We start from the raw sequence: 144,179 nt of genomic DNA on the forward strand, positions 1-144,179 counted from the left end.
TGGGATGTATATACAAAGATTAGCCCCAAATGGCCACATTGTCACAACTAACTTTAAAAATGGAATTCTGACAATACGCTGAGAATTCGACTGAGTAACAAAAGGGTAAATATTTTGACCCAAATGTCCGCGAGTCGAGGATTATTTCTTGTCGAGTCTGGCATGCCGTTTGAAATACTTTGCATACTCGACTACTTTCATGTGGCCAGAACTACTGGCTTTGATTTCAATTGTGTATTTTGCGTGTATGAAGTGATCAATGTTGCTTGTCGCTACTATCGTTTCAGATGATATTAAAGTAGGTCTCAAAACTTATAGGTCACAAGATTTTTTTTCTTCTCAAGAACTTCTCTTTGCTAACCCTTTTTCTATCTCTCTCTCTCTCTCTCTCTCTCTCTATCTCTCAATATATACATATCTTTTTTTTATATTCTCTTCCACGCACTCTCCCCTTCCTCTTCTCTCCCTCTGTCTCCTTCCAAGCCTTTATTTCAATCAAACACTAGTTTGGCGTGCAATTTCTTTATACTCTTTCCTTTATCTCGACCTAATCCAATTCTAACTCTTTCTTTTAATAAGCTACTTTGCAACAAAACTCTTCAAAACAACACCATGGAGATTATTATTATTCCTTTTGCTCCAGAAAGCCACGAAAATCGCTGATTGCTTGGAGAGAACAAAACTTGGTTTGGGCATTAGGAGCTAATTACTTTTTGTAATTTGATACAAGCCTTGGGATTGTAGCAATCATTTTTTCACCTTGCTCTCTCCAAACCGACCAATATCCGGTCTTTGAGCGTTCTGATTGGTGTTCATTGCCTGAAACCCGATCTAATCCCAGGAATACGGCCCAGGAAAGAAGACGAAAATCCAACATGATATAGGAGATAGAGCTTGAGGTTTATCTTCACCGCAGCAACAATTTAAGAGATATTTGATGAGATCCATTCACATATGCAATATTCTTGACGGTTACAAAAGAGTTGAAATGAGATTACACTCCATGGTTTCATCTTAGTTTATATAAATTTACAAAGGCACTCTAAATTAAAGTAAGGCTCACTCGAATCTCCTAGCTGCATCTTGCTAATATATCTGTTGCAACTTGCAAGAAATTAGTATGTAACTATTTTACCGACAAAAGTAAGTTAAAACTTATATTATGCAATACAAACTCAGAGATTAATTGATTGACTTCTCTTCAGCCATAAGCAACATCTAACCATTCTTTCATTTCAAAGAGTGGAATTGAAACTCCCAAAGCAGAAAGCTAATTGTCCCCTATGTTCCTTCAGGTAGAGTCCCTGATTAATGCAGCAATGTTGCAGAATCTGCAACAATCCTGATAGATGCCAAAGGAACAATGCAGAGCAATGTGAACAGCTCCAAAAACAGATACAGACACCCTATGGATATGCTCAGATTAAATACCAGTAAATGATAACCATAAAAGAAAGCTTTATTTTTTTCTCCCCTGAACAATGCAGATACATAACATCATCGCAAACACTTTTAAAGAAATCAAACCAGGGACTATTTTAATACCCAATGTTATTGCCTTTAGAGATCATGTTCGATTATGTCTTTGTACTGTTCACAAATTTCAAGAAGTGATGTACACAAGGCTGTTGAGATGACCTTAAGTTGATTTCTCGAAAGTCTTTCTTTGTTATCATGTTGAATGTGAACAGATCCTGAAGACACCTATTTCCCAGGGCAGGGGGGGGGGGGGGGGTGCGGACAGAGGATATCAAGACATCAAGATGATGTTATCAGAGATGAGATGATCAGTCCTTACATAATAGCATGTTCAGACACTAAAAAATAACAAAAAGCAGCTCATACAATTTTATAAAAGCAGTGGATATGAGAGGGGGCCAGGGGGTTGGCACAGAGGGAAGGGGGATCAATCATGTACCCTTAAAATGGAGTGGTGAAAATAAGTAAAAAGAAACAAAAAGTGAGAAAAGAGAAAAGGGGGAAACGGGTAAGAGAATAGGCTGAGAAAATGAGGTATGCCTGGACCTCTTCCTGCATCGTCTCCCTAAATCAGTAGCCTTGTTTGTAAATTCACATTCTATTTTAAAAGCCAGTGCCCCTCCCTATTGTTCCTGTGCCTCCTTAATTAGTGGACCCAGTGATTGCAAGATATCTAATAACACTGTTTCAATTTCCCATCTTCATAAAAGTATCAAAGCATTAGCAATCAAACTAACTATTTGACCTGACCATTTACAATGTATTCAATAATGTTCATACGCGCATGATTTGTATACTGTTTTTTTATTTTAAATGGTTTAATAAAACAAAATGAATTGAATTGAATGTAACTATTTGCCACTGCACCTTCAGTTCCACTGTACTGTAAACTGTACTTGTAACCAAATGCCAATTTAAATTGTCAAGATTGATCTTTTTCATGTCTAGCTGAAATTAAATATGACCATTTTCAAAAGATATATTCTGTAACATATAAAACACTATTTTCTATACATGCAAGTTTCTCTTTTTTGTTAAACATCTACCGGTACTTTTCCAAGATTATATTCAGGTTTCATTAATCTAGCCTGGTGATTGCAATATTTATTATGGCAAAATCCAATAATACTCTGGGTCAAAATGCAAGCTAATCACTATCTTGGACAGCTTCTTGAGAATTCTGATGGATATAAAATTATAATTATATAAATAAATAACTTTAGATGTACCCTTGGGTTTCTAGTATAAGCTTCCCACAGAATTCAAAAGCATAATTTATTTTATATAAATGAAGCCCGCATATATGGCAGATCAGAATCTGAAAACACCCTTGAAGATGATTTAGTGCCATCATACCATTCAGAAAGAAATCCACTATCAAAGTTCAAAAGATGACACATTTTCTTGCACGATATTATGTGATCCTAAATTTCAAAACGATTTGGTCTTTTCAGTGGCTTAGGCTGGTCAAACAGAGTTTAATGTTTTTACAAAGAAATATTGTCTTTCTCATAAAAAAATAAGTTTTAAAATAAGTTCAGGAATTTTGAAGTTAATTACGATGGTATTCTGTTCATATCTATCAAGATAGATGATGAAATGTGAAACCATACATGTAATTCAATAATCGTCTCAAGAAATCTTTTTTATGATTGAAGATTAAAAACTACAATTGCCTACAATTGTTCTGTATTGTTATTGATATGCCCTATGACATCAATTGTAAAGTAATTCATTTACCTGTATCTAATAATAATAATATATTATGCATTGCAACTCTGTTTAAATTATTAATACTTGTGCACCTGGTGCATTCAATTGTAAAGCCCTATCGGCTTTTACAGATGCACCATTCTCCTCGTGTACTATGGTTTATACTTTCATATTTTCTTTATATTTTGAATGCAATTATGTCAATATATAAGTAATTTTGATAGTGTTATCTGTTATGATATTCCATCTTTTATCTTTGTATATACTGTGATGATAATGGAAACAAATTTTAATTCAATTCTTTTAATTGCAAATGTGAACAGACCTTTATATGGGAATGTGTCTGCTCAGAACCAGGAGAACATGAATCCATGTATCATTGAACACAGAGTTAATGTCTTTCGAGTCTCAACACACCTGATCTGACCTACTTAGATAGAGAACAATATTATTGGGGGAATACAATAACATTATGTAACACAATACTTCTCTACCTGTTTTTCATATATTACCTATGACAACATTTTAAAAACAATTCCCTTTTTAAGAGGGCATTGAATTTCATCCCTCGAAGAACATTGAGAAGCAATGAAATGATGTCCTATCCATGTTTTGTTCCGTTTTCATTTTTTCCTAAAATAGTCCAAGCTCATATTTCATAACATGCGATGTTTGCTAACTATCCTTCAAACTTTTTGTCAGGGTTTCTGTATTTTATACAGAAAATTGGACTTTTTTTTGGAGGGGGGGGGGGGGTATGAGGATGATAAAGAAAAAATTCTTTGTGTTTGATGATAACCATATGGCAATAATGCTGGGAAATGAGAGAAACACATGAAGTTGATGGGGCGTGAAGATAATGCTCGTCAATTTTTAAACATGCAGCCCTCCCTATACATGGACCAAATCTATTTAATAAACTGTTCAGCAGAATTATTTTTATATGTCTTTTTTTCTATTCATGTTGTGTGCATATTTCATTTTGTAATTATATTCTATGTGTCCAGTATTTTGTATCATGATTTTCAATGATTATAATGATTGATTCAGTATTATTATACCTTAATATCAATCTTCATTTACTGATATGCTATTAATATTTCAAATGCATATTTATCTGTGATATGTTTTTTATGACGCTGGACACTTTTGGATATCAGCTTTTGCTGTGAGGCTGTTCCATCCAGTGCAAGGAAAAATAAATGAATGAATGGTTTGGATACTGCTCGTGCATAGAAACAGAAGATGTCCAAACACCTGGGTCCAGAAAGCAGACCTGGATGTCAACACTTAATGGATAAGGCCTAATCCACTATAATGATAATAATAATAACTGTAAAAATAATAATAATAGTAATAACAATAATAATAAAAATAATGATAATGATAATATAATATCACATAATAACGTTTTATTTACCCAGGGTAGCCACTTCAGTTATGAAACTGCTCTTCCAGTGGGCCCTGCATAATATAATATGTGATTACTACCCTTCTCCAATCTAATAAGCTGAGTGCCTAGCTAGAAGGCAGAAGGTCCCATTGTTATAAGTCGTTGGTATGACTCGGCCGGGGTTCGAACCCACGACCTCCCGTTCATGAGGCGGGCGCTCTAACCACTGATCCACCATGCCCGGTGATAATAATAATAATTATAATAATAATCAAAAGATGAAGAAGAAGGAAAGAGAAGAAGGAAAAGAAGAAATAGAAGAAGAAGAAGATTAATAATAATAATAATAATAATAATGTATGAGATTTGCAAGGCGCTGATTCCACTTGAAATCAAATGCTCAAGGTGCACTTGTGAAACAAGAAGAGATCACATAAAAGCATCTGCATTATAAACAAAGGAACAAAAGTAAGACAGAACATACAAAAATGACAGAACAATTAATTATATGCCCAATTACGCAGATACCATGATAGTAGATAGTACATATCCCCTGAGGATAGGAACTGAAACATTGTTAGCTACGTTTCTTGGCATCATACTCGGTCAAATAAAAGTCAATCAATAAATTATAATCCATAATTTGATTAATACCCAACTACAGTCTCCTGCTCTCAAACCAAGGACCTGGAGTGGCACCTAGTTTGGCACCATCAGACCCGAGACTGTTCACACTGATATTTAATACTGATCCAAGAGCAAACTCAATGCCGGGCCCGTATTCAAGTTTAACTTTAAACCTAGGTTTAAGTTTAGACTAGACTTAGACCTGTGTTTAACTAAACCTGGCTTTCAGAAACTGAAATCTGGATTAGTTAAACCCGGGTTTAAAGTTTAACCAACGTTTAACAAATGCAGACTTCAGAATACGGGCCAAACAATTTTCCAATGGCATTATACATTGTTACTAGAATAAACACTGTACGGGTTCTTTAAATCACAACTGAATCTTAATTGTTCAAAAATGCTTTCCGAACTCATTTAAACTGCATATCTTGTGTATTTCATTATCATTTGAACTACATTACCGTACTTTGTCATAATTTGCTTTCATTTCTCTAATATTGATGTTGATGAGTGTAATGATTAATTTTGTTCTTATTTTGATAAAAATAGTTCATGAATTAGTAGTTATCTATAATTTTGTTTTTCTATTACTGTAAAGTGCATCTATATTTTCCCTGAAGATGAAATGTACTAGAGAAGCCTAGGTTATTATCATTATTGGATATGTGCTATTTACTGTTCACATTTATCTGTTCATTTCAAGTTGTGTAAAATATGTTGTCTCCATTATGATCATCCTTTACTATGTCATTTTCTGAGATCTAGCAGGTTGCTAATTCTGTAAAATGACAATGGATACATGCCCTTTAAGGCTCAAGCAATGTTTGACATGATGTATAAAGACATAACTTGTAAACATGTTTATTGTTGTTGAACAATACCATCAATCAATCAAATATGAACCCATCCACACTCCATCATAAGCTCAAACGTACGGACGAGTTAAACAAAACAATGCCTTAGCAGGCCGATTGGTTTTCATTCACAATCAAACTGTAACTTGATGTTTTGATTGATTTCTCCTCAACAAGATGAATTCATTTTTAATTTAAAAAGACATTTCAACTTTCTTCTAGAAAGTCAATCAAAACATGGCCCCATCAACACTCATTAATGAGCTCAAAATTATAAGAAGCTAAGCAAAACAATGCCTTAAGGCTGATTGGTTTCCATACACAATCAAACTAACCCACTGTCCTGAACAAGATAAATTCATTATTACTTTTAAAAGACACTTGAACTTTCTTCAAGAAAATGTGACTTATAATTTTAATTCTTGGAACACTACCATCTGAACAACATACTCCTGGTGGTTCTAAAGGCTCCAGAAACTGCTATTCCTGGAGTTGTGTTTAAAGAACTAACTTCATACATGTATTTTACATGTACATCATCTACAAATAAAGGTTTGTGGATACAGAGATGGCTAATAAAAAAGGTCAATCAGAAGGGGCAGTTACACTGTCATCCAAACACGCCAAAAAATGCCAAACCGGAGCCTGGCCGCGATGTTACCAAGGGCAACTACGCTTTACCGGCAGACATGCCAAGCCCCAAACATTCCAAAACGAAGTGTGATCTTTTGGCGTGTTTTGGCGTGTTTTGGCGTGTTTTGGCGTGTTTGGCAAGTATAACCGCTCGCAGTTGTAACATCGCGATGTTAGGCACGTGACTTCCGGCACTTCCGGATTGTTACCCGCGCTCTTTTAAACCACGTTCTTCCCGTGTGATATTTATAGCATTTCCATCGTCGCGCGTGTTATCCGTTCATTCAGCTCCGTTTGTTCCAATTCCGTTAACTCATCCTTTATTCAATCTTCGTTATTCCCGTCTGGCCATATCTGTCTAGTAGTAGTATTTGAGTGTTTTGTTAGATTAATTAATATGGAAGTGAACAATTCCCATTGGACTGATGATGAGATGAAGTTCTTGATTTCGATGTGGAGGCAGGGAGAGCTCCTCCACCAGACTTCCAAGCGTCCCTGCAAACGTGGGGAAAAGGGCTTCAGAGAAATGAGTGAAAGCATGAAATTAACAATTAACAACGATGATTTTCTTAACCTTCCCATATCGTTTTTACTACTAGATTTCGATTGAATTTGGGAAAACTGAATCAGCAGCCGTAGTCCGTACTTCGTAACTTATCCACTCTTGCCTCAAATACTACACGCGAGATAAACAAAACATATCGCATGCATGCGCATGGGATGTATCGCTATTTAGCTAGCTATAGCGCTAGCTGGAAATTGCGCGCGCTAAAAATCTTATAGCAGGCCGGGGTCAAAGGTCGGGAAGACTGCACATGCGCATTACCAACCGAAACACGCCAAAACATCGCTGAACAGCTCCGTCGGTGATGTTTCAGCACAAGTGTAACCGGGTGCACGAAACATCGCGACTTTTCAAAATGAGGTATTTGACAGTATAAATGCGCCTAGAGCCTCATTTTTCTTGGGCAATGAAGCTGGGGCAAGATATAAGTGCTCAATGGGACAAGTCCATAAAAATGCAAGTATTATGTACCGTGGAATGTATATTACTATAGAGTAAAGTACCCGGTAATCGGTCAGCTCCGGTTTTCGGCCAATTGGTTGGATACATGGTAAAATCACTTTAAAATACATCGCATAATAGCATAACACATATCCCACACATACCATACCATGCCAGTGTCACTGAAGAACCACATTTGCAATGAAAAATATATCCTAAAATATCACATTTTAGCGATGTAATCGGCGGTCCCGCTACCCAAATCTGAAAAATCGAGTTTCTTACGCGTGTATGTAAGAAATATGGGTACCATAAAATGAGCTTTATTTCAAGTATTTTTCAGATATAGAGCCCGATTTTGTGCTGGTCGCAAGCTCAAAAGTATCTCATCGCATGTATTAAATCAATGTAGCCGCACACCGCGACGCACACACGATATGTCTGTCTAATTCAGATTCCAACTTCCGATCACCGCTGTGCCTGTATTCGGCCAGGCGAGCACCCGGGAGCTCGGGCGTGGGATACCTGCTCCGCCCGCTTGTGCTATACATCAGCGCAGAAACGCACGGCGCGCGCGAGCGCTTCCTATTGACTTTGTACATGCGGCCGTAAACTGAAACGCTCGGCCGATAACCGGCTCCAAAACAGTGAAAATTGAAATGAATATTGGCATGGCAATTCGTGATTTTTTTTGGGGATTCTTTTTTTGTTTAAATAATAATAATATTTGCTTCATGATTTGAACAAGAAATGATAATAAATAGGAAGTAAAGAGTCCAATAAATAGGATTTTGTCTTAAGTGGCCGAAAACCGGGTACTTTACTCTAAATAACAATCTGAAAATTAATATATCATCTTCTTTGATATTTGGCCTAAATCAAGCTCTACAAAGGGTATAACTTTTTGTTTTTGTTAGCAAGTAGGCCTATACCAAAATCTTTGATATCAATGATAATGTATGGGAAAGTAACTTGGGCTTGCTCAATGAGGTTGATCCTGGGCAAAGCGCTCTTAGTTTACGAGTAGGAACGGGGGTTCCTGGATGACAGCCATTGAGGATGCGGATGGATGCGGGGATATTCCAGTGGTAGCAGGAGGAGAGATGAGGAGGGATGGAGAGGGCAAGTTTACTACCGGAGATAAATTCCTCTCTGAGAAACAGGATGGGTTCAGGTGCTGATAGATCCAGTGCAATGCAAACTGTGTGCTCAACTAGTCTCATCTCGATACCCTTCAACAGGGGAGTGTTTCACAAAACTTGTCATCAGTGACAAATGACAGTTTTTGTTATAAGCTACTGAAATCCCTGCTCCTGATTGGTTATCAGCAGAATTGTCACTGATTTTTGTCATTTTTCATTAATAAAAGGCTTTGTGAAACAACCCCCTGGACTATTACCCACAGCAACAGCAATGGATATAGTAGTTTACCTCGATACTTGTGAAAAAGAAATCCATAAAACTTGAGATCATTTGAGCTCTGGAGACACTATAAATGTCTCTGAAACTTAAAAAAAGCTCTGAAAAGGGGGAACCCTGAGGAAATGTCAAAAGAAGAAGAACACTTTAAAATGCTATCCTGATATTGCTGCTCTACAGCTTTTGAGTAAGAAAATTTACCACTCAAGGAAGAATGGAAAATAGAATGTTATTTTCCTAAATTCCAATGTACTTCACATTCAATTAAAAACAGGCAGCCTTCTTCCTATAAAATATCACATAATTCAATACACAGTGAAGAGTTGTTGAAGAATTGTATATTTTATGTAATTTCACATATGTCACTCTTTTCATTAAACTCTTTTTAATTCCTTTATAACCTCGTAGAGGAAATCCATTGCTTTAACAGAATATGTATATTTCTACTTTTTGTTCACATCAGTTTGTCAGAACACCCCGTATAAGTAAAGGCAACGTAAAGTGTCTGTGATATGGTGTAATATTGAAGCCCTAAACAAAAATGCGCTTCAAAATAATGATGAAGTGCCTCAAAAAAGCAAAAATCTTCGAGTGACCAGTTTTACCATGCCCGCTACTCATTTTCCCCAATAGACTGAAGTGTTATGAAAACCAAAGTGTCTCTTTGAGAGGACTACGGGGCTGGAGGATGATGTTTAGGGAAACACATGTTCAGGGTCAAAGACATCAAGCATCAACTAGGTGAAACTCAGATGTGATTACCCCGACCATGGACCCTACCACAAACCATGGACCTACTAACAGTCTTAAAGGGATAGGTCACTCGCTCCAATGGCGGCGGCTCCTCAGATTGTTCAGTGGGTGTGTAGCACACTGCTCTACAAATAAATGAATTTTCAGAAGTTTTTCAAGAGAAGGGTCCTGGTGTGTGGTGTATGTCTATTACAATTTGGTGATTATTTTACATTTTAATCTCAAATTTACCAACATCTGAGAAGTGGCAAGCTCAATTCATGATAATGAGAAAAAACGTTGGGTCCAGGAAAATTATGAAGTGTTATAATGAAGAGTTATAAAAGTGTTTTTTCAAAAATGAGATTCCAGTAATCATTCCACTGTTCTTTTTAGACACTTTGTAAAAAGCAGAATTAGAAAGGTGGTTAGCTAGGCCTACATGTAGATCCTTACACCCCCTTCATGGGCAATCACTTTCTAGAAAATTATATCCCCTCCCTATCCCACTAGCCCCTCCCCCCCCCCCCCCTGATAACCCAGGGGCCTATTAATGTTCAGGAGGATGGGAGGGTGGGGGAATACATCATACCTGCCAACCATTTAAAGCAAAAGTTAGGAATCACCCAAGGCAAAATTAGGAGTACAGTCATTTTGGAAGTTTTACAAAGAACTTTTGACAAAAGAGAGGAATCTAGGATCCATAACATTAGTTTGAGGGCCAAAAAGAAGAAAAAATCCTCTGAAAAAATAATGGTTTGGCAGCTATGATATAGATACTTATCTATCAATGAACATCTATGGTAAAGTGAGAGCACATGTGAGGGCATGCATGGAATGTTATTTTGATATAAGCCCCACCCCCTCCCCCCTTGTCCCCATGCAACCCCTCCAAAAGATAGGTAATAAGTTTAATATACTAAAATTCAACGAGGACAAGCTAACAATGCTTCAACTCAAGCATAGCATTTTCATCCTCAAAATAATTGACAGGACAGGAACCGTCAGACAATTTCAGGAAATCAGTGTTGGTGTTGCCAAAGCGGTTACAGTTACCATGGCGATAATGGAGAGCAAAGAGTCTTCATGGACAGGCCAGAAATTCATCCGTAGGGGCTCTCGGGGAAAGAGGAATACTCTGCCTATCATAACACATTGCCACTATTCATTTACAAAGAAACAAAGCACATGTGTTAGAGCAATTAGATTCATTGTCATTTTATTTCTCTATGAGGTACTATTTTGGTAAGGGTTCAATTTTCGTTTACAGGGAACCGGAGCGGTTAGGGTGGTAGATATAGTGTCATTTTCCTGCGAAAAAGATTATGAAAGTAAAAAAGTTGTTGCTGTGGTACACTTATATGTCTTCTAATTATTCTATTTCTGTTATAGAGTTTGTTAAAGGCTCTATTACGAATTTGTCAGCCAATTAACATTTGACAAGTGCTGCAGATACGGTAGTTAAATTCAACTGTCCAAATTTTGAGCACAGATGTATTGTGGCAAAAGAAATGCAATGTTTGCATCAAGAATAATAAGTAAAAAGCACTATAATTTATAAATAGTCTTATGACATTTCATTTGTGGCATAGACTTGGTGCTTGTAGTTCCATAAACTTTGAGATAGCTATAGTAATTAGTCAACTTCTGTTGGGAACTTTTAGGGTGAAATCACCAAACAACTTCCACTGCTACCAAAGTTTTCATAAAAAACTAAGGGATGGTATACAATGTCATAACCTCTGATAGATAGGCATCTTATATCTCAATTTGGCACTCTTAAAATTCTACCTGACTAAAATCTTTCAAAACAAAAATAAAATAGAGGCCTAATGGACAATATCACTCAAATAGAATCTCAGCCTCTCAAAAAAAGGCAACATATTTCTCAATCTTGCATTGTTGAAAACATCTTATCTCATCTCAAGAGAGCACCTGGAATAGTCATCCCTCTTCTTCAAGAAAAATATCCCGTCAGTCAGGCGTCTGGTCATCATAACTTAGGTTCACACGACAGACAGTCTGTTAACTTTAAGTTTAGATCATAGTTTTAAACTTCAAAGTTATGTTTTAGTTCATGGGGACCATGCAGACACACACATGGTTATGAAAATTTAAGTTTACCCGCAGTTATAAACCATGAACGATCGTAAGGTTAGCACGATCGTTGTTTAAAACTTCAAGGTTTCGCAAACTTAGACAGATCCTGTTTGAACATAGCTATGTACAATAGGGATGACCACGCATCACTCTATCTTCATCTCACTCTCTCTTCATCTGACGGTAGAGGATTCCAAAACACTTTAAAGGGCATTAATCCCCTTGATGTCAAAGCAGATTAAAAATACAGATTAAAATCATTTGAAAGGTCATGACAAATTGTAAGTACCAAATTAATAGAAGTGTTTTTGAAGACTTTCCATGTTATATGGGGACTTTCCCCTTCGTAAAAGACTGAGTAGAAGTAGAAGAATGGGAAAACCAGACAAGCGATTGTTTGATGAAGGTTGGGCAGAGAATAAAAAAGTACTTTATGCACTTTAGTAAGCTGAGGTCAATAATGATTATGATAAAATAATTTCCTATTGGCAAGTCAATCAAAATTTGTGTCCTATCAAGAAAGACAAATTCAATCAAATTCAAATTCCTGACAATTGTACCTATTTATGCAAAAACTCGAGATTTTTAGCTAAAACAGATGAAGAACACTTCAATGAAATTCCCATATCAAATCCCTGTCAAAGTCGACTCAACATCAACACCATCTGTTTATCTCATAAAGCATTAGTGAACAACAAATAACGACTGGCAGCGCCTACACCTTATCAATGAATGAGTGTGTTGTATCCAATAAGTTGTCCACCCAGAGAACGAGGGCACCAGGGTCCCATTTCACAAAACTTGTCATCAGTGACAAATGACAGTTTTTGTAACAAGCTACTGAAATCCTTCCTTCTGATTGGTTATCAGCAGATTTGTCACTGATTTTTGTCATTTGTCATTGGAAAAAAGCTTTGTGAGTGAAACGGGTCCCAGGACCATGCTCAGCTTGTGATGCACTGTCGTTAGAGGTGTTGTGGTCTAGAGGATAAGTCACCACTGACTCCAGACTGTGAGCCACAAGGTACAGGGTTCAAATCCCACTGCTGGCACGCTCTAATATCCTTTGGCAAGACATTAATCTACATTTGCCACACTCGACCCAGGTGTAGTAAATGTGTACCTGGTGTGGTGGGATTCATTCCTTAATTGCACTTGGCGCTAAGGTTGCAAGAGCTAAGTAGGGGTTCTAATATCCAAAGTCGTAATATGACACGATATAGATTAACTGTAAAACAGATTTAGTTAAGATGATACAAAGAAAGATTTCAAAATAAAGTGTCTGCATACACTCTGCAGTTAGAACAAAAAAAATACCATTAAAACTTTCAAAGTATTTGTGTGAAAAAAGGAACTTATTTCACTAGACTTCATCAGACAACAAATAAAAGACGCATTAAATACGTACCACTTACTTCTATGTCAAAAGTTATTTAGGGAAATAATGATGTTGAAAATTAACAAAGTCTGAAACTTAATGTCATCACTTAACCGATGTGCTTTGTACATAAAACTAAAATGTCAATTCATCAACTTTCAGACAGAGAAGTGTGTGCACTATGACTCTTCTACAGTCATTTTACAGTCAGACATTCAAATGGACCACCAACAAAAATCCAGAAATAAATTCAAATGAGACATCACAATTAAATCTGGGTGTGTGCATATATTGCTAATTTCCCATATCCGTCACACACCGAGATCAAGCCTTGCCGGCACACGGGGGACAAAGCTTGCGATGAATTCTGTCTAAATGGCCGCATGGGGAATCGCCCAAGCAAGAAGTTACATGCAAAGTTCTCTTCCTCCAAGACCACAGGAGCAGAACGGGTATGTATCCTGTACAGACTCAGGTAACCAACTCTCTGAAGAAAGTCATTCAAGGAAGCTGTTTTGTTCTGAGAGCATTGGGAGATGATTGCATGTTCAAAGCGAGGCTTTAAGAAAGGCTTTAAGCAAGATTTAAGAGATCGGCCCAGACTAAAAGTGAAAGTCTGGTTGCCTATATAGCAGAGTTTAATGACCTACAGACCAGTGACAGTATAGAAAGCAGATAGGGCTAAGGGTAACTTGCCCCTAAAACTCTTAACCCAGTCCCAACCAGAAAAATTTATGTCAATAAGCTGTACTTACTGCAAAAAGTTGCAGTCTAATTTGGCCTTAAATCTTAGCCCTCTAGCAAAATATGTTTTTACCATAATAACTAGATCACATTTATAACGCTCCTCATACTTTGTTTCTAGGTGCAGTACATGTTACCATCCAACAATCTTGTATGTACCATACTCATCCAACATCCCATTCTGTAATCACTAAATAGCTAGAAGGGCATTACTTCTGTATCAAGGTACATTTAATAGTCAATGCCCTTCTGGCTCTCAGCGAGGAAGTGTAACAAATGTGGCAATGTCACAAAGCAATCCTGAAGTTATTTCAATAAATTTTGAACACTCACAAGTGTAATCACAATAGTGAAAACCTGGATAATTTCAGATGAGATCAGGGCATTGTATCACAAAAGCATTACAAGCACAAGTTCATCGACATCCCATTGAACATAAGCGCAGGTTAACTGTAATACACAAGTTTCCATGGGATGTTGGAGGGCTTGCGATTATGATGATTTCGTGAAACAATGCCCTAGCTCCATGAAGTCAGGACCAGGAAGGAAACGTGCCCCTACCTGAAACCAAAATTTGAGTCACATTCATGGAACCCGATTCCCCCATGTTGTCAAAATATTTGACTTGAAGCTATGTCAAATGACAAACAAGACTGGCTTAGTCCTGTGTGTCATAAATGGGGAAATACTATGACATCTTATGGCAAGACCCAAAATGGACTCTTTTACCATAAAAGAAAACTGTGTCTACAAGTGCATCTCCAATGGGTTTGATACAAACAGGTAACATTTGCAATGTTACCTGTTGATTTAAAGGCATCGTTTAACAATGTAATAAATCTAAGATCCCAGGCCCTACATATTATCAGTGTCTGTGATCTGGTGTTATATTGAAGCCCTAAAAAAATTGCGCTTCAAAATGATCAAGAAGTGCCTCAAACAAGTAAAAACCTTTGAGTGACCGGTTTTACCATACTCCTTTTCCCCAATAGACTTTAGTGTTATGACTACCGTTTGACAAACGCAAAATTTGATTTTGATGTTCAATCATAAATATCTTGATAATCAGACAGGCGATCGACTTGTAAAAGTCATGGGGTTCCTGACTAATCTAAAGGTTTATAATTATCATTGCAGCATGAGCTAAATCAAAGATTTTTTTAAAGGATCTAAGACAAACTTACCGGATCCCTTTAAGATAGGGTCAATTTAAAGGGAGTTAGTGCGGAGCCCTCATTATGGAGAACAGCTCATCCTGAAGACGTTAGGTAAAACCTATCAAAACGCGAAGGTTCAACCTATCAAAATGCAGAGATAGAGCACGAGTGGGCACATTTCAGGGCCAACCAACCATGTTGAAAGAATACATGGTGTAACCACAAACTTCGCTCTAAAAAAGAGACCAATTCTTTCCAGATTCCTGCCAAAATGTTGGTAGCTGCAAAGTCGAGTGAATACTGACAACTAATTTACACTTCAAAAAGCTTAAAACTATTGGGATAAGGCCAACATAGATACTTATCTAGCTGGAGATCTTATATATTTCATCTGGATTCAAAGATGTAGAGATTACCTTGGAGTTTCAGATCTGAATGCAATAATCAAAGATATCTGTGATAAGGGAGTTTAAAGTAACTAGTTTAAAGGTAATACAAAGTTTTGGTATGGGGTCATGAATTTGGTTCAAATGAACATATTGGAAGCATATGCAAACTACAATATTCCATGATCGTTGTCGCGGTTGAAATCTAGTCTGAAGTGATGACATTGTGAATAATAAACTCTTTATGTTATAGAGCCCCCTCTCAAGATTGATATTACTTTAGCTTCAATCAATGTTTCTTGACTAAAATCGACCGATTCTCTATTCCTGTTTGGAAATTATATATCAGAACTGCATATTCCTAGATTGTTAAATTGTTATGGTCACAGCTACCGTTGTATTGCCGTAGGCCCTATTTGAAATTTATTGGGAGCACCGATAAATTTGATATATTAATTTCTCAAAATCCTTAGTGCTTTAGAGCCCAATCTTTTCAAAGTTGCTTATTCTAAAACTAGGTGAAACAATGGTAATGCAAATTTTAAATTTCATAGTCCAATTCTGTTGAAATATTACCAAAACTTTGCATTACCTTTAATTTAAGACATAACTATAAACTTCAATTCCAATATAAGTTGGTGACACACGCTGACAGTAATCCATGATCAATGCATCATGGTTCAGATCAAGACGTCAGAGGAAATCTTCTATGAAACTATCGAGAGTCAATCCTTTCCCCCAATCAGGAACTGTTAAGAATAGGTCACTTCAGGTCAATGTCTGTCTCTCTGTACTTTCAGAATTCAGCTTAGTTAAATTTGACCGATGTAGGAAGGAGAATCCCTCCCTCTCCTTCCTAGTTAATCTTAGGCCTCCTCCGTTTTACTTCTCTTTTACTCTGAAGGAGACCAATGCAGGAGCAAAAAAATCATCCCCCTCTTTCCTGTTTAGTATTTATGCTGTTGCTTCCTTTTCCTCTTTCTACTCCTCCTCTCCCTCCTCCCTCCTCCCTCCTTCTCCACCTCTTTCTCACCCTCTTCCGTTTTCTCCCTCCTATACTCTCCCTCCCTATACAATGTTAATATACATGTACTGTCCTTTTACAGTCCTTTTAAGGACTATCCACATGGTTCTACTGCAAATCTACTCTCTAAGATATTCTGAAATGTTAAAAAAGGATAAAAAAAATACGTTAAAATGGATATTTAGCCTTGATTCCCAGACAGATGTTCCTTTTTTAATTTGACATTCCTAGATAAGAATCCAAAGATGCCCACATACAGGCAGGCAGAAGCGATACATATCAGGATTAGACAGACATGTTTTGGCTGACTCCCAGGACATATAATCATTTTACCTTCAAAATAAAACGATTTTATCAAAGTTTGGACATTATACAGTGTTCATGTACATTGAGAAGCCTCCTTCCCTCCCCCCCCCCCCCTTAAGTTTTTCCTTCTCACTATTAAAGATGTGATAAAGGCTAGAACTTGAGAAAGAATATTCCACAGTCCTGATTCATTTTCAGGATGACTTATTTGGTTTGGGCATAGTCATCTACATCAGACTCAAAAAACTTGCATAATAGAACAAGAAGCAGTGACCACTTTAACCAATCTGATATTGATAAACTACATTCTAATAATAACAATGATAATATTCTGTTTTTATATAGCGCTTAATACATCAACCATGTGTCTAAGGGCGCGTTCATGCTTGATTTTGAAGGCAGAATGAGCGATTTGTAACGCTCATCGTAAACGCTCATCGTAATCGCAGTTCCACGGTGCACTGTTCATGCTCACTTCTCCAGGCAATTCTCCTTGGGTGGCCTTCAGCTGGATTCGCAAACCTGTGTGTGCATGCTACGTAGACCCACTAGAGGTCAGTGCGTTGACCCCATTTAAACGCGTTTACAAATTGTAAACGCATCTTTTTGTGAGTTTACGATCGGCGATCGTGATCGCCGTTTTTCGGTGATTCTACAAAAGTGAGCATGAACGCAAGCGTGTTTTAAACTAAACGCGTAACAGATGCCTGATTCTGGCCGTCAAAATCAAGCATGAACGCGCCCTAAGCTCTTTACAGATATATTATTACCCCGTAATAGAGGGAGGGGTATGCAAAGGGGTCTTTAACTGATAGACTAGTCTCCCATCTAAAGGTAGATAGAAGGGGGTAGACCCTGCCTGATGAGTAATGGGAGGAAGCGGGGTGAACACTCAGGCCTACTCTCACCAGGCCCTGGACCCAGCGATCGACGTGTCTCCAGCCTGACAGCTTGAATTTCCAGCTCGAATCCCTCACCAAGAAGTACGCCTGGGATCCTCGCCTACACTCCCCGAAAAATGCCTCCTCCACTTCTCTTAGTCTTAGCTGCCCAGGTGAAATATGATGTCCACACTGGACAAGTTCTGGAAAAGTAAGTACTACAACTAGAGGTTCCATAGTCCTGGGCCAGGAAGCCAGGAATTTCCAAAGGTGGTACCATTTTCCCCAACTTTCCTGGAACACTTGCAACAGTTGTAGTTCAGCTAGTTGCAGTGTACATACTTTTCTAGTAAGAATAATGAAATGGTCACCTATTCCTGGCCAGCAAACTGTGTGTTGATAACTACAAGGGCTTTAACTCTTTGCAAACTTATATCATTGAATGCCCTTCTGGCTCTTTGTAGAATAAAAAGAGATACAAAGACATCAAAACCTGCTTTAGCGACCATCTGTGTAGAAAGACTACCTGTCTCAAGAGACTACCTGTGTCGTAGTCGAGTGGTTTAAGGCGCTTGACTGGTAATACGAAGGTCAAGGGTTCGAATCCCGACATGGCACTAATATCCTTTGGCAAGATATTAACCTGCACTTGCTACTCTCCACCCAGGTGTCAAATGGGTACCCGGTAGGATGCGACCGTCATTGTTGGTCAAACAGTTTTTTGAGCGTCAAGTAATGCCTGGCCGGAATACTCCCCAGGGAGTGGATATTGTGCACACATTGTGTGCGGGCAAGCACTGAATACAATGACCGGGGTAATAGTATATTTGTAAAGCGCTTAGAGACATTTGTATTAAGCGCTATATAAAAGCTAAATATTATTATTATTATTATTATTTGTTTCCATTGAAAATTGTATTCTATTAAAACTTGTATTAGAGCAACCTGTCTATAAAGAACAGCTGCCTAAAAGGACTATAATCTCCCTTTTGTGGTCTTTATGTACAGGTTTCAATGTATTACATATACAAGGAACTACATACTCGGTTGATATCAGTGTGCAGGATATTCTTGAGTTTTCAAATCTAAATCTTCCAGAGTTCTTGACAAGTGTGAATAAGGCCAGAATTCTCTGCATTCTATCTCCAAGAAAACAATTTACAGAAGAAAGAGAACCCTGGGTCTATCTGTCGTGTGGGTTGCTATGAAAGTGGAGGGAGGATCACACTTGACTTTGTAAGTGATACTTAACCTATTCCCACTTCCGCACATGCATATCTCGAGCTTCAATCGTAGCTGAATGATAACCGATGGTCCCCTGCTAATCGGGAACAGGTTATTGGAAAAAACAACTCGACTTGGTTTGGCTTGCTGTTGAAACATCAGAAGTTGAGGGGTAAAGATCAGATGCCCATGATGATTACATCATTAAGTGATTTTGAGACATGGGGGAAGATGTACCTTAAAGAATCATTTCACACTGTTTGCATTATCCAAAGAGGGGTCATGGCAGGGGCACTTCACCTCCCCCCCCCCCAACTATTTGTCCTTTCCCCATTACAGATATTGAGAGATTTTGAATGTATATCTAATATTTTCTTAACAAAGATTAATATATATTTGACACCACTATTCTTGTTTGCTTACTTGACACACGCATTCAGGCTTGTCCCCTCCCCCCCCCCCCCCCTCCCCTCCTTTATTTACATTATAAAAGTCTAGATACAGCTATAAATGTACATGTACTGTATATATGTTAATCATTAAAACCATACTGATTACAAGTAGTTTCATTGATTACAAAACTAAATTATTTTTCAGTGTTATGATTAAACAAATCTCTTCATCTCACTTCAACCTTCCTTTCAAAATACATCTGGTACTGCCAAGAGAAACTTTTATGAATATTGAAGTCTTGACTTTATAGTGCTGTAGTCAAACGTTTAACCGTCCGGTATCCGACCGCCCATGGCACTATCCCTTTTCAATTGGACGGTTTCGTTTTCCCTTTTTTTTTTTTTTTTTTTTTAAGTTTCGATTTATGCCCCTCCACCTGGCACTAGCAATGTCTCCCAGCTCAGTAATCGGTGTGTTGACTCACCACCCGGAAACTAGAACAACACTCCAATTTGTCTGTCATCTTGGTTTGAAAGTAATCTTTGTAATAGATCTCAATATGTAGTTTATAATAATAATTCCTCCAATTTTTCTTCTATTACACACGGCGTACCACAAGGTTCTATCCTAGGTCCTCTACTATTTTTAATTTACATTAATGATCTCACATATTCTTCTAAAAACGACATTGTTACTATAATTTGTGACAATTTCACAAGCACAAATCCTTTAACCGAAAACAGTCCGGTTTTGACTGGCGGTTAAACGGAATTACAACACTACTATAAATGCCATTATCCTAGAAATTAAGACACTTGAATGATTACATCAATCAAGCTTTTAAAATAATCAACACTTTATGGCACAAAAATACTAGAACTTCAACTGTTTTAACATTTAGTATATATTACTAAAAAAAAGATTTTAAGTTCTTTGGGGAAAGAAAACAGACTGACATGTATTCCACCCACTGTACTAATTGTTTTTAAACTATTACCTCCTTAAATGGTCATAATCTCTACCTCCTTTATTAGAAACCACAGGATCATTCAAATGACAGGAATATATATCGTTGGGCACCCGCAAGAAGGTCAGTATGGCCACTGACAATACATAGCTGTTATTATATGGCCTACTTTCAGGCAGCTGACAATATTCTATTATTTTACTTCACTGCATACAGAATACAGATAGAATATATTAGCCAAAAGGGTGTTAAATCATATACTTGAAGCAGAGTCAACACCTTTCTGGCGCTGAACAGGCAATAGGCTCTAAACATTTGGACAGATATAAGGCACTGGTTTTTTTAACATATACCAAATGTGTCCACAATAGGGTCTGAAATGAAATCATGTTTACTCACTTCAAACATGTATTTTTAGGATCAGGACTATTCATATTTTTGAGAAATGCAAACTTTGGACCTTAATCTATCTCCTTATTTATTCACTAGATATGAATACTTTGAGTTTTTACAATTTTATTGTAAACTATAGCATATCTAATAACTGTGATATGGAACTCATTTGCTATTAACTTAACCAACAAATATGTTGGTCTTTAAGAATATGTTTCAGAGATTATTCATGCAAATTTTTGAGTTTCTATCTTGAAAAATACAGATTTTGTGTCCCTTGAAAGTGAAAAATAGCTCCAAATTAGGGTTTTGACAATAAAAAGTTTTTATTTCATTAGGTAAAATGCTTTTTTCTTAGGTCAAACTTATTTTATTATAACAACTGATGATATAAGTTAAATACATCCAAAAAAATTGGGGAACCAGTGCATTGCTAATAATTTTCATATGTCACACCACTGGTGTTTCGGACGTTACACACTGTTAACATCATAACTTTATTCAAGTTAATTGCTTTTCTTTAGGTATTATTGACCTAAGTTACATTAATTGTTTGCAGAAAAATATTTCTTTAACATTTATTGAAAAAATTGTGCAGTTTTAATTAGTTTTGCACATACACCTAGTTTGTCTTCATCGACTACTCAATTTATGTGAGGTATACTGTTCATTTTAGGAACGTGTAGTTAAAAATGCTTATGTGATCTAACAAAGTGAAATATGGAGCTAATAGCAATTGTAGTCATCACAACTCCTAGAAAATTCAGTTACAAACATACTCTCTTTTGCAGGTTATGAACAACAGCGTACAATATATGCTATAGTTTGTTTCGGATGTTACAAGATGTGAACATTTCAATCAGATCATCGATTTCTTCAAACTTTACAACATAGATATTTAATCGGCTTGCTTTGTACTTTGCCTAAAACTAGATTCATGTAGTGTGTCATTCAATAATATCACTATCACATACATGTACAGTATGTACAGTGTAAGCAAAACATTACAAAAATACTTTTAACAAATAAAAGTATATAAAAGTATCCCCAGCCATTTAAGTAATAAGAAATATGGGAATCCTTATTCATTGTACATCCCGATATTCTTGCATAAATTTGAGGAAGTTACTATATCTTTAGGATCATGAAATGATCATTAACATGTACATTTTGTTATGAGGGTCAAGCATTTGAAAAGTATTTGTACATAAGGCTAGTACATGTGAGGGTAGTTCATCCAATGAAAGGATAAAATTATGAATTAATTAATTTTGAAGAGGCTACACCTTATTTTCATGTTCATGTTTTAATCACCCCCACAAATTGGTAATCCATTTTCTTGTCATTTGGAAATTTGGCAGATCTACAGCTATGTCAACATTATGTTGTACAAGTTTCTATAATAGGTATCGGATACTGATTACTGATTATTGTTTTATAATGGAAGCCTTTGTGCTCATCAATTGTACATGTATGCAACCAATGAGTGTGTCATGTAGTGTGCAAGCCAATTTCATAAAATTGCTCGATAAATTGTTATCATTATTAAGTGTAAATGCCAATTCCAGTTTTGGATAATGGCAGTATTAATCCTTTCTACATAGATTAGTTACATGTACTGAGTGCCCTTTTTAAAATGTATTTTCAGATGAAAATACATATTTCTCATAATTTTTTTAGAAAAACATTTTGATTTGCTTGATTTTATCAACTTCATATACCTGTATCATATCCATGTCATGACCATGCACACTGGGTATTGCTTAAGTGGGTGATTTTGATTTTTGTAACCTACCAGATAGTGTAAATTGACCATACAATCTTTGGTTATATGACATCATTTGGAACAACCTCTATAAAAATGAAAACCTCATGATTTGCAAACACACACCAATGTTTATAGCAAAAGGAGAGGTTGAACAAATGAAATTTGCTATTCTCACTTCTATCATTGCCCCTCATTTGAACTAGTTCAAGTATGAAAATGTCTGTTAACAGTTTAATGTAACGTCCGAAACGTGCTAACAGCATACCAGAAAGTGCTGTTAAAGTGTCTGAATATTTGTTATGAGTCACTTTTGTTGAGATTTTTTCTGATAAATTACAATTAAGGATATACTGAAGCAGCCAGCCATGCCTTGCATCACAAAGTGTGGCTTCAATATTTTATGTTTTATAAGTCAATTTTGCAGAAAAGTTAGATAATTTACGGATTATTTGATTTTTGGCACCATATTTCTACACATTTGTATATTTAAATCTGAATAAAATCATCAAAATAGTGTTTTTAACAGGAGTGTCCATTGTGAAATGGTAACTTGCAGATATGATCGAAAATTAGGTGAAATTTGTCGACTTTGTGTTAACAATAAAATTGTGTAACGTCCGAAACACCATTCTTGTTATTACAAAAAAATTAATGGATTTGAAAGACCTGATTTGTGTTTTGACTTGTGTTAAGACTTATAATAATTTATTTCATAATGATTTATTCACTCTAGATACCTTAAAATATGATTATCATCATTTTATTGGTATTTTTTGTTTCGGACGTTACATTTGTTTCGGACGTTACAACTGTTAACGGAAAATTGGTTTTAACTATGAAATAGTATTGTAGTAATGTATTGCAAATTTCTTTGTTTTGGTGGGTAGCTGCCATGAGATGTTAACAAAATGTTATGATAGATATATCCTGCTGTTCATATATTTTCTGCTACTTCAACTTGAAAATTGTTTCGGACGTTACAAAACTGTTTACGGAAAATGAGACGACTTTTTCAAATTTTGAGTATATTTCTAATATAAGCGCTACTATAATTAGATTATATTTTCTTTTAATATAATCAATTGGAGCAACTAATAAACTCACTCAAACCATATACAATCTCATTAATTTGTTGTTCTAGTGGGTTAAATGAGGGTCTACATTGTTTACGGAAGATGTAACGTCCGAAACGCCATTTTCAATTGCACTTTTCCATTAAAATAGGGGAGTTGATTCAGATTACTGTTAAGTTTCTTTAAGATCCACTCATGCTCATTAATTATCAATAGAAAAAGAACATATTGTTTGTGGCTATATATTTTTTTCAGCTCCAACCAAAATGGTATGTCAATTTTGTTACAAAATTCCGTAAACAATTAGCTGTTCAGGGATACCTCATGCGCATAAAGCAACGATCAAAATTTTTCGTTAAGCTATGGGAGGTTAACCTAGGTCCATGCTACTAGAAAAAGTTGTTGCTGATTTCTAGTTCTTTATCTTTGGAAAGTTTCAGGCTCTCAAAGGGCCATTTAGGTATTTGGTCATAGTTAAAAAAACCAGTGCCATAACTCTTCCTGTCTTTGATCTCTGAATTCCGCTATACTCTCTAATGCGGATCTACAGTGTAACTTGACAGTTCCTTTGTAGTTCAACGATACAGGATCAGGAAAAAGATTGTAATCACTCGATTATGTAGTACGTGGTGTACAGGACGTGCCAGGATTGTTATGTCATGTGATGTCATAAACACAAAGCCTATCAACAGTTTATATACAGTATGCACAAATTGAATATAAAAGGCCTGTCATTTTAAGCAAGGATCATTCCCAAACTCGAAAAGCAAGATGGCATCAACTCAAATCGATACGATGAAGAACCTTCTGGAGGAGCTGAAGAAGGAGACCTCTTGGGCGACATCAAAGACTGCTCTGCTCTGCGAAAAGATAGATGCAGCATTCTGGAAGTGTCAGGACAAGGAGGGATTTACGCAGGTTTTCTGCGATTGCGGTGGACCAGGTAAGAAGAGAATATTCATCTACCTTCGTCATAATTAGAATTGCCCTTTATGAAACAATTCTTTCGCTTGATTTTATACTCAGGGACTCTAATTTTATTCTGACATATCCAAAGGCCTGGAGCAAGTATGGTGATCAAATATTTACTGTCTAACTCTATAGCCAAAGAAAGGAATGTTTCATCAAGCCCTCTGTACAAACTATCAGAAAAAATTCCTTGATCCAGAAACAATTGCCAATGATATTTGTGACCAACAAGTTTAATAGCCTGAAAAACTGTGACACAGTTTAATTTTCGTAAAGCACACAATTGCCAACTACCAGAACATAATATTCACTGCTACCCACAAAGAAAGATAAGCCTAGATATTCTCTCTCTCTCTCTCTCTCTCTCTCTCTTCCCTCCCTCCCTCTTGTCTCTCTCCTGTCTCTGTCTCCTTCTTGTCTCTCTCTTGTCTCTACTGTCTCTCCTCTAATACTGTATTATGCTCTTTACTTCTCTCTCCAATCTTTCTATCTCTCTTGTGCACTCTTTTTCACTCCTCCCCTTCCTCTCTTTCTTTCTCCCCCCCCCCCTCCTTATTCTCATCTAACCCTCTTCCTCTGCATCCAGAGCTCCTGGTCTCCATCCTCAAGAGGTTTGAGGAGGATGGACTCATCAGCGCCTGGGAGACGGCCTTCATTATCTACAACTGCCTATGCAACCTCAGCGAGGCCAGCCTACCACTGTCTGTACAGCTGGGACTACAGGGTATGGTGAAGCTATGCGCACACAACATCGTCAAATACGCAGAGAAGATGCATCTGAAGGTAAGTGGATTTGAGCTTTGTTTGAATTGTCTTAGGGTGCATTCAAGCGATTTTTTGAAGCTAGAATCACAAACATGAATCACAAATCAAAATGCAGTTATAAAACACGGTTACTGCGGGAGAGCGTTCAAGTGATTTTTCATCAACACTGATTCTCGCTCAATTCAAGCCCAGCCACTGCTCACTACACTGTGCAGTTTGACCAAGGAAGTATAGGTCAACCTCGACCCACGCTTTCTGAATTTGTTTATGGTCGACTGCCGGCAAAACCAGAGCAGGCCACGACAATGAAGTCATAGAATCACAATTGAGATTTTTAGAGACCGTGATTCTGCAGAATCATGTTACAAAACGCATCTTTTTCAGCGTTTTGCATGTTTGCATTTAGAAACCCGTTTATTTTTACGAGCGACGAAAATCGTTTGAACGAAGTGTGTTTTAAACTAAACTTCTTTGAAAACCATGTTTCTAGGATGGAAAAGTGTCACTTGAACGCACCCCTAGAGGGATAGATGTTTGAGGGTCATTGTCCGCTGGGGTGACTGGTTGGGATAAGTGTCCTGAGGTAGTTTCGGGGAGCATCGTCCTAGGGGGTAGTTATCATGGTGACAATCATCCAAAACTCTTTCCTAACTTTCTAGTAGGAACAGGTTGGGGTAATGTCCCAAGGTAGTTGCAGGGAGCATCGTCCTAGGGGGGGGGGGGGTAGATATCAGGGCGCGGTCATCCAAAACTCTTTCCTAACTTTCTAGTAGGAACTGGTTGGGGTAAATGTCCCAAGGTAGTTTTGGGTAGCATCGTCCTAGGGGAGTAGACATCATGGCGCAGTCATCCAAAACTCTTTCCTAACTTTCTAGTTCGTTATTAAAAATTCTCCTTTTGCTCATGTTCAGGACATACGGGATCTGGTCCGTATCTCTCTGAGCATCCTCTGCAACCTCTCGACCGCGCCCAACAACCGGTGCTCTTCAGGGAGGAGGGCGTGGCCCAAAAGATGCAGCCGTACCTGACCGGCGACCCTTTCCTCAAGTCCATCTGCATGATTACCCTTGCATACATAGCGGAAGACGGGCAGGAATCCACCTTGGCTCAACAGGGAACAGGCAAGTCTACTGCTAGTTAGGTTTTCAGAACAAGAACTTAAACATTGCAAATGTTTTCTCAAAATCACCAATCAAGAGATACAAAAGCTCAGCAGATTGGTCATTGAGATGTGAGTAAGGATCAAGAGGCATGATGCCTCAGTGGTAGAGCAGTGGCCTTGTAACCGAGACATACTCAGTTCAAAACCTAGTTGATGCACTCTTGCCCTTTCATAAGTCGGTAATCTTCACATCCCTTGGATAGAACAAAGCCATAGGTCCCCTGGTTACACATCTTCAAGCACTCATTTGCTTTCCTAGCAATCGGGTGAAATAAAAGCATCAAACTTACACTGATTTCTTGTAGCTACATGTCTAACCATATGTTTTCTTTATGCGATTCAATGAGTATTTCATGAATAGGTATTACATAGACAATGTATACAGCTGAACTACAATGTAAGTCTTTATCAAAGGCAAAAGAAAAAGGAAAAAACTTACAAAAGTATATGCAAATTGCAAAGTCAATTACACTTAATGCCTGCAGAGACATTCAGCTTTATATCTGATTGGATTAAATAATGATTTCCCAACAGATACGACTGAATACCTGGTAAAAATTCTGAAAGACGCCCTCAGGAGTCCCGACAAAAGGTACAGGGGACTGTGTGACAGAGAGATAGCCCTAGCCCTAGGACGATTGGCTGTACATGATGGCAACAAATACAAGGTACCGTACAATGGGCAGTGCTTTTATCTCTGATGTTCTTATTAAGAATTTTTTTTATTTTTTTCATCAGATATTTTCTCTTAGATGAACATTCTAATGTAAAATTACTTTTGACCAACTCACAACAGTTAAGCCAACTACTTGATAAAGCTTGGAGGATCACAGCAAGTAAAAAGCTCAAAAGTTCCAGCAAGTCATTTTACTGATCATGTGAAAGGAATATTTCTCAAACATACATGTATGAACCACTCACAGTTATGTTTCAGACCTTACATATTCATCTACCGGTATATCATAAATTGTACAGAACAAAGATGTACACCTATGGAATGGAGTCCTTTAGAATATAATTAAATTGTTATCTTGCAATTTGTGTTAAAGATGGGTGTACATGTACTGTAAACAGGTATGTAAGCACAGGACACTGTCAGTTGAGAACCATAAAGGCATTAACTCTCCACAAAAGGATATCATCTGTATAGGGCCAGAAGGGTGTTAACTCTGTGTTTAAGTTAACACTTTACTGGCTCTTAGAAGATGATATTAATCATCCAAAACGTATATGATAAAATCTTATCTGGGTAAATCACTCAAATCTACATTTCATATCCAATGGTTATTATCATCGTTCTTGCATAACTTCAGATCCTTGAAGGAGGAGGGCTCCCTCTACTGGTGGAGATGCTCAAGAGCGAGAACACGCACGCTCAAGAGGCTGCTGCCAACACCATCAAGGCCCTGGCTTTCTCTGCAGTGCTTCGTCGTAAGCTACAAGAAGAAGGAGACTGTGTGAGGGTACTGGAGTCGCTCGGTCAGTCTACGGACTCCAGGGTATCGGACGCTGCTAAAGGGGCATTGTGGGTAATCACACATGGATGAGCATCCGAAGAGCAGAAATGGGAGAGAGGGACTGGGGAAGAGTGAAAACTAAGATGAAAAGAGGGGCACTTTAAAAAAAAGATGCTTTTCAAAAATGTTGGATTTAAATAGGACCTGCTCTGGAGCTTAGCATAAATGTACACTGTTTTTGTACTTCACTGAAGCAGAGCCACTAAGTTTAAGAAATACTGAAGTTCCTGAAATTTTTGGGGCAGGATACCCTATTCTGGAATAGCTTAAGTCTGAAGATATGCTAAGCGGTCTAAACCTGCAGGAGAACTGAGAAAGAGAATGATATGAATGATACCTTAGGTGTAAATATAAACACTGCCAATAAATGCTTTAGGGTTTTACAGTTCAACAAACTTGATTTCTACTATAATTGTAGAATTATATGGTGATGCTCGCCTGGCACTTGAAGATAATACGGTACATAAAGATTGATACTGTACAATATAGCACATCACCCCCTACCCCAGCCCCCCTCCCCCCAACCCCTTTAAAAAAAATATGTTTATATTTTACAATGTAGGTGACACACTCACAACCAGTTTGTAATGTTTAATCCTATATGGTTATTTTATTATGAACATTGACAGCATGAATATGTAATGACCAAAATAAAAGATGTTTACCTATTTTTCTACATAAAACCTTGCTTTTGTGAAATGTCATGATTTATATGAATGCTACTGAAAGATTTAAAGGTAAAGTTACGTTATGTTTTGCATGTTGAGAGAAACTAAAATTAATTTTGATTTTCTGGGGCTGTTTGGACCAGCAATATGTAAACTGTTTGAAAAAATCAAATAGAGTAGAAAGCACAGTACCTTATGTGTGAGGACCACCACCTTTCTCATCCTTGCCCCACTACTTGTATTACTATACATTTTTAAAATCAAATTCACTACGCAGATCAGCTCTCTATCATTTACTTGTGCACAATGCGTCTGCTTTCTTGAGTATTCAGCGGACATTTGGTTTGATTCTGTTACAGCTATAGTTGTTGGGCATCGCCAGAGCTCCATACTGGCTTTAATAATGCTGGTAATAATAATAATGGCGGCTTCTTATATATCGCACATGTCAGTCACATTGTGACGTTCCTGTCACTCCATTTCCTTTCTTAATTTCCATTAAAATAACAGGGAAAAAAATATATACCGGTATATATATATATATATATATATATATATATATATATATATATATATATATATATATCCCATGAATACAAAAAACGTGCAATAGAAAAATGTAGCACTCTGGCATATTGATTACCTATTTACACCTGGGTGGAGAGTGGCAAAAGTGATTAATGTCTTGCCATAGGACATTAGTGGCGGGCTGGAATTTGGAACCCTCAACCCTCCGATAGAAAGTCAAAAGCATGAACCAATATACCACAACACCACCACTGATTACTACGATACTACCTCTACTACATTTAATTATCAGTTAGATTTGAGGGCCACTGAAGCGTTATGAAGTTTCTTTCATTTTCTACAACTTGGAGTTGGGATGGAGGTCCCTTACACTCTCACTACACCTTGAACTACCTTCTAGTCACGTTTATGAACTCGGCCATCTTTAAAGGGCAATACAGTTCAAAACACACTTCAACTTTCACAACCTGATCTATAATTGGCTCCATTCTTGGAGGAAGAAATCTCTCGGAAGAGACCATAAAATGACCATATCCATCCACTTTCCTCACTCCCAATTCCCCTCAATTCCTATATTTCTGCGGTTGAAATGTTATTTGTGTACATTGTAGGACATGTGGTGTAATTTAATTTAATGCTTCCCATGTCCCCCTGCATCTATGGGTGCGTTCAATCGACACTTTTCACCCTAGATTCATGGTTTTCAAAGCTGTTTAGTTTAAAACACGGTTGCGTTCAAGCGATTTTTTGTTGGTCGTAAAAATAAATGTGTTTAAAAACTAATAAAAAATACAACGCTGAAAAAGATGCGTTTTGTATCATGATTCTGCAGGATCACGGTCGCTAAAATTTGCTTGAACGAATGGAGATCTCAATCATGATTCTATGACGTCATTATCATGGCCTGCTTCCGGTTTGACCGACAGTCGACCATAAACACAAACTGAAAGCATGCGGTACTAAGTTGACCTACACTTCCTGGGTCAATCTGCACAGTGTGATGAGCAGTGGCTGGGCTTGAAATGAGCAAGAATCAGCGTTGATGAAAAATCGCTTGAACGCTCTCCCGCAGTAACCATGTTTTTAACGGCGTTTTGATTGGTGATTCTAGCTTCAAAAAATCGCTTGAACGCACCTAAACCATCTTTGAACTGATCTGTAAACCCATGCTTACAGTTTGATAAGTGACACGTGTGCCAGGGGGGCCAGGAAAATCTCCTTTTGATAATAGCCAGAGATGTTGATGACTAAAGGATTTTTTATTGCATGCAATGGTCATTTTACTACACTATAAACTAGAATACAAGTGAAATAGATTAGTATCTTTCAATGCCTATGGGTGTTAACGGTCATTCGTACATTCATCAAAAAGGGAAATATAGATGATCAAATTCGACTTTTTGGACCATTCATCTTCCTGTCGTTAAAAAACCTCTACTTTCTTACTCGCCAAGGTCACGCGATACTTTCTATATATGTATCATTTACAATAACAATATAAATTTAATTGCTCAAGTTATTATCATTATGGGATGTTAAGACAAAAGGGAGTTTAGAAATGGAGTCATAATATTTCAGCACCAATTTTGATGACAATTACACAAAACTTGTCATGGTTGCACCCACTTTAAGGCTGTCATATCAATGTGTCACAGCTAAATGTAGTATCTAATGTAGTAGTTGCATAGAAACAACACTTAGGGAGGAAACATGCAGATGTGAACAAGCATCGCATTCAAGTTTGAAACAATTTGTGAATTTTCAACTGGACATGAAGAAAAAGGGAGGAAATTATGTGGATATGTATCACACTCAAATTATCTATTCACCTTTGAAACAACAAGTGAAATTACAAGTGGACATGAAGTAGATACAATATCTGGGCCCTGTCTAATATTAAAGAGTTTAATTTCGATTTAAATCAATGTAGCTCTAGAGATTCTGCATTCTGGGCCCATTTGGAGAAACTACACCCTCAAAATAAATGAAAATAAAATGCAAACAAGAATCAGCAACAAGAATCGTCTGTTTTGAACCAAAAGGTGTTAACTCTCATATTTTTAGTACACATATACTGTTTTCACACATGCAATATTTTGCTTAACCCCGTACTATAGGTGGGGTTAAGGGGGGGTCTTAGCCCCACCTATAGTACAGGGTTAAGCATATTCCACTTTCTGTTCAGACTGGCTTTTACCAAAGTGGGCTAAAGTTGGTTAACCCCACCTATAGTACGGGCTCAACTAACCCTGCAAAATAGCAGGGCTAATATTCAGGCGCGTAGCCAGGGGGGGCGGCGGGGGCGGTCGCCCCCCCCCCCCAAAACGCCGGCCAAAAAAAAAAGAGAGAGAAAGAGAAGAAAAAAGTAAGAGGACGTAGGAAGAAAAAGGGAAAAGGAGTCGAGAACGGTACAACGAATCGTTTTCTTTCTCTAATAATTTAATGAAACGTGAAAGCTTCCGCGCTTCGCGCGGAAAGGGGGAAACTGAGTTCAAATTAAGGATTAGGAGTCGGGAAAGGTACAACGAATCGTCTTCTTTGTCTAATAATACGTCAAAGCTTCCGCGCTTCGCGCAGGAGGAGGGAGGGAGGCTGAATTCAGACAAGGATTGCGAGTCGAGAAAGGTACAACGAATCGTCTTCTTTCAAAGCTTCCGCGCTTCGCACGGGAGGGGGGAAACTCCCCCCTCCCTGCACCCACCCCCCTAGGGAGCGCGCTGCGCGTGCTCTTTAAGCGATTCGCACGCTTTGCGTGCTCACTACCGCCCCCCTAAAATAAAATCCTGGCTACGCGCTTGCTAATATTAACTCCGCAATTGTGGTGCTAACTCCTGCTAACCCCGCAATTGCGGTGCCAAGCAAATGAATGAGAACAGAAACGAAAATAGTCTGGTAATACGCGATGGAGCGTATTGCAGCTGGCCAGATTCGAAGTATGTCCAATCATAACATTCACGATATCCGGGGTTAAAGAATTGCAGTGAGAACAGCATGAATTTTCTTATTCCGGAATAACGCTAGTACGGGACTAAAAACAGCGAGTGTGAAAAGCCAAAAAAAATAGTCCGGGGTTAAGGATAGTACGGGGCTAAGCAAAGTACGGGGTTAAGCAAAACCAGTGTGAAAAGAGAAAGAAATATACACCCTTCTGGTTTTTAACAGATGTACATGTAGGTAGCAAATTTGACATCTATCTATCTCTTAGGAGATTTCAAACTAAATTATAGGGAGCAATAGGTGAAATGAAATGTTTATTAGTCATATTCGGAGTGTCCCTGTGCGCTTCCTCCTTACTCACTCTGAGTGGAGAGGAAACATCAACAAGTTAAATACACTGACCACATGACTAATCTTTCCTCTGTCTATAAAGTACATATAATTCTGAAGTAGGCGTAGGTAAATCTTCCGACAGCGTCACAAGATGAGGTGCAATCGGGAATAGGTGACGATTTGTGTTGATATTTTGAGTTTGGGTGATGTCTGAATGCGATCGTTGATTGCGTAGTACAAGAATGAGAACTTCTTGCACATCAACAAGTCAAAACATTAACAAGTTAAATATACTGACCACATGACTAATCTTTCCTCTTATTTCAAAAGGCATCCTCAAGAAGGAGGTATGTAAGGTTAATCCTTTATTTTTAATAGAGTCACAGGATTTGGTGCAATAAGAAAAAGGTGACGATTTTTGGCAAAATTTTGAGTGCAATGCATTGACTAGTTCGTAGCAAATAAGAATCAACACGCTGACCACATGACCAAGCTTTCTCTATTTCAGAAGCCATTCTGAAGTAGGAGGTACATGTTGGACTAGGAAAATCTTCTGACAATCATGGAATGCAAAATAGGGGATAACTGTAACAAAATTGATTTAATGAGTTTAAAGTGTACTTCGAATCCGGTGATATATCCGGTGATAAATAGGTGATAATTGTAGCAAAGGGTATTCAGGTACTAACAAGTGCGTTTTGAGAGAAATTTCTTAAATGTAACATCAACAAGTTATATACACTGACCATATGATATGACTAATATTTCCTCTATTTGAAATACGATAGCACTTCCTCTATCTGAAAAGCCATTCTGGATTTAGGAAGTGAGACTTGGTTAAATCTACACGCAGATTCACATGGTTTTGTGTAATCAATTATTTCAGATTTTGTGAGAACATACATCTTTATGGAATCACTAGAAAACTCCAGATCAAATTCAGAACCGAGGCATTCTAGTCAAAAGACAAGGATACAAACTGCAAGATAGTGCTCTCAACCTTCCAATTGTTTCACCACTAGAACGGGCCACAGCAACAAAAGAAGAAGTTTTGTCACTCTTTCCGCACCACTCTGGATGTTCACAAGAGATATCCCCCTAATCTTTGCCAAGAAAATCAAGATCGGAGAGCGTCAATAAAGTGAAAATAAGAGTAAATAAGTAGGAAATTGGTTAGAGTCTGAAATTGGATAATACGGGCGGGCCAAACAGGGGCAAACCTCAAATCCGACACCCTCCCTCCGCATCTGCTGCAGTGAAAGATGGGGGAATAAATTTGCTGCGAATATTTTAGGGGCAATTTCCTATTTTCATACCGACTACAAAAGTGGCGGTCAGCACCGTTTTACCAACCATCTGCCACTCAAATTAAAGACCAATTATTGTTTGAAGATTGCAATGTACGATAAACTGATGAGGTCAATCATGAAGGGGTAACTGAATGGGGAGGGGTAAAAGATAACAGAGGGGGAAGGGGAGAGGAAGGGATCAAATTCAAAATTCTTTTTGTCTTTTCATGTTCTTTTCTTAAAAGGGCATTTTTCCAAATATGGTACCCATTCCAATAACGGGAGGGGTGTAAACGTTCTCAGGCAAGGGGAAGGGTTCAAATATATACAGAATTATAGTCACTGAAGTTCAGGAAGCAGTAACTTTTCTCTGCCACTTTCACCATGAAAATAGGGCAGAGATTGATACCGTCAATGATTTTTGCTATAAATGTCCCAGGATGTGCCTACATGTACATTATAAAAAATGCAATTACTTGAAATGCATTTATGGGAACCCAGTTGCTAGAATATTGTTATCATGGTACAGTATCAAATCATATTCACAGACAAATGTTTTACCTCCCCCCCCCCCCCCCCCCCCCCCCCTCCAGAAGAAAAAAAGAATAAAAAGAAAGTGTGTATAATATAATGATTAAAAGAACATTTAATCATAAACATTACCAATACAAAAGTGGAAATGAATATGAATATGCACAGACTTTAGAAAATAGAATTTGTCATAACTTGAACATCAGTGGTGATTCTGTATTGACTGGAGCATGCAAACTACACAATAATTCTGCCTCTGACAATATTTCATTTTCTCCTTCTCCAATACAGCTATCAACACATGCAAACCAAGCTCATTCCTCAAACAATTACAGTTTGACAGAGTTAGGAAGTCCCAACAGGCAATCCTGAATTGGGAAAAAACCTTGATAACAGAGAGGCTGCTACAACTCAACAAGTTGTGTTCACATAAAAAAAAATTAATAGTGTCAATAAAAAGCTATGTTTTTGTGATTTCTTCGTTCCTCAACTACATAGTTAATTAACTAAAATTTGAATTGTTTTAGCTCCTATTGAGATTCTACTTAAGTTCAAAATTAAGCTTCACCATTTACCTACAACACGTAGAAGTGACACTTTGGTTCTCACCCACAATGTTAACACTTTAACTCCTATGAACTACAAGTAAAATGTGATTAATTTAGGTCCATTTCTACAATGTGAACACTTTAGTTTCAGTTCCACTATGAATATTTATAGCTTATGTAGGCCACATATAGGAACCTTACAATCAACTACAACTGAAACAATTAAGCTCTCACTGAACAACTTTGTGAAACACTTAAACTTCTACTTAGTTTATAATGTATATGAGCATTGTGAACACTATTAGCACCAGCCTACCGGTAAGTAGTAAAACATTATGTGCTCCTACTCTTAAAACTTTGGCATCAATCAAGTAAGCCGGGGTGTGAACGCTGCCAAAAAAACAATCATCTCCCTCTCTCCTCATTTCATCTCTTCCATAGCCTCATTTCCCAGGACAGTTGTAACAATCAAACTAAATTCAATCCACTTTTCTGCACCCCCTCTCAAGGGGCACATTTGTTACTTCTACTCAGGGAAAACAGACAAAAGGCATGTGAAACTTTGCTAGTTCTCCCTCAATAATGGAATTAGTTGTGAAACCTGTTGGCAATTTTAGCTCCATTTTGTAACTTCAAGGAGAAAAGTAAGTGTTTTTGTTAGGTGCACATGTTGGAATCTATACAGTAATGAGGTTCTAACAACGTAGTTCTAAATTTAGAATTACCATTTTAAACTAAAATAAATGGCCCATGTACATGATTCATGTATGTCTGTCTGTCTTTTACCAATTTTATCGAGAAAGAAGTGCCCTACCACTATCGATGCACAAAATTGAATAGAGTTTTAGCCCCACTGGTGGCCTCTTCAAGCAGAAATAGAATGAATTCCTTGAGAACATGCAGGACCTTAAAGCCGGGGTGTAGCATAACAAGACTATGTGTCTTTCCCGTGGCCCGACTCGGGGCCAATCGGGTGTAATACGACTACAGACGACGCGATCGCAGTATTCGCGTACATGTACGTACAACACACGCGAAACCGAAGCGTGAGGAAAACTTTGGTCTGTTTCGCGAATGCTAGCGCGCTCTGTCCGTTAAACAAGTCTATTCGTTTACGTGCAGTTGTCCAAAAGAAGTCGTAGATGGCGTTAACCAGTGTTTGCCATGCTACACCCTAAAAATTCTGATACCCCTAAAAAAAAGTAACATTGGATTATTCAAGCTAATCTAAATGTGAAGTTCTAGGAAAGGTAACAAAAACTTTTTCTTGTCACTACAGCTACAATTACACTGCATGCAAAACCAATCAGTTTTTTTCATCATTACGGAGTCTTGTTTTAGATTGTGGTTTTCTAAAACGCTGGCCAAAACTTTACCCATTTTTGCAGTGTATACACTCGAAACATCAGTAAATCTTTTCGGTGTTTGGTCACGTGACTCTCCTCGCTTCCGTGCTAACGCATGCAGGGCAGCAACAACTGGTACATGCACACAACTAACACACAAAAACAGAAAACTAAAAAAAAAAACAATGGTCTTCACAGGTTTTTCCAGAGGTGTAAAATGGTAGTTTAAAAAAACGATGCTATTCAAATTGGTTTTTCTGCAATGTGAATGGCCTTTTATGTTCCCTGTGAATTTGCCAATTTTATCCTGTAATGCGCAAGGACATTCACACAAACCATCAAATAAAAATCCTCTCTATGGAAATGCCATTAACATTTATTGATTCCAATTTCCTTCCGCCATGTTAAAAATCCATCTGATACAGCATAAAACAAAACCACAAATGATTTATGTGTCAAATGATCCCCAATGTCTGGGGCAGTGATACATGTTAATCATGTTTGTATTTCTTGCGGTAGTCTGATTTTCTTGGAATTTCAGCTTGTGACATCAGCAGTCTACACAAGTTTAGGCATAGGTACATGTTTTGTTTTTTGACCCTGTGATCACTACAAGTCTTCCTAACCTTAAAAGGAATGATTGATTTTAAATGCAATATGAGAGTCATCAACTGATCCCCAATCTCCCTTCCCCTTTCCTACACCGTCTTCACTGTGTTATAAATCTTATGAATGTTCATATTTTAAAACATGTTTATGTTAATGTTGGCTGACAGAGAAGCAGACTTGAGTTTCAAAAAATTAAACACTAGTCTGGGTATTAAAACATTTGCCATTTTTAGCAGCTTTTTTTTCTTGAGCATTTGTTTGAGAGGATGATTATTCAATCATATAGAATCATCATATATACGGGGCCTGTCCTGACTCCTATTTCACAAAACTTGTCATCAGTGACAAATGACAGTTTTTGTTATAAGTTACTGAAATCCTTGCTTCTGATTGGTTATCAGCAGATTTGTCATTGATTGTTGTCATTTGTCATTGAAAAAAGGCTTTGTGAAACAGGTCCCAGGAGTTGAACCTTGGACCCCCTCACCCTCTGAATGCTGTCTTACTAGTAGTAACATCATAGCATTTTTGTAATTGTGTATATCATATCACAGAAATTACGCTTATTTTCTGCAGTATGTACAGAGTTTATTGTTTGAAATGGAAATTAACCACATCACGATCAATACCTGGCCTTAAGATAAGATCTAGGAAAAGGGAAAACCTTAAGGTTACCTTAAGGTTACTGTAGACCTTTCCTGTATCAAGTGCTAGACAACATCTGGAGAATATGCCAAAAGCGAAGGAGGGCAACCCTGCTTGTAAGCCTACACTAACCAACAACAATTGGCAACTACCAGACAATGAATTGCACAAATCATCAAGTCCACTCCCACCGCGGACTCCCATTCTCTCGGACTGTCCAGTCCTGACCCGGCCAAACCTGGACCAGGTCCCCAGGGCCTGGAACTCCACGGACCCGGCCTACCCTGAGTGATGTGGAAATTAATTTCAGACAAAAGGGTTTGGGTTTCACGTCCGAACGCCTCTGGGAGACGCAGGCTTACACCTAGACAGTTTAGTTTCGCTGGACTTGGGATTGGGCGATTGGCATTGGGGGAGGGGGGTGTCGACAAGGACAAAACAAAATGCGGAGTGACAATGATTGCCCCCCGAGGGCAGTGTTGACACTGTCTTTCACTCTCGATGACAATGATCAGCGGTTTCGTGATCATCTACAGCTCGTGGAACAAGGGCTCATCAAAAGAGAGGACGATTCTATGGTAATTAGATTTGTCTGGTTGAGACAAGGAACTCACAGGGGAAAGGTAATTGTCTCCAGTTCTCTCTCACTTTTGAAAGAGGCAACTCCAAAGCTCAGTATTAGTAAGATTTTTAATGTAAATGATGAACAAAAATGGATAAGCAGAGCAAATGAAAGAAGGGTTTAGCAATGCATACATGTAATTTAATACTCATAACTCTCCACAATTGATTTAAATACCCTCTATTACCCCTTGCTAAATCAACCCAAAACTTATACCATAAACATGAAGGAAATCTTCTAAACAAATTGAAAGAAATTAATATTATTTCCAAAATAGTTTCAAAATAATAAAAATTTGAAAAACTGTATATATATATATTTCACATTTTTTTAATTCAAAGGGACACAAAAGATCAAAGATAAACCACAACTGAATGGTATCACAGAAACTGGTTGAGGAGAGAGCTAGTAAAGCGAAGGGAGAAGACACAACTATGAATATATGCTTCTTCAGAGCCTACCCCTAATCCTTTTCAGAGGTATTGAGATGATTAAAACGTTGACCCATTGATTATAGAAAAATGCTGATTCATTTGAATCCCCTACCCTCTCCTTTTGAATTTGGATCAACAGAAAGATGACACTGGTTCGATGATGACAATCAGCACTTGATAGTTTTATTGGTTTTTTACTTGAGGTTTGGACAGTGAAAAAGGATGCCACAAATTTTCAAGGGACAAGCTGTATACATCGTGTCATCAAATAGGAGTTTCCTATCCTCCTGACCACTTCTTTCTCTCTGACTAAAATCTTGCATCATCTGCCTAGTCAACTTTAAAGCTATACCCTATTATATAATAGTTTGCAGATGAATATCAATAGTTCGGTTCAACATTGTCAGTGAACATATGAATAACGGCAGAAAGACAGCAAAATACATGTAGAGCTTGATGGCCATAAAGCTACATGTACATGTATATTGCTGATAACTTCTTCCAACTGTTTTGAGATTCGCAACAATCCCACCTTATTGACTATCTCCTTTCAGAAAATCTAAGTCTGCACAAACAAAAAGGGATATAAATATCTATGTCGAAACTGTACACTGCAAATATGACCTGTGACCCTTGGTCAATCATGTTTCAATCATACCTTAGCATGGGTATTTAGAATACACCATGATGTACCCCCAAAACTGGAAGAGAATGATACCACTTGGTACCTGAAGCTCAAAACATTGTCTTTCACCTTATTCCACCCAAACCTGAACATTACAACCCTGAGGTAGCTCAAAGCAGTGTAGCCTTTCACCATTAACTCCACCCAAACCTGAACATCATGACCCTGAGATGACTATGCATTTCAAATCTTGGCCTCGCATTTCAAAAGGCACCCTACTGATTGGTTGTGACTGATGACAAATTCTGCCAGGAAAGACAGCTGATCCTAAACCAAGGGTGTCGAGAGCGTACCCCTCCCCCTCATGCTGTACCCCTCCCTCTTCAGACAATGACCATAGGGAAAGTCCCATCTGTTAGTATGCATGGTTTCATGATTGGGTTAACAGTTAACATGTTGGCTCCTGAATTCTCTAGTTCCCATAGGCTTAATACAGGGACTACCTGGTTCCAGTAGGCAAGGGGTTAAGTAGATTGGCAAAATGTAGATAAAGTCGCAAAAAGACTGTATCAGGGATGCAAAATGCATAATTGTTGAAAATTATGGTTTTATGGCATTGTCATATATAGAACTGAATATCTAGAATACAGAACTAGGCAATATCTATACTATCTTGTTTAGACTAAGTATTCCTCAAAAACATCATTTATATATGTATATATATATATGTCACATTAAAAGTTTTTAATCATCCATGGGCTTTTTTGCTTCCGGATGCATCATCTTGTGCTATTATATTTTGCTAGGCTACTTTTATTCATTGATCATTTGATGTTTTATGGTCTCGCAAGTATTATTTTTTATATTTTTGGAATATTTATGCTAAATGATCTGAAGTGATCAAAATGTTGAAAAATTATCAAAATATAACATTTTTTATTGCATCATCACATAAAAAATAAAGGGTCATTGTGCATGATTAGTTCATTAACCTGAGTACAATGGTAATTCCTACTAATAGAACATCTGAAGATTCATCAGCTCCACTTGTAATTGGGTGATCACATGTGATGATAGATTGGCTGATCAGATGGTCAACAGTTGGTTGGTGGTTTTCTAAAAAATGGCAGATTTCGTGCCAGTAGCTCTTCATGTTATCATTTTTCCTCATGTAAATAATGACGTAAAAAGAAATACCAGTTACTGTGGTGATTGGACAGTAACACATCAAATAACATTGATAAACTTCAATGTTGAGTGATGAAAAAGTTGTTTCCTGAAGAGTTGTTGTGGTCTAGTGGATACGTCACCTTACTGTCGAGCACATGGTCTGTGGTTCGAGTCCTGCTTTGGCAAAACATTAATCTACATTTGCACCACAAAGAACCAAGAACCCAAAGGGTATACAAACCTTTTCTCTGTTTCAATGCTTATGCTCATACATAAGAATAGCTTCAGTTCTTAGATTAGGAGAGAGTCCAGCATGGACTGTAAGGAAACTAAGTACACTAATACCTTAAACTGTCAAGAATTCCACAGATTTTTTCAGTAGATCTACTTCTGTTCCTCCCATTTCATCACCATTTCTTCACAAATCCTCATAACTCTGGATGACAAGAAGGAGGGGAAGCCTAATGGCTGGTCAAACCATGTCTGTCAACAAGAGCTGGGGAATCTCTGAATCATGCTACCTTATATACATACATTCACAGGCAGTTCTGAGATATTCTCAAGAAGTGATCATCTGTGTCTTACAGCACAGATATCGAAGAGATATTGATGGACCGGATTGAAGTTTACATGACTGCAAGCTACAGACAAAAAATAATCTCCTACATGTATTTCTAATCTAAGAGTAGATTACCCTCTCAAGCATAATGAGTGAATTGGATCACTGTTTAAGAGCAAGAGTACATTCCCTTTCTTTTTGTCTATCCCTAATGCAAGTATTTCCAACTGTTCCTCCCATTTCATCGCCTTTTCTCCATGAATCCTGTAATTCTGAATGACAAGAAGGAGGGGGAGCCCAATGGCTGGTCAAACCATGTCTGTCAATGACAGCTAGGCAATCTCTGACTCATTCTACCTTACAAAAGTTTGCAATTAGCTGTGAGATTCTCAAGAACTACGACCTGTGTGTCTTACAGCATAAAGATAGAAGAGATATTGATGGAACTGATTAAAGTTTACATGAATGCAAGTTACAGACAAGAAACTTCTTCTACCTCTAATCTAAGAATAGATACTCTGAGAATTGCAGAGAGGTTTTATGAACTACAGTGTGTAGTGAGTGAAATCAATCACTGTCTTAGTGCAAAATTATGTTTCACTTCATTTGTCTATCCCTAATGCGAGTATCTCCTTCTGTTCCTCCCATTTCATAGCCTTTTCTCCATGAATCCTTGTTTATTCTGAATGACAAGAAGGAGGGGGAGCCCAATGGCTGGTCAAACCATGTCTGTCAACGAGAGCTACACTATCTGACTCATTCTGGCTCACATTGTGGTTGCACTCGTCTAATGAAATATAACTTGGAGTGTCTTCTGGAGCAGGAGTAGATGTTGAGAGATGGACAGGCTTTGCAGAAAATACATTTGTAAGCTAGAGCCAAATGTTTGCACATGTTGTCTTCCCCCTCCCTTTCCACCTGCACCCTCCCCTTCCCCACTCCCTTCCCCTCCCCCTCCCCCTCTCCCCTACCCCTCCCAATCTCCCGTACCCCTCCCAATCTCCCTTACCCCTTCCAATCTCCCCTCCCCCTCCCAATCTCTCCTTCCCCTCCCAATCTCCCCCACCCCTCCCAATCTCCACACCCCTCCCAATCTCCACACCCCTCCCAATCTCCCCACCCCTCCCAATCTCCACACCCCTCCCAATCTCCACACCCCTCCCAATCTCCACACCCCTCCCAATCTCCCCTACCCCTCCCAATTTCCCCTCCCCATCTCCCCTACCAATCTCGCCTTCCCCTCCTAATCTCCCCTACCCATTCCAATCTCCCGTCCCCCTCCCAATCTCCCCTACTCCTCCCAATTTCCCCTACCCCTCCCAATCTCCCCTCCCCTTCCCAATCTCCACAACCCTTCCAAATCTCCCCTCCCCTTTACCTTCCCCTTCCCCTGAGCTACGCCCACCAGACAGGGAAACAAGTGGTACAGTGTCATCAGCAACCCTCCAGGAAATGGAAGGTGATTAATGTAACTCATGTTTGCAGGAGATTCGCCATTTTATGGTCAATTAAAGAGGCTATCAGTGAGTGATAGAGATGAAGAGTGTCCTGGATTACGGACTATAATAATTATGAGTACCGGTATGAGGGATGACCTCATGATGTTTTGATGTCTACAGACTTTGATTTATTAAAAGGAAGAAAAAAATCAGCCATTAAGGACGACGTGGTAATTAAAATGGTGTAAAAATAAACAACAGTGAAAATGACAATTTAGTGAGAGCATGAAAATATTTACCATAAAATAGCATAAAATATGCCGCATAAGTCATAAATGTCATTTATTGAGACTTCATTGAACACAGGTGTGTTGAGCACATGTCAAATACATGTATTTGGACAAACTTTCTCTCGCTCTTTCACTTTCTCTCTCCTTACCTCTCTCTCTATCTATCTATCTATCTATCTATCTTTCTCCCTCCTCCTCCATTTTATGCACTTTTCATTTGATATCATGAAGTTAATCTGTTATTGTCTAATCTAAATACATCACAATACTGAGTCATGCCATCTTTAAAAAATGTACATCTTTTTTCTTTTTTTAGCTTCTACTCATCTTTCTCCTTGCCCCATGTCCTGGAAATCTTCCAACAGCAATCTCTTTCTTCTCTTTAACTCTTACTTTTTCTTTTTCCCCATACTTTGTTTTTCCCTGCCAAATCCTTCAGTTTAGTATAGCTTTCTGATCCATTAAATTTTTTTTTTTCATTTCTTCTTGTTTCTATTTCTCAAAATTGTATTTCATGCAGACTACATTTTAACCATGACTTTAGGAGCTTGTTTATTTTTACTCTACAAATTTACTCTTCATACCCTCTTAAATACGTCCAGACTGATTTGGTAATGGACATTTCATGTTCAAAATATTTATTGTGGATCAGAAACTGGGTCTTACCACACCACATGAATGTGTCTCCTCGATGCCACCAATCGACTCTTAAAAGGTTTACGTTGGCATCGATTCTAGACCACGTTAGGAACAAACACAAAGGGCAAGACGCACAAGGGGAAACTTCCATTTTCTCTCCCTCTTCCCCATAGCATTCAGTCCCTTGTGCACGCCACATTTGAACAAACGTTTATTTTTCGCTGCAGTCTTTTGGGCAGCTCAGCTGGGATTTGGACCGAGAAAAGACCGGTCTCTGTTTCGGATTGTAACAACAACCACCGGTCTCGAGTGTGATGATTGTATTCATGTCTATTTAGCGCCATGAAACCTCTGATGGCTTTCAAATTGGCAACAAAAGGGCAGACTTTCTCAGGTGTTCTTAACCGTGTGACTTCAGCCCAAAGCTGGGATTGTAGTCTACACTTTGCTTGTTTGGAGCAAGAAGGACGTTAACTCATATTATATTACAAAGAGTTAATGCCCTTCTGGCTCTAAACAGATGACTTGATCTCAAGTATTGAAGTTCATGCACAATTCAGGGCATGTAGCTTTCCATAGTGTTTGAGCCACATTTCTTTATTCTATCCGTCGTATTTCAGTCTTTTCAACCCATTGGTTATTGAATTCTCACATTCCCATAGCCTTAATAAAGGAGTAACATGGTTCCCATACCCAAAAGGTTAAAACATTGTAGTCCCATCAAACTGATTCAGCAATCTTCCACAGTGCCCTATCTTTGGATTCAAATTTGTACATTTTAAAAATTTATTGATTTTGTACTGACGATAGTATTTGATTATTATTAATTATCCCATACTGTTTTAAAAATTACAGCAATAATTTGTCACTGATTTTTATATATGTTGTCTTGCAGTGAATTATAAATGATTTGATTAATATTGTTACCAATTACCATGACCATCAACATTTCTTGATTCATCATGAAATAATCCTAGTTCATCACAATTTCATGAACTTGATTATTTAATACTTTATATGAAAAATAGACCTAATGTATCATGTGAACAAGTGTGTAGTGCATTCCACATTAAAGTCTAGTATTGTTTGTACAGAAGGAAACAAAAGTGTTAGCTCTCTCTCTCTCTCTCTCTCAACTAGCAATAAATTGCCAGCAGAGGGCAGCATACCCAATAAATCCACTGCCTCCTGTTGATCATGCTGCATACAATGTATACATTACTCGGTGCAGACATAAATACACATTTCGATACATATCTTTTTCCTGGTTGCAAATTGAATTCTTGGCAGGCATGCTTGCTTTTCATGCTCTATTTGCATTTTATCTAATTTCCTTTATAATTGCTCCCCTGGCATATTAAGAATTGTCAATTTGCCTCACAATAATGCTGCAAAGAACATTTATTCTCGACTGTGACTGTTTGATTTATGTTTAGATTGTGACATTACATTTTAACGCTTCAGAAGATAAAAATATTTTAAACATCAAAGCACTGAATCAAATCATATCTAGTGAGTAAATTTTAACAGATATTTAGATTTCATATTGAAATATTCTCCAGACCATGAAAAGCTGCCATGCAGACATTTTGGACTACATGTAAGTTTGTGGCAAATGTAAATAAATATAAAGAAAATCTTTAAACATAAAGTAATAAATTGCTACAAGGGCAATTCCACGGTAACGGAAGGACACTCAGACAAGATTTTTGAACTTCAGGTTCGTACTAAAAGAAATGTTTTATTAGTATGTATTAAACTATGGGGAACAAAATGTGTTTCAGTCAAGTGGAAAGCTTCATCAACTTCACAAAGTTTGGATAAACACTAATTAACTGGAAAAACCATGTCCATTTTTATGTCCTTCCGTTACCGAGATAATTAATATGCACATACTTAAACTACTTAACTATAATGACAATTTTTTGGGGGAGAATTAAAGGCACTTATATAGGTATTATATCTGTACTGTTTCACATCTTATACTAATAAAACAGTTCTTTTAGTATGAACCTGAAGTTCAAAAATCTTGTCTGAGTGTCCTTCCGTTACCGTGGAATTGCCCACAAGATACAGAAAAGGTTTAATCTTTCAGAAGGCAAGATCTTAATAAGCAGTGTGACAAAAACTAAACAGTCTACCATACGAATTGAAGTACATTGTAGGCTAAAGTTAGGGGATAAAAACTTCTTTATACACAAGCAAATATTGCAAGGACACAGCAGGCTCTCCATAACAATGTTCTTCAAACTTCAAGGTTTCTACAATATTTTTAACCTAACCTCCAGGTCAGCTAGTAATCTTTGTACATCAATAACATTGGCATTGGTGGCTGAAAAGGTTACCATTGTGAAACATTTATGTACCGACACTCTGCCATTTCATAATGTAAGTGCACAACTCAAGCACATTCAATGGTAAATGAATGATTTCAAATATGACGCAAGTGCTACATGTAAATATATCAATGTTCAGAATTTCAAACAGGAGAGTTTATTGGAAAACAACATGTGGGTGAAAGTGTTGTTTTGTCTGATTTAGAACAGTATGACCACATAACACTAAATGTGCATTATCATAGAGTGAAAAGTTAGTTAAAATTGCAATTCCAAAGCAATGGAATGGAACGTATGAAGCTATAACATTCAACCTCTTGGAGAACAACATGTCACTACCGGTACTTGCAATATATCAGTCAAAATGTATGTTAAACTACAGTGCACTCCACATAAACTAGACTTTACACTCATGCTATCGATGCCAACATCATGTGCAAGATCTCTATACTGGCAGCTACCAGCAGAGGGCAGCAAACTCAGCAAATCAACTGCTGACTGTACATTGCATGTAGAAAGGGCTTTGGTTGGTGTAAGTTTTAGGGGTATGTCACTTGGTTGCTTTGGAGAGTAATAGAGGGGCATAAAAGCCATACTAAACAATAGAAATAACAAAAGGATAATGGCCCAAGGCTTTATCATTTTTATTTAAAAGCATGTTGACGAGAGAATGCATGGAGGGCATCAGGGCAAAATGCTGCGAATCATCTTGATCTTTGAGCCTGGGAATAGTCATACAGAAATATGAACTTGGTGTCACATGTACTCTAATGATGTTTTTGTTATTGTTTGGTTTCTATTTTGCTGTTTGTTTGTTTCCTTTTGGTTCTTTTGTTGTTCTTTTTGTTTTTTCTGTTGTTCTTTTTGTTTTTTGTTTGTTTATTGTATTATTGTTGTTGGTTGTTGTTGGTTGTTGTTGGTTGTTGTTGGTTGTTGTGTTGTTTTTTGCATTCTTACCAATATGTTCATCCACCTCATTTCCGATCACTTGTCCTAGTCTCTTCTGTTTGTTGATGATGGCCGACAGCTCATCTAGACCTTGGTCTTGTACTAAAAGAAAATGGAAGAAAAAGATTGATAATATTAAATTCTTTTATCTTCTCCTTCTCATCCTTGTTTTATTCTTCCTATCCTATTCATCTTCTATTATAATTTGCGTTACTCCTCTATTAAACCATCTTCTCTTTCATTCCTTTCTTGGTTCCACATTTCTCCTAATCTATCTTTCTCTAATCAGTCTATTCATTATTTGTTCTCTTGTTTCTCTTCATATTTCTACTTGGTCATAGACAGATGAAATTACAGGTGAATTGTAATAATATACTTTGCTACTACATGTAAGGTGGATGAATCCTTCACAGTAGGTCACTAAATTATTTCCATCAACATTGTTGTTACAATCAATAGTCAATATCACCATCATCCTCCTCATCACTGTCATCATTATCATCAATTATCATCATCACCATTCTCATTACTGTCTTCATCCTCATCACTTCTATCGCTGAATAATCAAAGTTCACGATTACATGTAAATATATAAGAAAACAGATAATTATTGTAACCAAATCATATTCAATTTTAAGATTTGTTTTGAGGAAAAATCTAAAGTGGTATTTACCCTGAAGTATTCTTTGCTGTTCTTGCTGCAATTCATTGACAGAGAGATTCCTTGTTTCTTCGCTCACACCTCCCCAACCATCTTGAGCAAAGCCTGAGGTACTGGGCAGGAGGCTCGTTCTTCAAAACAAAATCAAAAACAGATTCAACATACCCGTGAAGCAGATCTTAGTTCCTTAATTTGAGATGGTGGAATACATCAGGATAAAAGAATATTGCATACATGTATTTACATAGAAGACTCCATCAATAGCTTGATGTATACTTAAGAAGAGAACAATAAAATCCACAAAATGTACAGAACATCAGAAATTAAAATGAGGAATGCGAGCACAAGAGTAGTTCATCGAGTTTATGTAATATGTCTCTAGTCACCGCCATTCCTCATCATAGAGTATACAAAATTCAAGATCCATCTTCAAATATATATGTAGTGTGAATCCCTGAAGGGGGAAGTCCGAAGTAAAGCGAACTTTATACAATGACCCGCCTTTGGTTCTGACAAGGTCATTGAAGTCTAGTTGTGTATAATTATGGCTCATTCACTTATGACAGGATAAACTGCAGCACCTTTGTCTAAAATAAAAATTAATTACAGAAGCATAATACACCTCACTTTTCGATATAACATATGCATAGTAAGAACATACACCATGTACAGGACCTTTGTTGCATGCAAATGTTTCTTTTTCATCCCCTCTTGCCAAATGCACATAAAAAAAACCTACTGCGGTTTCCTGTGTTTTTTGTTTACTAACCATGACAATGAACATACATGTACATAATAATCTAGTGATGAAAAAAAATGTAACTACCTTTCAGGTGCCGAGAATGAAACGTCTTGCTTGAAAGAGTTGTGTAAGATCTTCTCCTTGGCCTTCAGGTTATCGACCAATGCTCTCCTTCTGTCTGCCTCCCTCTGGGTTCTAGGTACAGACAGGATCTCAGTAAAGGAAAACGGTGGTATTTCAAACTTCATCTGACATTTGTTTCAGCACTGTATACACTATCTTTATTTAATTTATCAGAATACAGGGTTAGAACTTTTGCAAGTTGTTTGTAGGTTAAGCTGAGGATCAAGATCAAGGTCACAAGGTAGAATCCAACATTCAGGGGTCATTTCATTGGTCTTAGCTCTTGAACATCAAAATAAAAAAATAAGCACTCATGCTCTTTCTTTTAAATAAAATGTCTTTACAATTTTGGGGTTATTCTAAAGTTTAGACAAACATCTTTCCTGTGAATCCTGGAATTGTCAACTTTAAAACAGCTTTTTTATACATAAATCATTACAAATTTTCTCTGCAGTCATTAGCAATATAGTAATTTGACATCTTGATTGTTTCAAAGGATACAAGTGGAATGAACTTGATGCTTTCTTGAGATTTTGATCCAGTAACTGGATATCCTGTTGATACCTTCTGATACGGGATCGGATTTCTGCATTGATCTGTGGAAAAAGAAAAGGGATCGATCATATTTGAGGAGGCACATGATTCCTCAAATACTAACCCTGTGTCAAGCATTAGGCCAAATAACATGAATTACATAATCCTTCCATGCACTGATATTGAATAGACAGGAAGTGTATTTGAGGCTACCACAATGCAGGAGACCTTGGTTATTGTTTTCCGCCGTAAATCTGCATCTGTACACATAATCAGCGATGAAACTGTAATCAAAGCCTAGAAAATACATAGGACTTAAATATATTAAGACAAACTTTCATTTCTAGAATTTGGTGGAGCTCTATTAATCCCACTCCTTGTTTTGCCAAGGAGCTCAAATTGAGCTCCTCAAATAACTCTCCTGGAAAGAGTGAGGAGCTCAATTTGAAAATTGATGTTTTTACCTTGTATTATTGTGTGTGGGTTCAAAATGATGTAATAAAATACATATCAAACAAGTGTTAACTGACTGACAACCGTGTTGTTTCATTTATTGAAGTTTCAAGTTACTGCAGTACACTCAATTATCATCATCATAATCAACTGAATTTGCAACTCAGTTTGCTTGGTCCACTGTACTTTAGCTTAGACTTAGAGGTCAATTATTTCATCTTAATTTTGAGGAGGTGATTATACTGCTGGTTATTACCATTCATGTTCAACTTAATACTCAAAATCTGTCAATCTGATCATCATCCAGTCAATTTATTTAATTCAGCTTAACTATTTCAATCTTCAAATGTTTTCAATTCAAAGTTTAAATGTTACAATGAATCTGATGATATAAAGAACTTCGTCATCTTCAGTCTGTCTCACAGTCACCAGCCTTCTAAATTAACAGTTCAGTTTTTGGAACAACATTAAACAACAAACACATTTTAATATTATTTAGACTAACTCTTCAATTTTCAATCACTGTTCTTGTTACAGTATTACTAGTGAAAATATAGACCCCTATGGGCCCTAGAGTCTAGGCTAGACCTACGAAAAATTATCAAATGTTTAAATTTACCAACTTCAAATTCGAACTTAGACAAGCAGACTAAAGTCAGCGGAATGTGTCAGAACACGACATATTCCTGACGGAAAGGATGAGTACCGCCGTCAACGAAAACATTTCAGTCTTGGCTGTCATGTCCGCGATCGATCGATTTTAGGCGCACATGCCAGCCCCTTTTTCGAACTGTACAACAGCGTGTGTACAATCTCGCCGCATGTAGCACCCGTTGCTGGAGTGTGTGTGCCTAGTATTACGTCTACGTAATTTATTACGTCTACGTAATACTAGGCGCCTAGCTGGCATAATACGATCGTTTCACTGCTATTTGTGTTGTGTGTTGCGTTACGATCTCTATGGGTCCAGCGAAACAAAATGGCAGAGCCCGGTTTCCTAAGAATCTGATGAATATCGCTAAATATTCGGAATTATTAACCATGATTTGAGGCCCAATATATTTTCAATGCATAATGAGTCACAAAAATAGTGTAAGTTTTACGATTTTCTTCTTGAAAAATGTAAAGTTGTGAGGTAAAAGGGGTTTTCCGCGAATTTGCGTTTTTCGTTTCAAATGGTCAATAGACTAATCACAATAAGGCTAGCTGAAAGAAAACATTGAAACCAAGGAGCGCTGTAAACAACTCTCCTGATTATTTTTTAGGAGCGCTGTAGGAGTGCCGGCGCGATCGCGCTCCTTAGAAATGAAGGTCTGTTAAGATATTGAGGACAACAATAAGTGTAATATCAGTATATGGTTTTTAGTTGGTTTTTATTTTTGTGATTCACATCAATGAAGGCAGATAGGCACATGTTCTATAAGTGAACCCTGGGAAGGCGATGTATTGGGGATGGGGCATGCGCGAATGGGACGTTTTTAAAGTTCTTGATGGTGGCGTAGTTTAGATAAACTAGCAAATAATAGGTAGATACATTGATTTGTTGTGGTAAATTAAAATAAGTAGACAAACAATTTCCCAGTACTTGCATGAGTGTGTGTTATAGAGGATAGCAGTCAAGTACAGAAAAAAGGAGATGAGTATACTGCACATACAGCATTGTGACAGCATAACTAAGCATACCTTTGAGTAGTTTGATCCATTCCTTTGCAGACCGTCTCTTTCGTTTATCATTTCGATGATAGTTTGACCCATTCGCATGCACGCATCATGGTCGGTCATCCTGGAGATGGAAAGCAAAGAACAAACAATGAAAAACAATCAAGATTGTTACAACCTATTCATAACATACAGGATCAGATGCCTTACTAGTGAAGCACAGGTTCATGACTAACAGTCCCACACCTAGTATTTTGATGTCATCTTCTTCTGCATCCAATCCTCTAGGACTACTAGAGAAAAGAGCTGAATTGTGCTTAAAGCCATATTACTGCACATCCATCAGTAGGAAGAAAATACAACAAAATTACTTGACAAACGGGGTCATCAATCATCAAGAAGTAAATGTTTTCTTGAGAATACAAATATCTCCTCTCTCCGTTTTCTGACATAATTTTGTTGTTACAATTTATACCAATGTGTTGGCTCAGTCAGTAGAGCGTCCGCCTCACAACCAGGAGGTTGTGCATTTGAACCCTGGCCGCGTCATACCAAGACGTTAGAAGACGGGAGTTGCTGCTAAGGGATAGAGGAAAGTCGATCTGGTGCTGCTCAGTGGCTGCCGTGCTCAGGATCAATTGGGCAAAAAGAATTTCCTTTTTCGGTTTAACTTAATAAAATTTGGAGTGGACTTTAATAGATTATTATTATTATTATTTATTTCATTTAGACCCTATTTTCTTTTCTCTTAAATGAGTCATATTCTTCTCTTCTCTTCACTTCTCTTCTCTTCTCTTCTCTTCTCTTCTCTTCTCTTCTCTTCTCTTCTCTCCTCTCCTCTCCTCTCCTCTCCTCTCCTCTCCTCTCCTCTCCTCTCCTCTCCTCTCCTCTCCTCTCCTCTCCTCTTCTCTTCTCTTCTCTTCTCTTCATTTCTCTTCTCTTCTCTCCTCTCCTCTCCTCTCCTCTCTTCTTCTCTTCTCTTCTCTTCTCTTCTCTTCTCTTCATTTCTCTTCTCTCCTCTCCTCTCCTCTCCTCTCCTCTCCTCTCCTCTTCTCTTCTCTTCTCTTCATTTCTCTTCTCTCCTCTTCTCTCCTCTCCTCTCCTCTCCTCTCCTCTCCTCTCCTCTCCTCTCCTCTCCTCTCCTCTCCTCTCCTCTCCTCTCCTCTCCTCTTCTCTTCTCTTCTCTTCTCTTCATTTCTCTTCTCTTCTCTTCTCTCCTCTCCTCTCCTCTCCTCTCCTCTCCTCTTCTCTTCTCTTCTCTTCATTTCTCTTCTCTCCTCTCCTCTCCTCTCCTCTCCTCTTCTCTTCTCTTCTCTTCTCTTCATTTCTCTCCTCTCCTCTCCTCTCCTCTCCTCTCCTCTTCTCTTCTCTTCTCTTCATTTCTCTTCTCTCCTCTCCTCTCCTCTCCTCTCCTCTCCTCTCCTCTCCTCTTCTCTCCTCTTCTCTTCTCTTCTCTTCTCTTCATTTCTCTTCTCTCCTCTCCTCTCCTCTCCTCTCCTCTCCTCTCCTCTTCTCTCCTCTTCTCTTCTCTTCTCTTCTCTTCTCTTCTCTTCTCTTCTCTTCATTTCTCTTCTCTTCTTTTTCATGTCATCATGACATGGGGTCTATGTAATTCTGTTTTCAGCTTTCATAAACAAAATCTAATAAATATTGGATTTGATAACATAACATCAAGTAGGACATACATATCACAACTTTTTTTCCCTTCTGTCGTTGTTGCTGCATCAGATCTTTCGAGTTAAATTCGGGATTCTATTTTGCGATTTGTTTAATGTCGATTTACCGACTGTAATATGAACGAATGGGACTACAATGTAAAAGTAACCAAAACTCACCATGAGTCTCCGCCAAATCCTGCCATCTTTCACTAAAGTTGAACTAATCTCCACCAACACGTGACACTAAGCTATAAATTGAGGTGTTTTCTAACCAAAAAGATGTCAGATAGCGCCTGTAATGAATGGAAAAATAAAAAGAGCTGACAGGGATTTTGATCACAAGACCGTCCCTTTTTTCACTGACGGTGGGGGTAAGGATACAAATCATAAAGAAAAAATGAGGTCAAATGTTCACATCCTCTCCCTCACACATTTTACTAAATGTTAAAAATATAAATAATTAAAATTTGAAATAGTATCGCGATATAAGAATCTTCCATGCCTATTTTACATTATTTTACAAGTTTCAATGATAAGGAAAGCCTGAAAGGTGATATAATCTTAATTTTACCAAAAACTGATGAAGATGATAAAATGTGGTGACGATGATAATGACGATGATGATGGTGATGTGATAAAAATGGTGGTGGTGATAATTATAATGGTGGTGATGGTGATGATGGTGAATGGTGTGATAAAAATTGTAGTGGTGATGATTACAATGGTGGTGATGATGGTGATGGTGCCGATGCTGCTGCTACTGATGAAGAAGAAGAAGAAATGGAAAAAATATCCATGGTTGTAAGGAGTAACTATTCTTAGAACAATAGGTTGCCTGAAATAACGAAAGGTGGTCTAGCGCCATCTCGTCAATCTATGTATTTATATCACCGAGATGTTATTTTTATTTTGTAAACAAATTAAATATTTTAAAGAATAGTCGGGATGATTTTTGTGTGAATGTACGGCTGTTTTCTAGGCAGTGGGACTTATTTTAGTGTAGCTATTCATACTGTGTATTTATATATTGTTTTGGAGACCTAATTCGTGGCTAATTCCTTCTCTTTACTGACGGTATGAAAATATGCAAAACAAAACTAAAATCCAATGAATAATTTTCCATGTGAATATACTGATTAGCCTCTGCTAATAAATATATAATTAACATTATCGTAAGCAAAGATATCATGAAACAAGTTCGAGTTCAAATATTTATGTTACATAATCATAAAGACTTTCAAGAGATTAAACATGGCCAATAGCCCAGTGCATCACCTATTGCAAGTTACAAACATTAAAATAATATGTTTAAATTGAAGAAGCCGTTTCTATGGGAATGTGGTATTGAAATTGCCATTGTGTTGATTTCTTGAAAGTATTTACGATCGGTTATTATGTCAAGACTGATTTTTTTAAGTTTTCCAAAAGATTGATCTTCAGGCTTCTAATTGGTTTACGTGTTAAAAGACGATAATGATGATGACGAAATTGATGATGAAGATGATGATGATAATGATAATGATATCGAAAATAATAATTCAAATAATTATAATGACAATTAAATGATAATGATGATGACGAGATTGATGATGAAGATGATGATGATAATGATAATGATATCGAAAATAATAATTCAAATAATTATAATGACAATTAAATGATAATGATGATGATAATCATAAGTATAATCATAAACATTTTCTCACGGTAATGATAAGGATTTATCGCACAAAACATTATCCATCCCAATAAAGGTGACTTCAAAATACAACGATCACCCGGGCTCAAGTTCTTGCTAAAAAAAGTATTTATACATAAATATGTACACACTGTAGGCTTATAATGAAAAACATGAGCTCAGACAAACCAGGGATAACTGACATCTCCCTGGACAAACTCATCTTATTTTGGCCTATATAGTTTTCAGCGGATTGTGTTCTAATACTTGTTTACAACACTTGAAACGAGAGTGGGGTGGATATCGTTGCTAGGACGCCACACTATACCTCAAGGCTTACCAAGCTAACACTTTCCCTTTCAAGAAAAAAATCTGTAAAATACACCCGGTCATTCGTGTTGGTATCACGGTGAAAGTGTAATGAACCAAGTCCTATTTGTGGGTATAAGGAGGGATGAAGGGGACTTGGGAAGAGGGAAGCGAGAAAAGAGGTATTGTTTCGGGGACAATGGGACACCTTCAGAAGCTAAATCTGGCCACGGGTTAAGGATAGTCTTAATCGAGAGCAGCTTTTTTTTTTTACTTGCTAGGTTGAATTATGATTCTAACTTTATTATAATTATTCTAATTTAGGAGATTATTCTAACTTAAGAGATTTTTTAACTTATCTTTTTGAAGAGATAACGAGGATGCCTTAATTGTTAACAATTATTGTTTCCAGTTGATAAGAACTCTTGTTTTACAGACTAAAAGTATGAAATCTTTCTATCTATCTGCCTATTTTCAACTTAATTAGTGACAAGTATCAGTTTAAGAGTCCACGATCGTGACAATCGAACTGCAGCTTTGTGAGTAACTATCTCACGAGGTCTTTAGTTTGCTTGCTCTTTGAATCAATTTCATCATGACTCAATATTCTACCATTGTAATATTCTGTGTCAGACATATTCCTTAAGATGTCCTGACCTATCAAACGTGATTGATCCTCTTTTCTAGTAGCCGTCGTGTATATACACTCTTAACATATAATAAGCTCTACCCAAATGACAATTAACGTAAGGTATAAAACAATTAATTCAAGTCACTTGATTATGATAAGTTTCATTCCTGTGTATCGTTTTCATTATCATGATATGACAAACGAAAATTTGACATAATTATAATCTACATGGTGATCTCAAAATGGAATGAGAGGAAACTGATTCATGTTAAATGCAGAGTCCACTTTTCCTATATACACTGTTGCCCATTAAGTTGGGATTATTTTTTCTTTACCTCTTTTTATGAAACGATTGTGACATCACGATTATTTTTTGATATATAAAGTTTATATCTTTCCAGAACTTTATTGATCAATCTCTATGATTGATTAATAAAGTTCCGAGAAGATATCAACTGTTTCTTTCAAGAATCATATTGGCTCAATCTTTCAATGAAAAGAAGTTTTTTTTAATTATTCCAACTTTATGGGCAACAGTGGACTATTAAACCGTCTATTTTTGCTTCTGCGCACTTCGGTTCGCGCGAGCAGACTACACGCCACCAGCCTCAAGCCGATAAATTGCATGTAACGGACTGGTGGGCTATTGTCACGGAATCGCTCCTGATGTGATTCCTATTGTTCACACTATCTGCCTCTTCAGATGGGACAAAGTACCACTATCAATGCATCCAAGAGCTCTCGTGGATGAACAGGCTATAGAGCAACCTCAAAACAGTTAGATGGATCTGATTGTCAACTGATTTGGTGCCACGAGGAAAATAACTCTTCTTTTCATCGTCAAAACTCGGAAAGCTAAAAACTGATTGGAAGAGAGCGACGCGACGCCGAATGATCTCCGGATTGCGCACATGTTAGCCGAATCTCGAAGGATAATTCAATTAGCATGTCGCTAAGGGTGGCTGGTAGTGCAGAAGCAGGAGACAAATGATGTTTGTTCACGAGTGCCGAGATGTTTTGATCGGGTATTAACGAAGGATAACTTGGGTCGAGAAGGATAAGATGTTGAAAATAGATTTTTGACTGGATTGTGATTGCGTTTTGTATTAGATTTGTGGTGGATGGGTAAACAAAAAATTGTTGGTATCTTTCCAGAAGGTTGGTATACCGCCACGATCTCCGGATTTGACATTATTCTGCTGTATTTGAAGACATCTCACTACATTATGATGAAGATCATTCTAATTAGATCTTTGCACTGAGGAATTTTTCATGAGCGGTGATCAATTTTGCTCCTCGAACTATAGATGCATGAGTGATTTTAGATAACCTTCGAAGCCTAGAAACCTGTGCCTACTGGAATATATTCGCAGTCACCACAAAGGGCTATAACTAAGCTGTAAGTATACAAAAGTGTACCGATAATAAACACACATGTATATATATACGAATGGCGGCATTTCTTTCCCAATATATTTTAAGAAGCATAGGCATAACCTTGGCAGTGTTCAGTTGCCAACGTTTATTTAGAGTCAATAACAATTACATGTATACCTTATTCTGAGAACCAAACATTAAAATTAACATATTAAATGATAAACATCTCCAGTATCGCTCTTTATACAATTGTTAAATAACGATAAAGTCATCGTTTGTTTATGTTATAAGTTGCGGGAGGTTAAGATTGTTAACTTAGCGAGCCATTAATATTTTGATACCGCTGAAATCAGCCGATTAGTAGTTTCATGTCGTTATGGATGTTTGAATAATTATCAGACACCTTTGCCTTATCAAACAAACTTTGTGAAACATTGTTGTATCGGAACAGGCTAGATAACGTGGTTTGGGTGAGTGTAGAGAGTCGGAAGCAATTTTAATCTTCATGTATTGTAAAGCAGCACCACGTAATCATACGATACATATACATAATCAGAAACATTCTCTTCATTTTAAAAGATAATATGAAATTATAAAGAATTACACCGACAAACACATTAAACCTGACACTGGGTCTAAAAATCACGCTTAAATAGAGTAAAATTGGCTTGATAGTAGAACAGGGCAACAGTTATTTATCGCAGTAACACAGAATTCGATGAGAGGATGTAATGTAAGTGAGTTTGTTTTGTTTATGGGTTTATTTTTTTTAATTCAAGTGTGAGCTGATATGTTAGGGCTTTTGATAAACCTGTCTAAAAGCTACAATATGTTTCATATCAGAAGAGACGTATGGAAATATGCAACTGTTCCTCACTTTATATTTATTTTACATGCACATGTATTGCATCCTCTCCTACTCTATATCGTTTCGATACAATTCAATTCAAATAGTTTTATTTCCATAACCCAATCAAAACATGAAAACAAATGCTAAAATGAAATTTATGACATTTACAATATGACCATGGACATTAAACTTCTTTGAAACTATACAATATTAAATGTCAATTAGTAATCAAAGCATTTTAGGATACAAAATATACATGCATGTCATACATTAAAGGTAAAGACCAGTATTGGAAACGCCCCAATTTCAAAAAACGAAATGGAAGCTCTCATTACCAATCATGTGAAAGAATATGTTTTGACTAATACATGATGATAAAAAATTTGCCGGGAAACCGCCTACTAATTCATATATTTGGTAAATTTGTTTCTCTCATGGTCTGTGAGAGATATAGGGTAGTCCCATATACATCTTTCTGTGTATAGTGCTTGTAACTTTACGAAGAATGGGCCAAATTTCTTATCATTTTGATGATTCCAGAACCTTGCAGATGCTAGATGCTAGATGATCAACCTTTTCTGATCGATTCCACAACGTTTCTTTCACAATGCAATCGCATAACCATAACTGGTCTTTACCTTTAAGTCGAATTTTAAAGGAAAAGAGAAATCCACACAAAAAAGCAGAGGTTGTAATTTTGTGGATTACACAAAAAAGGACAGGAAGGAAGAAAGAAAAAGAAAAAAAATACCCACAGACCTTCTGTAAATACAATTGTGGATTTATGTGTCTCATATTGACTCCTTATTCCCTGGCAACGCGACTCTTTATCAAAGGCACGCGAAGAGCCTGGGATAAGAGTCACAACAAACTGTTCAAATATTATAATTTTCACTGGGTCCGAGAGCACTTTAGATAAAATACTTGTTAAAGCAATCAGAATAATTATGTTAGACTTCCACTGGTGTTCAAACAACGTAAATGTCTAGCCTTGAAACAGTTTGAATGGTGCACTATTGCCTTTATGGAATAATGTTCATGAATTAATTATGAATTAGACCACGGCCTTATAATCTATAAAGTACAAACTGGTATGTATGTAGACTGTCACTTTCAAAGTTATACATGCACATGTATCTTTATTGGTAGGCACCAGAAGTAGTTTGTGTAACGACAAAAATGCAAGGGCATCAACAATAGGTTGGTATAATATACCAGGGCCCTTTATTACAAAGAGTTCATATCAATCGCAACTTATTTGCGATTGATATCAATCGCAACCATGTACATAAGAGATAGGAGTATTCAAACTTGCGATTGATTAAAGGACTTGCGATTGATTTGGATCAATCGCAACTCTTTGTAAGACGGGGCCCAGGTGATGATAAATCATCATTGCCAAGTTTAACACATTCATAATAAGCATCTATTGACAGGTCGAGGAGCATTATGTAGATTTGTGTTAAAAACATGCATGTACGTGTGTAAGGAATTGTGGATAAAATTTACATCGAAAGTAGTATTTTATTATTTGGGCATTTCCCTGCCGACATTGGTTATCAACTAAATACAATGGTTAGGTGGAATACAATTTTTTATTTAATTTGGGGTACTAAATGTCACATCATCTTGTACCTGCCCCTTAAATAAAGACCATTTCTTACTCAATTCTTATAAATGAATATAATTTCGATGCTCAATATCAAGCTTAAGATAATTATACACAAATAAATGTTATGACTGATTGATTGATTGGTCGATTGATTGATTCATTTATTCATTCGTTTATTGAACTTCAAAGTCACTTCTTTCCTTCAACATTTTCAACACGTAGCGTATATATATTTTATGAACCCTTCCGTCGTTTGTGTTTGCCACAAAAAAAACTTTTGCCGTCTGTTCATCCATAATACAACAGCAACAATCCAAACTCGGGTTTACTTAGTTCTCAGCCAACACGTCTTTACTCTGTCTCTTTTGAATTCTCTTCACGTCTAAGAGATGGGCAATGCTAAGCCCCTCAAAGCTGTGTCACAGTTCAAACAGAAAGCTAGAAATGAGAAAGAGAATGACGAACTACTAAATAGTTCTACACACCGTTCTGCACACTGACCCCTTTTCATAAACGGGTTTCAGATAATTATTTTCAACGTGAGAAGATAACGGTTTCAACCAACATCGACTGTTCCACCATGGCTTTTCTTTCATCTTCACGGAAATAAAAATTGGGGCAAAAACAACATCGTCATGATTCTAGTAATTCAATTCATATAACTTGAGGATATATACTACCTTATGTTGGCCTATACATAAGGCCTTTACACATGTGCAAGTGTAAAAAAATACATCTTTGTAAATGTTTTTAAGCCATATGGTGACTAGTTTTAAGAAACGACCGCATCGTACGAACACTTTGTAGATTCATATCACATATGCATTATGTAAATGTATCTACAAAAATTACATCATTTGCTCAAAAATTACATTTCGATGCCCATAATTTATTTTATAGAAAATCATTGTTATTGAAAATCTAAGCACACTTTGTAAATTTTCTGTGATGATTTAAACTTGTTTTAAGTGCAACCACCCATTACAAAATTTCGATTCGTGTGTATGCGCACATAACTCTAGGAAGAACAGAGCGATTAAAATTAATGGCTCTGAATAGAGCGATCCATTTGTATTTTTTAAGCAGTTATCTTTAATTTTATGTTCATATGTATGTAATAGATATGTGTTTTTTACAGAAAATAACACCAAACCAATTCAAACACCAACTTATCAGAAATTGGCAAACATGGGCGTGAACCGCTGCAATGATTTGCATAATTGATCAGTTTGCTGATAATGGGCCTCATTTTCCATGCGGAAGCACGTTTGACAATCTAACTCTGTATAATTCAATATTTGTAGCAATACAATTCCGATTGCTAAGTGATCTCACGTTCGGGTTAATAGATATATTATCAGTTCAAAAGTCATACCGACAATCTATATAGTAAGATCATGTTTGCAGTTTATATATACAGAAATAATGGCTGTAACACAATAAGTGTAAATGTATAAAGTCAACTAAAAGTGCATTAACGATGAAAATCATACGGCGACAGAGCGGCGTTTGTCAAAATTGTGTATTTATTTAGCTTTACAAAGTCACGATCACTTTCGTTTGTATATTCCTGAACTTTCTGTAAGTTTCTGTCGGAAGTTGATTTTCAAACTGAAAAAAAAAATATCTATGTTTGAGTATAATGGCAATACTTTATTATCTACTGTCTGGTATATATTTGAAATATAGCACGGTAGTGAAGCACTTTAATTATTATGCTATACCCTAGGAAAAGATCAAAATAACAACAATAAAATAAATCGTTTCCCTTTATTTACCACGTCTCTCTGTAACTAATATTGGAACAGTATTTGGAAAGGTTGGAACTAACATACATTCCTGATTTATCACGACTACCCTCATTTTAATTCTGTCAATTTACATGGTAAAGAAGTCGCCAGGAATGTATATAGTATATATTTCATCAATTCTTTTTTCTTTTCTTTTTTAACAGATTTCTACCGTGAAAGGCTCCACTATACCTATCCATGCAGCAACTACCATCCTATTTTGGAAGGCATCACGGAATTGCAAGTAATCGCTCCATTAGCTATTTCCGGAGCATATATGATATTAATGAAGACGTGACAAAGACGGCGTACTGATGAAAAAGAAAGTTGCACTGAAGACTATTCTGAAGCAATTTCCAGGCATCTCGGACCATATAGCTGAGGATATTTAATATATATGATATAAGCGAGTCTCCGTGGAAATAAATTGTGGAAATATATTCGTGCGATAGACTGAGCTGAGCAGCCGACAGTAAAAGAAGCTCCTAGTATTTCTTATTGTCCTGGAGTTTGCACTGTTTAAAAAGAGATCTGATTAAAAATGGAGTGTAGCAAACCGAATTCGTGACAATTATACTATACCTTAAGAAGAACATTGAATTCGTTTTTTGTTATATTTCCCGCGTGTCCTTTTTCGGAATTATCTCTCGCGGATCGCATAAGTAAATTTCAAAATGGATCACGAAGATGGGAGATGAGCCGAATCTCTGGAGAAGGGAAATAGACAAAAGAGAACTCTATCGGGCAGGTGGCCGATGACAGGAAAAGACTGAAACTTGTGCTACGAAAAGAAAAACCAAGATGGATACTGAGTAAGTAATTTCATTTCATTTTCATTTTATTTTACTTATTTTGCTTTTATATTACATGTAAATTAAATTTAATTAACTTATGTCTAATATTTGGTTTGATTTAATGTTTACGCTCTTGTTTTACTCTGCGAATAAAAATTCTAGTTTTGGTAATACAAAGGTATCGCCGTACACGTCAAATTAAAAAATACGTAAAAGCATCATGAAAATCATGCATAATTCACAACATATTTCATAAGCTTTTCCTTGCAATGAGGAAGTGTCTTAGAATTTGCTCCAAGAATTCAGGCCCTAAATTATTTATAAAATTATAAAAATTGTAAATGGTTGACATGTTGTAAATAAAATCATCATGAAATCTAAAGTAGAAATATATGACCTTGATAATAATGCATATGATCTGCATTGGATGCAATATTTCATGCTTGCTTTCCATTGTATGCTGTTCGTGATCCAAAATGCATGAAGGTTGGGTTCTACGTGAGGGTTTCAATAATATCAATTTCTGACCGGAAAACGTAATAATGACATATTGGTCAACTCAACTCATTTCATCTCAATCTCCATAATAATATGAAAAATCCATCAATGTCGAATTCGATAGTAAATTGTGGTAAAGAGCTCTCGTGACTGTATCTCAGTTTTATGAAAATGGAAACCGTCAAGAAATATGACGAAGCGCTGGAATATAACTATTAGATGAAACTTGATTGCTAAATAACTTAATTTGGTTATTTGAATTCTTATTACTACTTTTTTTAGAATGATAAAGGTTGAAATGACATCATATCTTTATTCTTACTTTTATGTCAATATTGATGGGTTCTTGTTCGTTGGTTCGTGTTGGGTTTGTGTTTTTGTTTTTGCGTTTCTCCCCTTTTCTTTTTATCTTTTTTTTTCTGTACGTGATGATTCACTTACAACAAACTCTATTAGGATCAAATCCATTATAGGCTTTAAAATATATATCTAATAAATATAAATTATCTAAGCGCAGAATTTGATGAATAATTAAGAGATCTACGTGTTGCTCCTTAGCAATTGACTATTGGCTGTGTTTTCCACATGAAGCTCGTACGGAACAAACAAAAAAGCATATTTGAAGGAAGGCAAGTGTTTTGTAGCTTTTTATAACAAACAGTCTTTGGAGCAGGGTATAAACAAACATGCCTTGGCTACAAGAAGCAAATAATACTCAACATGTTTATCAACGTTGATTATAGCTTTCTTACTAGTAGACAATGAATGAATGCATCTTTAGAATGTCGTTAGGCAAACGGAAAACATAGAAATGTCATGTTTATCACAAATGATAATGAAAAGCAACCGTCCCACTCTGGCTCCCTTCGCACCCGGCATATCTGTTAATTGTCTCTTGTATTTTTGAAGCATTGAGGTAGGTTTAATTGCACAGGCTTCATGAAATTGCAATCAAACAGTAAAGCCATAGTTGCTTAGCTACAGGTGTGTCTACACCGAGTAGAAAGGATATTAGGTAAATGACATAAACAGTTGAAAACTACACTTTATACTGAGCACGTTTTTCATGTATTTTGTAATGAAGCGCTGTTTTTTGCCCGATGATCAAGTTGATTTCTTGTTTTTACAAGGCGTTCAGTAAGGTTGATTTTAATTCTTAATCTGTATCAAAAGCTGATATTTTAAACAGGCGCGACGCTCTAAATTCTCCATCGTTTCCTCTTTCTAAAACACTTCAGGATGATTTGTAAGAAGTCAACTGCGCTCTTTGTTATACTGTACAGCATACAACTTGGTGTAGAAGTCAAGAGAGCTTCGAATCCTTCGTGTTGACATGTTGACTGTTGTTCTTATTGATTGTCATGCCTGTGGTTTTGAAGAGTTTTTGGGGTGATAATCAGTGTTTATTTTGTCCCTGTTTGCTACTCTTCACAATTTCACATTTCTACTTCTGTTTGCTGGTCCTGTCTGTTTCTGTGCACGTATACGGTATAGCCATTGGAGATCACGTCTTAATCTCAAGGAACTACGGTATCTGTTTTTTTTTTCATCATTAGCTTGTTGTATTCCCTTCTCTTCATCATTTGGGAACTCTCTCTCTCTCTCTCTCTCTCTCCTTCTCTCTCTCTCTCTCTCTCTCTCCTTCTCTCTCTCTCTCTCTCTCTCTCTCTCTCTCTGTCTTCTTATCCCTTCACTGTATAGCTTGTACTTTTGTCAACTGTGATACTTGACCCCACTTTTGCTTTGACACCCAATAATGGTGTTATGAACTACAGTGTTTTGCTGACCCTGAACTGCGTGCTTATTTTGAAAAATTAGATCCCCCACCTTAGCACTTTCTATTGTACTTTTTTTAAAGCGGAAATTAACGTTGGCATTGGTCAAAAATGGACTGGAAATAACAATAGAGCAAGATCATAATTGTATCAATGCACGACCATTTTTGTATTCAATGAAAATGAAAGTCTATAAAATGCTGTGGATGTATACATGCACATTACAATTCAGGCATTTAACAAAATCAGAAAAGCCCTTTAAAGTGTTGATGCGCATGTGAGCGCTTGCAATTTTCTATAATATAAATAAAAAACTGTTTATCATTTCTGCGATGCCATATTCTTGCGATTATTTTTCGCTCTAAGCGAATGAAAGTGAAAAACTGTTTTTGTTTCAGCGTTGTGCGTCATTGCTGCATTCAACACTATAACTTTCGCAATTATCCATCCTCGATTGATTTGTGAAATCGAGATTAACTCCGCCCCTTTGAACACATCAGCTTAATATCATAGCTCCATTTGCAATATTCCTCACAATTTTAACTCATGCTTCCATCCCCTTGCCGACAGAAATAACAAAATAAAACAATATGAAAATGACTACAGTACTCGTCCTCCATGCCGACTTCATGACCGATATATTTCAGTCAACATTATTGCAATTCATCAACACTGATCAAAATTTGATTAACCATCGGCAATTTGTGAGCACGGTATCATAAGCACAAATTAAAATCTTTGGGATAGTAGGTCTGTTTTCAATCGACACAAACATGTATTTTGATAAAGGAAATACCATGCGACTCATGTAGCACATGACAGAAACATAATTTTTAAATACCTCATCGATTCGCCGACCTTGGGGGAGTTTAATCCACCTCTTCGCTTTGGCCGACAAAATGATTTCAAACCAGTTTTTATTAATGTCGGTTGTTTCGGTGTAAAGTGGCGTCAAGGTCATTTAAAGTAAATTGGAATGGCGCTGAATTGAATTAAAGCGGTTGCATGTCCATACCGTTCAAGAGCGGCACAAGTGAGGCAAGGGAACATTTGCCCACAAGTCAAAGTCTGTGCCCCCACTTACCCCACCCCCTGTCATTATGTAATACTGGTTTTACCCAGTTACTGAAAAAGGATTTCTGTTTGAGCGCCCATCGTTTGTATGTTTAGAATACGGGTATGATTAGAAGTACAGGTGACGGAGGTTTGTCAATAATTATCATAATATTTTGAAGGTAAGGCTAATGATGAAACCTTCGAAATACAATACCGTTAAGATAACGAACAATAGATAACATATAATATGTAGATGTATCTTCAGAAATGTCAAACAAAATCCAAATCTGATATATAGCATAATAAAAGAAATGTCTACATCATTAAAGGGATAGACTTCCCCTTTTATTTTGTACGGGACATTTGATTTCAGAAATCAATATCACTACGTAATTATCCTCTCATAGTACAGGGTAGGCCTATTTTTAATATTTTCATATTAATATTAAAGTGATTTGAAATGTGCAAAGATCTATTAAATATTTAGAAGAGAACAACATTTACATGCAACAACAGAAATCATCGTTTAGGCGTTAATGTTTTGTTTTAAGGGGATTTAAGTATGACTCTTCTACAATGTACGTGCATTTTATGCACATATACAGAAATGGCCTTAAATATCTACACTATTTGAAACATAATTATATCAAATGTCCTTGTTGTCAATGTTATGTTTTGTATTGTTGTTGTTGTTATTGTTTGTTTGTTTGTTTGTTCTTGCTGTTCATAATATATCTCTTAGGATTGATATTGACGGAAAGTCTTGAAAGAACTGACTTATTTTTTAATATTAAATGAAAAAAGCATAATTTATAGGATGTTTTTAAACGATACAAATATTTTCACCTGACTCTAGTCTACTGTCTAACACATAATTATAATAATGATAATGTTCTTGTTATCACGTAGGGTGCACAATGCCGATCTGCTTATCACCGTTGTATATGGATTCCACTAGAAAAATAAAACCAGTGGAATTCCTATAGAGAACTGTAGTCTGTAGCTGATCGGATTTGAAGATAGAATAACAAGGATCGGATAGAGTAGCATTAGTGACCCGAGAAAAGGCGAACAAGGACGACCATTCTTAAACTAAGAATAGAACCAGTTGTAAGCCTTTTAAACTCTCCGATAACAGAAGTAACCTGTATATTTGGGACAGAAAGAAAGTGTACTTTCGCATTCTTGCTTACAAGATGGCGGCTACCGTTGCTATGGAAACATGGTCCCAATCTTCTGTAGATGTCGAAATGTTTGAGGGAGAGGGGAGAGGATGAAATTGTGGGAGAATTGAAAGGGAAAGAGGAGAAAGTTTCTTATCGAAAAATGTTGCATTAAGTGTGTAGGCTAATTATTTGAAGTAAATTGGGTTATTTTGTGTTGTTCTGTTTTGTTTTTGTTTTTGTTTTTTTCCCTTGTTTTTCTTCGTTTTTTGCATTTTTTGTTAATTTTTTATGGATTAAAATCATATAGTAACATTCTCAAAAGCTTTAGTGTTTTAGACCCCTGCGTTAAGACATGCCAGGGCGATTAAACTAGATAATTATAATGTGCCCCTTCTCCTCTTTTCACATAATAGATATGGGCTTAAAATGCACAGTGTGAAATGTTAAATCTTAGAAACGTTGTCAGTGTACATGCAAACATGGAAATCATAAGCCGCCACTCAAAACCTCTTAGTGGCGATAATGTAATACATTTTAGTTTTTTTCCAATGCCATACCCCTTCATGTTTGGCTGTCGTGGCTGCTGGTACTTTACAAACAATCAAACTTTTTGCTCAGTCCTGTCAATCATGTTTAAAGGGCCCATGACATCGAAATACAAGTGTATTCCTGTTGGAGTGCAGTCCTGCATACATATCATATTTTGATATGTAAACTTCTGAATTTGTTTCATAGATTTTTAAATATTTTTTAAAATATTTGTTTTTCAAACTTGCTAAGCTCCACCCCAAAAACCTTCAGATCTCATTCGCCTTGTGACAGCATCTGTCAGTCATCAATGAGCTTGAAAAAGTGGTATCTATCTTTGCCGAAGTCGCCCACCTGTTACAATACGTACAATAGCAACATACAAGTTGCTATGTCAGACATCCTGGGAGACAAAGGCAATGATGATGTATTGTACATAATATAGAAGCATGCAATTCTATTATTAAAGTGTGCTAAGCTGGGGGAAATTACATACCATTTTCTATTCTAGAATTTTAGTTTAGTCTGACATGTCTGACAGAGCAACTTATACGTTGTTATTGTTTGTGGTATTGTAACAGGTGGTCAACTTTGGCAGTGTTACATGCCACTTTCTCAAGTTAGCTCATTGACAGATAATGCCACAAGGGGAATGAGATCTGGAGGTTTTGGGGGTGGAGCTAAGCAAGTTTGAAAAACAAATATTTCAAACAAAAATAATATTTAAAAATCTATAAAACAAATTCAGAAGTTTACATATCAAAATATGAAATGTATGCAGGACTGCACACCAACAGGAACACACTTCTATTTCGATGTCATGGGCCCTTTAAATCAATTAACAACATTATGGAAATGAGAAACATGTCTTTCCAACCTTCATGTTTGGCTGTCGTAATGACTGCTGGCACTTTGCAAACAATCAAGCTTTCTGCTCGGCCTCATCAATCATGTTTAAATCAATTAACAACATTGCGGAAATTTGACCATTTTGTTCTCTCTGATTGATGGCTATGTTCAACACTGAAACAGAGATCATTATTGGACAGCTTGCCGAGCCGAGCCGAAAATATCATTTAGCCTTGTTTTTACCTCGCAGTCAATGATTTGATCGGGGGATTTGAAATCGTAGAAGTACATCATGAGGAGTGGTATGGGGGTAAAGATGTTAGTATTCCCCATGTAATTTAGCTCAGCAGTGTGAGCCTCTGTAAAATGACGCCTGGCTGGAATGCTCCCTAGGGAGTGGAGAATGTGCATACATTGTGTGCGTGCAAGTCTGAATCCGACGACCTTGGTAATAATTCTGTAAAGCGCTATATTAATAGAGACATCGTTGATGTATTAAGCGCTTTATAAAAGCGGAACATCCTTATTACTACTCAGACAGACATGAATATAGCAAGTTGGTTCGACAATAGAAAATAAATAATTATTAGCCTGGAAAGAATCTCATAATACTAATGCTTTAGGAATATTATATTTTTTTTAGTACATCTCCTTCATGATCATATCAATAATTCTAAAGCGGCCCAATCATCGGATAATTTCGAATTTGAAAGTTGTACACTCCAGTAAGTGCTACAAGAAGCTCATAGCACCAATTGCCCTTTCGAGTGTAGGGCAAATATTGTCCAGTTGGTATTTAAATGCATGACCAAGCGAGTTTTAGTGATATAAAGCCCCTGCAATGCTCTTCACTCCACTTCGCACTATCTCACACAATGTATACCAAGCAAACATACCTCATGAAAGAATAAACAGAAAGAAAGCAAAATGGCGGCTTGTCCAGGGCGCCGTGGTGTGTAAAGATGTTGGATTTGTTTACTATTCAAGTAAGAGTATTTGCTTATGTAGTACTTGATGCCATCAAGACGGCCATCTTGGAAGCAATTGGCACTCTCCTGATGAATTCCTAGCCCGAGGAGAAAGGGTCTGACGGTCCTTGATGTATGTGATCCCTTAGCAACCGGGCATTCTGGGCCGTGATAACAGTTGGTCTAGCAATGACAGTAAATTGTTAGGTTTTATGTTGCATGGAGTCAAAATGTCCTTACTTGCTCAAGGAAGAATGATAATATACTAAGATTTATACATGGTTTTGTCTTTGTGTGTTTCTCATTTATATTTGAATGTGTTTTTAATAACACACAAGGTTTTCTGCATTATAATTAAACAGTTTGCAGGCTAGAAATGAATATAGCATTACGATTTTATTACCCAAACAATAGTTTACAATATATCTACTGTACATCTCTGTGCAAGTATATACAAATCAATTCGACTTAAATCGATGCGCACAATGTTCACTGCACTGACTTTATATCAGAACGTGAAAGCAGTGGCTTTTCAGTATCATACATTTCATTGTCTTGTATTTCATCGACTTCTATTTTCCCGGTCTATTTTACACCGTTTTGCCATTGCAAGGACATGACTTGCTTTTAAGAGCCATCCGAGGCGTTGAGCAAAATTGTGCCGTACATTTCAGCAATCTTCTTCTACCAGTAATTTACTAGTAGATGATAGATACTCTTAGCGTTCTCGATGAGACGAAAGTTAATTACAAAATTGATCTTCATGTACCCAGTGCATGCGTGATATATAGTCAATAAAGTCAAATTAATAACGTCCGCTGAAGACGCATATTTGCATGATCCATTATACTGCAGCTAATGAAGGAAGCAATAAAGAACCTTGCTACTTCAATGTGAATTTCACATAGAAATCAGCAAATCTGCATATTTGCTGGTTTTGTAATGGTAGAATTACTAGTCGTATCATTATTATTATTATTAGTCGTAGTAGTAGGAGGAGTAGTAGTAGTAGTAGTAGTAGTAGTAGTAGCAGTAGTAGTAGTAATAGTAGTAGTAGTAGTAGTAGTAGTAGTAGTAGTAGTAGTAGTAGTAGTAGTAGTAGTAGTAGTAGTAGTAGAAGTAGTAGTAGTAGTAGTAGTATAGTAGTATAGTAGTAATAGTAGTAATAGTAGTAGTACATAGAAGTAGAAGTAGTAGTAGTAGTAGTAGTGGTAGTAGTAGTAGTAGTAGTAGTAGTAGTAGAAGTGGTGGTGGCAGTAGTAGTAGTAGTAGTAGTAGTAGTAGTAGTAGTAGTATAGTAGTAGTAGTAGTAGTAGTAGTAGTAGTAGTAGTAGTAGAAGTAGTAGTAGTACTACTTCTACTACTAGTAGTAGTAGTATAACGAGGAAGAGTACATGGAGAAGTAGAGGAGGTGGAAATAATAAGGGGTGTTGGTGGATGGTGGTTGTGGTGGTAGTGCTGGTGGTGGTGGTGAGGGTGATGGTGTTGGTGGTGGTGGTGATGGTGGTGGTGGTGTTGGTGGTGGTGGTGGTGGCGATGGTGATGGTGATCGTTACTATATCATAATTAGTATCATTATTATTTTCGTATTACCTTTGTGCATCTGATTATTACCATCATCATCATTACCCTAATCACCACCCAACATTCCCTAATTCCCCCCCCTCTCTCTCTCTCTCTCTCTCTCTCTCTCTCTCTCCTTAGCGAGGGTCATGGGGTCACCCTGTTCGAAGACCAGCTCAACCTGGACCACCTCAAGGAGCTCATGTCGCAGTTTGCCGTCCACCAACCCACGGACGAGATGCCCGACGACGGCACCTACTCCCCTGGTCGTATCATCAGGAGAGAGGCGGGAAACGTGACCCTGGGAGAGTTCAAAAATATGGTCAGGAGTCTGCTGAAATCGTCTGACTGGGATGCGCATCTCGAAGCACTCTTTGCAAAGGTTTGGTTTTATTCTCCTTCGCTTTCCATACCTCTATATCCTTCTTTATTGGTGATCACCATCATCATCATTATCTTTTTTTCCTTCTTCGTTGTCGTCGTCTCCTTCTTCTTATTCTTCTTCTTCGTCTTCTTCTTCTACTTCTTCTTCTTCTTCCTTTTCTTCTTTTTCTTGTTCTTCTTTTCCTTCTTCTCCCTCTCCTTCTTCTTCTCCTTCTTCATATTTCTCCTGTGACAATTATCTTCTCCTCTTCAAGATGGTAAGGAGCCTTTCATTTATTCTTATGCTTGATCTGTTGTGACATTTAGAAACGCATACTCATGAAGCTGTCAACAAAAAGACATCTGTCAAAGATTATTTGTCTACGTTTGACTTCGATCCTATCTTTACACGATAATTTACTCAAATAGTAGTACAAACAAATGCCTAAGTAACAACCAACAGCGGCTATCAAGATCAGCGAAAATGGCGGAAATGGTGGAAAAGGTTAAACTATCTACAAAATACTGAAGCTATCTCTTAAATGTCATGGTGACTTATTTGCTTCAATTTCAGCTATGAATAAATAGAACCAAGAAATTCACCGTTTGCCACATTGTTAACCATCAGCAAAGATGAACATTTAGCACACGTTGCCATGGTAACGGTCTTCACAACGCAACCACGCGTTCGATAGTAATAAAAATTCGCTTCACGCTTGAAACCGCACGAAATGAGAACTAGTATTTACCTATGGTTATCATGTTCTCAATATTTAATCTGGGATGCCTTGAGCATTTGCATAATTGCATTCTGTCGATTATTGAGCCCTATCATTTTTTTTACATCGATAATTTATTGGTAGCTTGCGGTAGCGTTACCAGCTCTTTCCTATTTAATGGGGGGTGTCAGCTCAAACGAATCTGCTGATAAAAACGGGGAAATGGAGGATCCACAAAGAAACAGGGCTGGTAGAATGTGGATCCTTCAAATATTGATAGTCATACATGTATGTAATAAATACATTTACATTAAAAAAAAATCAAATAAGACAAATAAAGACATAAACCTGTAAGTGGAGAGTGATATTATGATTATAGATCCACAATTTGAAGATTTATATCAACATGCACATTATACATAGGGGTGAACATGTAAAGGCCAACAAAGACTTACAACGGAGAATAACTTGACAAGACATTAAAATAAATTTACAAGACAAGGGAATATGAGAGCAGGGAAACAGGAAAGTACGAAGGTGAATAAGAAATATACGACTCAGGTCAACGTTTCGATGTTTCCGCTAGAAGACGACCTTCACCTAATAATATCAAGAAAGAAATATTGAGGGCTGTGTAGAGAAATCGATGTGTTCGATACTTTCTCCATTATTCGCATTTCTCATGAGAGCAAAGATCAGATGGGCGGCCATTGAGCTCCACTGCCGGTTAATAATGCTATTGTGTTTAATCAGGTCATTAAGGTATATCTGCCCTTTTCTGCTCTCTCTCTCTCTCTCTCTCTCTCTCTCTCTCTCTCTCTATCCCTTTCTCCCTCTCTCTCTCTCTCTCTCTCTCTCTCTTATGCTTTTCACACTGGCAATATTTTCCTTAACCCCGTACTATAGGTGGGGTTAAGGAGGTCTTAACCCCACCTATAGTACGGGGTTAAGCCTATTCCACTTTCTGTTCACACTGGCTTTTACCAAAGTGGGCTAAAGTTGGCTAACCCCACCTATAGTACGGGGTTAACTAACCCTGCAAAATAGCAGGGCTAACTCCGCAATTGTGGTGCTAACTCCTGCTAACCCCGCAATTGCGGTGCTAAGCAAACGAATGAGAACAGAAACGAAAAATAGTCCGGTACTACGCAATGGAGCGTATCGCAGCTGGCCAAATGCGAAGTATGTCCTATCATAACATACACGATATCCGGGGTTAACGAAATGCAGTGAGAACAGCGGGAATTTTCTTATTCCGGAATAGGCGCTAGTACGGGACTAAAAACAGCGAGTGTGAAAAGCCAAAAAAATAGTCCGGGGTTAAGGATAGTACGGGGCTAAGCAAAGTACGGGGTTAAGCAAAACCAGTGTGAAAAGAGTATCTCTTCCTCCTTCTCTCCTTCTTTTTCATTCTATCTCTTTCCCTCTCCTTCATGTTATGCTCTGTGTGACATTTGAAAGAAAGACGAATAAATATATTATCTTATCTCTTTCCGTGCCTTACGAGATCTACATTATACCATTCTGGATGCAGGTTGGGGGGAGCAAATTTGGCACGAAATATTCCAACGATCATCCAAAAATAACAAATCAAGATTCTCAGATTGATTTTAAAGATTTTCCGATGACACTCAGAAAGCTTCAGAATTGCCAGCAATAGAAAACATGAACTCTTCTCCAGAAATTATGACGGGGTGTCGATGTCGATCCCCACACACCCCCTCATGCACCCTTACAGTTGAATGATATACTGTACAACATTGTCATGACCATGCATCGTACTTCGTGAATAATTCAATTATAAATACAATTGTAACCTTCACCTTCTTTTCCTCTCTCTCTCTCTCTCTCTCTCTCTCTCTCTCTCTCTCACTGTCACTCTCAAGGTTGACACGTCAGCAGACGGTATGGTGGACTGGAACGAGTTCGTCACCTACATGTTGCTGCATTACAGAGAGAATGATAACATGAAACTGAGGAAGAACGTGGTCTTCAACAAGGAGCCCAAGATAAGACACATCGCACAAAACAAAGTAATCATTTGTAATATATAATAATAATAACGTTTTATTTACCCTGGGTAGCCACTTCAGTTATGAAACTGCTCTTCCAGCGGGCCCTGCATAACATAATATGTTATTATTACCCTTCTCCAATCTAATATGCTGAGCGCCTAGCTAGAAGGCAGAAGGTCCCATTGTTATAAGTCTTTGGTATGACTCGGCCGGGTTTCGAACCCACGACCTCCCGTTCATGAGGCAGGCGCTCTAACCACTGAGCCACCATGCCCGGTATAAGATAAGAGAACTATTCAAATCTACCGTCCCCGCCTTCTCGTCCACCCCATACCACCAAGTATATTTCAGTTTTAGTTTAAGTTTTATTTTCATTTCCGACAGAAAAATCAATATATATAAGAAATCTATCACAGATATCAATGTACATTAGTATAATGCATTTTGTAAATCATTGATTTAAGAGAATATATAGTTTCTGTAATGCTTCTTCTTTTTTAAGTATACAAAACTATGAAAATGAAGACATCCACTGAGAAGACAAGCAGAGCTTGTAGAATGTGGATACCTCCACACAAAAAAGATAATCATAAACTTATTTAATAAGTACATAGATAATACATAAAGATAAGGAACCGGAATCCCTCATTTCATTTCTTTCATTATGTAGCATAATCGGTGTACTTTCTTGTCAAGATAATGAGTGATACTAAGGTCAGTAAGAAAACACCACACCACCTCTGATATCAGACGTTTCATCGCTGAAATTTCATCGGGCATACCATTGCCACAACTTATTTGTTGTGCTTCTTATTAGGCCCTGTTGTTATCATCTTTATCATTATTACTTTAAGAAATATTGGAGTTTCACTAATCAAATAATTATGTTGTTTGTTTGTATTTACAGCAAGACATCGTATGGTGTACGATCGTTCTGGAGAACCCGTGTCGTTATGTCACCCTTAGCAAGGTACTTAATTCTAATGATTGTGCATGAGGCGTCATTTCTTTGACGTAGGTCTGCGTCAGTGATTGGCGCTGCTTTTGACTCGCCATTCGAGAGTGCTTTCGTACAAAGAGTGAACTTAAAATGAACATTGCTAAACTTGTGTTGAATTCCTGACCTAAGAACCGATTTCCGTCACATGCGTGATCAACGCAAAGAATAGCGCAAGTGAAATGACGCACCGTATACAATGGGCCTATGTAGTATGAGCGCTCGTGACGCAGTGAGGATGGTGAGAGGAAGATTATGGAATACGAGGAAATTTGTCAAGGGTGACATTGCTAAATGCGTTTCAGACTCTCCCTCAGAAAATCAAAGTAATTGATATTTAATACTGTGATAATGTTTGAAGTATTCTCTTTGTCATGTTTGTTGGAAATAATTATTGGACAAAGTTGCCTGGTGGTAGTTTTCCGGGTTGGGCATCGTACAGGGTAATGGTCCATGTACTAGTTGTCCAGGCCAGGGTTAGTTGTCAGACTTTCATATAATGCACAATTCTATGCTATACTTCTAGTGGTTGTTAAATATTTTTGTCATTTTCTAAGCATTTAATTTAATTTGAAGTAATGCATAAATACATACTTGTTCAATTATTCATATTGTTTCCATATATCTTTTAAACGATTTCGTTTTCATATTTGTAATAATTATTATGCCTATGCATTGTAAAACACATATATTCATTGACCATTTGAACGAAGTTTTGTAATAAATACAAATACAATATTCGTGATCAAGAAAGTAAAATTGAGTAACCAGGAAAACACAAGCAAGCCTGTCCCCATTTTTTTTTTAAATCGTGACAGGAGGGGACCCTGTGCCTCTTCGACGAGAATCTCCGCCTGGAGAACTGCCTGGAGATCAAGGACGGGATGGAGGATTCACGCAACGGATCCAAGAGACGCTTCAAGACCTGGTACAGCGACATCGTCTACATGGCCAATGTGAACATGCTGGCTGTCGGATCCAACAGCAGAACTATCCGCTTCTGGGATATCGTCAACGCGAAGACCTGCTTTGAACAGTTTAATCTTTACGGTAAGGTCGCAGCTCATTGGTATCAAGCTGTTGTCCTTGATTGCATTAATGAGTATTTGGTTTGTCTTTTTTGCTTGCTCGTCTCGTTTCTGTTTCTATTGTTTATCTAGTATTGTGATAACTCTTCCATTCTGCGAGCTTATTTCTTTCAAATGCAATCAATTCACCTTTCAAAATAGAACTTAATAATAAAACGGTGCTTATAAAGAGCTTTCCGCCGAAGTCCCTAAGCGCAATAACAAACAAAAACAATGATAAACAATAACATATTAAATAAACACAAAAAATTACAAACTTGAGAATATGTACTTTCATAATGCTGCAAGCTGGGGTTTTCCGCAATCAGATGAAACATAAATAAATTAATGGAATTTCAGTTACCAAAACGGTGGATAGCCTATTTTAAAACAGCTGTTTTTCTATGCATTTATGGGGTCCTTAATATGCAAAATAATGCTTAAAGTTTACGAATATATTATTCTTTGATTGACGGTGGAGTTCATAATCCATCTTTACTTCTCTTGTCTATTATTATCCCTCTTCAGCTCTGAGTGACATTCCGTCGTGTTTGGACTACTGGTACGACAAAAAGGTAAAAATAACGATGGTGACGATGATGATGATGATGGTGGAGGTGGTGGTGGTGAGGATGATGATGATGATGATGATGATGTTTATGTTAAAGGCATTGACAATGGTGGTGAAGCTACATGTATGGTGGTGACGACGACAACAATGATGATATTGATGATGATGATGATGATGATAACGATAATGATGATGATGATGATGATGATGATGATGATGATGATGATATTGATGAGTATTATGATGACGATAATGATAATGATGATGATGATGAGTATGATGATGATGATAATTAAGGTGGTGGTAATGATGATTCTGATTACGATGATGGCAAATATAATGATAATGATGATGGCATGATGATGGTGGTGGTAATAGTGATTTTTATAGTGATGAGGAGGAGGAGGAAGAGAATAGGACAAAGTTGGTCGTGTGATGATGGACACGATGAGTTTTTATGTTAATGGTGATGATGAGTATTGTTCTGGTAGTTTATACAACAAAATAGACAAATATTAATCGAACAATACATGGACATAAAGATTAATAATAATGATAACTATTGTTTTTCTATCCTATCCTCATCTAGAACCCCTCTGGTGAGTCCCTGTTGGTGGTGGGTACTGACAAGGGATCCATTAACCTCTTCTATTTCCTCAAACCTCAAGAGAAGATCTTCGAGACGCCCTTCAAACCAGAAGACACTGTACAGAAAATATGGATGCACGTAAGTAGTACAGTCCGATTCTTTACTTCATTAGACTTTTGTGTTATTGACATTCGGATACCACCATAATGTTCCAAGTATGGTGCCTGTCCGGCCAACCTTTTAAGTGACTTTTAAGAAAACGTTTTCGAAATGAATCGATCTTTTTTACTTAATGGTGGTGGTGACAATCCTCCGACCATGGTTACATCAGTTGTAGTTTGATATTCAGAGATGTACACGTTCCACAAGAAACTATTACAAACTATGGGAAAATGAACGTGATGAAAACCTAGCATGTCTGTGTATAAATTCTTGTACCCTTTTCCGAGGAATACAGAGAGTTTGGAATAAAAACCTCCCTACTATCATGGTAAATATCGTGCTAAATATTGAAAATGCATATGATATGGCAAGCAAGAATATTAGATACCCTACACAAAATACATAAACCTAACATCAAACATGGGAAACGTTCAAAATTGATAACTTTTTCAAAAAATAAGCCAAAGGGGCATTTGTTGGTTGTTTGGTGGTTGGTTTATCTATTTTGTAATGCAACAACTATGAATTAACATTTCGATGACTTTTAAACAATACACTTTTTTAGAACATCTGCCAGCATCATAAGTACGTTCGTCACGTGGTCCTTCCTAACGTCCACGCCGAGGACATCCGCAAGGTTCGGTACCTCCCCGACAAGGACTTCATCCTCTCATCGAGTGGGTGCAGGAAGACACCCCTCATCATGATGGACATCCAAGGGAAGAAAAAGTCCTACACCTACAAACTCAGCAAGGTAAGGAGGTACAACATGTGGAGTTGCTATAAGTAGGGGCGGATCCAATATTGTATGAAGGGGATGGAGCAAAATGTATGTCCGAAAGGCTTTTTCTCGACCCCCCCCCCCGAGTACCATTCTTGAAATAACAACAAACCCTTCCAAACACAGCTTGGGGTGGGTAATGCATGTCGTAGGGTAAGTTGTCCATGCTTTTCCAAAGGTGGACCGGATCTTGTTCATTCCCTTGGATCTGCCAATTTCAGAAATGTTGTCCACTTAGTCCTAAAAGTCTCTGTCCGCATTATTGTCAGTTACGTCATAAATATTTCCTTTTTTCACCATCGTCTGATTGTCGGCAAAATATGATGACTGTCTGATTACAATTTCTGCAAAAATAATTATCTTCTCGTAATTTAATGACTGCCGTAGAGAACCCAATAAACACCTTCTTCGATTGTTTTATTCTTTCGACATAATCTTTAAACTATTTCATTCGTTTGCAGGGAGTGGAATGTTTCGATTACAATCGCACCATGAACGTGATCGCGACAGGTGGTATTGATCACGTGGTACGTCTGTGGAACCCGTATGTTCAGGACAAACCCATCGCCTTTCTTCGTGGTCACACGATGGCGGTCGTAGGCGTGGTCATCAACGAACGCTTCAAGCACGTCTACAGCTTCGCAAAAGACGGGGTAAATAATCCCCCCCCCCCCACTTGTTTAAAATTCAAAAATATTTACAATTTCGTTAACGATACATCGTCAATATGGTTAAGGGGAGTAAATGTGTTGTCAATTTTAATTTCCGATCATTTTACGGAACATGTAGGGTAAAATGCTTAATGAAAAGAACATATTTCTTCACCATTATAAATGTCCATCCTAAAATATTTGTACCCTCCTTTCCAAAGAGAAATGCTTAAGTAGGAAGGAGAAGTAAATTGATTTCTAAGGAATTCATCAAACTTATGTTCTTGAATATCATTTCAGAAAAGTTCCCCTATGGTTATACAGGGGTAGCCTCTTGTCGATGCCCTCGCGCTGTTGGAGTCTCTAAATTCTGACGAGCGAAGCGAGTCAGAGAAACCGAGGCGCGAGAAACCGAGTCAGAGAAACCGAGGCCTCGGTTTCTCTGACTCGCTTCGCTCGTCAGAATTTAGAGACTCCAACAGCGCGAGGGCATCGACAAGAGGCTAATACAGGGGCGGATCAATGCCTTTGTGAAAATAGGCACAATGGAAAACATTTAATCATTAAGGGGCAAAATCTGTTATTTTTTATGTTCACGTAGTTTAAATAATGGATATAGGTGTCCCACAATTCCTTCACTGATTATGATATTTATGTATGATAATGGAATTTCTTTGAACTTGCTATTTTTTGTAATAATTAGGTTGTAAAGATTTGGGACCTTTACGAGTACACATGTCTCCAGACGGTCAGTGTGAGATTCGCCTGCCTACAAAACGCGCGAAATCCAGAATTTGGCATGGTCAGCCTAGTTTTATACCAGGCAAGTATAATTAGAAATGAAATTAATGTGATTTCCTTTACTAAAGAGCAATAAGTAGTAAGCTTTTCAATTAATATTTTTTTTAATCGTTTCGACTATCTTTCCTTTGAATTAAAATGTGAAATGTGAAATTAGTTTGCTTTTCGTATTTATTGTTAAATTTTGTTTCATATGTTCATTTATGAATGTGCAGACCGGATAAGAAATAAATTCGAATCGAATCAAAACCATCTATCTATAACTGAATTATTATGTACGCGTATGATTTACTTGAAATATTATTTAAAGACATTGTCAACAATCAATACATACATTTACTTCAACTGACTGCGATTGAAATTAGAAAAAGAAGAACATATAATATACACTTTGGACCAAAAGTACACAAATACTTTCAAAAATATTCATTATCTTTTAGAAGTTATAAAAGCATAAGAATGATAATTGATAATGGATCATTTCTCTACGCAGGGTCGACAATTGATGGCGGCATGCGCAGATTATATAGCTCTTCTGAGTCTTGGACGTAACAATGCTTTAGAGAGACGAACACCCGTCACACACGAGACTCAGCTCTGCTGCACCGTGTACAACTCATTCTTCAAAATGGTGGGTATTTAATTTATCAAAATAATATAATTTAAATATATTACTGTAATCAAATTAAATGTGTCTCATTGCAATCATTCATTTTCCTTTTCTATCTTTCTTTCTTCTTTGCCTTCTACTATTTTCCCCCATTGTTTCCTCTCTTTTATTTTTCCCCAAAAGAATTCATAATTACTTTGCTACATATTTGTTAATTCATTGATTTTCTATGTATACTTTGTTTTCAAGACGTTTTGTAAAGCAGCCTCTAAGGAACTAATACTTCAACAAGCTCTGCTTCTAGTTGGTTCCTCTTTTCTCGTGCTATTACTATAATAGTTGTCGTTTCATTGAATATCTTTTGAAATATATTTATTAATTGTGTTATGTTTTGCATGAGAAATAAAATCAGTTGAATTGAATTGAATACTCTTCTTAATGCTCAGTTTTTGTGTACCCTCTTTATTTTCTCTAATAATGTTTTTATTTTTTTTGAGAGACAAGCTTTTTCAGCAACCATGTAATATCATTAATATTTATCGAATAGTCCAATACGGAATATTGTTCTTTTAAAGGATTGAACTTGATGGACACATCCTATGATTTTCGAAATACCATCTGACAATAATTGAATCTGTGGTATTGCTAAGTGTTTATATGGATGTCATCGTAAATGTTGTAGATATTACAGAAATACTATCATCATCACGCATTTACATTCTAATAGTTAACTTGATATAAATTCAACCAAGAATTCAATTCAAATAAACTTCCTCAGTTTAGTATAGTTTAAGTTGAACTTAACTTGATAAAGGTGTAAATTACTTTAATTGTCATTTTTACAATTTTAGGTTGCTACAGCGGCAGACGACTCGTCCATCTCGATATGGAACGTGGAAACTGGCGCCAAATCCTTCACCATCCCAGAGGCTCATGGGAACGAGGAGATCACGTGTCTCACCATCAGCACGACGGGAAGGAAACTGTACTCAGGAGCAAGAAATGGAACCATTAAGGTATTAAACAGACCAATCCCCATTCCTCTAAAAAAACAAAAAACACCTAAAATCACCATCCCTCAAACCGATTTAGCAAGAAACTTGGCTATTTTCCTATTGAACCCAAACTTTTTAATCATAATGCAACCATAACTGGAATATTGGGTACAAAATCGATATAAGACTGGGCTCAGAATTATCTTTATGAGAATCATGAGTTAAAAATATCTGAGCGGGTATAATCGCCCCCCCCTCCCCCCCCCCCCCCCTCTACCACATTGCTCCGTCTCCTTCGTTTACTGATTATATATATATTTCTCTTCAGTATTGTCGACTCCGTTTAATCACTTTTTTTAGCTTTAATTAAAGAAACATTGCTCTTTATTATTTCAAACTCTCACGATTTTTCTCGATATTTATATTTGATGACCAAGGTTTGGAGCTTTCAGAACGGTCATAGCATCCACGAATGTGAGAGCGTAGGCGATGACGAGATCACGGGTCTCATCTCGGTCGGGAAGAAGAAAGGTTTCCTAAGCGTCGGGTGGAGCCGGAAGATAGTCCAGTACCAAGATGGAGACTGTGATGTAAGTCGTGAAATATCATATGTTTGCATCAAATATTTTCATTTATATGCTTGCAACTCTAAAGATTTAAGTTACATTATTTTTGCGATATGATAGGTGATGTTTTGGCTTCATCAGTGTAATTTAATACAGCCTTGGGCTAGTTTTCAAGCACAATTTTTTCGTTGGCCAAAACAGTTGAAAAGAGTCAAAGTATGAATCCTTCTTGAAAAGGTAAACAGATGGGGAGCGGGTTCTATCGATTTGAACATTTTACCTTTATTGTTATTATATGATGTATATGTTTAACCATCAACAACCTCAAAAGGTAAATACAAGGCTTTTACAAAAATTGAAATAGATCCCCAATTAATATTTCATAAGCTAATTGAAATGCATTTTTAGATCACTAACAAAGAAGCTCATTTCAAGTTCCTATTCGAACACCGCTTTTGATCGAACATACATTTCTTCTTAAATCTTTATCCTTTACCAAGAATTAAGAACACATGACGATGTTGAACCTTTTTTATGAAAGATAACAATGCGACAACGGTGTATTCAGCAAAGCGGAGAGCCGACGAGATTTGCTACTCTGTGATATCATGGAGTAGATGATACATAAGCAAATTATAATGAAGCAATGTCATGATTCAAATTCGTCATCCCCTCTCCAGACGAGCTTTCTGAAAGCAGACACCAACTGGAAGGGCGGTCAGGTCCACAAGGACGACATCCTGGCCTTCGACTACAGTCCTCCCAGTCTCCTAGCAACGGCAAGCTTCGATGGAGAGATCCTCATCTGGAGTCTGGAGACACAGAAGATCTCGGTCAGACTTCGGAGAGGACAACCCACTATCATGTGAGTCTGTGTTGGTCATTTAACGCGCGCTCTTGAAATAGTCGACCGCGTGGAATGCTCCCAGGTGGAGTGTTAAGATTGTTCACTTTAAAGTTGAATCGTGATTGAATCTAGTGATCCAGTGTAATAATAATATTACAGTTAGTACGTAGGGCGGGTAACCGGTAAAAAGCTTTATAACAAACAGAATATCGCAATTGAATCCAGTGACCTGTATAATATTAATAATATGTCTGTTAGTGCCTTGGTCGATAAACCGATGAAGCGCATTATAACAACAATTTTTGATTGGTTATTAGTGAGGATGGAACGTTTTGAATAGCAAGGTGAGCCATATACGCTTTTTTATAAAGAATTAAATGTTTAAGACCAAAAAGCAAAACAATCCTCAAGAGTTAGCATATGTTTCGACAGAATAATATAATGCAGTTCATCATTAAGAATAGAAATCATTATATTGGTGTGATCTACCGACCATTATGAAGTTATGATTGTTAAATAAGATATCATTGTTTGATTCGAAATGAGAAAACGACACATATTTTGAGTTCTAATCGATGACACTATAGTTGCTCATCTTCCACTTGCTTTTAAAGCAAATTATCATACCACTATTCATTTTTGTCTTTATGCACCCATAGAAGCCAGAAGTTGAAAGCCGTCCTGAGTATGTTAGGTGTCAACCCCTTTGCTATCAAGAAGAAGAGTAATGACATGGACTTGACCTCAGAAGAAAGGTCAAAGGTCAGATCTAGACCAAACTCGAGACACAGGAGGACTCACAAGCAACCGGAAGGGTAAATTCTAGATTAAAAATAGGGTTTTTTTCTGCGCAGTCCTGTTCCGCTATTTTTAAAAAACATTTGTCTATTACTTGTCCTAGTTGTCGATAGTTTTATTCATCCTAGTGTACGAAAGCATCTGAAAGCTATTATTGATAAATGTCATCATATATTCTCCTCAGGAAGCAGGAAATAATAACTGCAGTGGGTGTCACTATAATGGGAGGGTCAGAGGGAAACAACCCTGTCCAAAATTACCGCCCGAACATCCATCATCATTGTCTGGAATATTATAAACGTGAGGATCATTTGATACCCTTGTCAGCAAATTGTCCAAATTGACCGAAATATTCTAACCCCTGTCGGCATACTAAAATGTTAATCTTTTGGACAGAATTTTAAGATTTGATGGCAAAACTTAAATTAATTTTCCTATCGATAAACCCTCTTCAATAATTTTGAGTGACGGCTATGGTAAAGTGGGTTTCTCTTTCCATTTTTCAGGTTTTCCCAAGCCCCTGTTGAGAAACTTTTGTTTCTTGCATCTCGCCTCTCCGGTGGAATGTCAGACAGTGCTGTGTTAGTTTCAAGTGAGGCTGGACATCTTCACTTCTGGGCTATCTACGGTCAAAAGAGACACCACAGAGGTATGTACAGTGAAACCTGGCTGTAAAGACCACTTAAAGGAGACAAGAATAGTGGTCTTTATAGGCAGGTGGTATTTATGTACATGTTCCTTTAGAACATATTTCAATGAAAAACCATTTTCAAGAGAAACACAAAATTTGGTCTTTCTATACAGGTGGTCTCTAAAGCAGGGTTGACTGTAATATGATTGTCACAAACGAAAATTGGCGGGAAATTTTAATGAGCTCCCACAAAAAGAAATGAATAAGGAAAAGGCAACCGAAAAGAAAAATGTTCATGGCAGCATCAAAAATGTAGTGGTTATTTGCTATGATATGTGCTTGATATGATTGATAACAATCGATAACAAAGTTTCTTTGGTTTCCACAACCAAAGCTAAAAAGGGGCTACTATCTTTGACTCTGTAGTAAAAAAAAATGATTAGAACAGGAACATCGTATTATTCACGAAGCTGCACACCACCTAGAAATTACAGTATCTGCCTCATATACCGACATCTGTTATCTCGACATCCAGGTGATACCTCTGAATAGTCGTCTCCCACAAAGTAACCATGTACTCATCATATGACTGCCGTACTTGGCGTACGTTTCAATGTAACAAACTTTCTAACAAGTCTGATCAATGTTTTAAATCAAATCCAACAATAATTTTTAACAAAAACATACCGAAGCTTTTCTTCTTGCGCTCATCATAGTAAAACGTAGTCACTAAACGTATCATAAATATGTATGTTTTAAAACGACAATCATGTTTGTTGTTTGGAATTCTTTTGGTTTGTAGGGTCGTTCTATTCGAGTGACTCTGCTAAAGAGGAGGAGTCTGTGCTAGCCCTGAGCACCAATGCTGATAATTCCTTGCTCATCACCGGTGATACCATGGGACATGTCTATATATGGGGCATTGCGAACCACTGTATCTATGCTACAAATGTGGTAAGTTTATTAAATTTATCTTTGGTATTTGAAAAACTCTTTGATACTTCTATTTCTAGAATATTAATCATATGCAGAATCGTTGTTAGGCCGTTTTGGAAAGACAAAGGAGGAAGATATCTGCACCAAGTTTGCCTATAAATGTTGTCGAAAATATCCAAGGAAAGCGAAAAGGAAGAGGTTTTCCAACTTTGAGGTATACCGATATTTAAAAAATATAAAATTTTCGATGAGTATGATTTGCCCACGAAAGCAGCAAAAGTGCCACACCCTTTAAATAAGTCCTTGGTTCGCCGGAAGAGGTGGACAAAATACGAATTTGATGACAAACTTAGAAATAGGGGGTGTCACACAGCCCCTGATTATATATGTGTACTACTCTATACCACACGGTATTCTGAAGATCTTTTAGTTAGTAAGTTGAATCCGGCAATCTCATTTCACATTTATACTTCTCACGAACCTTTTGTTTTTCTCTCGTAACCTACTTTTGAACTTCCAGGAGGACAATAGCCGACCACCCCTGATCAAGAGCTGGAAGGCACATGACGCAACTGTGGTCAGTGTGGAGTACATCAACCACAGCTGTGGTCAGTTCATACTGACCGCCTCCACCGACTTCACGGCCAGACTGTGGACCATCGAGGGTCACTTCGTGGGAACCTTCGGCCAGACCATGAACTGGGACTTGATGAACCCCAACACTTATGAACATCCAAAGTGAGTATGGTTTAATATGTAGTCCGCATGGCCGTTGTCTGCTGGAATCACAACAATGCGTGTCCACAGAGAGGCATTTTCTTTGTAAAAACACACACACTCTGCGCACAAAGTGTAGTACTTTGTGACACAGTTACATTTACATTGTGTGGCACACTGTGATACATTGGAACCACAGCGAGTCGATCCACAGTGTGATTACCCAGAAAGGGTTTACTACAACACTTCCATGAAGTTAAGCGATAAAAGCACTATGTTCATATTGGCTTTAGATCGTGTGGTACATTGTGATACATTGTGATCACAGTGATATCCACAGTGTGACATCACACTGTATTTTTCACTTAATGCAAACACTGTGTGAACACAATGTTTGCCATGTGTGGTATACAGTGTGGCATACGCTGGCCATAGCAAGACCCACAGTGTTACCACACTGGTGACCGGAGTAAAACAACAGAGGTTATTTGTCAAAAACACAGAATAACACAATGTTCACACTATTTTTAAAACATTTTGTGACACATTGCTACTTCAAACACAATCATCAAGTGTACACACCACAGTTTAACCGTGCTCATAGTGACATTGGAACACTTTCGTTTCTTTTCTTTCTCTTCCTATACAGTGATCCCTGGACAGATGACCAGCCGCCGCCCCAGGAGAAAGATATTTTGTCCGAAGGAGGTACATATACATTTTTATTTCGATTGTAACTATGATTCTCCCAAACCAATTAGTCTTTTTACACAGCTGACATAAACCTCCATTGGTTTTTCACCTCATTCGCTGTAGGCTATGTAGGGCAGTGTTGCGTTAATACTTTCTGATGTCCACAAAGATGTATTAATAAAGCTTGTTCTATTGATTCACATCAGGATCATCAGATGAAGAGGACGATGATGTCTTTGACGATGATGATGTCAAGGTGGAAGACATCACCCTACCACCAGAAGACACCGCCGGCAACACCGAACTGACCAAGGCAAACCTTGCTATGCTACCAGGATCCAAACCCATCCCACTGAGCAGACGATCGAGCGCGGGAAGCGGCGGGAGGGCGGGAAAGTCAAGCAGCTCAGAGAACAGCCGAAAAAGCGGAGGTCATTCTCTCCTCGATATGAACTTGAATTCGAACCTGGTTGGAAATGCCAATGCAACTGGCCATACCAGCAGTCCCATTCTAGTCCCAGTGATCAAACCGCAGGCATCATCGAGATTGGATTCTGTGACCAGCCCTAGCAATGGCAAGAAGGAAATAGGTAGCATGCCCGCCATTGCAAAGTTACTTGTTTCTGCGTCAGCGCCTGAGCCTAAAACGGGATTCTTCGCGACGCAACGGGATCAAAGCACCCTGTCCTCGACAAGTCGGGTGACTCGCAGTTCTGATAATGCAGCACCGGCCGGACCACAATCTCATACGGCCAACCCTCTCCCACCAATCTCCAAGTCACTAGGTGCGCTATCCGAAGAGGCTGAAGGTGCAGGGGGTGACGAAAGTAAGGTTGGTACCAGGAAGAAATCGAACAATGATGTGATGGTCAGACATTCTGGCCAGTCTGTCCAATCGGAGGACAGTGCGGGTCAGAACGGACCAATCAAACGGCGGAAGGGGATGATGAATCGAATGGATGACGACGTGGGACGTGGAACCGGAAGCCAGGGGTCAAGGAGTGTCTCAAGTGCCCGACATAGCAACAAAGGGAACCTAGAGGAAATGAAGCTGAGCTCAAGATCAAATACGGTAAGGAGCTTCATTTTCACAATTACATTAGGAAAACAAGTTGACTAGACTGCGTATCTTTATTATAGTTAGGAAAAACACAAGTAAACAGAAAATATCTGACCCAGACAGATGACTTCTTTTTAATAAGAAGACAAGCTCCGTTGTCAGGTTTTTATATTCTTGTCCCAAAAGTCGGCTTTGAGGTTTTTTGCCCTTAAAAAGTTGAAAAGCTTCCGTAGGTACGAGAAGACACAGTCTAATGTATAGGCCCTAATATGTTAAAGTCCCCGAGCCTAATAAGTTCAACAAATTGTAATAAATCAACATCAAAGTTTTTAATGATATTGTTTTTTTAATTTTAGATCATTTGATATTTGTTTTGTCGAAGGTACAACAAGGAACATCAAGCAAAGACCGATCGCGAAGGGATGGGGTAGAGAAATGTCAATAAGACTTTCCGATCTATATTATTTATGTTTCCGTCAGTTAGTTAAATGATTGATTAGATTAACAAAGAATCATCTCTTTGTTTCTTGACTCTCTTTTAGAGTCTGCTGGGTCGACACGTTGATGAGGGTCTAGCGCGGATCACCAACAGTCGTTCAGAGAGACGCCAGAGGTTCGGCGACATTGATGTATCCAGAGTGTCAAGGTTCGGCAAGATATGCGCTCCTTTTCAAGCCCTGGCAACGCAGGTATCTATCTTTCGGAATTTATGAAACTATTGAGGTGTTTGGTCACATAAATATGCTCTGGTCTTTGAATGGAGGAATATGTCAACCTTTCATTGCATTAGCATCGCATTCGTCAAAGGATGAAACAAATTTCTTTAATATCAAGTCATGAAGGTTTAGGTCTACTTTTCTCATCATTAATTTTGTTACATGTGTAATGAACCGATGGCACAGTAACTGTGAACAAGAATCGTAATTTCTTTCATCGAGATGATGGGACTTATTTTTTTAGGGTCTCTTTACGATTCATAAGGAATTAATAGTGAAAATGGATAAACTTCCTTTTAATATTCATGATATAGTGCAATAGTCGTTGTGAGCTAACAGTAATCTCTGTTTCTACTTCAGTCCACCAAAGCCGTCGAGTTCCCGTCCACCCTGCCGATGACCCAGCGTATGAAACAGCGAGGGGTCTCATGCAGCAACGAGACTGACCTTCAGAATTTGACCTTGACCCCTCTTCAGCTCGAGTTCAAGAGTGAAAGGTCGTTTCATCACCAGGGTGGAGAAAGCGGAGGTGCAATCGCGGGTGTTCGGAGGGCCACGCTATTAGAGCCGCTGCCGAACGCGCACACTGGAAGCCCCGGCAAGAAATGAAATGTCCACGAGCAAAGCCAGAAATGCTTTTGGATAATTATCTCTTTCTTAGTCATTTGAGCGACATTTCAAATGTCTGATTCGCTGGTATCTACACACCTTGAAACAAATTGGAATATGAATTGTGTTTATATGTTTGATTATTCCCGTGTTTTATCAGAGCACAGTAGAGTATACAGTGCGTCCCAGAAAAAACGAAACCGAGAACTATCGATGTTTTATCATAACTTAATCACAATTATAATTAATAAATGACACATATTTGGAAAGCTTAGATACTCCTCTTTCATTTGATGCAACTCATATGATGCATATTTCACGAATTAGTGATTAACAGCAATTTGAAGAGAGGAAACCAAAAATTCATTTGGTGGGCGGTATCTGAATTTCAAGGAGAAATCTAGAAAGTTCAATTTCTGCCCTTTCATATGACACCTCAATCAGGAAAAATGAGCCAGGAATAACAAAGTTCAGTTTGTTTAAAAAAATGCTTGCATTTCCCTAATTTGCCGTTGCAACGAACAGAATTGACAAAAGACTTAACTCCGTTTCGTTGACGATCAGCCATGCTCAAAGAAGACGAAAGACCTGATGCCTGGCTGATCTTCAACGAAATGGAGTTAAGTCTTTTGTCAACTCTGTTTGTTGCTACGGCAGGTAGCCAGTGAAAACGAACTCGTTTGATCAAAGTAGGGAAATGCAAGCATTTTTTTTTTAAACAAACAGAACTTCGTTTTTCCTGATTGAGGTGTCATATGAAAGCGCAAAAAATTGAACTTTTGTAGAAATGTGATTTTCTCCTTGAAATTCAGATACCGCCCGCTAAATGAATTTTTGGTTTCCTCTCTTCAAATTGCTGTTAATCACTCATGCGTGAAATATGCATCATATGAGTTGCATCAAATGAAAGAGGAGTATCTAAGCTTTCCAAATATGTGTCATTTATTAAATATAATTGTGATTAAGTTATGATAAAACATCGATAGTTCTCGGTTTCGTTTTTTTCTGGGACGCACTGTATTTATATATTATAATATAGCTGTGCTATTTAAATTTGCAACATCAAACAAATTCTATCAAATGATCAACATAATTATGTGAATATTGTGACTGAATATTTAAAGTGCCTTTCCATCAAATCAAATTCGCGAGCTGAAAGTTAAATTAACGACTTTTCATTAATTCGAAAGATATTCGACAGCATCGATAGCGTTCAACTATGATCAAAATTTTGTATATCGTGTAAAAAGAAAATTACACAGCAACTTGCCCTTTAGCTGATAACATTTGTAAATATTGTTTAAATAATGTAAACGAAATAAAGAGAAAGTTATTTTATGCTATAATGATAAAAGAAGGCAGGCGTTAATGTTTATCCTCCTTCTACATTCAGTGTGTTTTGTATAAGTGTATGTCACTAATTCGATGACAGCAATTAGTGCTCAAATACTTAAATATGTCATTGTCACATTCATTTCTTTTAGAATGTGTTAAAAAAAAAAAGTGTTTCTAATCCGTCCCGTCGTTGACGAAATCAATATTTGCACTACATGTTGTGAAGTACAATGGCAACAAGTATGTTTATACATGTTTAAGTTGAAAAAGTTTGTGTTTTAAATCACTTGGTGTTCAAGCATTTTTTTAAACATCATATGCTTCTTCGTTATAAGATAACATTCATATTATTACTGCATTTTGTACAATCACTTATGCAATGCACCATTGCCAAACTAGCATATCATATAATGTAAATATATATTTTAACTTATTCGTCACCTTGATATATTTGTGTTTTCATCACTTCAATGCACTCTAATATATTTTTTACTACTGTATAATATATTTGCCAAACTTCTTATGAGATGAGGTATAGTCATACATGTATATATTGTCATTGCTAGATATGATATTGTTATATTTCTTTACTGGGTAATATCAAAACGCTACTATCAAAATCATATTAGGGTGATCACATAACAAACTAAAAGTTCACCTATGGAAGAAACATGAGACTGAACAAACATCCCATTATCTACCTACGTGTTTAACGTGGTCATAGCAATCACATATTTCATGTATTCCTTTTATTCTTTGTCCCATTTCTCTTTTACCCTTGTCCTGGCTTCTTTCTCTTTATCATATAAAGTCCATTTTAAATCTGCACATACTGGAACCAATTTCGAAAATATAGTTATGTGACTAAGCTTAAAGGACAACGGAGTGTTCATGAAATATTCGAGGCCGACTCCAATTGTTGGTACATAAATGGGACAGTGAGGCATAACTAAGAGTATGTTCAACGAAAAATGTGGCTCAATTCAATACCTTAACTCAAGAATCAAGTGATGGTACATTGGGGGTGACACTTTGTTGAAACTTCAAAGAATATGTTTTATCTATTGCTCTTATGACCTGTGATGATGTGTATACTTTTTTTCCGAGAAATATCTTCTGTGTAATGTTTTCCATCAGAATTTGTCTTATTTAACAATCATTAATACAAAAGAAAAAAAAGTTTACTGATAATCCAATAGTTTTTATGGAGGAAACATTGGCCAAAGAATAGAAGAGTAACAAAAGGCAAAGAAAATTTGGAAAAACGTGTCAAGAAGCACCCATATTTTGTCTTTTGAAGTTCTGAACTAAAATTTGAAGAGGCTTTTGGAAGTACATAATACGTACTACAATAACATCAACAGCTGAATAAAAGATTGTGTTATTGAGAAAGCGTATAATCTTTATGAAAGCTTAATCAAAACTTTGACAATCTCATTTAAAGTGCAATCTCTGTGTGAATTTCTAACATTAAAATGTTTTAACATCTGCAAATCTTGTCTGTGTTTTTAATTTTATTTCATTTGTTGTCCATTGTTATAATGTATTACAATGGTTGTAATATCTGCGGGATAAGTCGCTTTATATGCACATCAAAAATGGTTATTTTTGTCATAAGAACTATAAACAATATTCTGGAAGGATACAACAGGAATACATAGGATACAAGCAGAGAAAATAGATAAAACAGAAAAGATAAGAAAAACACAAGTGAATATGGGAGGGAAAAAAAGAATGCATGAGATAATGAGAATAGGGAGAAGGAGTATATGAGCATTTAGCAAATGATTATTATGACACCTTTCAAAGAACACCAAGGCACAATAACTTAAGATTATTTAGTACTTTGCAATATTTTATTTATCTAATATTTACAAATAATATTTGCCTATTGACAGTTGAATACACACAAAGGAATACAAAACGGTACTTAGTTATCGTACATAACATGACTTTTTTCAATGAGACATTTCACTTATATGGAACCAAGCTTTTGGCAAAAGTGAAGGTGATCTTGAAGTACTACTTTTTCAGAAACCATGAAGTGCTCTTTATCATTAATTTTATCAGATTATGCTAATGACTTGATCATACAAACAATATTTGTTTCTTCAGCCTGTAGTTTGAGGTGAAATAAGGAAAGTAAAAGGTGGGAGTATTTTGTTACTTGTAAGAGAAGATTGTTTCAAGAGGAAAATCCTTTTTCATACAAGTCTATTACAGGTTTTTAAAATTCATAAGCTTCCAAAATGTCATTTCATGAATTGAGAAAAACAGTCATAATCAAAATTCAGGCATGTTCTCAGACAGATTGTCATGAAGAAAATAACCTAGAGATTATTGAAAGGCTGGATTTTCATGTATTAGAAAGAAATAGTGACAAGTTTAAAAATGTTATTAAAAGTTGCCTTTTCTGGGAGTCTCACTAATGTTTAAATAAAGGAGACATGCATAACCAAGGAGCTCTAGAACTATTTATTTCACTGAATAGTTACTTTTCACCCTATTGAATCCCACTTATTGAAACATCAATATGGAAGATTAAAGAAACATGGAAAACTAACAAAAAATAAGAGATTTTCATTTGTTATTAATTTCAATATCTGGGATTATATCAAAGTATCTCAAAGCCAGTTTCCTTGTGTTTCTTTTACATACAAATGACTTTAAATGGTTTATATAGTACTTTCGTACTTAACACCTGAAAGAAAAGAAATCGACAAGACACACCTTGGTGTAAGAAGCTTGTAGGATACCTTTCATGATCCAAAATATGAGCTCTCTAAGCAAGGGCACTTCAAAGGAACTCCCTGAGACATCTCATATGCCTTCACACCTAGTATATTTTTGGTGAACTTTAGTTGCTTTTCGATACACACAAGAAAGCTTTTGGAATTGTACTGAGTTACTTGACAACCTACAGCAAGTACTAGAGCTGGGTGGTGTTTCACAAAGATCTCAAGTCAAACTAAACTCTAAGTTGGACTTAAACATTATGGAGAGCCATTTGTAGCCTTGAAATGAAATATATTCAAAAGCAAAAATTCAAATATTTTAGACTTTTTATAAATTCCACATCAAGAATATGAAATTTCCATGATAATAGAAAATATGAATGATTTGAATCAACATTTCATGCCTTTAAAAATAAATTTTACTTAACATTTTTATAGATGCTAACGGCTTTCCATAATTGTTAAGTCCAACTTAGAGATAAGTTCAACTTAGGATCTTTGGGAAACACACCCCCCCCCCCCCAGGGCCCCATCTTACAAAGAGTTACGATTGATCCAAATCAATCGCAAGTCCTCTTATCAATCACAATTTTGCAGTCTTTTATCTCTTATGTACATAGTTGCGATTGATATCAATCACAAATAAGTTGCGATTGATATCAACTCTTTGTAAGACGGGACGCACATCTCTACCAAAAGCAGTTATGTCTGCACTTTCATGTAGGAGTACAAAATCTTATGAATCTGGGCCTGTTGCACAAAAACTTACCATTGATAATAACTTTGCCATCAATAGCACCTACCATGGTAACAGGGCTCAACAGCCAATCAAAATCAAGGTTTCCATGGTAGTAATCATTAATAACAAAGTAACCATCAATGGTGAGTTGAGTGCAACAGGGCCCTGATCTTGAAGCGAGTCATGTTAAGAGTTCTAAAAGAGTTATCTAGAAGTCATCGTCGCTGTCTTCGTCTTGTTGTTTCCCCGGGGGTCCATCGACCTTGAGATCGTCGCTGTCACCATCCTGGTCATCCAGGAGATCGTCTTCGTCCACACTGATGCTGTCACCATCGTCACCAGAGGATCCACTCTCCTGAAGAAGCAACGAGAGATGAATGGATAAAAGAAAATATTGTTCCAATAAGCCGGCATAAGTATGAGAATAATATATAGCCAAGTACAACATTGTCAACCAGTCTTTATATCTTCTCAGAAAGTTAAATGCAGTATGCGACGTGCATCAAAACTGGTCAAGGAAAACATAATAAGTGGCCCTTTTCCCCAAGTCTGTGAACTCTGTAAGGAAAAGTCTTTTTCTTTTTAAATACAATATATAGCAAAGTAATATAGATATCAATACTCACACTTCACTACAGCTGTAAGATTGCTATAGTGATAGACTGCCTCTACAAGTTGACATAATGACAAAGCTAAAACCTTTGTTGCTTTGTTATTCCTGTAATTCTTGTGCACCCTCAGCAGATGATGCTACACATGATTTCAAAAGATCTACGTTATTCTCAACCAAAGAAGAGTTGATCATTCATCAACTCTGTCACTGTCACTTCAAATGTAAATCACATGAAGATTCAACTGCCAATTGATGTAACTAACTGATCTGAAAATATTTTTTACAATGTTTTAAATAAATGTCTGTTGAGATTGTTCTAGTAGTTTTGACAGGCATGTTTCCAAAACAGAAATACTTACATCATCACTGAGTCCTGCACCCATGTTGCCAAATACTCTAGGATTCTTCGGTTGAGGAGCTGTGGAGGAGATAGGATCAAAGATTATACCACATGAGATCACATCATTCAAGTATCAAGATTGAGGGCTGTAACAAATGAAATATCGTGCCTTGATGGCTCTGATTAAAATGAGCAGCAATGTTGATTAAATTGATTGGAAAGGCTTTTATTGAAAGTCCATCTACAATGTGTGGAAAACAACTCCTGTCATGCCATTGATGTGCCTCAACTTATGAAAACTAATGTAATGTTTAAAAGCAGGAAAACCAGCTGTAAAGTACCGAAGCTGTGACATCATACAAATCTATTCTTTGAATTTATCAATTTTTTCTTCATTTTCCGAAGAGCTCTTTCGAAAAATGAAGAAAAAATTGAGAAAGAGCTCTTTTGGAAAATGAAGAAAAAATTGAGAAATTCTAAGAATAGATTTTTGACGACGTCACACATATATTTAAGAATCAAATGCCTTCAGCATCATAAAGAGAAAGAGAGAAACGGTAGTAATCAAAGCAATGTGTCCATTTGTGACATGTGAATTGAATTCTGCAGGACAATCTTACCTTGTCTGAACTTCCCTCTCGGTCTTTGCGCTGGATTGGTCTCCTCTTCATCTTCCTCTTCATCGTCCTCCTCCTCGCTCTCGCTCTCCTCCGCATCCTCCACGACGTCCAGCCCGGTCATGTCCTCGTCACCGAGGACCTCACCGGACATCTTGATCCGGTCGTCCTCCTGTCGTAACCTGCTCTGCATCTGCTTCAAGCTGTTTTCTGTCTCCTGCAATTAATAGAGTGGTTGGAATGACAGGTTGGAATAATAATCATGATGCAAGGATGCCAGTTAGAATTGATCAGAGGCCTGAAAATCACCTAGAATGAGCTATTTTGTACACAAAAAACCTAAACTATGATCTGAAAAAAAACTCGCTGAAAACTGGCATCCCTGATAACGTCATACTTCAATGTCTCTAAACACTTTACAAATAAATCATCTGTTTCGAGCCAGAAGGGCATTATCTCTGTGTGAATGATATGAGTTACAATCATATGTGTTTATTGTATAATTGTTTAAAAACTATTGCATTTTAATACTGCAGTTTTAAGCCTGTCGTAGCCTTCTCTGCATCTGTTTTAAGGTTTTCTGCATCTCCTGCAATAGAGTGGTCGGAGTGACAGGTTGGGATGATAATCCTAACATCCTACTTCAATGTCTGTGAACATTTTACAAATGAATCCTCTGTTTGGAGCCAGAAGGGTATTGTCTTTGTGTTAAATGATACAAGTTACAGTCATAATACAGTTTCATAATCATCTTGCTAAGTTACAAAAATTGCAGAATGCCGCTGCTCGTATTGTTACCCTCTCCAAAAAACACAGACACATTACAACGGTTCTCAAGGAACTCCATTGGTTACCCACAAAAGAAAGTATTGTTTTCAAACGTCTTTTGCTTACAGTATGTTTCATTGTGTTCATGGGTCTGCTCCACAGTACAATATTTCTTTGATTAATCACTACACACCTGCCAGATGTTTACGTTCTCAAAACTCAAAAATTGTTGAGAGCATGAGCACTCAATATCCAGCTCGAAAGACAAGGAGATCTTACCTCAAATCTATCTTGTTCGGCTCTGCTGTACTCATCAAGCTGGTGTTCTAGGTATGTCAGATTCCTGTACCTCTCAATGAAAACCTGGAGGGATAGAAATTCATAAAAGTGATATTTTGCAAAAGTGCTTGTTTTTTTAATTTGATGTTGATATCCAAGTACGGCAGATGGAATATACTGTATTTATATTTCTATCACACATATGATTAGGCATTTTCTCCGTACATCAAATTCAAAACAACATTTGAAGGTGGAAAAAAAATACTGACCCAAATAAAATGCAAGTCTGGAAGTGACTACATGCATATTAGTGTACATGTGTAGATTTTGACACAAAATAAACAATTTGGCACTATTCACGTGTACATGTAGGCTAGTTCAGATATGACGTTTAAAAACCGTGGCGTTTTTTCCATGATGTTGTTGAGTGTAAAACGCCTAAAATGTATGTATCCTATTACACAGAGATTAGTGAATAAATGCAGGTTCTTTTGATGCACGCTGTTACCATTCATGTTACACGTTTACAAAAAACGGGCCATATCTAAACAAGCCGTAAGGAGACAGATAAGAAATAAATATCTCATAAGTACCTCATATTGCTTTTGAAGATCACCCTCTAGCTTCTCGTATTCGTCCATGAATGCCGGTCTGACGGACTGCAATGTTGAGAGTCTCTTCTCGTTCCTCTCCATCTCTGATCTCTTCTTCTCAATCTTAGCCTCAAGGTTTGCCTCATCCGATGCAACGTTCTCCAGCATCTTCTGAGTTTTCTTCACATTTTGCTGTAGGTGAGATAGAGAGAAAAATTGTTGTACAGTCAAACCTGCTTTAGTGACCACCTGTCTATAAAGACCACATTTTTTGTTTCTCTTGAAAATGGTTTCTCATTGAAACATGTACTAAAGGAACCTGTCTTCAAAGACTACCTGTCTACAAAGACCACCATTTGTGTTTCCCTTAGACGGTTGCTATAGACAGGTTTGACTGTATTCAAGTGAGAAAAAAAAAGTGTAACATCATCTGAGCAGCAGCAAACCAAATGGATGGGCATATTTTTGGATTCTTTTTATTTAAAACTGGACTGCTGACATGACCGGCTGTTAACAACTTTCTTTTGATACCTGGGGGGTGTTTCACAAAGATCCTAAGTTGAACTTATCTCTAAGTTGGACTAAACAATTATAGGAGGCCGTTAGCATCTATGAAAATATTTTGTAAAAGTAATTTTAAAAAGCATCAAATGTTCAAATCCTTTATGTTTTTCTATTATCAAGGAGATTTCATGTTCTTGATGTGGAATCTATAACAAGTCTAAAATACTTGAATTTTTTGCTTTTGAATATACTTTATTTTAAGGCTACAAATGGCTCTCCATAATTTTAAAGTCCAACTTAGAGTTAACGTCGACTTGGGATCTTTGTGAAACCTGGACCTCGTATTATACAGAGTTATGATTGATCTCAAGTTTGATCAATACACGATGAGCCATAGACTTATGATCGATCAAAAGGCTTTTTATTACATGGCCCTGTACTGCTGACATGACCAGGGGGTGTTTCACAAAACTTGTCATCAGTGACAAATGACAGTTTTTGTTAAGCTACTGAAATCCTTGCTTCTGATTGGTTATTAGCAGATTTGTCACTGTTTTTTGTCATTTATCATTGAAAAAAGGCTTTGTGAAATGGGCCCCAGGTGTTAACAACTTCTTTTGATACCTGAAATGACTACTGTTAACAATCACAATATAATAGTGTGTATAAATGGGTTGAAAACAGGCATCTTTATATCACATAACAGGTGTTGTTCAACATGATGAATTTTTGTATAATAATATATGCTGTATATTTGCAACTTTGCATCAAACCATAACAACAACCTGAACGGAACACTAGGACATACTTTGTGAACACAACTCAGTATCATAATCATTGTTAATAACATAACAGAGAAGAATTAGGAGAAAATATCATGAGATGTTCTCTTTTTTTTTTACCTCAACAGCCTTGATACTGTTCCTCAGACCTTTCTCGATCTCATTAATCTCTAGTGGCTTGTTGATGGCCATAGTACGGATTTCCTGAGTGGATAAAGAAATATAAGTGTAAGTCAATCAATTTGTAATCATTTTTTTGGCTCCACACATCTGTATTACAGGCATTGATGACTTTCTATGCAGTAGTTCTGCCTCAAGTATAGTTTCACCAACAGGATTGATGTATAGATTTCCATCCAAAAATATTTGCTTTTCCACACATTGAGGTATCCCACAAACTGCATCACCTAGTCATTGACTTCAAATGAACATTGGACATCAAGATTTACAAGAATTTGTTGATCATGTCTTTAAAAATCTTTGTGGAATCTTGGGGGTGTTTCACAAAGATTCTAAGTAGAACTTAACTTTAAGTTGGACTTAAAAAATATGGAAAGCCATTAGCATCTTTGAAAATATTTTGTAAAAGTTATTTTGAAAGGCATTCATTGTTTATTGAAATCATTCATATTTTCTATCATCAAGGAGATTTCATGTTCTGGATGTGGAATTAATAAAAAGTCTAAAATACTTGAATTTCTGCTTTTGAATATATTTCATTTAAAGACTCCAATGGCTGTCCATAATTTTTAAGTCCAACTTAGAGTTAAGTTCTACTTAGGATCTTTGTGAAACACCCCCCTGAACAAGTTAAACACATTTTTAACGATGATTCCATTGGCCATTTTTCCACTGCCACGATTACCAAATAGAAGTAACAATTTGACTTTATCAATTTTTCAAACAGAGAATACTTACTCTTAGTTCAACCTCTTTGCCTAGGAGATCATATAAACTGGCACCTTTCGATGTGATCTCTGATGCGAGCTGCCTTGACGCTTTCAAATCTTGGATCTGTGATTGAGTTAGAAATACATGATAAGAATTCAATTAAGGTATGCTTTCAAATGCTATTTCTGTTTCAGGAGTATCATTAGGATTTAGTAGCATTTGAATCACTTTTCTCACTCAACATCTGACCTGACCCCAGGGGGGTGTTTCACAAAGACTAAGATTGACTTTAAGTTGGACTTAACTATGGCAGGCCTTCCATGCCACTGGTTGCTCTCACCATTGGTCTCTCAATTATAATCTCTTTAGATAATATTTTTTCCTTTAATAATGAATTATAAAAAAAATGACATTGTAAATTTGTGACCATAATTTGTACATCCCTTGAGAGACCAATACTAGTAAATGGTGAGAGAAAATTGTGGCATTAATGGCCTGCCATAGCCAAGTCCAACTTATAGTCGATCTTAGTCTTTGTGAAACACCCCCAGGTCAAATTAAAAGACAATACATGCTATTCTTCACAGTGTGTTTTGAAATGGAAATATGTGACTTCACAATGAAGGCATTTTTCTCACACATATTTCATATTGAAGTTAACATTTTTTATGAGAGACTGCAAAAAAATGCAATTGCTATTGTTAAATTTCACCATTCTCACAATTTAAGTCAATTTCTGAGGTTAACATACCTTTGATGAAATGTCAAATGACATGGCCGACGCTCCGTCGTCGTCATCACCATCTTGACCTCCGACCTTTGTCCTCACGGCATTGTACAGTACCGACGTGACCTTGAGGAGTTCCTTGACTGCATAGCCATCAGCCTGATATAGCTTCTTGGTGTTGAGTTTGATGTGCGCCTTGGTTGCCTTGACAGATAAATGTTTGATTTACAGGTTATTAATCATAAAAATGATTAAGTTTGTGAGTATTAGAAGATCAAAATTCCACTTTTTCTTTTTCTTCTTATTAATTATTGTATTTGCATTTACTTTGTCTATAAGAGATGCTTGTAGACATGTCTATTTTATTTTTTCAGTTTGTCTTTCATGTTAAATGTAAATATTAAGGTATTGTAATTGCAGCTTAACAACATAACTATGGAGGAAAGTTGAAGAGATTTGGCAAAAGAAAATCTTTTGACAATGGAATGTACCAGCAGCAGCAGTAGCATAATCATCATAGTCATTATGATAATCATCAACATAATCACCATCTCCATCATCACTACCACCAATACAAACATCATCAACAACATCATCACCATCATCATCAACAACAACAACATCATCATCATCATCAAAAACAACAACATCATCACCAGCACCATCATCATCATCATCATCAGTAAGATGTAAGTGCTGATGTCTTACCATAAACTGTGCGGCTGACTTGATGAAAATAACTCTGTCCTGTTCCGAGTCTGTGTCTGAGGGAATGTCAGCATTAGGGTCATACCTAAAAAAATAAAAATGATAAATGAAATCATTAACTCATATTCACTTCCAAAGAACTACCCAACATGTGAACAGGAAGCGCTTTGCCCTTGATAGTTACAGTTATCCAGAATAGATCACAGATGAGGAATGGAAAACAATTATTTAGAATGTCATTTTCCATTTTGAAAGTGGAAACCTCAAATTTGTAGCAGAGTAATACTTTGTAGATCCCAGAATCAGGTTATTTTGCAAATGCAATTTAATTAAATCAAACTTCCACTAATAGTGATGTTCATTTTAAAACAGAGCGGTAGTGAATTCACAGCACAGTATGCTTATATGTTACTGTGTTTCAAACTTCCTTCATCTACTTTTCAATTTTTAGCTTACCTCTTGACCAGCCATATGAGCACCTCAGCAACGAGAGCAAAGTTGGGTGTGCGGAAGTTCTCCATAGAGATGAGGCGGGGATAACCCAACGCCCTCATCATCTCAGTGAAATCTGAAAAAAGATAAATCGTTCATTGTATTGAGGGGAAATTGATCAACAGCATTCAACATTATTTTAAACCACACCAAATCGGGGGAGGGGGGGGGGGGAGGGCACACAATCTATAAGTTATTTTCAAAGGCCTAAAACTCATCAAGCATTTAGTCATCTGCTGCCTGCACTAGGAAACAAATTACTGCATGGGTAGAGAGATGCTCTAAATAATCACAGGTTTTTTGCACTATTCTCATTGTCATTGAGGATCCATCAGTTTAGAGTCTAGATCTAGATCTAGACCCTAACGTTAGTGCTTATTTATTCATGATAGCGATACCTTGACCTGGAATTAGCATTTTAAACTGTTCGATCTATACTCTAGTCTATAGCCTTAGCACAGTGCAAGTAGTAAAACAATAAGTTGATCAAGACCTAGTAGTAGTCTAGTGGGATGATGGACGTTTTGCTTCAATAATTTATTGTCTCAATATTTTGTGAAAATTACTGGTAAATTTGGTAAATTTGCTAAATTTAACTTTCAATAGCTTAAGAACAGAGGTCGGTGGCTTATTCAATGATTAAGGGAAAGACAATAACGTTTTTAATGTTGGATTTACGAGTGCGACACTGCAAGAAAATCCCATAACAAAAACTGCTATGGAATTGAATCTGCTAGCAAAATGCATCAACATCCACGTACAACGCACCCTCTAGCTACGGCCTACATGCAACCCGATTTACGGTGCAGAGCAACCGAATCACGTCAACAATCAATTAGCAACATACACACATTTTCAACGCCCCAAATATACAATTTATATCACTTATCACCAATACAAATTCAATGAGATCATTCCCATATAACTAAAGAAACAAAAAATAACCATAAATACTACGACAGTTTACAGTTTAATCAAATTTATGCTTACTTCTTAGGTCTCTGTACGACATTTTGACAGATCTAGAATCACCGCTGAAAGAATGCTGCTATAGTTACCCAACGCTACCGCAGATGGCGCTCGACCAACTTTGAGCAAGATCTCAAGTCAAGTACTACTACTAAAACAGGGGGAAATGCAATAACTCTGGTTTTCCATGATTTTATTTTAGAAAATCTCCCATACATTCATACCTGTCTTAGTGACCACCTCACTTTAAAGGCAACCTCTCTGCAGTGGCCATAACTTTTGTCTCCTTCAAAAAAGAAAATGTATGTTGTACAACCTGTGTATAGTGGCCACTTTTTCTGTTTACCTTGGGTGACCCTAATGGACAGGTTTGGCTACAACAAATCAAGTTTACTATTAGTGTCACTAAACCTGTCACTTGACAGATCACTAGTGATGATGATGATGAGTCAATGGGTGTCAAGTTGAAATTACATGAATGCCAACAACAAACTCATGAGTAAGATCATGTCTTTACATCTAAATCTTGTTCTATTTGCATTCCCTGTATCTTTACTTCATCTTCGTGATAGGCTACATAGCCCTTGGAAGATTACTAGATCTCTCTCTCTCTCTCTCTCTCTCTCTCTCTCTCTCTCTCTCTCTCTCTCTCTCTCTCTCTCTCTCTCTCTCTCTCTCTCCCCCCCCCCCCCCCCCCCCCCCTCTTCTCTTGCTCTTCCTCTCTCTCTCTCTCCAACTCCCCCTCTCTTTTTTCTTCTTCTCATATTAGTGGTCTATTTTACATTTAATCAAATATGAAGATAAACATTTGCACAAGATTGGTCATAAATCTGAAGAGCATGTACAGTATATTCTTTATTTTGCAATAGGCACATATAGTTAGCAATCAACCTGGGGCCAGAGAGAGAGAAGACATAAGGACCTTGCTAATTATCACTCAACAAATATTAGAAAAATAAAATGACCATACCATTGGAAGGAAAGCAAATTGTATGTGTATCAAATTAAAATACATGTAATTTTCTTGCTCAGATGACAATAACAGGGATGCAATTTAAGTAACAACTTGTCTAAGATGAAAATTCACACAATGCAAAGGTGCTCCAACAATTAATCCAGTGACAATTGCTTTAGGTTTTATTTCATCGGAAGTATAGGGTTATGGTTACTGGTTAGGGTTGAAAGTGGACTTAAGGTTAGGATTAGGGCTGGGCATAGTGTTGGTCACTTCACAAGCTTGAAGCTAGACATTTTTTCAGTGTACAAAATTGACACTGAGCAACTGCCATACTCATACAAACAATACAAAAAAAGGCAAAATGACAGCTGACAATCCTTCTTTTTAAGAATCAATATCTCTGTTTATCTCTTATGTATTTGAAATACTTGGTACATAATGGTAAGATGAACTTTGTAACATAAATATCTAACCATTAAACAGCACAATAAACAGTGAGGGTTTAGCTTCACCAGTATATATGATAAATACATCTGTATTTATTATATATACTGGTGATGCTAAAAAATGACCACTTCTAATTTTATCAACTTGTAATTATGTTGAAGAATTTCAGGGTACAGTTATTTAAATTTTATTCTGTTAACAAAAATGACAATAGACCATTACAAATATAGGAAATGTTGTTGCATGTTTTAGGCACGTAAAAGCAAAACTTTTGATCACACAAATGGGTGACGTTACCAGTTGTTCTCTAATAATCTAAACACTGCTTCCAATGACGAACACAACACTATGTCAGGGAGCATGTTATCAATGATTAGACTCATTTTGGTTCATGAGGTTTTGTGCGACTTTGTGTTATCGAAGCCATGATCAGAATATATATTGTAGAAAAATTGCTTGCTCAACTGACTGACGTGCTTTCAATAACTGAAAGACAAAATAATGTGTTTGATGACACTAAGATAAGAAGAACTTAAAGGTAATACAAAGTTTTGGTATTGGGTCATGAATTTGGTTCTAATGAACATATTGGAAGCATATGCGATCCTACAATATTCAGTGATCATTGTTGCGGTTTAAATCGAGCCTAAAGTTATGAAATTGTAAATAATAACCTCTTTATGTTGTTTAGCTCTCTCTCAATGTCAAGATATTAATTAAGCTATAAAATAATGTTTCTTGAAAATATCGACCGATTAGCTATTCCTGTTTGGAAATTATATATCACAACTACATATTCTGAGATTCTCATGGTCGCAGCTACCATTGTACGGCCGTAGGTGCTATTTGAAATTTATCAAAATTTACCGGGAGCACCGGTAAATTTTTATATCCAATTTTTCTTGAAAGCAGAAGTGTTTTAGGGGCTTAATTTTCTAGTGCTTATAATATATCCACAGGGGCATCCAAATATATCAAATTGTAAAGAATCACTATCCACCCAATTTTCTAAATGTCCCAAAACTTTGTATTACCTTTAATTGAGATTTATTAAACTATGTATGTAGACTGTAGAACAAAAATATGACGTCATCTAGAAATGTACAGGTTTATCACATACTCTATTAACAGTAATAACAAAGATAGAGATCCAATGGAAATTAATAAAACAATTGTTTTTGCGTGCAATATGCAACACTGCACTAGAAATTAGTTAATATAATTAAATCTTTCCCAGTTTCCATGTCCATATAGTAGTATAACAAGTGGGGTGAAATCTTCCCATAAGTACATACTCTTTTCTCCGATACTGCAAAGCTGAAGTAAGTTTTGAAATATAATCTTTTCCTTTATAGAAAGAGAAACTGTTGATTCATTAGAGTAAATAAAAATAACATCTAAATTATAAAACGATAACAAATAACTAACAAATAACATCTCGTAATACTTTGTATTAAAAAGAAAATAATCACTATCTTCACTTGAAATTGAAATAAAAGTTGAGCCTAGGTATGCAGCCTTCGTCATGAGTTTGGTATGGTTCCTTTCAAGTACCAGTGGGGGCTCTTGAAGATGCATACATTCTGAGAAAAAAATGAAATAGATAGAGATATTTTCATCAATCATCAACAAAATATTGATATGAAAAAGGATGATTTCATCACTATTTATATTTTTCTATCAGGTAAACCCATGTTAAAGATGTTCATGTGTGGTTATAAATTCGTTCGTGAAGTAGGCAACTTGGCGATCACGACATAACACTGAGCTCCCGTGTGTACGTCCGTATGCTGCCCTCTATATACCCACGCTTGAGCAACTTTAAAGATAATGTAAGCATCAAATCTGTGATATACTAAACAAAAGAGGATTCTCCTTCACTAGGTGAGTCTATTGAATGATATATTTAAAGCATAACTTATTTGTTACTCACTCTAAAAGCATTCAATTTTATAAAGTTCTTCTCCTTTTCCCCACTTTTAAATGTTATCTTAAAATCACGTAATTGAAATGTTGAGTATTTTTATTTCATTCATTACTTACGTTATCATTTTAAATATTTCTATTAAATTCACCTTTATTAGGAGTTCCTCTACTTACAAATTATGACACTGCTCTCAGATTTAGACATATGAATAGATTTTGTTTAAATCTCTACAATACGAGGCAAGCTGGGGGGGGGGGGGTTTTCATAAAGATCCTAAGTTGATCTTATCTCTAAGTTGGACTTAAAGAGAGGGTTGAGTTCTGGGAAGAGGTGAAAAATAATTTGTGAGCATTACTCATTCTTATTATGCAAGAGTGGAAGAACATCAGATAAAGACATGTTCCCTGAAAAGCATGGCTCTTCAAATGCCTTCATGTTCTAAATATGCATGTAACATCGGAAAAATCGGGGGCCGGCTTTTTACGCCACGTGTTCGTGTAGTCCCATATACATCTTTTTGTGCAAGTGTTTGTAACTTTACCAAGACTTGGCCAAATTTCTTATCATTTTGATGATTCCAGAACCTTGCAATACACACAAATTCTTATATGCTAGATGATCAACCTTTTCTGGTCAGTTCCACACCGTTTCTTTCTCAATGCAATCGCATGACCAGAACTCAACTTCATCTTTAACAATTATGGAAAGCTGTTTAGCATCTTTAAAAATATTTTGTAAAAGTTATTGTAAAAGGCATAAAATGTTGATTCAAATCATTTATATTTTCTATCATCAAGGAGTTTTCATGTTCTTAATGTGGAATTTATGAAAAGTCAAGAATACTTCAATTTTTGCTTTTGAATATGTTTTATATTAAGGCTACGAATGGCTATCCATAATGTTAAGCTCCAACTTAGAGTTAAGTTCAACTTAGGATCTTTGTGAAACACCCCCAGGTCTCATACTTACTTTGAGAATTCTATCAAACTCTGCTTTACTAGGCGGGTCCTCTCCTAAAATTTCTTTGCACTGCTCCATGATGTGGGTCTTCTTCACTTTAAAGTTCTCTCGGAACAGATCGATGATTACCCCTCGAAACTGAGGATTGATAAAAATTAAGAAATATTTTTTTAATTTGATAATTATATGGATGACAAGTAGGCAAATATTTTGAATTTCTACACATGAATGTCTAATTATGATATGTTTGAAATAAGAAACATTGAACATTGTCACTAAAGTTATTAAAATGAATCATATGGATAATATCTTCAATTTCTACACATAAAAACCTAATTATGATAGGTTTGAAATAATGAACATTGAACATCGTCACTAAAGAGTGATTGAAATAAAAACCAAAGGATGATAAATGAATCAAACTGTTATCGATTAAAAAAAAAATAAAACTACTTTCTCTTGCAATACTAGACTTATTCAGGTTAAAAATAGCTTAACATGGCATCTGTAATCCTACTGCTAATTTGTATTTTTGCAATCATACATGAATCGCTACATTTAACTTTGACAGTGTAACATTTGTTGGGATTGCAGTTTCACCATGTGGGTTGACAAAATACTGAAACTGCAAACCTAGCAAATGTTATACACACCACTATGCAAAACTTAATCTTAGGATGATTCAACAGTGTACTGTGTTATTTTGTAAAACATGAGAGAAAAGAAAGAACAAAAGGAAACAGAAAAAGAACAGTAGAAAATTAAAAGTTTCTTGATAAAATGACACTAACCTTGTCATGTGATTCACCAAGGGCCGTTCTACAGAATAATCTCTTATCTGGTACATCGTTGTACTGAGATGGCCACTGAGTAAGGAAGATAAACAAGATTCAGGGTATTATACTGCTGTCATCATCACTACTGGCACCATCATTGAATTCATCACCATTAACATCATTATTATTATTATTATTATTATCAGCATCATTAGCACTAGCACAATGAGTCATCACCAAGATAATCATCAATATTACCATCATTGCCATATACCATCACTATAATCACCATCATCATCATTGTCATCTTCATGATCATCATAAATATCATCAGCAATTTCAGGATCATCAAATCTCTTCCTCCTCCTCCTTCTCCTCCGCCGCCTCATCATCATCATCATCCTCCTCCTCCTCTTCCCCCTCCTCCTCTTTCCCTTCCTCCTCCTCTTTCTCTTCCTTCTTCTCCTCCGCATCATCATCATCATCCTCCTCATCATAGTTGGATTTCCCTATAAATACTTTGGTGGAACTTGGTGATATTCAGTAATTTACTCTGCTACATGATCACAATAACAATAACAATACCTGTATAGGTCTCTTACAGAGCACTCAGATGCCATATCTACAAGGCACTGCATGCTCCAATATGTAATTAAAAGCATTACATATGAAAGAAAGGATCCCAACTCACTGCAACTTGAAGCAGGGTTCCGCCAATTTCCTCGGCGCACTCTTCCAACAGCTGATCGGTGACCCCCGACCCCAGCACGTGACCTGGAGGACACTCGGTCAGTCTTCCCATCAGCATCTTCCTCATCTGGGTGATGCTCAAAATGGAATGCTCCTGGAAGGTATCCCCCAGGAAAGTTCTAAGTTCACTTTTCAAATCCCCACCACCACCACCACCGTCGGTCGACGCCCCCGCGCCCCCGTTGGTGGTATTGCTCATGGAGTTTGAACGACTTCGGTTTCTGCTCCCGCCCTCGCCGGTCGAGTTTGTGAGATGTGAGCTGCCCTCTAGAGAGGCCATGGTGGGTATGCGCGAGGGTTGCTGGGAAGGGGTGAAAGTGTCTAAGTCTATGACGTGATTGGTTGGATCCATGTTGTTCGTCGTCGATGATGACTTGGTTGGACTGGAGTCGGACATTGAGGATGACTTGCTACGAGCTCGGCTGCGTGCTGTCTTGACTCGCTCCGCACCAGAAATAATTTCAACTGCATGTACAGAGACAAGAAATAAATTTCATCAAAAATTGCATCTTCTCATAAATATTAATAAATGAATTTAATAGCATTCCTTCATTTTCTAAGGTTGATACATGCAAGAATTGTCTTAAGGAGTGCATCTTCTACTTTTGGTGTTTGAATAAGATTGGAGTTATCGCAAATACAACAGAACTATGTATGAACTTCAGTATTAATTGATGCTACATGACATATATTCAATGCTTGTAAATTACTTATAGCTTTAAAGAAAAGCCTACCAAAGAAATGGGAAAAGTTCCATTCATTACCTCTGCTGTGAATTCTTGTAAAATCATTTGATTCTGACTAGAGATAATGTACATTTGAATGGCAAGGGATAGCTGATGTTTTTTTATTTTTTCAATTTTTTTTATTATTTCATCTTCTCCTTTTCATATCACAACCATATTGTCATGCATAATTCATGTATGCTTTTATGTCATTAGACTCTTCAGACCTACTACAATGGAGATCTACTAAAATAAAAACCAACACAAAAATATCACAAGGATAAGGATTATGTTTTCATTCTCACATAAAGAGTACACATTTTAAATCAGTATCGAGTTAATCATTTTGTTCTCACCTTCATTTTTCACTTTGGCTTTCTTCTCTGTCTCATGTTTGGGAATTTTCAAGATCTTGGAAATTCTGCAAGACAAATAAAAATGGTATCACGAGATTGAACATCAGTGTACTCTGCAATATTCTTCTCTTTAACCTGAATGTAACAAATATGGCCAATACTCATCTAATAAACACCATATGATCAGATGTTTGATTTTTAGGTACAAAAGACTTTATAATGCTGTCCTTCCCCTCTTCCATACCGTTTGTGGAAAATTCTATTCAAGAACATTTTTCTTCCTGGAACAGAAACATGTGACTCATTGTCATTGTATTCCTACTTAAAGATAAAGTTGAGTTTTGGTCATGCGATTGCATTGTGAAAGAACGTTGTGGAATCGATCAGAAAAGGTTGATCATCTAGCATATACGTATTGGTGTGTACTGCAAGGTGCTGGAGTCATCAAAATGATAAGAAATTTGGCCCAGTTTTGGTATAGTTACAAGCACATAGTTACACAGAAAGATGTATATGGGACTGCGCGAACATGTGGCACAAAAATCGTTCCGGATTTGTATGCTGTTACATGCCATATTTAGTATATTAAGGCATTCGAAGAGCCATGCTTTTCAGGGAACATTTTTTATCTGATGTTCTTCCACACTTGAATAATAACAATAATGCTCACTAATTATTTTTCACCTCTTTCCAGAACTCAACCTTCTCTTTAACAATTAAACAGTCATCATAAATCCCAATATAACACTTTTTAAATGATGATAGATTAGATTTTTAGTAACTCAGAGGGGGCTTCTGCTTATTTGCGTGTTAACTAAACTCACTGCTGGAGCTTGTTCTGCCATAGCATCAGCTGGCGTTGATGGACTTCAGAGTGACGGTCGACGAAGTCCTTGTCGTATTCGTGGAGAAACTCCCAACCCAGATTAACCTTGGGTTTGGCCATCTGCTCAAGAATCTCTTTGGTGTCTTCTGCTTGCAACTAAAAGTAACCAACAAAGAAAAGAATAGATAAAATAAGACGGTGTCTTTTCAAATTATGAGAGACACTGAGTGATCTTCAGCTCCAGTGGTACATCTACCTTTAAAGTACTGAACAGAAAAAAGAGGAAGCACGAAATTCATTGGATTTCACAAGAATTCAAAGGGATAAATGACATAGAATGAAAAAGTTTATAAATCTGTGATAGAGGGAGAGGTAAAAAAAAAGAAAGAAAGAGGGATACTCTAATAAGCAGATAAAGATAGGGGAGGAAGAGAGAGAGAGAGAGAGAGAGAGAGAGAGAGAGATGATGCAACAAATTTGGAAATAGGCATTGCTTTTTGTTTGGAAAATCATATAAACTGAATACAAAAGAAAAGCCTCCAACACATTTTTTTAATTCAGCAGCTTCATCGTAAAGAAAAAATTATACAGAAAAACAGAATCAAATAGGATTGGAAAAAGTAAATCAACAATGATAATACAATTTATAATTTTGCAAGATTCTTTGAAAGCCTTACCTTTGTAACAGATGCTACTTCTTTCCTCACCACACATCGACTCTGAGTAAATCTCCACATCTAAGAAAAAATATAAAAATGGAACTATTATTGAGAACATATCAAAACACTATATAGTACACAATTTTGTTTCATTAACATAAAGATTAAAATAAAAACTACCTCTTAAATTATTCAGTTATTTCCAACAAATAAATACATACGCATAACACATTCAACGACTGTCAATATAAAACTAATAATACTCTGTGTTTCGATGTTTCTAAGCACTTTACAGATATATCATTACCCCCAGTCATCGGATTCAGGCTTGCCCGACACAATGTATGCACATTCTCCACTCCCTGAGGAGCATTCCAGCCATTTTTCAGCCGCTTACAATGATAAGCATACTACATTAACCTTCCCATCCTACCGGGTACCCATTTAACACCTGGGTAGAGAGTGGCAAATGTAGATTAACGTTAGTGACGGGCTGGGATTTGAACCCCATACCTTGTGATCTACAGACTGGCGACTTATCCACTAGACCACAACACCTCTACAATATATAGTCCATTGAAATATATTTTCACAGGATGATCTCTTACCACATAGTCTCTTCCTCTACACAGGATCTCAGCTGATACTCCACTTATGGGACTGCAGGTATCCTTGGGGTACAACACCTCACTGTAAATGAGAATGGGGAAGAATTTCACAGGGAAAAGCTTAATGGTGGCACCTTTAAATAAATTGGTTAAAGTTGATACTCTAAGACAATCTCAAATACTGAGATAATTACATAAATAGAAAGCTTTTAACCCCCATAATAAAACCAAATGGTGTCCACCCGACAAAACAAGTTTAGAATAATGAATTTATTCGAGTAAACTCTACCAAAATATCTAAGTCTGAAACCCAGAAGTGCACGTAGAGTCGGGCCTCTATCCGTGACGTCACGAACGGGAGTCATGGGCTCAGTGAGAATGAATGGCAGTGATATCCCTACGTAAATGCTATCCTGTCAGAGCTTAGATTTGTTGTTGTTAAGGAGTATATTTGATGGATTTTCTGTTTTCATTTGAATGAAGAATAACGAAGCAACATTTTCCAGTCGCTGATTTCTTTTTATATCCTCATATTCACCTATTTGGTAGAGATTTAAGACGAGTTTACTGCTTAGGAATTAAAGTTAAATCGTGCACTTATGAATAGGCGGATGCATTATATTGTCATCAGATGTACATGAGCAGTTTTGTAAAACGAATAGGTCTAGAACTATGATAGTACTTATCATAGATGTGTGTGACTGCCTCAAAAAAGGATACAGTACCAGTTAAACATTTTATGTTGTAAAATATCAAACTTGAACGAGATCATGCAAGCGCGCTTCCTCTATAATATTTTGGCAAGTGATGCGGCTCTTGCATGAACGTTCGTGAAGCGAGCAGAATCGGGAGGTAAGACCAAGCCGCTGCTCTAGGCGCTGCTTGCTTGTGATGGAACGTACGTGCGCTAGTTATATGTTTATTTATCGGCAATTGCAAGAGAATGAAAGGGACGTTGCCAGCTAAGAAAAACAACTAACAAAGACTTGCTCCTGACTACCGGTGTCAGAATTGGTAGATGAAGGATGTTCAGGGCCAAGGAAGGCGAAAGACATGGGAAAAAGGAAGAAGAAACCATCGGGAGATCGCTGTAGTGTATGGTAATGAACTGTGCATGGGTAGACAGCTACTGTTCACTCCGTGCCTGGGCCGATTTCAACACCAAAACAAAAATTACATGGTGAAAATATCGACTAATAGCACATCGTTGGCATGTATATGTCATAATTTTTAAAAGGGGAATTGATATTAATACTATGAAGTACTAGGGGAAGGTAAAGAATTGTACATAGAATTATGATTTATTAGACTTTTCAGCCTTTGAAACAAAAATATGCAGAAAATCGTATCACTCTGCACATGTTTGCTATGGAACATCCGGGTACGTGAATATACTCTCTCCCGGACGTGAGGTCATAAATAGTAGACCAGCGCCGTGACTGATTTTCTATGCAAAGAGAGGCGGATATTTTAGACATTTCAATTGAGGATTTCGAGTAGACAGAATTTTTTTGTGATATACTAAGTAATTGAAAAACTTAAAAATAACATATACTTGCCGTAGGTAACAAATTAAGGGACATTTATTTGCTTAGAGTATCAACTTTAAGATCCGTGGTCTCTGAAGTAACCATGAGATTATATCAGAGAGTACAGACATTAAAGGACCATTAATGACATGGCTGATCAATATCATGAAAAAGGTGTTAATTTAAACCACTCTTCTAGTAATAATCTCACAGTTAACAGATTCAACAGATAGAAAAAGAAGATCAGGGAGACAGTGAGGAAATATTGAATGAGAGACAGAAGGAAAATTACAGAGAGACAAAGAGAGGGGGAGACAGAACAAACAGACACACAGACGATGCAAGCTGTCATCCACCACCTCTAAAAACCCAGCAACCCTGGATTAGCAGGGCTATCATTTGAAGGGCTCCATGAACGGCAATTGAGGAAAGAGGTAGGGGAAGAGAGAGAGAAAGAGAGAAAGAGAAAGAGAGACATAAAGACTAGCAGACAGATGAACAGACAGACAGACAGACAATGCTAGATTCCATCTATTCACCTCTTGCCGACTTAGCAGCCCTGAACCAGTAGGGCTACCATCTGGAGGGTTCAAAGAATAGCAATTGAGGAAAGAGGGAGAGAGAGAGAGAGAGAGAGACGGGCAGACAGACATAAAGACAGACAGACAGACAGACAGACAATGCTAGATTTCATCTACCCACCTCTTGACGACCCAGCAGCCCTGGACCAGCAGGGCTACCATCTGAAGGGCTTGAAGGAACAGCAATGGAGGAAAAAAGTAGAAAGAGGAAGAGAAAGAGAGAGAAAAAGAGAGAGAGAGAGAGAGAGAGAGAGAGAGAAAGGCAGACAGACAAACAGACAAACAGACAGACAATGTTAGATTTCATCTACCCACCTCTTGACGACCCAGCAGCCCTGGACCAGCAGGGCTACCATCTGAAGGGCTCGAAGGACCGACACCTGGTCATAGTTTCCGGGCAGAATGGTCATCAACTGAGAGAAACGGATTGATTTTGCTGCAAGAAAAATGGGAACAACAAGAACAGAATTGAAAACACAATTGCACATCAGTAGACAGGCCATGTATCTCATTAAAAGTAATACATACATGTATATACACCGAATGACAATGATAACCCTCTAAACATGGCAATACATTAAACAGATTCCCAGAAAAACATTCTTATCATAAAATTCCTAACATACAAAAGAGGAAAAATGTTATGTTTTACCATTGATTAGGAGAGCCCTGACTTGATCTGGCAATGACATTGTCTTGAGTTGTGACATAGATAGAATGTTGACTGGCATGTTAGGCTTGGCGAGTGAATCCTCCTCCATCTCAGGAATCAGCGACGTTAAATAATCTCTGAAAGAGGACAAAAGAGGGGGGTATCAATTAATTATTAACTCAAATGCAACACACAATGAATATGATTTTATTTCAAAAAGTTGAATAATCTCTGAAAGAGGAAAAAAGAGGGGGGAATGGAGGAATTAAATATAATTGCAACACATACTGAATATTGTTTGTTACAAACAGGTTATTTCCAAGATTTCACTACAATTAATATTTAGAAAGAAAATAGCAACCAGTCAAACATTCACATCCACTTTTGTTTGAGGCTTGAATGAATCTTAAATGTTAGTTGCACATTTGATCAGATATGACAAAACTTTCCAAGAAACAGCACTTCAATATACAGTCAAAACTGTCTCAGTGACCACCTGTTCATAATGGTCATTTGTATTGTCTCCCTCTCTACAAAGGCCACTTGTCTATAGGGGTTACTTCTTTTCTAATTGTTGGGTGGTCTTTATAGACAGGTTTATACCTACATTTCCTCAGCGACCACCTCTACATAAAGGCCACTTGCCTATAGTGGTCACATGTATCATCTCACTCTTGGAATACAAATGTGTTTAGGAATCGGACTAGTTATGACACCTGTCTACAGTGATACTTTCTTTTCTAATTGTTGGGTGGTCTTTATAGACAGGTTTGTATCCCATTCCCTCAGTGACCACCTCTCAATAAAGGCCACTTGCCTATAGGGGCCACATGTATCATCATGCTCTTGGAAGAAAAAAAGTATTGTGGAACCTGTCTAGAAAGGCCCCCTGTTACTTTTTTTCTAACTGTTGGTGGTCTTTATAGACAGGTTTATACCCCATTCCCTGTGTAGCACAAACTAAACATGTGTATGGGATGAAGGAAGTTGAATGAATGAGCATACTTTGGTGGCAGTGAAAGCTGGTTGATCTCGCTGTCCATTGCCTGGCAGAACAGGTGCTCTCTTTCTCTCTCTGATTCATAGTCCTGGAAAAGAAAGAAGAAAGAAAACAATACTACTATGGCTTTAAATCAATAGTTCCATTTAAACAGATTAAATAGGATTTATCTTACCCAAAATAAAACACAGATGGGAAAACAAATTTTTCATTTGATGGTGCTGCTCTTTTGAATAGTTAATCTTATTTTTTAAGAAATGCGCCATCAAATTCTTCTTCACGTACTCTTTTGTTTTGGCGTTATGATAATCTTGATTATTGAACTGGTCTATTGTGTTGTTTATCGTTTCTTTTCTTTTGTTTGAAAATGTTGTAACTAAATTTATTTTGTCTCGAATAAATTGTGTATTTATGTTGTAGGGCCTCCACGCAAAACAATATTTAACTACTGATAGAGCCACTCTGCTAAAATAATAAATAAATAAATATATATAAGTAAATAGAAATTTCACGGATTAAAATATATTTAAGTCTAAAACTCCAAAGTTAATCATCTATGTGGTGTTTTTTGTCCATTTTTAAACAAAAAATCCTTGTGAAATTGCTGCTCTACTGTCCATTATTAGTTTGTCAAAATTGTAGAGTTTAGTAGCCAGTGTCAAGTATAAGATCTTTTACATAGACACATGCGGAATAGTCTGAATTATACATCAGGACTATGAAACAGAAACAAGGAACGCATTGTCAAGTTTGTGTCTATGGAAGATTTTTCCAATTTTGCAACAAGACAAAGAAAAGATTTAGAGTCTGGTTATTAGAGGTTCATCTATGAATATGGTGTCTTTGTAAATGGCACAGAATGGGTTCAAATCAATCCAGCTCTGAATATTCTTACATCAAGAAATTCAATCCTACATACATTGATTTACATTGCTTCCTTTTTCCTATTGCAGCAAAGGCATTGCCATAGCCCCAAGTAGCTCACAATCTTTTAGTGACAATTGGTAGGTTCAGAGCCCAATTTCACGAAACTTGACATCAGTGACGAATGACAATTTTTGTTATAAGCTACTGAAATCCTTGCTTCTGATTGGTTATCAGCAGATTTGTCACTGATTTTTGTTGTTTGTCATTGAAAAAAGGCTTTGTGAAACACTCCCCAGGTCTACAGTGTACTTACTTCAAGAGCTCTGTGATGGATGTGGATCCATTGTTCCTCGGCCATCTTCTTGGCATGGTACTCGTAGGAGGCGAGTCGTCTGGCCTTGGCCTGGTCAGTCTCATGCCTGACCATCTGCACAGTGACCGGCTTGACATCCTCCTCATCCTGGGAGTCTCCAGCTGAAAGACAAAGATCGAGAAAAAAAAGATGGGACTCAAATTATTAGGAAGTGATGTTGGAAGATGATGCAAGAAGTGCAGATGGAGAGTGTTTTGTTTTGTTTCGTTCAATTATTTATTTTTATTTTTATTTCTATTTTTTCCTTGCATGTTGAGGTAATGGATTAATTCTTATTTACAATGGACTAAATTGAGAATATTGCAGTGTTAAAGAGGCTCATGGAAGTTCCTATCTAAAAACAAAAAGGGATGTCATTTGTCACCATACAAATACAAGATGTTGTAGTAAGAACTGTCACTGATGAAAGTAACAAAAATGACTACCGGTATGTTTATGTTTTTTTATGAGTAAATGTTAAATGTTGTTGTTAGTAACACTGACAGATTCTTTTACGGGATGATTGTCAGAGTGTTGTTGGTTATCCTGTTGATGATTTATTTGGTAACGTAATCATGATGTCATTGCTGCTTATGATTTTGATGTTGATGTGCAAAATTTGCAATACCATTAACGTTATAATCACGATGGTAAACAAGTAATAGAAATGTGAATGAGGAAAACGGTCGTTACTAGAACAGTGATTATTAAAAGCAGGACTGCATTACTTGCGCCCAATATATAGCAAACAATGCCTAAGCATCACCCATTGGTCCCCCATGATCCCCTTTTTCTTACATGTATGTTAATCGAGAGCTGATTTGAATGTGAATGAGGAAAACGGTCGTTACTAGAACAGTGATTATTAAAAGCAGGACTGCATTACTTGCGCCCTATATATAGCAAACAATGCCTAAGCATCACCCATTGGTCCCCCATGATCCCCTTTTTCTTACATGTATGTTAATCGAGAGCTGATTTGAATGTGAATGAGGAAAACGGTCGTTACTAGAACAGTGATTATTAAAAGCAGGACTGCATTACTTGCGCCCAATATATAGCAAACAATGCCTAAGCATCACCCATTGGTCCCCCATGATCCCCTTTTTCTTACATGTATGTTAATCGAGAGCTGATTTGAATGTGAATGAGGAAAACGGTCGTTAGTAGAACAGTGATTATTAAAAGCAGGACTGCATTACTTGCGCCCTATATATAGCAAACAATGCCTAAGCATCACCCATTAGTCCCCTATGATCCCCTTTTTCTTACATGTATGTTAATTGAGAGCTGATTTGATGAGATAACCACCTGTCAATGACCACGCAGGGAGGTCTCATCCCTCCTTGCCAAAGTAGTGCAGATAGGCTTTAACAACCCTCTTTACCAGAGCTGAGCGTAACTTACCATCGACCTCCATCTTCTCTTGTTTGATCTTGCTGTCAGCCTTGTCCAGGTATTCAAAGCTTGGTCTGAGTTGGACAATGCTATGAAGAGGTGTGAGGTGCAGCTCACCTTGGAAACAGATAAGAAGAATAATAATAACAAGATGATCGTTGGATCTAGGCATTCATTCTTGAGCCGAGCTGAGGTTACAGAGGTAAAGCTGTGGGTTATTATAGTTTAACACTTAAATCATTTGACAAGACATTAAACTACATTTGCCACTCTCCATCCAGGTGAAGAAAAGTAGCCCCCGAAAAAGAAATATTAATTTTTTCCCTGGGTTTATAATATAACCCAAGCTCTAGCTGAGTTACGATGATAGAGCCCTCAAGCATTCAAGGATTTCTTTCTTCTGGGAACTTATTTACTTCACCCGGGTGGAGAGTGTTTAACAAAGTTTAATGCCTTGCCATGTGATTTCAGTGCCACAGCAGAAAATTGAACCCTGAACCACATGGTTTATAGTCCAGTGACATATCCACTAGACCATGACACATGTTAACAAAGCACTGTGGACAGCTATTGGTTTCCTTGAAACAATCAGGTGAAACTATTTTCATCTACCACATTTCTGATCATCACATACTTCTTGTACACTTCTCATGTATGCAGAGCTAAGCATGAAACACACTTCTAAAGATGATTCAGATAATTCTGTAATACTTCAGTTTTTAAGTGGATTTCTTTTCAATATTCAGTCCTTTTCTTACCTCCTTTCAAGACTCCTACTGCATATTTAGCCATAGAGTCCATTGAGTTGGTAGAAGTCAACATCTGACGGTCCATCACATCACTGTGAAATAACAAGAAAAGTTGAGATATTTTATACTTATGCGACAAAGAGACACATGTATATAAAAAATAACATCGTTCATTACAAGTTCTATCTTAGTTTTGAAAGTGTCATGAAAGACAAATGTTAAACATTGCTCAGGAATTGGTTAAATGTAAAACAATGTTCAGATATTACTAAAATGTTGAATAGTGTTCATAAATTAGTAAAATGTTAAATATTGTTCAGGAATTAGGAAAATGTTTAACAATGTCCAGGAATAAAAAAAAAGTTATTTATTGTTCACAAAATAAATAAATGTAAAATTTGTTCAGGAATTAAAATGTTTAGCAATGTTAAGAAATTAGGTAAATGTAAAATATTGTTCAGAAATTTGTAAAATATAGAAGATAGTGCTAATTACCTCATGAAAGACCTGTTTTCTGTGCTGTTTATTCCATCTACGTTGAGGGCGATCTGCTCTCCTTTTCCTTTAGCATAGTGATCAGTTTGTGTGTCCAGAGACAGCTCCAGTTCCAACTGTTTACGTATAAATTAATTATTATAAATTAGTTTCAATCACTTTTCACAGAATTACCCCCCCCCCCCCCCCTCCCCCATTCAAAGAATTAAAGACTGATTTCAACATGTTATACAAAGATAGAAAACTTGAGATCAATCTGATTGGTTACAAATACACAACCTATGATGTAACTTGTACCGGTACACAAAATTTTTAATTATGTGACACATGTTGATGATGATATAATATATTACTTATAATAGCATGATTTCTGATTTTAAAGATCAGTTGGGGCTCAATTACAAGGGGGTTCATCACTGCTTTTAAAAACATTCATTGTTTCGACTACTATACTATAATAACAATAATAATAATCTGGATTTATACAACGCTTAATATGGAATAACGTCTCTATTAAGCGCTTTACGGATATTATTATATATATATATATATATCTTCAAAACTTTACTTTACTTTATAAAAATATTGTTGCGCTCTGGCTAACAAGAGAAAAGAATGATGAGTGACTTTACCTTAAGGCTGTGCACAACAGTGTAATGAGGTACCCGAGTACACTCCTATGTTTACAAGCGAATACTCGAGTATTCGGACGCCATGTTGTTTTTTTTTTTTAATTTTATTTAATTTTTTTTTTTTTTAATTTAAAAAAAAAAATTTTTTTGCCACCACCATACATACCACTGGAGCAGTATCCCAGTTCTGTTGCCGAAAACGCATGCAATTTTACTTTGAGTTGCAGTTGAAGGCGCCGATTTAATAATAATAATAACAGTGAACAATGCTGTTTTAAAAACCAAGGATGGCAGATATCCAGACATTTGGTCCCAGTTTCTGAGTGGTGAGTTTGACAGTGCTTGAGTTGGGAAACATTTTTACCGACAGCACCATGCCAGCGGCCGCCGCTCACCCAGGCACGGGTAAGCGTCGGCCTGGACATTTAAAAAAAAAATATTTTTTTTGTTGCCGAATATTCGGGTACGAGAAATCGTACCCGAGTAGTTGTCAACCGTGCGGGTACTCGAGCATTCGACTACCCTTCACAGCCTTACTTTACCTTCTTCTGTTTTGGCTTGATCCGAGCCGAGGTGTACTCAAACTCATCATAGGACATGTGACTAGGACGAACTGGATACTGCATAGGAAAGATTATAAAAGAAGAAAACACAACAAATAAATACATGTATACAACAAATAACACATGGAAGAATGTGTTACTTTTTCCTATTCCTTAAAAGAAAACAAATCAAATAAAAACATGTACCTTATACAAAAAAATAATATATGAAAGATTGGGAGAAAGATTTACTATTCCCTATTTCTTGAAATGTAATGCTTCAAGTGTTGACTATAGAAGAGTGTTTTCTATAGTGGAGTTTTCAAACTCAATGCTTGAAGAAAAAAAAACTTTTTGAGCCATCATGACACTCAGGCTTTGTCCGTCAAAATTAAAAAATAAGAAGGAAAATAGTTCAAGAATTACAAAAATTGAATTCTAATGTGGGTGTCATCCTATACATGGAGTTGACTAATAAAGATTGAAATATGTAAATAAAAGGGTGTGTGCATATACACAAAAAAAAGCAGTGTTGTGTTACCTGAAAACAGTAAAGGTTATCCGCCAACTCCTTTGAAAGGTAGACATCAACCTGCAGAGGAAAAAGAAGGGAGAAAATATGATAAAATACCAAAGGAATTCCCCTTTTCCCTAAGCACTAACAGCATTCTTGACTAAATTAAATATTGACAGGAAAAAAAAGGAATTAAAACAAATCTTCTCTGTTCTTTTCACATTGCAATAAATACAAGGAAGTTCATACTAATTACTATGAAAAGTTGGAAACTAATTATGTTATAGCAATCATCTGGCAGTGATTGCACATCCACGAAAAATGCAGACAACCCTTATTTTTAAGACGCGTCTGTCCACGTTTATGAAGACGATCCTCGTTTATGTGGACGATCCTTATTCTCGGACCAGCGCCCCTACTGATCAATAGTCTATGGCTTAAAGATAAACTTGAGTTCTGGTAAAAAAAAGAAAATGAATTCTCACAGAATCTAACGAAACTTACACTGAATGTTCAAGATTACAAATAAATGTCACGTGCCAAACAATTTTGGAAGAAAATGTATACTGGCTGAGTAATGAGCATAGAAAGATAAGGACATCGGGGTAGTACTAGCCCCGACACCATGTGTGTTGTCCCATATACATCTATCTGTGTAAGTGATTGTTACTTTACCAAGACTCTGCCAAATTTATGATGATTTTGATGACTCTAGAACCTTGCATTACACACCATTACTTACATGCTATATGATCAAGTTTTCTGATTCATTCTACACCTTTTCTTTCACAATGCAATCGCATTACCAGTACTCAAGTTTATCTTTAAGTCACAGTTAAATAATAGGAGGATTATTAAGGTTTTAACTTCTCACACACACAAAATTATGTTTCATAACTCTCACCTCACTTTCAATTCAAAGCAAAAAGTCGGAATCAAACACATCATTCATGAAATGATTGTGAATTATCATCACGCTCAGCCTCAACAATTCAGAGAAATATAAATCAATCAATGGTCTAGTCAATTCATAATAGATAATATTCTGAATCCAGTATATAATTAGTGGTATACTGATCCTGATAAATGTTGTTTCAGCTCAGCATAATTTCCTTTTCAAAATAATACCAGAGTAGTTTTTATTTACTCTATACAGGTCCCACATGTTTTATTTCGTGTAAGCTTTTCCTGTCTATTCAAACACACACCAACAAACATTTAAAAACACGTATTGTCATTGTTTTTTGCACCTCGTTACATCACAGTATTCATCAATTAAATATTCGTCATGTTTCTAATCATTAAACAAGATAGTTTATTCAGTTTTAAGTAAAAAAAACCCACCTCTTCAACAACGGGATCTGACTCTCCTTCAGCCATCGTGTTTTCACGTGTTAACCCGCCGGCTGACGTAAGATGGCGTAATTCCAAAAGTAAGTAGAGAAGTTGAGCCCATGGATGAATCAGGGATATTTAAAACACCTCCCTGGATGAATAATCATTTCTAATTTAACAAAAAACCAGGGATATGTGAGTTAAAAAACATATTCGTTTTGTTTTCAGTGATTTATTTTCTCGAGGATTTACATGTCATTGTTTTCCTCATTTTCACCATCGTCATTATTACCATCTTGCATCATAATAATGGTAATCATCATCATCAACATCATCATTATCATGGTCATCGGCGATCATCATCACCACCATCATCAACATCATCATATTGCATTATACATTATTTTTATTATTATTATTATTATCTATTATTAGGCCAATCATAAAAGCACAATACAATGACATTTTGACAGATCATACAAAAACATAAACAAAACAAGAGGAATAGGGAGAGAGTAACGTGTGGGTACCACAAATATTCGATAATTTTGAACCAGCCGTTAAAAAAAAAAAACACGAGATATTAGCCCCTTATACGTTTTATTTCAGCCAATGCCATTGTTGGCTTTTTGTTATTGGTTATACTACGTACAACCAGCCGGCCCGTGTATTGTTATTATTAATTCAATACTTAATTAACGGTCACCATATTTGTTTTAAAGTGGAGCTGAAATGGAATGATCGTATTGGCTAAATTTCACACATTTTTGGGGTCTAGAATTACCTTCATATCAATTTTACGTCCTAGAGCACTAGAAATGTCATAAATTAGAATAAGAACACTTGAAAGGCATTTGCGGTCTTCTTCTTCATCTTCATCGTCTTCTTCTTCTTCATTCTACTTCGTCGTTCTTCAGTTCCTCTTCTTCCTCCTCTCCGTTCTTCTTCTTCTTCTTCTTCTTCTTCTTCTTCTTCATTCTATTTCGTCGCTCTTCAGTTCCTCTTCTTTCCCCCTCCTCCTCCTCCTCCTCCTCCTTCTTCTTCTTCTTCTTCTTCTTCTTCTTCTTCTTCTTCTTCTTCTTCTTCTTCTTCTTCTTCTTCTTCTTCTTCTTCTTCTTCTTCTTCTTCTTCTTCTTCTTCTTCTTCTTCTTCTTCTTCTTCTTCTTCTTCTTCATATTCTACTTATTTTCCTCCTCCGTCCTCTTCCTCCAACTTTCTGGTCCTGGTTTATCTTCCCCTCATTCATTTTCAGTAGAATTAAAGATTAGAACGTCTATCATACTTTATCATAATTTTTCTATACAATTTCAACCCCCCCCCCCCCCGTACAGATTCATGCACTATTTTTGTGATGGGTGTGCCTTTATTTTGAGAAATTTCGGAATATCGAAATAATTTTTAAAACTTGTTTATAAAACGTTTAATAAACTCTATATCGGCACGAAATTATAATTTCCTTTTTGCAAATATAGCTTTTGCCGAATGTTATCATTCCCGGGGAAAAAAAATCTATGTCTGTCGGCTTAATGTCCCAATTATCAACATCAAAAGTAATCAAAATCCACCAGCGCGGAAAATGTCATGACCAGTTTAAAACAATTATTTTGCATCAGTCAGTGAGATATGAATTAATGATATTGAGGACACGGGCTTTGCATTAATGTCATGGCTTAGGAAAAAGGATGATGTTATCATGTTTTAGTGACTAGTTATTCTTCCCAGTAGAAGGTTATATAAATTAGTATGTTCCTGAACCGCATTGTCGCGTTGAAGGAAACATGTAAGAAGGGTCGATAAATACAATAAAGGCCACCGATATTTTGAAATACACGTACGAAAAGAGAAAATGTTAACAATGAGATATGTCACCGTTTGTTACCTTAGATGATATCAAAATCAAAGTATTATTGCTTGGGTGTCATCGTTTGGCTATGATTAAAATAACGTATTTTTGTGAAGTAAAGGAACAATCCTTTCCCCACACTAATTTTCTACAGATTCAATCCTCTCTAACTGATTCCATAGAAGAATGGTTTAAAATGATGTATTTAGATTTCTTTCCAAATTGATGTGCACCCGGTCCCTTCCCCTATTGGTGTGAATATTATGAAGATTGACGTACTACCCATAACAAAATTTCGTTGCCGCTAGCAACAACACAACAATTGGAAGAGAAAAGTAAAGAAAGTAAAACGAAACAAAACAAAAGAACAACAACACAAGATAAAAACAAAACAAAGCAAGAACAAAAATGCAATTTATATTAAAAAAGGATAAACAAACAAACATATATATAAGCATAGAAAATATCAAAGCAAGGATTCCACGCTCGCGGCCCCAATCCCCTTCTGGAAATCAAATTGATAACTGTCTGTTCCATATCAGATGGAGATGATATGCGTGATCAGGACATTCGGATTATGCAATATGTTGCGATGCTCGTCTCGTTTTGCACGGAGGGACTGATTCATATTGCAGACGACCGACCGACTCTCATCTATCGGCGACCGAACACAATATCGCCGCTATGCTGGTATTGGCAGCGTCGAATTTATGAAAGGAATAACAGGTGAAGTGGTCATGACTTTGTGACTTTGTTGACCTAATCCTTATTTGCTCTCCTCGAACATAAGCACAAGCTCAAGATGTCTTCGTTAAGTACCGATGTCATCGAGAAATTCATCAAAACTGCGGCCGAACAAGCTGCCGAGCAAGCACTCGAAATCATCACCAGTCGGAGGTCCAGCATCGGGGTACTCACAGAGCCGAAAGTCCTGGCCCATCTCCTCGCTCTGCATCGCAGGCATAACCCTCCAGCGACAGGTACTTTTGGAAGGAATGGATCAACGAGTCGGAGGAGCATCACTTCCAGCAGGAATTCTGAGGTTTTTGACATGGATTTTCAGCGAGAATTACTTGCGAGGAAGATTTCGGTTCACAACAGGACTAATCAGTACGATTCATTTACGGTTGCACTGAAAGAGGTGAGATAATTTTGGACTTTACTTAAATACTTTGTTTACTAATACTTCTATTCGAGGTACTGGTTAAACTATGGGCCTCGGTGACTCCAAAAATTATTGTTTACTAATAATTTGTCTACTATTAAGTAGGAATAATGTATAAAAATGTTTTAAAAATTGATTGGGGCATGAGAACAGTAGAAAAACGAGTGAATTCAGTGTCATAATTTTTATAGATGCATTTGACCCCAATGCAGACTCTGAAGAAAAAAATGAAAAAATGAAAGTAAGGGAAATGGAAGAGAAAGGAAACAGAAGCAGATGAAAAGGATGAAAAAGGGGAAGAGAAAGAGGAGGTATAGAGAAAAAGGAAAAGAAGGAGGAGGAACTGAGAGAAGGGAGGAGGAGCTGAGGAGAAAGAGGTATAGGGAGGATGAACTAGGAAGAGAAAGAGGATCTTGAGGAGGAGGAATTGAGCTGAAAGAGGAAGAGAATAGAATATTAGAAGTTGGAAGGGGTGATTAGGAGGAATGTTAAAAAAGAGAAGGAAATTTAAAGCCTCCTTTAGCATATTTTTATTATTTTCTTTATAAGTATGTTTTGAGATCGACACTCAGGCAGATGGTGTGTTTGTGCATGCATGCGTGAGCACACTTGGGGTTGGGATGATTAAAAGACACACACTGTAATTTTCTCTGTGGAGTGAGGTTAATCACTAGTCAGGCAATATGTTGTTTTTGTTTCTTTTCCTTTCCCTTTCCTTGTTCTTCAATTTTTATTCTTGTTCTTCTTCTATTACTTTTGTTCCTTTTTTCCTCCTTCATATTTTCCTCCCTTCACTTTGTTCTTTTCTTTCTTTACTATGATTTACCAACATTTAGGATTTTAACTTTAAACTTATATACTACTACTACTCCACAGTATTATCATAATAACAAAAATATCAATTTTTGATGCAGTTTAAATTTGTTATATGCAATATGTTTTTGAATTTGTATTTTAAATGTTTGTACAAATGTATTTATGTCTTTTTAAAAGGCATATTTGTAAACTCATCGCGATTCAGCTGTGCCGCAATGATGTTTTTCATTAATAAACCAGTTATCCATCCATCCATGTCCAGTCAACAGGGGTCTTATAAAAAAAAAAAAATTCATGAAACTCCATGATGAAAATGATATCATGTATGTACAAGAGGGCTGCTAAAAAAAAATATATTGATTGTAAGGTAGCACACATTTATTAGTGAAACTGTTTTGTTGTTCAAAATTGTACCTAAAACTTGATTTTTTAGACTACCCTGGGAGTGGGGACATCCCCCTCCCAGACCCTCCCCTGCTCGCTAACCCCATATAATGTCTACACCCCCCCCCCACTAAAATCTTAGTTACAGGCCTTGATTTTGTATATTGGATACAATCGCAAAGAACTAAACACCTGCAGTCCTCAGTGTTCACTATGGTTTCACATTTAAGTTGATGAGCCGATAAGCTACATCTTAGTCTTATACTGTTTTCACACTGGCAATATTTTGCTTAACCCCGTACTATAGGTGGGGTTAAGGGGGGGTCTTAGCCCCACCTATAGTACGGGGTTAAGCCTATTCCACTTTCTGTTCAGACTGGTTTTTACCAAAGTGGGCTAAAGTTGGCTAACCCCACCTATAGTACGGGGTTAACTAACCCTGCAAAATAGCAGGGCTAACTCCGCAATTGTGGTGCTAACTCCTGCTAACCCCGCAATTGCGGTGCTAAGTAAATGAATGAGAACAGAAACGAAAAATAGTCCGGTACTACGCAATGGAGCGTATCGCAGCTGGCCAGATGCGAAGTATGTCCAATCATAACATACACGATATCCGGGGTTAACGAAATGCAGTGAGAACAGCGGGAATTTTCTTATTCCGGAATAGGCGCTAGTACGGGACTAAAAACAGCGAGTGTGAAAAGCCAAAAAAATAGTCCGGGGTTAAGGATAGTACGGGGCTAAGCAAAGTACGGGGTTAAGCAAAACCAGTGTGAAAAGAGTATTAGGAAGCCAGATATAAGGCCTGAAAAAGATTTCTTCTATTACACGAAAGTGGTTGATTTTGCCTGGAGGGAGTTTTGTTACAGATAAACCAAATGAAATGTAAATAGACCAATATAAATGAGGAAAAGAAAGAACAATCTACAAAGAGGAAAAACTTTAGGCCTACAGAGATTGTCCTTTTCAATGGAAACCTTTGCAAACTAGGTTCTCTGTTCTCTTGAGATTTTCCATGGATCAGATTAAATGCATCGTGCTAAGGCCAATGGCTATTCAGTTGTAAAATAAATTGAAGTTAACTGAACTCGATCTATAAGTTCTATAATCATTGATCAGCACAGTCAGTTTAAATGACGTAAGCTACATTAGTTGCAAGCAAAAACCATTGGTTTTACTCATGCACATTTTGGAGTTTTTTTTTTGGAATAATCATGCCAGAAAGCTCACTGGTTTTTCCAGTGTAAATGCTGAATGATTCTGTTTTTTGGTCATGTGACTCTCCTCGCTTCCATGCTAACACATACTGGGCATTAGACACTTATGTTATGTTTTTGTTTTTTTTACAGTAGTGTAACTGGTATACCACTAGTTTAAAAAAAGGGTGGGTTTTTAAAGTGCATGGTATGTGCTGTGTAAATGGACCTATAGTTTCATGCTTTGTGAAATCACAAATGTTAGAACAATAAGTGTTTACAGTGACCATGAGTGGGTTTTAAAGTATCACAGCTAAAGATAACTCCCAATCAGTGGTTAATTAATTCATTTCTTTTCTATTATCATAGATGTAAATGAGATAGAATGAAAGACAAAAAGTTTAGCCACTGTGTACAAACATTTCAAAGGGACCAAGGTCAGTTCAGCATGTGTCCATATTTGATTGGAAACGTTGATCGATGAATCAATAATCTTCTCTCTACTTCTGAAGAAAAGGGGAATCATGCTTGGTTAGTCAAGTGTACATGAACAGTAGGTGTTCCAGAGATTTGTGTGGAAGACCTCAGAAGACGTCTTTGAGACTCCTTGTATACTTGAAACATACATGTAGGCATGTGCCCTTAATCATTTATTCATTCATAACTCCCATATAATTGTTTGTTTTCACTTTCTGTGTGTAGAGGTGTTGAATTTGCATAACATATATGGCTGTATCCTAAGGTCCAGTCTGTAGCATTGATATTAACAAGGCAGTGTTACATGTACTTTCACCTGAATTTTTTGTTGAACTCCCTCTTGGCCCCTGGCTGAACTTGGTGTTTTGTTTTGTTTTGTTGTATTTGTTTGTTTGTTTATTTGTTTTATTGAGGGAGGGGCTGGATACAAAATTAAGAGTTTCTCAGACATCCTATTGTGGCTCTACCGATGGACTACTGTTCCGTGTGAAACATGCATTTAATCTTTCCATTGCCTACAATGTATCTACAAACACAATACAGAGCAAAGCGATGACTTAAAAATACAAGATAAAAAGATGAAGCTATCAGCTAATAATCTTATTCATGGGGATTAATATGGGAAAAATATGAATTAAAGTTTCCTTGTGAAGTTATTAGGCATCATGAGTAGATATCACTCATTGCCCTTGTAAGCTATAGATGAACACAACACACAACTATATGTTCAGTGCTGCAAGCATTTATAACCTTCAATAGATATTGATCAATATCATGAGTAGAGCTGTCTAGGCAACAACAACATGCAGTCAGATTATGATTATTGTGGATAACAAGTCAACCTTCAAATGATTATACGTAACAAAATGTCATTTCTCCTTAGAAAGGCACATGCATGTATACATATATATGAACATGCATTTTTAAAAAAATGCAAATTTTGTTGTATAACTGGATATTGATATGTCTCATTGCAAAAATGTATATAATACTGAAACTTTCCTCCTTCAAAATGCAGTAAAACTCTTTCACTAAAGCCAGAATATTAAAATCAGTTTTGCCTATATTTGGTTACAGATGATTTATCTTGTGGATGCAGCACTTGCTTGAAGTAATCAATAATCTTTTCTTCACCCAGTTGAATAGAGTTTGGATGTTTGACAAGTCTCGATTCAGTGACTTTGTGTGGGTAGAGCTTTGAATTATTTGATACAAAATCAATATGAACAAAGTCTTGTGAGCACACAAAAATTGTTAAAAGAAATCAAAAAAGGAGATAATTTGAGAAAAGGAGATTTGAATAGAAATTTAAGAAGAAGAGAAAGTTGCAAAAAAATATGAAAATAAGAGGAAATTGTTTAATTTTTACTCAAGCATTGAGTGAAAATCAAACTAAGTTTATAGTGGAACAGTTCAGCAATTTAGTACATCCGAAAAAAAACTATTTTGGCCTAATAAAAGTACATTGTACTTAAATATCATTTGAAAATACCTGTATCTACCCAAATCTACCCAGAGAGAATAAAGAAATGCAAAAGAATCATAGAAAAATGTATAATTTACTAAGTATTGAGTGAAAATGAAGAAAATGGACATTAAATTAAGTTTATAGGGGACAGATCTGTGATTTTTGTTTTTGGTAAAAGCTTTATAGTCTTGTTAAAAGTACATTGTGCTCTAATCATTTGAAAATACTTGTATCTTGCTCTACCCAAATGTGTTGAAAAACATGTCCATAGATAGTTTTATACAGTGTTGATTTTATTTAATTTGAATTTATTTGCTTTCATTAAATCCTTTGTCTTGGTGGATGACAAAATAAGATATAATTCTAACTTTCAATTATTTATGCTATGTCCATATAATTCGAGCAGAGATATATATCTTGTTAATTATCTTGATGTGTGTACAGTAATATAAGAATTACCTGTATAAACTTCCAACAACAGATGGAAGAAAATGGAAATAATCAAACAACTTAATCCATTTCATGAATGGTTTGAGTAATGACCAATGATACAATATTATTTTTACATTGAAAGTAAAAGTGCAATAAAAAAAACAATTTTCCTGCAATTGAATGTTTAACCCGTGCTTGGTGTATTGATTTTGGATCAAGTAGCCTGTTGAGATACAGGTACTGACAATAAATGGCATACTCTCCTTGCTTGTGTGTTTAATCCCTGGGCAACAAGCACTTGATGCCATTGAAAGAAGCTACTTCAAATCCTGAATAGGTGCTGATGGGGTCATAAAACCGTGAAGTTCAGGAGGGGGGTACACGTGAGGCCTGTCTTCATCAGCTCGAGTTTGTCAAGTAACCTGCTATTTTAACTGTCCCAATTGCAAATTAACCAAGTAATTTGCGTCTTCATCAGCCCTCAGTTGCAATGAGCGGGATGTTTGGTTGAGAAAATATCAAAAGAAATCTTTGTCTTGTTTCCAAAATATCCTGCTATTTATGAAATAGGGGGCTAATTTGGGCTCGTACGAGCTAGTTTGTGATGAGCGTATCGGTCTGCATGGTGAAGAAACAATTATTTGGCAAACTTGAGCTGATGTACATGTAGACAGGCCTACAGTGGCTGTTTTGGAATTTAAAATATGTACTAATGGCTGTCATAAAATTAGGACTCTAGTACACCTGCTGTTGTTTTGCTTTTCTTAATTCTTTTCTTTTAAACACGTAGGGCCATGCTATGCCTTTAAGCTTGCAATATGTCGTTATAGGAAACATATTCTAAGCTCATGTTTTGCATATCATATATACAGAGCAAAATATTTTGGTGCTTCGTACACTGTAATAACCTCCATGGTAGATCTTGGTATTCATTGCATAATAGATCCGCGTTCTATAAAGGTGATACTGAATAGGTGTTGTGAAGCCTTGTATCAGGTGAAGAATACTGGAGGTAATGAAGACGCTGATTTTGAATAGAGGTGGGTCTAGTCTGTATTGATGACGCAGGATTAGAGGATGGTGTGACAGAAATCAATGAACCATAATCAGGCTGAGGTTTCTTAGAGGGGGCTTGGTTCCAGAGTAGATCTATAATACCAGGGTTTGTTATTGTTTCGTTGGTGGTCAATATTTTCACCTTTTACTGGTCGGAATCAAATATTTATAGTGCCATACAGCCACTATTTCAACAAGACCATGTAGCAGACCTGCCAACCAGTACGATTTAGTCATATTTAGTACGATTTTTAGAAGCAAATACGACAGTACGATTTTCCTGAAACACACACAAAATACAAAAAAAAAAAAAAAAAAAAAAAAAACGTTTTTTTTTTTTTTTTTTTTTGTTGTTTGTATTTTGTGTGTGTGATAGCCATTTTCAATGGCAAAATGCCCATTCTGTCCTGTAAAATATCCATTTTGTCCTGTAAAATATCCTACAAGCATCTCAAATTAGACATTTAGGGATATTCATTGGTTCATCGAACACAGTTCAGTCGTGACGAAATCATGCATATTCAACAAATGATCCATAAAAAAATTGATCCGCGTAACAGTCCGTGTTTATTTTTAAGAATACAACTTTTGTCAGTAAAATACAACTTTTGGGATTAAAGAATACAGTTTTTGAACTCCAGAGGTTGGCAGGTCTGATGTAGTACAGTATCGATACCAGTTTGCTTCCATGCATGAGACAGGAGAAAGAAATAAAACTATGGAAATGTAATGAATTGTAATTTAGTTTTTACAATGTATCAACTATGAGAACCTAGTAGTTTGAAACAGACATGTTTTTTTTAGTTTTTATTATGGAAAATAAGCTTTCAGGTATAGTGAATACAAAAAAGAGGTCAATATAGATAAAGCCAAATATTTGTACAGAGATACAAATTTTTAAAGGTATCAACTATGAGAACCTAGTAGTTTGAAACAGACATGGTTTTTTTAGTTTTTATTATAGAAAATAAGCTTTCAGGTATAGTGAATACAAAAAAGAGGTCAATATAGATAAAGCCAAATATTTGTACAGAGATACAAATTTTTAAAGGTATCAATTATGAGGACCTAGTAGTTTGAAACAGACATGGTTTTTTAGTTTTTATTATGGAAAATATTAAAACTTTCAGGTATAGTGAATACAAAAAGAGGTCTTGCAATAAATATGTTTAATGGAACATTTTTAATGGGGAAGGGGTATTTATTAACTTTAGAGGGTCATGACTCTTGGACTGGCATAAGTACTGTGAAACAACAGTTTCCTTTATCTACTTGCTAATGTTCTACAAGATATTCATTCAAATCAAATTTTCATGTTAATAGTAGCTATAAAATTGCATCTCATTGCATTTGAAATTTTGAATATAGGAAGGGATATAGTTTTCAGTTGAAATTTTGTATTTCACATTCAAAACAATACTCTTAATTTATGCCTAGTAATGTTTTTAGACTTATATATTCCAAGTAGGAAAAAATGTAAGTGGATTGTAAAAACATGTATGCTCCATACATTTATGTGTATATATATTCAGCTGTACATAACAATGTGCTATTTATTTTTGCTCTTCATCAGGGTCTTGTCTACGAGGGGGTCCTACGCTTCCATATTGAGATATCACCCAACCACAGGATTACAAAGGCCCTTAGAGTAACCAATGAAATGACAGTATCCATGCTCCTGCCTCTCCTCCAAGATAAACTACAGATGCCTCAGTTTGACTTCAGCAAGAGCCATGTGTACCAGGTTCAAGGCAAAGGTGAGATTTGGTTTCATCTTCTCTGTCATCATCATCATCATCATCATCATAATCATCGTCGTCATCATCATCATCATCATCATCATCATCATCATCATCATCATCATCATCGTTATCTTTATCTTCCTGAATATCCCATCATCATAGTCATCTTCATCATCATCATCGTCGTTGTTGTCGTCGGTCATCGTCATCATCATCATCGCCATCGTCGTCGTCGTCGTCGTTGTCATCATCATCATCATCATCATCATCATCATCATCATTATCTTTATCTTCCTGAAAATCCATTCATCATAGTCATCTTAATCTTATCTTCATCACCATCATAGATATAATCCTCAATCATTACCATCATCTTTATCATCCTTGTTGTTATCTTATCGTGTAATATTTGTTCATGTTTTCTTTTTATTGGGATTATTTTTAAGCTCATTTGATATTTTGTTAGTTACTGCTGCTGCTAAACACAATTACTAGTACCGCTACTACTGATGCTGCTACTTCTACTTCTACTACTACTAACTGCAGCTACTGTTTCTGTTTAATACTTATACTACTTCTGATACTGCTACAGCAACTGCCACTGTCACTGCTACTGCTACTTTCTACTACTACTACTACTACTACTACTACTACTACTACTACTACTTCTACTACTACTTCTACTACTACTTCTACTACTACTACTACTAAGTATAACCAGTTAGGCATACAAATACTAGGCCTATTTGTTCAGCTCTTTCAAGTACTTCTACAGTAATTACTAGTTATTAAGTCATTTGCCCCAACATTCTCTCCCTTCGTACAAGTTTGTTACATTATTTCCAAATCTAAAACATAACATAGGTACCCTCATTATAACTTTGAGTTGATTTATTTTTACTCACACCCCTCCTTCTCACAAGATACAATAATGCAAATGCACCTCTCTATAATCATATGTTGGAAAAAGAAAGTGTGGATCTGTTTCTTTTGTAAGACAGTCCGAGATCAAGACAGACCATTCAAAGCCATTTCTATATCTGTATTTACTATTCACATGCCTACAAATATATCAAAGGAAATATTTTGATAAAGAAGCCACGTGCATCAGTCATTGAGAGTGGGTAACTAATTGGCACCTATTTTTACACTTAATCCATACCCACCCCGCCCAAAGCAGCCCCCCTTCTTAGAGGAGTAATTAATCCCTTCCTTAAGATGACCAACTTACACAAGACATGTATGTCCCTGTTCATGATTGATATCAATTACTGCAACGTAAATGAGACTATAGGCTGGCGGCCGCAGTGTATAGTCTTGTGGCTTAGAGCTCGCATTCAAGACAAACTCTGGCTCTTATCTTGAGCTAGCTTTCCACTTCCTGAGGCATAACATGTTGAGAACTAAAAGGACGTTAACTCATTCAGTTTTATACAGCGTTAATGCCCTTCTGGCTCTCGTCTGATTATCTGTATCAGGAGAGACTAGCGTATAAGTATGCGTCCTCGTCTTAATCTGATATTTCAAAACAGATAAATTGGTTTGCCATATGTGTAGCTTATCAAATTTTGACAATATTCAAGACATATTGATAATTTGTTGTCATTATATTCAGTAGTGATAAGGGCAACTACCCAAAACCTTTTTTTTCCTTCACAGATACAGTACAATCAAAATAATGATGTCAATGAAAAGTAATTATTTAGAGAATCATATTCTAACTAAATACCAGTATAAAATCTTGGTAGAATGTAATTAAAGCATTTGATACAGTGCAGACCTTAAATATAATTCCCTTTTCTATTCATGTGCTTCAATTTTCAAGCACATGAATATCTCATCTATATATAGGTGGATTTCACATCTGCATATCAAATACACAAGTTATTATTTTAGGGGAGTGAGTGACTGGTCCCCTTTAAGACTTTGATACTACTTTTGGAAGATTCTTAATGTTGGTTAGCTTTCAAAATGTTATCACAGAAAAACATGTGTAAATCCAGGTCACAAATTAAAACTTAGACATGCAGATGATATGCAAGTGATAATGTGATAGAAACATGGACCAGTTCAAGAAATTTTCTCATCTGTTCCTCACAGGAAAAGAAACTGGTACCTCACGTGTAATGAGATTTTCCAACAAGGTGATATAAGATAGAGATAAGAAGGGAGAGTTTTTAAGCAACCCTTCTCTCCTGGAGAAAATAATCAGATGTAATAATGTTTGTATGGGCAGAGGGGTATGATGCTGCAGTTTTTTAATGAGGAAAGGAGTGAAAGAAGTGAAGGAGAGCAGGAGAGGGGGAGGTAGGGAGGGAGGGAAGGAGGGATATGAGTGAAGGAAGGAAGGGTGGAAGATAGGGAGGGGAGAAAAATGACAGATATAGAAAAGAACTACAGTGGTACAATGAAGAGAGAGAGATAAGGAGAGAAAGAAGGAGAGAGAGAAGGAGAGAGAGAAGGAGAGAGGGGGAGAGGGAGAGAGAGAGTGAAAGAAGGGGATATATACATTGAGATTGCATTTTCCAAACATTCTAAAAGATATTTTATTCCATTTTTGTGAAAGAGCCATGCAATGCCTTATCCTTACAGTATGGTCAAAATTGAAACTGTGCTCTATCCTGCTGTGCCCCCCCCCCTCCACTAACCTCATATCCCAACTCATTGGTGAATGTTAATATTGTCCAGGGTACGTTAATTCTTAAACTTATCCCTTGCAACTTTTTATGTGATAAATAAAACATTCTCTTCATCCTTCTTCCTAGCTCAATGAGTTGATTACACTGCAAGAGCGCTGCTGCCCTCTATTGCTTAACTAGTCATTCATAACCTCAATGTGACGGTACAGTACAGTCATAGAGGGAACTTCAGCATGCAGTCCCCTGTCACACTTTCCACTTATCATGATTCATTGGAGCCTGCAGGTACTTGAACTTTCAAGGCAAGGCGGCCGCAGACGGTCTGGCTTAATTGAGAACATCTTCCCTCCCCTTTTGACTTTCTTGTCATAATTTGTTGAGACACCTTCCCCCCACTCCCCTCCCATTTTGTTTCTGCAGCCCAAGAACTAAGAATTGATGCAGAGAATGACTTAATGGTTAATGTAAATTCCAAAAGAAATCCTAGGCTTCGACACTGAATGTATATGGGTTAAAGTGATTAATCATTTTTTATTAATTATTAGTTATTAAGTTGATCAAGTTCTGTTTCTTTTTCAGGACAATTACCGTCTTGACAATCACCCCCTTGACAATCACGACCTAGAAAACTACCACCCCCTCCTGACAATTACCTCCCCCCCCCCCAAGGACAATTACTTATTTAAGGTAATCTTTAGTTGCATTACATCAAGCCGAAGAATGCTGTATTGTTTTCTTGATATTCGTCAATTAGTAGTGCCCTTCTTGTAACAAATCTCCAACCATGTAAACCCTTTCACTCTCAGTTGTTTGTCTTGATGGGCTTGGTTGGTTTTAAACCATGCAGAACTTGCAATCGATCAAAGTTTGTAAGCCTATTGATTGTAGTTTCTGCTTCACCTTTAACCTTCCAAAAGTGTTTCCTTTTTAACAGTTTCTTTAGCTTTAACTTTAACTAGGAGGCGCGATAGCTCAGTCGGTAGAGCAGTGGTCTTGTTACCCGGTGACCCGGGTTTGAAACCAAGTCGATGCGCTAGTGCCCTTTGGTAAGGCATTAATCCTCATTACCGGGTCCCTCGGAGAGGACCTTAAGCCGTCAGTCTCCTGGTTGCTTACTAACAAGCATTTATTGCTTTCTTAGCTGTCAGGTAAAATAACTACCACTATCACTAACTATCATTCTCAGATTTACAAAAGATAATTATGCATTATTTGTTAAACACGAAGGAGAAAGTAATTCCTTGTCATCACAAAGAGCAATTTCAAATTATTTCTGGAGATGAACACATATTCAGACTTGAGAGTTTGTCTATTACTGTATGTTCTAAGTCTAGTATGACCTTAGCCATTTCCTTTTTTACTTTTTATTCATTTTTAATTGAAGCTATTCATTTCTACTCACAATCCCAATTCGTCATTTGTAAGAGGAAGTTTGATATTGTATATAATATTTTACTCCCTCAAGGTGTGACGTTTGCTATATTAGGACACTTATAAAACTATCAAAGTTTTATGGCACATAGGTATTCATGGATGGAAATGATGACACCTACTTCCTACCTAATGACTCTTATCTGTGGGAGCTTCAAGAGTAACTGTTGACAGTTGCACAAGTACAACCCCCTCCTCAAATAGTTTCACCCCATGATCAACAAATGGAACAAAAGAGGACACGAGTAGAATTAGTAGTTGGATATCAGCCATCCAATTAATACGTTTATCAAACTGTACTATTGCTTTGGGGGCACAAAAGGCCCTGTTACAGCTCATAGGAACCAACAAAGGATTTTATAGATGACTGCATTCTGGACAGTAAAGTGATGGTAATTCAGTGGAGGTCCCTTGTGTCCAAAGTTTACAGTTGACTTACAAAGCGTTGATCAATAGACAAGTATTATATGTTGGTCACTCATCAATGCTGGGATTTCTCCCCTACCTTGCACTTTTGCCTTTGTTGATGCTGCTTCAAAAAACAAACAAAAAACCCAATAAAACAGTCATTAGTCTTGATGATCTTTGTAAATTTTTAAAAAAGTTCCTGATTGTCCTCTTATTTTGTATGTCCTTTTGTATATGTGTGTATTAATGCTCTAGTTCATGTGACAGATGATTACGGTGCTATACCCGGGATTTAAATACTTGTATTTGTCTACTAAGTTCAAATGGAGTGGTATTGGTACTCATGTGTAGTGATGATATTTTGCCAATCACAGATCCCATCCAATGACCCTTTATAGACAAATGATAAATGGATGTTGACACACATGCCCTTGGAAAATATTATAACCTGTTTTAATTGTTTTCTTTAATTGTAAATATTAGACAGTTTATCAGTATTAAATTAGTTTAAAACTACTGTATATGTCTGTTGTTCAGACTATATTAAAAGCAACCCCCACCTATCAACTCTTTTAATAATTAAACATGCCCTAAGGGTATAGATACTCAGGAATGGGGTGTAATTGTTCGCCCCTAGTAAGAAAGGGCCCTACAATGGTAGTAAAGAGCTCGTCACCAGTTTTAAGTCAATAGATTGTTGACCCCTATTGAGATGTAATGCAAACTCTTTAAAGACCGCAATAGATATATTGAACAAGTTGTTAGATACCTGTGAACATCCAATATTGACTTCCTGTTTTTAAAGCCACTCTCAAACTCTTTCCCATGCTGGAAAAGGACCTGATACACTTACATGCAGTGGCATCTTTGAACAACCACTTAACAACCAGCGAAGGTTTAAATTGCATTGGCAGTCAAACCCATTGAAAAGAGGTAGCCTATCTTCCTGCAAAGAATGAACCCTTGCTTTTAAAACCATTCTGAAAACTCTTTGCCCGAGCTGGAAGACAAAATTCAAAACTCGGAGGAGCTGACATACAGGTAGAGGCATCTTTAAGCCACCATCGAACAATCAGCAACAGTACTTTGAATCGCATTGACAGGTTAAAAAAGCAGACCCATTGATGAAGAAGAGGTGAACAATGCATTACCGGTAACACCTTCTTCTGGTAGAGAATGTACCCCTGCTTTTAAAGCCACCCTGAAAATTCTTCACCTGAGCTGGAAGATGAAAGAGGAGCTGATAAACTTACAGGCCCATTTATATTTCAAACCAGCATAACAAACCCAGCAATGGTTGCTATTTATGTGATGGAGAGAAAAGACAACCCAGTGACAGACTAAAAAGGCAAACCTATTGATGGATAAAAAAGACAAACCATTAAGCCTGTCTTCCGGGCGGAGAATGTACCCCGTTAGTGTCACTTGTAAAGATTCAACCAGAATTAATGCATCGGAGAGCAATTATCAGATTATCTGTAGCAAAGTATAGATGTTTGTTTGGTTACTGATGATTGGACCCATGGGATGCAAGAAAAGACATGAATAACAATTGTATAATGAAACTTTAAAAATGTAGGAACAGACTTTCAAGGAGTGTATTTGAAGGTAAGCGAGCTTTTACACTTTTAGAGCAAAGATATGGTAAACCAGTGAAAAACTTGCAACTCTGTTTACCTGTGCCTTTTCTGCATTTGCTTCATATAAAAAGAGATTTGTATGTATTTTTTACACTATGGTTGCTTTTGTTGCCTCTCTGCACGGTTGCTTGTTTGCCTCAAATTCAATTTTGCACAAAATAACAGGTACCAATTGATGGAAGGATTGCTTTATACAACACAAATTCTTTGCAAAATTACCCATTTCCAGTCTTGATAAGCTCCATGAGCTTGACCATTTGACATAAACTTTTATGGTGCTTAAAGTGCATTTGTGCTGTTACAGGAGTGGTTGGTTTAACTTCACAGAAGTGCTTTACGTTTATGATGTCCTCACAAGAATCTGGTCATTTTCTTAGAAATGTTGAAATATGCTGGTAAAAGTAGTGCTTTAATGGTTGGTTATTGATTGTCCAATGTGGGTTTGTGGTGAAAGGTGCAAACAGTACATTTACACTAACTTGAAGTTTGGGTGTCATACTTTAGGTGTGTTGCCACTTCATGGTGTCAAAAGTTTACGCTGGCTGCTGTGAAGCAGGTTACGGAATCCCTAAGATATGTTGTCAGTTGTTTCCTAGCACAAAGTTGTGACTAAGGGAAATGGTTACCAAACTTTGTGGTTCACAAATCAGATCAACCATGCTATTTTGGGTGCCTGGAGCTTGTCCCTTTACAGATTTTTGATTTTTTTTTTCTTCGGTAAGTTTGTCTCGCTTTTGTCAACTTCTTGCGTCATAAACGACTCATCTTCGGGGTAGGGTTTCATTAGAACTTACAAAGCTTCCAGCTCCAAGGAATGCTGAAGTGCATTACTAAGGTTTCCAGAAGCTACTTTTAGATATACAGTTCCATCTTTCTTAGTAGTAGAAGCCCTCTAAACACTGACTCATCCTATGATTATTCTCAGCGTAGTCTTATTCTTTGATTGTTTGCTTATCTCAAGTGCTCTGGATGTTATAGACTTGTTCTTTATTTAGCAATAACAGTGGCAGATATATTCTTGCTTATCTTGATAACTGTGAATGTCAAAGAGTTGTTTTGTATTCAACAATAACAGTAGCAGATAATGTGAAACTGGGGCTGGTGATACTTCTTACTTATATCTAAAATGCTGTAGATGTCAAAGAGCTGTTCTTTATTGATCATCAACAGTAGCAGATATTGTGAAATTCGAGCGGGAGATACGGGCATCCTTCCTTACACAGCCACAGAAGATTTATGTTACAAGCAAAAGGAAAGTCATGTGAATCCTCAAGTTGATCCAGTCCTGATTTCGTTGTGTCGATCTTGTGAGCATTTGATGGAATAGTTCAATTTCTTCATTCCATTTGATATTGTTCACTGAATGAGGAGATAACAAGATGATGAAGTATGTGGGAACTTCGTGGACTAAAAAGTGGATGATAGGGAAGAAACGAAACAAAGGTAGGAACTAAATATTAATGAATGATAGTTTTTAGCTTCTTCTTGTCACACTTTTTTTTAAAATTGTGACTTCAAGATTTTGCTGTAATTTTATTTATCCCCCAAACCAGTGCAAAATGAATGCTCAGGCCTAGCCTAAGGGCTTTGCATACAGAGCCACTTTAGAAAGTGAAGAATTACAATTCCTTTCGAAATATCTTGAATGTTTTGTTTCATTACTTAAAGATTAAAATTTCTTAGAGGTCACATATAGTCACAAAGTACTTGTCACCTTTCTTATTTATAGTGCAGTGCTATCTCATAAAATGTTATAACCATTTAAAAACCTGTGGTTTTATTGATAAGTGGTAAATATTGCAGGGCAAAGATCAACATTGCGACTTTCATAATAAAGGATTGGTGAAAGTTTTTTTGTTTAATTCATTAGGCTTTTACTCGCACAACTTGTACTAATCAATCGTGACCACTATGAGAGACACCACACCACAATATCCTTGTTAAGTTGCTGAAAACGCTTTTGACGAGAACTAGCATAGACGTAGGTACAACCTGTTTAAAAGACACTGAATTCATGTTTTACTGAATTGTTTATAAAAAGCATATTCATTGGTTGGCTTCTTTGTGATTTATGAAATGAATTTTTTGTGTGTGTGCAACAACATTTGAGCTTATGATATTTCTTATATTTCTCATATTTCATTTTTCTACCTGTGCTTAATGTCAAATGTGTGATAATACCAGCCATTTTTACAAGTACATGAATAAACTTATATACATTACCGTTTTGAGGTAAACAAAATGGCATCAGGTAAACCCATAATTTGAGAGCTACATGGCAGAACATCCACTAAGAGGTACTATCCTCTCTGTTATCGTAACAGATCACTGGGAGGATGCAAATAAAAGACAGGATAGCTAGTGAGATATATTTGTATTCAGGGCAGATCCTTTCAGGAGAGTTCGATTATATTTAAGGTTGCTTTCTTCCAAGAAAGTTAATAGGAACAGGAAAAAGACAAGGCGAGAGTGATAAATGGGGATGAGGTTGAGAGACGTGATACTTTGAGGGGTATTACCTTACCCCTAAGAGTTGAGTCATGGAGGTTTCCTCAACGAAGAGGGAGATCATATCCCAACCCAAGTACCAGACCTTCCTGGGGTCATATAAACAAGGGTACTAGTCGTTCCCCTCCCCCTCCTCCTCACCCTTCCCCTCCCTTTCACCATTTAAGCTCAACCCTGAGAGTGATTACATCGTCATCTCTCTTTAACTGGAGGTGCATTTTCCAGAGCTCTACCAACTTCTTGTACCAGCATATCTGAGTGGCACATTCCAAAAGTACTTATTGGACCAAACTAAAAGTTCTTGGTGAAGGTGGAGGAGGGCTATAGAGGGAGCCCTCTAAAGTGTAAAGTTATCTGGAGTTATCGGTTTACCGTTGATGTCAACTCTTGTTTACAAGTGCATGATACATTCTTAACTTGAGTGTAATGTTGAATGAATGCCTTAACAAGTGATATCAGCTGCTCATTATAAATTCATCTTTCTGGCCCGCAGATTGACAAGTTTTGTTGATTAAGGCAAAGGACAACTAAAAGGAGCCCTTTAAGGAGTTATTGTCTTGGCGCTGATGTCAACGCTCATACTGTATGAACTTGAGCACGCCGTTATGCCTTAACAAGTTTCCTGTGTGGCCATGAAGTCATTTTGGCTGAAAAATTCCTGGTGATATTCGATTTGACTCAAACGGATGCAACAGCCAGGTTGAGCACGGAACATGGTTCTAATTCCCGGATCATAACTGGATTTCTGGCATTGTTGTACTTTTGTGTACTTATGTTTCTTTGGAAAGTTTTGTAAAAGAAGGAAAAAAAAAATGCCTGGAGCAGTAGAGATAAGGAGAGGTAGGTAGAGTTTTTGATTCTTTTAAAGGATTGTTTTTGGATTAGAAACCATTCCATACATCATTTATAATCATCGGCTAATAACGTGAAACATTCACAACTTTTTCTTCTTTCAAAATAGTCCTAACACTTTCTTTGTTGTTGTTACACTGAGTTCACAAACTTTGTTTTTTTGCTCCAAATATCATCAATTGTTGAATTGGGACAGTGATCAATGGTTAAAGAGAAGGTTGAGTTCTGGGAAGAGGTGGAAAATAATTTGTGAGTGTTATCATTGTTATTATGCAAGGGTGGAAGAACATCAGATAAAACATGTTCCTTGAAAAGCATGGCTCTTCAAATGCCTTCATATTCTAAATATGGCACGTAACATCGTAAAAATAGGGACAGATTTTTACGCCACATGTTCGTGTAGTCCCATATACATCCTTATGTCTACAGTGACTGTAACTTTACCAAGACTTAGCCAAATTTATTATCATTTTGATGATTCCAGAACCTTACAATACACACAAATACTTATATGCTAGATGATCAACCTTTCGATCGATTCCACACCGTTTCTTTCACAATGCAATCGCATGACCAGAACTCAACTTTATCTTTAAAATTAGAAAGGTTTATGTGAACATCATCTTGCTTTTCTTATGAAAGTAGAGCTCTGAGACTGAGTTGACATTCACCTTATCCATATTGTGCATCTCTTCATCATCTTGTTGTTTGGGAGAGTTTATATTTTTGGTGAATTTGTATTACTGTAGTGATTTTTTACATACTGTATGTTCCTACAAATATTACATTTGTCTCCTTTTTTCTTTTACATTGCCCTTGAAAATTGCATTTCCTCATTACATATCGCAGCGTATGGACAATCAACGGTGGATTAGGATGGGATGCGTTTCCATCTCCCAGTGTCAAACCATCAAATCTACCATATTTTTTTAAATATAGACAGCTGATTATGAATGTGTACAATCATACTGTTGTGTACACCCTCCACCCCCCCCCCCCTCCTCCCGCCCGTATTTGGCCATTTGTGAGATTTCTAGACATTTGTAATGTATTGAACACCAAAATATTAGTCATATTTTGAAGAAAGAGTCTATCAGACATTGGTGGACTTCTTGTAGAGGTGGCATATGGCTGGCAAGATTGTAACAGAATACTCAGACTGCCCTTTTCCACCAGACAGCTGGACACAGATCTACTTCCAAAATATATCTTGTGACACATTTTCGTTCTGAAATAGAACAAATATGTCAGTGACAAAAACGATTAATATATTATCTGTAATTTACACTGTTGAAAGCGTGTTCAGTGCACACCTTTGCTGCTTGTGATGTTGTTAAATGTGTGAAAAGTTGACAAGTTTGTTGTGGGTCCAGGCGTATATGTAGTCTAGAGGTTCAGACTCTATTGGAAGTTTTCTTATTGATATGAGGATCCACATCCAGGCATCTGGGCTGGTATTCAATTCATACTTAGAATAAGTAAGAAATTTATTAAGTAAATGGCTAAGCTAAGAAGTTTACTTATCTCGTATTTAAATTGCATTTGAGACTTTTACTTACCTGAGACAAAATCTAAGTAAAATACTTACTGAAAAGCATTGTGACATCACACGGTCAATCATAAGTAATGCGCAATTACACGTCGCAATAAATGCGAGCTAATATAATTGTGCGCAGGTTATAATACTGCATAAGAAAACTATATGCCTGCCAATCAAGGCCTCCAAATAATTGGCTAATCGTAAGTCTGGTAGGGAGCTGTCTTTTAGGGTAAAATACTTAGCCAAAAGCTTGATTTGAATACCAAAATTAGCTAAGTATTTTATCTAAGCCGAATACTACGGTAAGTAAAAAGCTTAAATTTTGTACTGAATTGAATATGGCCCATAGCGCTTCATATTCTTATCTCTTATTAAGTTAATTAATTTATTTGTTTGTGTTCAAATTCTTTGGATCTGCCCTATGATTCAAATGATCCTATTACATAGTTGTTATTTAAAGGAGAATATAGGCTTTCATTAGTTAGAAGGCCATTCCCACTATGTTTTTACTTGCATACCAGCACAGGTATATATCCTCTTTGCCTGCAAGCTTGCAAGAGCTTTAGTTTGCGCCCCTGCAAACTTGCAGGGCATACACTGTCGGCCTGCATGATTGCAAGGAATTTAGATTGCGCTCCTGCAAGCTTGCAGGCATATCTCTTTGCCTGCAAGCTTGCAGCAATTCTGTTGTAAGATTACGAGCAAGTTTTGCAAGTATAGATTTGTAATGCAAGCTTGTAACAAGCTTAAGTTTCTGTAAGGGATATACTAATAATAATAATAATAATAATAGCCTAATAGTCCACTCCAAATTTTATTAAACCGAAACGGAAATTCTTTTTGCCCAATTGATTGTGAGCCCGGCAGCCACTGAGCGTCGACGTTGCTCTATCCCTTATTGTTGAACGCCAAACAAGGTAGAAACAGCTCCCATCTTTTAACGTCTTTTGGTATGACGCGGCCGGGGTTCAAACCCACGACCTCCTGGTTGTGAGGCGGACGCTCTACTGACTGAGCCAACACTCCGGTGCACGCAGATACAGTGAAAATCTGTATAATGAACACCACTTGGGAGAAGAGAAAAGGGGTCTTTCTTGTCTTTAAGTAAGGTTTCTTTAGTACATGTTTCAACGAGAAACATTTTACAAGGCAAACAAAACTGTATTAATAGACAAATGGTCTTTCTATACAGGTGGTTACTATTAAGCAGGTTTTAATTGTAATAACTAAAGATACATTTAAAATGTCTTTTTATGCATGAATTCTCATAAAATATCCAGGAGGCAAGTTTCGTAACATAGAAGCATTGGAACATACCCATGAAGGCTGATACGAGACTTATTGAAGTGTGGGGTGTGTCATGTTTGTGGGTGGCATTTCCTCTCGTTAAGTATGTGCCAATTTTCCTGATTAATCTGTCAACATTAATCAATCATAACTCTTCAACTGTGGTTAGCTCATTATAATTAAATGTTTCAGACTTGACTCAAATTGCAAGGTATAGTCTGTACGCTGGGTACCATAGTAATAATGATGATAATTTGTTTTTGTATAGCACATATCACATGATATAATGTCTCCATGCGCTTCCAGAGGCCTTTGAATATTATCATCCAGACTTTAGATCCGGCAACCGTAGTGCATTCAAGGAATGAATCCTACTAGGTACCAATGTACTACACCTGAGTCTAGTGTGGCAAAGGTAGATTAATGTAGTGCCATGGCGGGATTTGAATCATATTCAGGAGACTTATCCACTAGACCACAACACCTCTAATAAAAATCATTTTAAAAAAACTTGCCACTAATATCCAAACTAAACAAGCCTAATGGTATACCTGTTCTTCAAAGGAAAATAGACAAATTGATTTTAGTATATAATGTAGTGACAATATCAGTGATTATTGTATGATCAGTAAGAATACTTTGTATAACTCAGATTTTTGAGGATTACGAGGAAAAATGTAAATTAGTTAGTAATTAAGTTCTAATTGGGGAGGGGGGGGGGTAGTTTGTGTGTAACAACCAAGTGAAGGGGTTACTTGTTTATACATGCAGTGACAAAATCGTGCTGATACTGATTGATTCTATATTCATCAAAGTCTGTATAGTAGACTAGGCATACT

General features: G+C 36.9%; 5 protein-coding genes across 6 annotated transcripts; 2 read left to right on the forward strand and 3 right to left on the reverse strand.

Annotated features, from left to right (window-relative positions):
- The first annotated feature begins 24,158 nt into the window (after positions 1 to 24,158).
- Positions 24,159 to 28,169, forward strand: LOC105440774. Its single transcript, XM_011671294.2, has 5 exons — positions 24,159 to 24,593; positions 25,206 to 25,402; positions 26,296 to 26,505; positions 27,081 to 27,214; positions 27,860 to 28,169. The coding sequence occupies exons 2-5, from the start codon at positions 25,291 to 25,293 to the stop codon at positions 28,091 to 28,093; spliced, it is 690 nt and encodes a 229-aa protein (XP_011669596.2). The 5' UTR covers positions 24,159 to 24,593; positions 25,206 to 25,290; the 3' UTR covers positions 28,094 to 28,169.
- Positions 28,170 to 46,295: 18,126 nt separating this feature from the next.
- LOC594724 (syntaxin-8) lies at positions 46,296 to 52,592 on the reverse strand. Its single transcript, XM_794154.5, has 7 exons — positions 52,567 to 52,592; positions 50,756 to 50,855; positions 48,587 to 48,681; positions 48,047 to 48,157; positions 47,233 to 47,351; positions 46,569 to 46,661; positions 46,296 to 46,333 (listed from the first exon to the last, which is right to left on the reverse strand). The coding sequence occupies exons 1-7, from the start codon at positions 52,590 to 52,592 to the stop codon at positions 46,296 to 46,298; spliced, it is 582 nt and encodes a 193-aa protein (XP_799247.3).
- Positions 52,593 to 60,806: 8,214 nt separating this feature from the next.
- Positions 60,807 to 87,880, forward strand: LOC100892208 (WD repeat-containing protein on Y chromosome). Its single transcript, XM_030985123.1, has 22 exons — positions 60,807 to 61,448; positions 69,975 to 70,215; positions 72,802 to 72,948; positions 73,838 to 73,900; positions 74,746 to 74,977; positions 75,523 to 75,569; positions 76,155 to 76,292; positions 76,882 to 77,070; positions 77,559 to 77,750; positions 78,451 to 78,570; positions 79,042 to 79,179; positions 80,010 to 80,174; positions 80,591 to 80,743; positions 81,400 to 81,584; positions 82,226 to 82,381; positions 82,871 to 83,013; positions 83,798 to 83,949; positions 84,452 to 84,669; positions 85,298 to 85,356; positions 85,548 to 86,413; positions 86,944 to 87,090; positions 87,478 to 87,880. The coding sequence occupies exons 1-22, from the start codon at positions 61,438 to 61,440 to the stop codon at positions 87,724 to 87,726; spliced, it is 4,011 nt and encodes a 1,336-aa protein (XP_030840983.1). The 5' UTR covers positions 60,807 to 61,437; the 3' UTR covers positions 87,727 to 87,880.
- Positions 87,881 to 92,703: 4,823 nt separating this feature from the next.
- On the reverse strand, positions 92,704 to 100,925 carry LOC105437080 (clusterin-associated protein 1). Its single transcript, XM_030984344.1, has 11 exons — positions 100,840 to 100,925; positions 99,814 to 99,925; positions 99,358 to 99,442; positions 98,674 to 98,853; positions 97,950 to 98,045; positions 97,152 to 97,235; positions 95,746 to 95,937; positions 95,153 to 95,236; positions 94,109 to 94,322; positions 93,508 to 93,566; positions 92,704 to 92,890 (listed from the first exon to the last, which is right to left on the reverse strand). The coding sequence occupies exons 1-11, from the start codon at positions 100,859 to 100,861 to the stop codon at positions 92,744 to 92,746; spliced, it is 1,275 nt and encodes a 424-aa protein (XP_030840204.1). The 5' UTR covers positions 100,862 to 100,925; the 3' UTR covers positions 92,704 to 92,743.
- Positions 100,926 to 101,647: 722 nt separating this feature from the next.
- On the reverse strand, positions 101,648 to 120,578 carry LOC576157 (DNA-directed RNA polymerase III subunit RPC5). Of its 2 annotated transcripts, XM_030984346.1 has the most exons (19): positions 120,466 to 120,569; positions 119,149 to 119,199; positions 118,608 to 118,685; positions 117,434 to 117,549; positions 116,948 to 117,030; positions 116,199 to 116,306; positions 114,753 to 114,913; positions 113,578 to 113,660; positions 112,573 to 112,709; positions 112,274 to 112,356; positions 112,042 to 112,079; positions 109,811 to 109,892; positions 109,221 to 109,280; positions 108,542 to 108,699; positions 107,718 to 107,782; positions 106,578 to 107,101; positions 105,902 to 105,976; positions 105,120 to 105,248; positions 101,648 to 103,806 (listed from the first exon to the last, which is right to left on the reverse strand). In XM_030984346.1, the coding sequence occupies exons 1-19, from the start codon at positions 120,499 to 120,501 to the stop codon at positions 103,747 to 103,749; spliced, it is 2,127 nt and encodes a 708-aa protein (XP_030840206.1). In that variant the 5' UTR covers positions 120,502 to 120,569; the 3' UTR covers positions 101,648 to 103,746. The 2 variants fall into 2 exon arrangements, with proteins under 2 accessions (XP_030840206.1, XP_030840207.1); XM_030984347.1 differs by lacking the exon at positions 112,042 to 112,079 and having other exon boundaries at positions 112,236 to 112,356; positions 120,466 to 120,578.
- Between the last annotated feature and the right edge of the window lie 23,601 nt (positions 120,579 to 144,179).

The sequence above is a fragment of the Strongylocentrotus purpuratus genome, unplaced genomic scaffold, assembly GCF_000002235.5.
Source record: "Strongylocentrotus purpuratus isolate Spur 01 unplaced genomic scaffold, Spur_5.0 spur5_scaffold_14, whole genome shotgun sequence".
NCBI classification, from domain to species: Eukaryota; Metazoa; Echinodermata; class Echinoidea; order Camarodonta; family Strongylocentrotidae; genus Strongylocentrotus; species Strongylocentrotus purpuratus.

Bases quoted from the DNA above. Each gene is read 5' to 3' on its own strand.
- LOC105440774 (XM_011671294.2), top strand. From the start codon at position 25,291: ATGCAACCTCAGCGAGGCCAGCCTACCACTGTCTGTACAGCTGGGACT. The intron at 25,403-26,295 runs GTAAGTGGATTT...GCTCATGTTCAG, and splicing joins CAGAGAAGATGCATCTGAAG to GACATACGGGATCTGGTCCG. The intron at 26,506-27,080 runs GCAAGTCTACTG...ATTTCCCAACAG, and splicing joins CTTGGCTCAACAGGGAACAG to ATACGACTGAATACCTGGTA.
- LOC105437080 (XM_030984344.1), bottom strand. From the start codon at position 100,861: ATGTCGTACAGAGACCTAAGAA. The intron at 99,443-99,813 runs GTAAGCTAAAAA...TTATTTTTTTAG, and splicing joins CTCATATGGCTGGTCAAGAG to GTATGACCCTAATGCTGACA. The intron at 97,236-97,949 runs GTAAGTATTCTC...TTATCCACTCAG, and splicing joins GCAAAGAGGTTGAACTAAGA to GAAATCCGTACTATGGCCAT.
- LOC100892208 (XM_030985123.1), top strand. The intron at 76,293-76,881 runs GTAAGTAGTACA...ACACTTTTTTAG, and splicing joins TACAGAAAATATGGATGCAC to AACATCTGCCAGCATCATAA. The intron at 83,950-84,451 runs GTAAGTTTATTA...TTGAACTTCCAG, and splicing joins GTATCTATGCTACAAATGTG to GAGGACAATAGCCGACCACC.
- LOC594724 (XM_794154.5), bottom strand. From the start codon at position 52,592: ATGGCAGGATTTGGCGGAGACTCATG. The intron at 48,158-48,586 runs GTATCCTTTGAA...GTCTGTACCTAG, and splicing joins GCATCAAGTTCATTCCACTT to AACCCAGAGGGAGGCAGACA. The intron at 47,352-48,046 runs GTAGTTACATTT...TTTGTTTTGAAG, and splicing joins TCATTCTCGGCACCTGAAAG to AACGAGCCTCCTGCCCAGTA.
- LOC576157 (XM_030984347.1), bottom strand. From the start codon at position 120,501: ATGGCTGAAGGAGAGTCAGATCCCGTTGTTGAAGAG. The intron at 117,550-118,607 runs GTAAAGTAAGGC...ATACGTAAACAG, and splicing joins TCAAGCCAAAACAGAAGAAG to TTGGAACTGGAGCTGTCTCT. The intron at 112,357-112,572 runs GTAAAACATAAC...TTTTTCTTGCAG, and splicing joins CAGGGCTCTCCTAATCAATG to CAAAATCAATCCGTTTCTCT.